Source organism: Hypomesus transpacificus, chromosome 2 (genome assembly GCF_021917145.1).
Source record: "Hypomesus transpacificus isolate Combined female chromosome 2, fHypTra1, whole genome shotgun sequence".
NCBI lineage: Eukaryota > Metazoa > Chordata > Actinopteri > Osmeriformes > Osmeridae > Hypomesus > Hypomesus transpacificus.
Genome location: NC_061061.1, coordinates 5,086,768 through 5,221,735, shown reverse-complemented (window position 1 = coordinate 5,221,735; position 134,968 = coordinate 5,086,768). Strand labels below are relative to the sequence as shown.

Below are 134,968 nucleotides of genomic sequence, written 5' to 3'. Positions count from 1 at the left end.
CCCGGTTTTCTGCAACCAAATTGCGCGCGCATCCCGAATGTTTACAAACAAATAATTGGTCTATACAGTCATGTATAAAAACCAATTTCTGTCACCGTAAGCGACACACATGGTTCATAAAATTGGACTCTGTTTGAACCACTACACACTGTAGTGCAAAATTTTAGTGCAAAACACTTTTACACTAACTATTTTTCTAATTATATAACCTGCTTGATTTCGTCAGAGATATTGTTCCAGTATAGTACGTACAAGTAAATGAATATGTTGACCAAAGACAACACACAAGACTAGTACTGCACACTGCTGAAAATATTTACTGTATTTTTACCACATTGTCTACGTAAAGGTTGCATTTTGTGCAGAAAATCAGAACGTATTTCAAACACTGTAGTAGGCTACATAGTACATTACATTTACATTTATGCATTTAGCAGACATTTTTATCCAAAGCGACTTCCAAGAGAGAGCTTTACAAAAGTGAATAGGTCACTGATCATAATAATGAGATAACATTGCGAGCAGCCAAAACATGAAGCATTCATTGTGAAAACCAAATAAGTTCCAAAGGGAAGAACCATAAGAGCATGCAGTTAAACAAGTTAAAATTAAACAACATGAAACTCAGAAAGTGCAAGTGTACCTGTAGAAAAACAATCAACAGTAAAATAGTAGTCTGTAGGCATAGTCATAGTAGTCTGTAAACACACCAAATACATTTGTGGAGACAAAAGAAAGAATACAGAATCCGGGGATCTCAGCTAGGATTGAGGCCTGCCTCGCAGACATCTCCGCCTGGATGACCGAGCACCACCTCCAGCTGAACCTTGCCAAAACGGAACTTCTCATTATCCCGGCCAAACCCTCCATCTCCCACGACCTCTCAATCACCCTGGGATCTGTGATGGTGACCCCCTCATCCTCTGCCAGGAGCCTTGGGGTTACCATGGATGACGAGCTCTCCCTCACGGCCCACATTGCTGCGGTCTCCCGGTCGTGTAGATTCACCCTCTACAACATCCGGAAGATCAGGAGATACCTGTCTGAGCACTCCACCCAGCTGCTTGTCCAAGCAATGGTCCTCTCCAAGTTGGACTCCAGCAACTCGCTGCTCGCCGGTCTCCCAGCATGCGCAACCTGCCCTCTTCAGAGGATTCAGAACGCAGCGGCCCGCCTGGTCTACAATCTACCCAGACGCTCCCACGTTACCCCGCTCCTCATCTCCCTCCACTGGCTACCCATAACGGCCCGCATCAGATTCAAGACCCTGGTACTGACCTTCCGAGCAGTGAACGGGACTGCACCCGACTACATCAAGTCTCTCCTGCAGCCTTACACCCCCACCCGCCACCTACGGTCCTCTTCAGACAACCGCCTGTTGGTCCCACCGCTCAAGACCGCCCGGTCCCAACACAAGCTCTTCTCCTGCCTGGCCCCCCAGTGGTGGAATCACCTCCCCACCTCCATCAGAGACACAGACTGTCTCTCCACCTTTCCTCAAGGATCACAGTGACTCTTGCTTAGACTGTTGCTCTTGTTGGTTAGTGGTAGCTGATTTAAACTGTTGTATTATATTTAATCCTATTTTTATTGCTTTCCTACAGGTACACTTGCACTTAGAGATTCATGTTGTGTATTGTAATTTGCTTAACTACATGCTCTTATGGTTTCTTCCCTTTAGCATTTATTTTTGGTTGTTCACAATGTGTACTTCTGTTTTTGGCTACCTGCAATGCTTTGGGGCTATCTTGTTGTTATTATCAGTGACCTATGCACTTTGTAAAGCTCTCTCTTGGAAGTCGCTTTGGATAAAAGCGTCTGCTAAATGAATAAATGTAAATGTAAACCCACCTTTCCTACCCCCTCACCCTCCACGACTGACCCAACTAAATGTCTAAACTCTTTCTCTCCCCTGTCCGAGGCAGAGATCTCTGACCTCATTCTCTCTCATCGCCCCACCTCCTGTCCCCTTGATCCTATCCCCTCCATCATAACTTTTCTTCTCCATGTCCTAAACTCAGGGTCGGACTGGGACTGAAAAACAGCTTGGGACTTTGAAACACAGACCGGCCCGCCTTGTCTCTGTTTCTGCATCTACTATTTGATGTAGCAAAAGAACAATAATCAGTTAACTATATTCAATAATGACAATAAATTCAACTAAGAAATCTAATTTCCATATAATAACCCTGTTACAGTTGTTTACAATCGCTATGACACTTTTTTCAATACCTTTAACAAGTTTCCTAAACTCTTGACACAGTTAGCACAACATCCACCTGTGTTGGCTATACAATTAACACATTTATTGTTGCCTTGACACAAAATGCATAGAGTAAACACACATTTTAAATGCTTGAACTTCTTTTACACTCAAGCTAAACCAAGACCAAAACAATCGATTTTTATGGACCAATTTACCAATGCTTTAACACTGTATGTCAGAACAGATGACACTATGTTCAAAACCAAATTTATTGGCTAAAGTCAAAGTGAACAGCTGTTCATATTGTGAATTGAAACACAAATAAATCCCCTGTATTTTATTCCATTGCTACTGAGAAAAAGCTGGTTGAAGTTATGCAAATACTATAAATTACAGTTGATTCCCATCTAGGAAACACTATGGTGTTGAGGTTCTTTCAATCGCATGACTATATGGTATATAAACTGCAAAGTGGAGCTCTTTGTGCAGATCTTGTGTGGAAAAAAAACAATACAGAGCAACACGAAGAAAGTAAGAATACAGTAATACCTGCACGAAGGAGAGGAAGACAAGTACCAGGACAAGGGAGAGGGGTGGGACAAGGGAGAGGGAGAGGAGTTAGAATGTGTGGTGGTTTACTAAACCCAACAAAACAAAAATTTTGAGGCTTCAAAACAAACTGCATTGCAAACACAATCTATTGTCTACATAATGTGAGACCTGACACATTTACGTAAAAGAATGCAGTTTCTGTAATTCCATCTGATGTTAGTGTTTTTTATGACATTGTGCTATGATTGACTAAATGTTCCTGTGAAAAGAGAACATGTGTTAGTGTTTGGTAGACATGGTGTCATGTTTAGTGTATTTTTGTGTTATGACAATTAATGTTTGAGTTTAGTTTACAATGTGTGATTTTGAGCATGAAATTAACTGTTTTGCCAATTGTGTGTGGTGGGTGTGTTGGTGCGTTAAGGGTTTAGAAAACGTGTTTTTAGGTATTGAAAAAAACTGTCATAGCGATTGTAAAAAACTGTAACAGACTGACTCTTGTGTACAGTTTTAGTGCTGCACCTGTCATAATCTTTCCACTGGACCCTGTCAGCACAGCAGCCTCCATCTCTTTCCCTGTGTCACCTGTGCCTGCTTTAATAAACAGAACAAAAAATCAAGACAATTGTATTTGAGCCACATAGCACATTTATTATTTGAAGCCAAAAAACATGTTGTGCATATTAAGATGAGTGCCTATTTCTCTTGGCCATTTCTATTACTTCTTTTAAAATGTATAGCCTATATATTGGCTAACAGCAATTTCAAATGTATAATGTTTTAAGAAAAATTAAAACAATATGGTTTGGAATGATATTTGAATTTTCTAAATGTCGAAATGACAGCAGCTTACAGCTACTTGCACCTGGTGCCTCTGGTACAGCCGCATCTTCGGGCTGCAAACTCTCTCCGTCTTTTGACGGCGTAAACATGTATTCTATACTTCTACATTGTGCAGCATATGCTTGCTGTACCCGGAAAACGATTGATTTTTGACCAATCTGTTAAAATGGACAGACAAGTGCACCGCTCAAGTTTACACGGGGGAAATGCCCACCCCCACCCTTTGGATTTTGGATCGCTCCAGTTAAACAGTTGAATAGTATTAAGGTCGTCCCTAAAAGTGAGCGTAAACTATTTAGATTTTTTTTCTTGAATAGTGCCGTGGCCGTAGCTGCCGTTTGTTTGACCGGCCGTTCGGGAAATCTCCCGAGACTCCCGATGGCCAGTCCGAACCTGCCTTAACTCCTCTCTTACCTCCGGCACCTTTCCCTCTGCCTTCAAACAGGCCAAAGTTACTCCTCTACTCAACAAACCCTCCCTTAACCCTGCCGTCCTCCAGAACTACAGACCGGTATCACTGCTACCCTTTTTTTCAAAAACAATTGAACGTGCTGTATCTAACCAACTGTCAAACTTTCTCTCTCAGAACAACCTGCTTGACCCTAACCAATCGGGCTTCAGGACTGGCCACTCCACAGAGACTGCCCTTCTTTCAGTCACCACTGCCCTCCAGTCTGCCAGAGTGGCTTCCAGGTCATCCGTCATCATTCTGCTGGACCTTTCTGCAGCGTTTGATACGGTTAACCACCAGATCCTGCTCTCCAGACTTTCTGAGATGGGCATCACTGGCACTGCACTCCAGTGGATCTCATCCTACCTGTCGGGAAGATCCTACCAGGTGTCCTGGGGAGGCAAACTGTCAGGCCCTCTCCAGCTCTCCACTGGTGTCCCACAAGGCTCTGTCCTTGGACCCCTCCTCTTCTCTCTGTACACCACCTCACTTGGACCAATCATCACCTCCCACGGCTTCTCCTACCACTGCTACGCTGACGACACGCAGCTGTACCTGTCGTTCCCCCCGACTGATCCGGGGATCTCAGCTAGGATTGAGGCCTGCCTCGCAGACATCTCCACCTGGATGACCGAGCACCACCTCCAGCTGAACCTCGCCAAAACAGAACTTCTCATCATCCCGGCTAAACCCTCCATCTCCCACAATCTGTCAATCACCCTGGGATCTGCGACGGTGACCCCTTCATCCTATGCCAGGAACCTTGGGGTTATCATGGATGACGAGCTCTCCCTCACGGCCCACATTGCTGCAGTCTCCCGGTCTTGTAGATTCACCCTCTACAACATCCGAAAGATCAGGAGATACCTGTCTGAGCACTCCACCCAGCTGCTAGTCCAAGCACTGGTCCTCTCCAAGTTGGACTACTGCAACTTGCTGCTCACTGGTCTCCCAGCATGTGCAACCCGCCCTCTTCAGAGGATTCAAAATGCAGCGGCCCGCCTGGTCTACAATCTACCCAGACGCTCCCAATGTTACCCCGCTCCTCATCTCTCTCCACTGGCTACCCATCAACGCCCATATCAGATTCAAGACCCTGGTACTGACCTTCCGAGCAGTGAATGGGACTGCACCCGACTACATCAAGTCTCTCCTGCAACCTTACACCCCCACCCGTCACCTACGGTCTTCTTCAGACAACCGCCTGGTGGTCCCACTGCTCAAGACCGCCCGGTCCCAACACAAGCTCTTCTCTTGCCTGGCCCCCCAATGGTGGAATCCGCTCCCCACCTCCATCAGGGACACTGACTGTCTCCCCACCACAAACTAGGAATGATACTTGCGTTGCTGACAAAGTCAATTGCGCTGGGTGCAAGATAGGGCCCTTTGAGTAATATAATAAAACGTTTTTACACATGTCAACGTGTATGTCTATTAAACAGTTTTGTATTTTGTATCCAAGTTGTATTTTGATCGATATTGCGAGTACGTAAACCCAAGTCTGCACACTTGACCATGACAACTACAACAGTGACTTTAGAGAACTACAATTCTACATTAATCTGTCTGATACGTACGGTGGCCAACGGGTGCACACCACAGCAACATTAGCGAAAACAAACAAAAGTTGAAAACACAACATTAACACACAACACAACGACATTAACAAAAACGAAACATTTATAAAAACGCTACATTTCAAAAAACAATCTACTACTTACAACTAGAGCTGTCAAACGATAAAAATATTTAATCGCAATTAATCGCATTAATGTCATAGTTAACTCGCGATTAATCGCATTTAATCGCACATTTTTATAAATTCTAACTGTCCCTTGATTTCTTTTTCATCAATTTTTTTTTCAAATTTTAATGCTCTTATCAACATGGAAAAGTGGTTTGGATTGCTTCGTGCAAATGTTTTTTTTTTATTGAAAACAACATTGCAATCGCCTTGCTTTGACGAGCGGGCGGAGAATTCGCATCAGCTGTGTGCTTGGCCATCAACATGGTATTTTAGACTCCACGACGTGCTGCGATGATAGCTCAGTTCACAACGACAGAACACACTGATCACTTTGGTCTTGTCGATGGAACCATTTGGCAACCTTTTAAAAGTAAACTTTCCATTCAGAATCTTATTGGCATCCATTCGGCGTCTTGCGCTGGCAATCAACTCAAAACGTAACGTTAGCCTACTACCAGAGAATGTCTAATATCCGTAAACGGGCTCTGCTACTACTCTTCAGCCGGCTCGCAAGCCCAAACAAGTGTGTCTGGCGTGCCTATTGTTTTGTTTCCGGTCCAGCTAGATCCAGTGTGTTATTGTAGTTTTTCTTACGTCAGTGGTTGTTGCAACAGAATGTGAAAAAAACTACAAAGTTTGCTAGGTCAAAAAGAGTGTTAATCGCGCGATAAAAAAATTGACGCCATTAATTTGGGTTTGCGTTAACGCCGTTAATAACGCGTTTAACTGACAGCACTACTTACAACACAACAGCATTGGTTCAAACCACCAACATCAGCCGAGAACACACCAGCATTAGCCGAGAACACCGCAGCATTAGCCGAGAACACCGCAGCATCAGCACACTTGTGCTAATACAAATGTATTATTTGTATTGCTGCTCGTTCAATCAGAAAATGTCTTTTTTGAAAACCAACTTATCTCTTATCTCGTTTGCAAAGGACAGAGAACACAGTTTACTTTCCTACAAGAAACTCACTCAGGCGCCTCTGACACCATATTCTGGTCAAATCAGTGGGGAGACAAGATTTTGTTCAGCCATGGTACAAATAAATCTGAAGGAGTTGCGATTTGTTTTAATAGGAACCCTGGAACAGTGGTTTCTCATAAAGCTGATAAAGACGGTCATTGGTTGGTAGTTATCATCAGTATAGAAGGCTCTTTCCTTATTTTGTTAAACATTAATGGTTATAACAATAATACAGAAAATATAATATTATTGACAGGGATTACTGATGTTGTTACTCTCTATAAGGATCTGTATCACACAGATTTGGTTTTGATGGGTGGAGATTTTAATATGGAGCCAGATGACTGTCTTGACAGATGGCCATGTAAACTTACCAATAATCATTATAATCTAACATTTCAAAGGTTTGTTAATACCCATTCACTTATTAATATTTGGATAAGAAAAAACCAGGGTCAGACAGTTCTCATGGATAAAACCTAATGAGAGTTAAAGTCTAGAATTGATTTATGGTTATCGACACCTGAAATTGTACAATATGTATCACAGGTGTCAATATCAAGTACACCTTAAACGGATCACTGTTTAGTTCGACTTGATCTGGAACCACAAACTGGTTTTGATAAGCGGAATGTCTATTGGAAGTTTAATGCAGACCTTTTAAAAAGTATAGAATATTGTGACACAATCAAGAATTTGATATTAGATTTGATTCATCAATTGGAAGCTATAGCAATAGATGGGAATTCTTTAAGTATAGGGTGAGACAATTTTCAATCCAATTTGGGAAAAAGAGAAATAAAGAAAGGAAGGCGTGTGAACTCAAACTGATCTAAGACATTGATGAATGCTGTAAGGAGATGTCAATGTCGGAAGTAAAGGGAAATAAATGTATAAATCTGCGATCTAAATTGGATGAGCTATATCTGAATAGAGCACATGGAGCTTTTGTAAGGTCAAGAGCAAGATGGTTAGAAGAAGGGGAAAAAAACACTTCATATTTCTGTAGATTAGAAAAAAGAAGACAAGAAAGGAATGCTGTAAATGTACTCATGATAAATGACAGATCTTAAATTAACATCTGAGGAGATGTTTAGATTTTATGCAGACTTATGCTCTTCCTCTTATTCCAGGGTGGATTCAAAGACTTTCTTTGAGAAAATAAAAACGTACAGTATATTCCTAAAATTAATACTGAGTTTAAGGCACTATGTGACTCTGAGATTCACCTGTAGGAACTAAGTAATGCAGTTACAAGTATTTCATTTGGAAAATATCCAGGTCAAGATGGGTTAACCTACATTTTTTATAAATTATTTTGGGAGGATATAAAGGATTTATTGTTTTATGCTGTGAAGGAATGTATTGAATATAAGACACTGATGCCTACAATGAGACAAGGATTAATAACATTATACTTCCTAAACCTGGTTAGAATAAAAGATGCATAGATAACCTTAGACCTATAACCTTACTTAATGTTGATTATAAGATATGTACCCGTGTCATTGCCAATAGGTTGAAAGAGGGTATGTCACAAATTATTTGTAAATCGCAATCGGGCTTCCTTCAAGGGTGATCTATCCAAAACAACATAAGATTAGTTTTAGATTTGTTAGGCTATAGGGACAAAATTGAAGATGAGGGTTTAATTCTGTTTTTAGACTTTTGCAAAGCATTTGACAGGGTGGAACAACCCTTTATTTTGAAAGCATTGGAACATTTTGGTTTTGGTGAAAATGTTCAGAAGGTGATAGGAATGTTGTATGATGATATAAATAGTTCAGTACTATTAACACTGGGTGCATGCAAAAGATTTGAGGCGAGGAGGGGATTTGAGGCAGGGGTGCCCAGCTTCACCTCTTCTCTTCATTATGGCTACAGAACTATTGGCAATTTGGATAAAGCAAAATGACAAAATTCAACAATTGAATGTACTGGGAAGTTAATTGGTTATAAGTCAGCTGACACAACCCTTTTCATTAAGAATGCTGCACAGATACCAACATCTTTGGAAGCCATTTCGGTCTTCTCAAAGCCTTCAGGGCTATGCCTAAATTTGAAGAAATGCAAATGAATGGCAATACATGATACACCATTTATCGCTATACATAACATACCTATTAAGAATGAAGTAAAATATTTGGGAATTAATATTTCTAAGGATTTAGATCATAGGACAACATCCAATATTGAAAGTATTTTGAAGAAGAATAGGACAATTCTGAATACATGGTTTCAAAGGGATTTATCTATATTCGGTGGGATATTATTATCTAAGATGGAAGGCCAATGAACCAAATTATTTTTGATTTTATTTGGAAGAATAAACATCATTACATTAGAAAGAATTATATTATTAAATCGGTGGAAGAGGGGGGACTGAATGTCATTGACTTTGACCCAATGAATGGCACATTGAAATTTAAATGTTTACAGAGCGAGAATATATGAGAGTGTCTGGTTCAACCTACCTTCAAAAATCTTTATGGATTTCAGATGTATAGAATTTTTGCTCAAATGTGACTTTGATATCCTTAAACTGCCAGTCAAGTTGTCAGATTTTCACCAACAAGTCCTCTGTTATTGGAAACTACAGAGGACTTGTAATCTGTTTCCCACAGATTAGAAATCTAATTGTGGCGGGGAGGGGTGGGGGTTGTCAGACCGGGTGGGGGGGGGGGGGGTCGTAATAATTCCTTCGTTAATAATTCGTTACACAGTTAATTTGGTACATTAAATATTAATCCAAAATGATTCACATCTTCACAAATTAACAACAACTAACATCATTTCTGCATTATGCATGTAGCAACGCTAGTGCTAAACAACTATTTAACTGGTCGGCTCCATGACGCCGAGTAAGTAGCTAGCTCTTGAGACTTCTCACCAAAAGAACGAAGGGGAAACTTCGAGTACTGTAAGTCGCTCTGGATAAGAGCGTCTGCTAAATGACTAAATGTAAATGTGAGTAAGGTACCTAGCAAAAAGTAGCCTCAACTTTCCTCGACTGTTAGCTACGGCACTAATGCTGAAGGCTCGCTGATATAGCTGTCGGTCTTACTAGAACGGCATATGTATGCATTGTTGCCAACGTGTGCTGACGTTGTGACTGTGTGCATATGTGGGAAAGACGCATGAGTGACAGAGAGACGGAGGGAGAGCAGGGGAAAGGAAATGCAGCTGAACGAATACGCTGCGTGTTTTAACCTAAATAGCGATAAAGAAAAATGTTTTATGAAACGCAATGTGTGGCGGCCGGTGTTGATTCTGTGGCGCACCGCCACAAATTAGTCTTTGTGCGGGAAACACTGGTAACAGGTGTGTACTAAATAAAAATAAATCATTTTATTTCAAAGAATGGAAGGAACAAGGGATATGGTCTGTTCAACATCTTATGGATGCTTGTGGAAACATGTTAGATGAGTTTAAACTTAAATATAATGTACTGTGTACTGATAGAGAATATTATACAGTGATTAAGGCAATTCCACCAGCTCTTATTTTTATTATCAGGGGGTCCTTAACATATTCAGAGCTAGTACCTAGATTAAACTCACTGAGAATTAGGGGTTGTTCTTTTTTGGACAGGAAATGAGACAACCAATTCATAAGATCCTGTCTTACTGTAGAATGTTTTCCCTCATCTTTAAAAAGAAGATATATGTTGAAAAATTACACTAGCAGTGAGAAGAAAAGAATCAGGAGTAAATATCTACTTTTCACTATATCCCCTAAGACAAATGAAGTACACTTTAAGATAATCATTGACATTTATCCCTCTAATGAATTTCTACGCCTCAGATTTAAGGTAGGCTCAAATGAATGTAATTTCTGCAAGATAGAGATAGAAACTACTGAACATTTGTTCTTTTCCTGTAATAGATCTGCCTTATTCTGGAAGGATTTTCAAAATTGGATATTAGATAATAATTTAATTATGCCACCACTAAATTACAGTTATGTCAGATTCGGGTTTATAATGGAGGACAAAAATTGTGAATTTCTTTTAATAATAATAATAATTTAATAATTCTGGCCAAATATTTCATGTACAAATGGTTGAAAGCCCCTCCCATGTTTAGAAGATTCTTAAATGAGGTGTCACTTTATTTAGATTCGCTTACGTTTCTTAAATCTTCAAATGCCCTACATCTACACAAACACATGTCAGATTTGAAACTTGACTGGACCCCTGAGAGAAGTTAGCATTGGTGAAATGTTTTATTTTTTGTATATTATGTTTTTTTGGGTTTGTTAATGCATTTATGTTTACTCATGTACTGTATCTGTACCTTGTGTAATGATTTATGTTTGCAAAAAAAAACATGGAAGCTTCCGGGGGTTAGCAGCTGGACAGACTTAAGTTTGAAGGAAGTATGGGGAGAACTTGGGTCTCAGGGAAAATGGGAACATAGGAGAGGAGGTTATAAGGGAACATTAGAGATAGTGAGTTATTCACAGGCATGTTAGGGTTATCTATGACAGGATGGTTGTAACCAAAACATGGGAAGAAACCTTCTAGAACCTTCTAAATTAGAAGATTGTGAAAACACAGCATGCAGGGCAGGGGATTTTCCTCAAATTAGACTATAAATGAGGATGTCCAAGATATGTGAAATGCTTTTTTGTCTTATGTGTACTGCTGCCGCATTACTGAATAAACACATCAAGCTTCCTTGATTTTGAAAGATATTCTGTCTTCGACTACTTTTTGAGAAATCCTTTTGAAACAAGTATTCTTCTTCAGTTGGTGACCCGCGACGAGATTGTCTTTATTTCTGCACAAAGTAAAGCTGGTAAGTTTTATTTATGCATTTAGAAATAAGGCTAACATGATTTGACAAATATTCTTCTAAATGAATGTGGCGTGAGTGTGATTTCAGCATGCACATTGTATGTTTCATATATGTATTGTTTGTCTGCAATAAAGTTCTTTAAATGGACCCCTGTGCTATTACAGTACATAGAAAGGCCAGCACAGGGAGGCTTGAGGACTCAGATATGGCTTTGGCTAAACCTGAAGTATAGGGGACACATCCAGTTTTGGCAAAACGTGTCAAAAAACTGGGATGTCAACCAGAGATTGAGAAATCAAAATCTGGATTGGGGCTACACCCACGGTCGGCAGAACGTGTCAAACCTGGGATGTGGGATAAGATAACTCAGACTGGGGGCATCAGACCAATGTGAAGGTACCAAACAAGGTCTGAGGGCTGAAGCGGAGCTGACGCGCTGAAATTATTATCTTTGTAGTCAGGCGTCAGAGAGGCAAGGATCAAGTATGTGCAGTAGGATCTTTGGCCTCAATTTTGATCTGTCTGGTTTAGGAAATAAAGGTTGAATGACCACGGGAAGGAGGAACTCGAGTACAATTCGTTGGTAGAACGTTTGAGATAAGCTACAATTATGGTTATTAATGGTATTAAAACAATGTTGTAGACAGATTACGTGACAGACGATCTTTCACAGACGGCCGTCAAAGGTTTTTCGATGCAAAAACCTAGCTTTAAATGTTTGTAAATATGCTTGTTGGAAATGTGTTATATGTTTAGTTACAATAGTTGTCTGAAAGAAATGCTTCTCCGTAGAAAAAGCATTGCCTGGTTTTGAAGTTCTCCGTGCACAAAAAGTCACCTTCTCTCAGCCCCTTTACGGAGCTGAGGAGTGTGCGAGTCTCAGAGTGGTAAAGAACAGACAGGAAGCCGTGAAATGCCTCCCGTCTTATACCAGCCCCCACCTTTGTGTTTCCTCTTTCTACCCCGCCCCTATCCTAGTCTAGACATACACACCCCTACCAGAGCCTGTTTAAGGACATTAGACATTCTCTGCCCCCACCCCTCGCCCCTCGGCTTGGAGCAACGTAGGTGGATGTAGGTGGTATTGCATTTACGGTTGGGTTCCCAACTCTTCCGGTCGTATTCTATTAACTCCAGTCAACATTTACAAAACTATCTCCTCCAAAAAAATGTGTTCGATTCTCGAACCTGGCTCACACTACTAGCTTTTTCATAGAATAATTTTTCCTGATTTTTGCTTAAGTTTGAAACCAATCCGAAATGGGTAAACTAGCACCCCATTTATTTGCCTACATCAATAAAAGTTGCCTGCAAATGTGTTCGCGGATACTAGGCGCGAGCACAAAAGTTCACATTGGCCGATAGCCGGTTTACATTGAGCTGAATGAGCCATAGACTTAGGCTGAATCCCAATACTCCCCCTTACCCCTTCCCCTTAATTTACCCCTAGCCCTTGGCCCTCGAAAGTAAGGGGTAAGGGCTACATATCCCTAGGAAATGGGACGCCACTTGGTTACAGGTACGTCATCTAGCACGTATCGATATCTCCAAAGCAAGTAGCGTTATGCACTGATGTTAAATTAAATTCGCTGCTAATGGAGTTTACTTAGAACTGTAGACATGCTAGTCAAAGAAATGCGGGACTGTTGTGCAATCCAGAACTGTAACATTAGCGTACCAAACTAGCGATTTTTAGAAACGTTTCAATTAGGAAAATGGTTGCAAATATATATGTTCATGACTGTATATAACACAAAACAAGACTGTCATAATTTTTTTATCAATTAATTAAGCCGATAATATAACATTTTTCGGACTCCCTGGATGATTTGGTCGCCATTGTTGCCGGTCGCGCAGTTTTCACATAGCCCTAGGTTTTAAGTAAGCTCCCGATCTTACTTAGTTTTAAGGGGTGTATACCCCTTAGTCTTAGCCCTTCCCCTAGCTCCAAAAGAGTATTGGGACACCACCAGCTCTCACGGGAACGCGCAAAACTAAGGGGAAGGGGTAAGGGGAAGGGGTAAGGGGGAGTATTGGGATTCGGCCTTATATTGAATGAGCACAGGGAGAAATGGCTTGAGTTGCCTGCCCTGTTGTAGCAAGTTCAGCAAATGGTTGTTACACATACATGAAATGTTGTTAATATAGTTTATTCCCGTTATTTTAAAACAGATTTGATTTTTCGTAAAAACTGACATGACATGATGGCAAATATATTATGTTAAGCGCGACGATAGATTGTTGACATGTCTATCTGGAGCAAAGACAAAGATTAATACTTTAACTGTTAACCACAATAGTAAATGATATATATTTAAATAATATTAGTCTGGAAGTTCGGTTCATTTTACTGATTCGGTTCTTTGAATCTCGTTCAGTAAAATGAACTAATCTTTTTTCGAGACATTCGTTCATTTCAACGGGGGGAGGGGGGCTATACGTTCACTGCAAACACATATTTTATTCTCATGTAGGTTAGTGCACCAGCAGATACTATTAAAAGAAATTCCTGCATTAAAATAATGTATCATGAGTTTGTATGATTTGGTCATGTATTATCACACTAACATTTAATTATCACGTCAAACAATTACACTGCACTAAACTGTAAGTGTAAAGTGAAAATAACGAAACCAGTCAGTATGATGACTTGAGCGAATGTCATTCATTCACGTCTTACTAAAACAGCGGCCACGCGAAAGGGAATAAGGAAACTAAAAAATCCTCTACTAAAAAATACAATGCGGGTCACGTGAAAAAAGGATCCAAAGACTCGTAGAAAGACCGAGTCGGTAAATGAAGGAATCGTTCGTTTCTTCGAGCTACAGAGCCTATGCAGGTTACGTGAAAAATGATCCAAAGACTCGTAGAAAGACAGAGTCGGGAAATGAACGAATCTGGCTCAACCAGGATGCCTAGATGAGTATGTGAACAACTTCTTCTTCTAAAAGATCTGTCTCTCTCTTCACACACACTCTCTCACACTGAAGTGGAATAACATCACACTGTTGTCATTATGAAGATGGAGAATGATTATATGATTGAAAATGAACCTCTTAATCACCTTTTATACTTTTATATGTTCTACTACTGAAAACCAGATGCAAAGTTGTTGACTGATTAGTATTGCCACTAATATGTAGAAGATATCAAGCCCAAAGTGCAAATCTGGATAATTAGGTGCGAGAGAAGGCTGTGTATATATAGCCTGGCTTCCAGCCCAATTTAGCCCCGCCCACAATAAATGTGGTCGGGAAGTTGGGTCTGGAGGGGCTTGTATTGGGGGCAAACTATAAAAAACCAGGAGCTGGGCGGACCAATGAATTTGCCAGGGCGGGCTTTATACGATGATGGACAGATGATCAACAGTAACATAATCAACCACGTCACCAAAGAGTGCTTGGGTTGAATTTGTTTTCAACAAACAACATATTACTTTGCTCTGATTGGTTGTAGGTCTATCCAATTGAGCGAAGGGGGATTTGGTTTTACGAGTTCGGTTGAAACACGCCCCTTACTCACAGTCCAACGGAGAGTTATCAGACTCATATTCTGACTAGAATTATGAGTATGACAACGTCAGGCTACACCTGACGGATAAATGTCCTGAACTAATGTGCCTAGATGAGTATGTGAACAACTTTCATTCTTCTAAAACATCTGTCTCTCTCTTCACACACACTCTCTCACACTGAAGTGGAATAACATGACACTGTTGTCATTATGAAGATGGAGAAGGATTCTGGATTATATGATTGAAAATGAACCTCTTAATCACCTTTTATACTTTTATATGTTCTACTACTGAAAACCAGATGCAACGTTGTTGACTGATTAGTATTGCCACTAATATGTAGAAGATATCAAGCCCAAAGTGCAAATCTGGATAATTAGCCGCGAGAGAAGGCTGTGTGTATATAGCCTGGCTTCCAGCCCAATTTAGCCCCGCCCACAAAAACATTTGGTCGGGAAATTGGGTCTGGAGGGGCTCGTATTGGGGACAAACTATATAAAACCAGGAGCTGGGCGGACCAATGAAATTGCCAGGGCGGGCTTTATACGATGATGGACAGATGATCAACAGTAACGTAATAAACAACGTCACGAAAGAGCGCTTGGGTTGAATTCGTTTTCAACAAACAACATATTACGTTGCTCTGATTGGTTGTAGGTCTATCCAACGGAGAGTTACCAGACTCATATTCTGACTAGAATTATGAGTATGACAACGTCAGGCTAGTGTGTATAGGCTTCTTCCATAAGAAAACTACAAGACCCAGCTATCATGAGGCAAATTTACGGCCTATTCCAAGGACCCTAGTGTAGCTGGCCTTCAAGGTCGGAGCAAGCCTAAAAAATAGAAGGGTTTTTATGCAACTGTAACCTGAAGCCCCTAGGGTGAGAGACCAATAGTGGGGGAAATGCATAATGCATCTGTGACAAACAAAATCGAACCCGATAGCAAAATTACAGACATTATAAGGTTTTGATATATAAAAGGATTTAAATATTTTAGTCTGATCCCGGGATCTGCTCAAGTTTGTTCGAATCATTCTGTTGTCTTGGATTCTAATAAACACTTTGCATCAAACTCTGCTGAAGTTCCAGGGCTGTCTTTTTGATATCGGTTGTAAACTTATAATATTATTCTTTGACAACACACACTCTCTCTTCACACACACTCTGTCTCACACACACTCTCTTTACACACATCTTCTCTCACCTTGTTTCTCTCTCACTGGAACTGAGCCCGATCTGAAAGGGCTGGCGACACCCCACTCCGGGTTGAACGGGTGTGCAAACCATCAGCAGCTAGGTTAGCCGTTTGTATGACTCGTTGTGGGGTGGACTGGTTTGGGAAGGCTGTGACTGGCCCTTCTCGCTGGATGGCTAACCTTAAACCTTTTAGAGAGTTGTACGGGAGGACCGGCCACTCTACTTGGGCTGGAGGTGCGACCCAGTCATGGGATGGTCTGCATTTAATGCAGGTCGTCAGCGGCTGGGTCAACCGTCTGCAGTGGTTGTGTGGCCGGTGGGGAAGGCTTTTACTGGCGCTCCTTGCTGGATGGCTAACCCTGAAAAATCTTCCTGGAGGGTTGAGTCGACTATAGTCCAGGCTCCGCTCAGATAGGGGCATCTGATGGGCCTGGAGGGCAGTAGCTCAACCAGGATGTGCTGTTTGGGAGACCTTCAGCGCGTCCGCTCCATGTGCAAACTCCCAGAAGGCCCATGGTGCCGGAGTCCTTCTGCTGAAGCAGAACGTCTCCTCCTCCCTATCTCTCTTGTTCAAGTCTTGTCAGAGGGACAGAACGACACAGGGTCAGACTGGGCACTGAAATTCTTAGGACAAGACAACGCAAAGCAACCTGGCATAACATAACATATAAATACACAGAACATAGATTACATCTATGATAAGCTCAAATATAGTAAACCTCCCAATATACAAATAATATACAATATTCAATACAGTATACTAAACCTCTAATACGTACACATAATAACATATACTAACCGTTTAAACCTATACTAACCTAAGACAAGTTAAGTGCAATAATGCAATATTGCTGATTTGGCAACCCGCAATGTTTTTGGGGAAATCTCGTTGTTTATGATCATTGACCTATGCACTTTTTGTAAAGCTTTCTCTGTAAATCGCTGTGGATAAAAGCGTCTGCTAAATGACTAAATGTAGGGCTTATGTAAATGTGTTGTTTGGCGACGACGTACTAGTAGTATGGTTTTAAAATATTTTTTAACATATGTCGCTGCGACGTCCCCGCCTGTAGACATTATTTAAATGAATCAGTGTCGAATCAATAAACTGTTGTAAATGGCACACCTCAGTGTGATAATGCCACTATTCTTGAACGTTATTATCAATAATTTATCTCAGGGCAAGAACGATTAGCCTGGCTCTGCCCTCCTACGTACTTTCGCTCAATTTGGATTTTGCTTCTGTACTAGGTCTGGGAGCTTGGCTCTGAAGTCGGTTTCCAGAAACACATTTTTTGTAGGTCCAATCAGCGAACAGAGGGAGTGGCTGAGAACGATGAAGTTAATGTCGTGCATTTGTTTGAGTAGTTCAGTAATGGCTGCGGAGAAAGATGCGAGCGAAACTATTCTGCGGTTGTGACAACGCTGCCAAATATAGGTTAAAGCCGGAACAAGAACATTCCTTGCTGAGTTTTGTTGGTGGCCATGATGTTGTGGCCCTCCTCCCCACGGGGTTCGGGAAAAGTTTGATTTTCCAGCTACGGCAGTTAGCTCCGTTACAGTAGTGGTGAAGGAGTTGGCTAAGGCGAACGCTTGTCATTGGTTATGGCAAATCAGAGTGGCTCTGGGCGGATCCAATAGTTTTAAACTTCAACAGAGAACCCGCCTTCAAGGAAGTTAACGTTTGTCAATCGAGAGATCCCAGACCCAGGCTGTGTCTACTACCGCGCACTTGTGCACTTCGAGCACTGACTTTCAGTGCTTAGGGCGCTTCACTCACAAAACCAGAATAATTCAGTGCACTGAAAGTACCAGGATGGCGCACTGCAAACGGTCCAAAAAAACAGTGTACAACGATGGACACTACTCGCCCTAGACGGGCGCCATCTTGGCTACGTAGCAGAAAAGGAGGAGCCCTTTCGGCAGCTTTTTCCACGTTAGTGGAGAAGCGCGTTCAGTTTGGCAGGTTTTGCGGGTGTGGCGAGCAGAGCACTTCCACCAAGTGTTTAATGTAGCAGTCTTCCATTTGAGACAGCACTTATCAGCGACAGAGTGCACTGAATATGTAAGTGCACTGTTTTGCAGGGCACTGTATCGCAGTGTACTTCATAAAGTGCGCGGTAGTAGACACAGCCCCTCTGTACAAATTAAATGTACGAGGGTCTGGTTAGGACCAGGCTAACGGACGATGGCAGAAGTAGGCAAAAGAAAGTAGCCAATCAACAAGTCGCCCGATGATCATGTGACATACCATGCTTACTACGTTGTTTTTCTGCGACTGCGGTAACAACTGAAGTCCATGTGAATGTCGCCGGTTACATCCCACAATCTCATTTGAAAGGTAAAATCAAAAACAATTTGAGATTATTTGTGGTAGGCATTGTTCACAGGAGTCGAGGCGTTTATAGTTAGTTTTAAGATGAAGCATAGCTGTCTAGTGCATCCCGTAAGTGCAGAGCCTGTCTTTCTTGACAAGGTCAGAGTTGCTTCACGAAAGTAGTCAGAGGCGTCGTTTATCACATTAATTAAACATTTGAGTTTGACGAGGCATCGTATGAACATTATAGCTAGTTGTGGAAAAAGGCCTACTGTGTTGCTAACGATTTACCGTACGCGAATGTGGGTTTATGTAAGGTTTCCAGTGTAGATGTTACACAACTAGGGTTGCCAACTTTGTCACTATTAAATAACCTACGCCGAGACAAAAGGTGGCCTGCCGCAGCAGTGCGGGTATGTGTGAATATACAGTGTATTGTTTGAAGCCATTTGTCATAATGATAGCTAGATTAATTGTCGCATTTTCTTAACGTATACAATGCGCTTGAGGGGATGGGACTGATGACAAGTGTCGGTGATCATTCTCATGTGTCGTGACCAGCACTGATGATGTATATACGGGACAAGGGAGGTCACGTTTGGGACAAATCAATTAGGCCTAATATAAGGGACCTCCCGGCTAATATGGGACATTCGGCCACCCTTTACACAATCCTATTTTGCAGGTTTTTAGTTACCTAACTAGTTTTACTATCATAGTCAATGTTGAATGACCCGAGGATCGATCTACAATTTGCCCACCTGTTAGATCACTTCTTTAGTGTTAATTGTTTGACATATTGCTACTACTGTATTTTACATATTTGTCCCACAGAATTCATTTGATAAATGAGTGGTAAATGCAGTGTAAAGAAAGATACATTTTTTCTTTCTGTCTTTCCAGACCAGGGGCCTTATTTATCAAGCGTGCGTAGAAATTGTTCTTACGTGGAGGTTTGAAATATTCCCATGAACAGTTCAAGGTGCGATTTATCAAACATTAGTACGAGCGGCGTATGCACACTTCTAGTAAATTTTCCTTGATAAATCTCACCTGTTCTTAGTCTATAAGCATAAGTATTTGCATACGAAACGCCCCATATTATCTAAATTAGTTGAATCACCACCAATAAAAAAGGAGCTAATAAGTTAAACAAAAAATCATATTAGTGCGGATGAACGGTTGATAAATGATGGTTCTCCTGGTTCCTGGTTCTCATGTCTGATTCTCCGTTGAACTCTGCGTCTCTCCCTCAGCTGAAGGTGATTCTGGCTGCCATATTGTGAACAAGTTTCTCCGGTCTGGGTGCTTCAACTGTGCTCCTCCATGACCAGCCGTCTACTTGGCCGATGTGCCCGTCTTCTATCCAGGGCTTCACCTAATGCTCAGGCCACAACTGCCCGCTTATCTGCCCCTCCAGCTGGGCCTACAGAGCCACTATGGGCCTTTGCCTGGATGGGGCCTTTGGGGAGGCCACTCTGTGAAGGCAGGAGTGTGGCCAAGGATGAGGACTTTCCCACTGTGCCCAAACGCACACACCTGGATGAGCTTCTAGAGATGGCGGAGTCTCAGCAGGATATCCTGTTAGCTTGGGCTGAGCGAGGAGGAAATGGCAACCAAGCTGCAGTGGCCATGGTCAGATTATCTCAGTGCCAGAAAGGGGGCTCTGAATTAAACCAATCAGAGTTGTTGAAGGATCCCAGGCTGCAGGATATGATGGATACGGTTGCTGCACAGGTAGGCGGAGCTGTGTTGGTGGTGTGTAACCACTGTCAACTTGGACTCAAGGAGACAAAGACACTTTCAAGTAAATTTATGTAGTTCAAGGTATCTGTAGTAAAAAGATTAAGTACAGCATCAATTAGCCTGCACTGTTGAACGGACATGCTGGCAACCAACACTGGTGGGCACAGAGTTGCAGAAATGTCTCTCAACTACAGTAGCTACAACTGGCAAGACGATAACAGAGCCTGACTAAGGAAAGCCTGTCCACTATCTATTAAAGGGGTGATTGACTGGGTTTTTGGGGTATTTCACACTGTTACTAAAGGTCTCCGAATAGGGTATGTAACATTGGTTGGGCTGAAAATGGCCCGGTGCTGTTCTATGCCCCCTGATGCTTCCTGTGAATTTGTCCTGGGAAAAAAACACTAGGTTTTCTCCTTTTATGGTCCATCCATCATCTGCCGCTTCTCCGGGGGTCGGGTTTCGGGGGCAGCAACATAAGCTGGGAGGCCCAGACTTCCCTCTCTCCGGCCACTTCCACCAGCTCTTCCTGGGGCACCCCGAGGCGTTCCCAGGCCAGCCGAGAGACATAGTCCCTCCTGGGTCTTCCCCGGGGCCTCTTCCCATTCCACGAATTCACAATCCTTACAAGTTGTACCTCGTCGTAATCACGCTTTCTAGCAATATAAAATACAATACCAATTGGTATTATTGAAGGGGGGGAATAATCGACTGAAATAACGTTTCCAAACTTTTTTTGAGGAGATTACATATAACATGCTAACACATATAACGCATCTGGATAAGAGCGTGTGCTAAAAGACTAAACATATCCGATGTCATCACTCAGGTGCACCAATCACTGGAACGAGACAAAAAAAACTGTCCAACTTCCCCCTACAGTGCTTAACTATGGAGCTAGAAAGCTGACAAGAGTATCTGAATTTGAATATGAAAAATCTGAAATATTTGTGTGTCGAATTTCATAAAACTGAAATATTTTGCTGTTGAATATATAATATCTGAATTATTTGTATGCCGAATATAATAAAACTGAATTATTTTGATCCAAAAATACAAATTTCTAAAATTCAGATTGCAGGAATTCAGATTCTTGAAATTCAGATTGCTGAAATTCAGATTCTTGAAATTCAGATTGCTGAAATTCAGATTGCGGAAATTCAGATTCAGATTTTGTCTGAACTAGGCCAGAGGTGAAACAGCTTGCTTTCACAGGAAAAAGTAGACGATTTCAGAACGACCGAACTTTAAATCAGAACAAACTGAGTTGCTAGTTGGAGGGATACCCAGATCACACATACGTATCTGGGATAGCAAGCACACATACGTCCCGATGTGTAGAAGATACGTCGGCAAGATCTAGTATGGAGATCGTTGGCATTTGATCGAAACTGACTTCCAGACAACGAGTGGACGATGAATCCAATCACACCCGGCCGCACTACAGATATATCCTGTTTACCATAGATAACTCCTTTTATCTATGCTGTTAAATACTATGTCCGATCTCTCAGACAGCAAATATTTCACTATCCATAACCGATCTGAAATGTGACTTAGGAAATGAACATAGTCTATAGGCTGAACATTGACTTTGATAGGAATAAGGAGACAATTAAAAATATGCTTGACCATCCAAAATTGGCTATTAGTAATACAGTAGCTAGTTAGCGTGACTTGATTCAAACTGGATTTTCTGTGTGGGTATTATAATTAAGAGACACAATTGAAGTTCATGATTTTATATCAGGCTGGATGTTGATGCCATCAAGCTCTTAAAAGAACTCCAACACAGAAAAGAGAACAACGGAACATAAATATATAGGCTATGGCTTTGCCAGTTGTTCCGCGTCTTCCATCGGTCTCCGCCGCCCTCCGACTCTGTCTCGACTCACTTGGTAACAGTAACTGACGATTTTGGCAGAGGAGAAGACACAAGTCTTTACAAGTTTCATAAGCACTTGCTCCATACTCATACTCTTCCTCCAACAAGCAACTCTTAGCTTTTGTTCTGAGGTAAAATTCCGTCAGAGAATGTCTAGATTCGGTTGTTCTGAAATCGTCTACTCCGTCTCGACTCAATTGGTAACAGTAACTGACGATTTTGGCAGAGGAGAAGACACAAGTCTTTACAAGTTTCATAAGCACTTGCTCCATACTCGTACTCTTCCTCCAACGAGCAACTCTTAGCTTTTGTTCTGAGGTAAAATTTGGTCAGAGAATGTCTAGATTCGGTTGTTCTGAAATCGTCTACTTTTCCCTGTGAAGGCAAACTGTTTCACCTTTGGCCTAGTTCAGACAAAATCTGAATCTGAATTTCCGCAATCTGAATTTCCGCAGTCTGAATTTCAGCAATCTGAATTTCAAGAATCTGAATTCCTGCAATATGAATTTTAGAAATTTGTATTTTTGGATCAAAATAATTAAGTTTTATTAAATTTGGCATACAAATAATTCAGATATTGTATATTCAACAGCAAAATATTTCAGTTTTATGAAATTCGACACACAAATATTTCAGATTTTTCATATTCAAATTCAGACACTTTTGTCAGCTTTCTAGCTCCATACTTAACCAGCTCCATACACATACAAATAGGGCCATCTTCATCTTCAATGTGCCCATATTCACTCGTAAATATTTTAAATGTTGGTGTACGTCAAATAGGAAAAGACGATAGAAGTAATAAACAGTAAAAGTAAAAACAAAAACAATCATTACATCAGTGTTTCATTTCATGTGTAACTAGTTAGGCCCCGTTTACACGGAAGAAAAACGCATATATTTTCATGCGGTTTGGCCTTTCATTTACACGAAAACTGAGGTTTTATCACGGAAAACGATCATTTCTAAAAACTCAGGCCAAAGTGGAGATTTCTGAAAACTCTGTTTTTGTGTTTGCGTGTGCACTAGCTTAAACAGAGTTTTAGGTTCTCAAAGCTCACATTATGGGACTAAAAAGCATCACGTCATGAGAGCGTCCTGTTTATAGTAACACGTGCGTTCGACTTCATGCAGCGCCGGCGTCGCCTGCAGCCCGGCTGACTTGAAGCAGCCAATGGCTTTCTCAGCTTCAACGCAGCCGGCACCGCCGGTGGTGCATGAAGTCGAACACAACTAGCATAATGGGGTCATTTATTTGTGAATTGCGTTACATTTCTGAATCACGAAATACATTTGTGCATCGCATTTGTGAATCATTCAAACAAATGAACCTCGCGCCTGAAAGGTAAAGGAAGTTGGTCGTGTTATTCGTAGTTGTTGATTTTGAAAATTGTGATTGGTTTGCATGGCTTTATCCTTCACATTACACTGCCGCCTACAGGTTTGGCATAGTTATGATGGCGCTCGGGGGCATATATGCGGGTTCATGTAAACAGAAACATTTTTGAAAACGTACTTGTGTGTACGACGTTATTTTTGAAAACGGAGGGGCAGAAATATTTGTTCCTGTAAATACCTGGCTATGTGTAAACGTGGCCTTAATCTTCACAAACACTGAAAAGTTGTTTTGCAGTATGTTAAAGATATGCAATTTATCAACTTTATACAAAAAGCAATACTTTTTTTAAAGTTCATTTTCTTCTGTGAGAGTAATCCAGTGGGCTTGAACAAGTGGATAGAAATCTGGCTGAATGTCTGAGGTGGATATGCGAAGGACAGCTGACGGGTGATGATCAGGGTCTGCAGCTCAACTAGCAAACCATCAGCGGCCCACGCCCACTGAATCAGTCAAGTTCTTATTATGTCCGCGATAGTTTTTTTCTTTAGTCTCTTAGTGCCGATTCAAATTATAATCCTTCAACACAGCGACCTGTTCCCCACAAACTAAGAACACAGCTTTGACTTTGACTGCATAACTGTCTGCCATAACCAGTGTTGGGGATAACGCGTACTTACACAAAGTACTTTGTAATCTTTTAAATCTTTTAAAACATCTTCAACGGCAACATGCCAACTCCAGATTTGTAGCTAAAGATCAATGGAGTGACACTGATGCCGATAAAAGTTTGCTGTTGCCAACACCAGCCAAGCAGCCACGACTGGACTTCCAACAGCAGGTTACCAAATCAGAGTTAAGGAAATGTTGTCTGTTTCGACAGTGGAATTGCCGTCCTTCCGTAACATCTTGTGTATGTCCTCATTATAATAAGAATTTGAGTTGATTTGGGAATATATATATGGTACATATATTGGTATTCGGTAAGTACGTTATAGTGCATCTCAAGTCATGTTACCGAGTAATCCAAAAGTAATGTAACTAGTAGTGTAAGTAGTTACTTTCAGCAGTGAGTAATCTAGTAAAGAAAAGCATTTACTTTAAAAGTAACTAGAAATGTGTAATACATTACTGCTCAAGTCGTTACTGCATTACTGCTCAGGTCGTAATTTCAATCACACGGCACAGAGCAGGGTAGGCCTACAGGAATATCTGGACCACAGCCAATCAGAGGCAAAGACCCGCTCCATCTCTGTCTCTGATTGGTTTAGACCACGATATGATCCAACCATGAGTGTGAGTTCCGTCAAAGGAGACCAAACGCTTAGTTCAGAAGAGGCAGCAGATGCGAGGAGGTTAGGTGCACCGGTGCGACCTAGGAAACATTTTTGTCGCACCCGTACACATTCTGGTCGCATAGTAGAGCCATGAACATGATGGCTGACTTGCGACAAATCCTGGTTGAGGAATGGGATGCCATCCCGCAGCAGTGTGTGACCAGGCTGGTGACCAGCATGAGGAGGACCTGCCATACTGTTGTGGCTGCGTATGGATCTTCCACACGCTGAGGTCCCTGACAGTGTAAAATGAATCAAGTGTAAAAATGGCCAATATGTGTTGTTTTTGCCTTATTACTGTGGGAGAGTGCAATCATCCAATCCACCAAGCAACTCAAAACGAGAGTGAATACCAACAGAAGAATATTGCAGGGGATTTTGGCAAAATAAATTGGGCCGCTACCCACATGGTTAGCTGTGTTTCTCATTTCACGAATGCACGATCCTTATAAGTTGTACCTCGTTGTAAAGGTGACTTATCAGGCTGACGTTATGTAGTGCAAATATTCAAAAAAAATTAGGGGTGGGAAAATAATAAATAAAAATACAGGTAAATCTCAGTAAATTACAATATTGTGGAAAAGTTTATTTTGATAAGTAAATTCAAAAAGTGAAGCTCATATATTATACAGAGGCATTACACACAGAGTGAAACATTTAAAGGGTTTATTTCTTTTAATTTTGATGATTAACCTTTAGATGCCTGATACTTCCGACGCTCCCACCAGTGTTATTTTTCCGAAACGGAAGCTAGCTAGCTTTAGTTAGTTTCTGTTACCTAGCAACCTAGCATAATACTCGTAGCAATGCACTACCTGCTAGTGTTGCTTGAAGCCATACTATAGCGTTTGTCATATAGTGTTTGTCTATCAGAAAATAGTCAGTTGGAATGTTCAAAATCGCACATGTGTGACGCAATCCGGACGCATGAAGTACCCCTTCAACCAGCATGTACACCCCCCCCCCCCCCCCCCCCCAAAATGCTGTCATGTGCGATATGCACCTATCTCTAACAGAAATGACAATTTCACAGTTTCTCACTCGCTCGAAATACAAAATTCCCGATTTCCGGGACATTGTATAGCGTTTGGGGCGTCAGGGAGCCGCTATTGAAATGCGGGAGTCTCCAGGAAAGTTGTCTGCGAGGTGAGACCCGCATTCGAACGATCACATATGTGAGATGCTACTCCTTAACGGGTTTCATCTAATGAAAACCCAAAATTCAGTATCTCAGAAAATTGGAATATTACATAAGACCAATAAAACAAAGGATATTCAATACAGAAATGTCAGGCTACTGAAAAGTATGTTCATATACATATGCACTCAATACTTAGTTGGGCTCCTTTTGCGTGAATTACTGCATCAATGCGGCGTGGCATGGAGGCGACCAGCCTGTGGCACTGCTGAGGTGTTATGGAAGCCCAGGTTGCTTTATTAGGCGCCTTCAGCTTGTCTGCATTGTTGGGTCTGGTGTCTCATCTTCTTCTTGACAATACCCATAGATTCTCTATGGGGTTCAGGTCAGGCGAGTTTGATTGGCCAATCAAGCACAGTGGTACCATGGTCATTAAACCAGGTACTGGTACTTCTGGCAGTGTGTCCTGCTGGAAAATGAAATCAGAATCTCTGCATCTCATCAGAATCAGAAATAAAACCTTTTCTGATTCTGACATAGCTTGTGTCAGTGGAAGGAAGCATGAAGTGCTATAAAAAATTTCCTGGTAGATGGCTGCATTGACTTTGAACTTGATAAAACAGTGGACCTACACCAGCAGATGACATGGCTCCTGTGCATCTCCACTTTTCCTCCAGACTCTGGGGCCTTGATTTCCACAGTCCAGTTCTTTTTCTCCCCCACCCAGGTAAGATGCTTCTGACGTTGTCTCTGGTTCAGGAGTGGACACGAGGAATGCGACAGTCCACTCCTTGTGAATCTCCCCCAAATTCTTGAATTGCCGTTGTTTCACAATCCTCTCAAGGCTACGGTTATCCCTGTTGCTTGTGCACCGTTTATACCACACTTTTTCCTTCCATGCAACTTTCTCTTTTCACTCTATCAATCAATCAACCTTTATTTATAAAGCACATTTAACACAATACAAATTGATCCAAAGTGCAAAGTGGCTTACCCTCTTTTTGGAGGGTGTCAATGACTGTCTTCTGGACACCTGTCAGGTCAGCCGTCTTCCCCATGATGAACCAGCCTTACGGTGCGTTTACACTGCAGCGAGGCGGGCAGAGCGGGGCGTCGGCTTCCAATTCATTTTCAATGAAACCAGGCGTCGACGCCCGCATAGGGCATTGTGGGAAGGCGAGCGGGGCGTCGACGCTCACCTAGGGCATTGTGGGAAGGCGAGCGGGTCGTCGAAAGTTGGATTTTCTCAACTTTGTAAATGAGGAGCGTGAAAACGCCAGCGTTGGCCAATCGGGTTGGTTTCTTGTTTCTTGTAACGTAGCAACTGTTGGTCATGGTAAACATTTCTAGGTTTGACAATTTCAAGATGGAAGAGCAACTCATCGTATGTGTCTTCATACCCTGTCAGTGTTTCCCCTATGTTGATTTTACCGTGGCGGCCCGCCACGGTTAAATTTCTACCGCCACGGTATCAGAATTAGAGCTGTACAAAATTTTAGGCCGTCTATCAGCCGTGATTGTTAGAGCGCATGTCGGAGAACAGCACAGACGCGCTTCACAGCGCAGTTGAGATTGCGCGTGTGCCTTGAGAACTGAAAGTTGTATAACTTATGTTGTCAGTTCATTTAAGCCTGTTATTGTATTAGTCTATAGTTCTTGCAAATTTAAATTAAGTTAACTGGTGATTTTCGCTGTTTGTATTCTTCCCCTGCTAGCGAAATTGCACGTCTGTTGATTCGATAGCGATTGCTGCCCTTGCTCACGTTTGTATTTTAGGTGCATTATTATGCTTAAGTAGCCTAGTCTTAATGAATAAACAGTGGGTATATTGTTATTATTTGCTACAGAATGCTTAGCCAATCAAGATCAAATGAAGCAGACAGTATACATGCTTCCAGTGTTTCCCACAGATTAGAAATCTAGTTGTGGCGGGGAGGGGGGTGGGGGTTAGTCGTAATAATTCCTTCGCTAATAATTCATTACACAGTTAATTTATTAATAATTTGTTACATTAAATATTAATCCTAAATGATTCACACCTTCACAAAATTAACAACAACTAATATATCATTTCTGCATTATGTATGTAGCCACACTAGTGCTAAACAACTATCTAACTGGTTGGCTCCAGGACGCTGGGTAAGTAGCTAGCTCTTGAGACTTCTCACCAATAAAACGAAGGGGAATCTTCGAGTAAGGTACCTAGCGAAAAGTAGCCTCAACTTTCCTCGACTTTTAGCTACGGCACTAATGCTGAAAGCTCGCTGATATAGCTGTCAGTCTTACTAGAACGGCGTATGTATGCATTGTTGCTAACGTGTGCTGACGTTGTGACTGTGTGCATATGTGAGAAAGACGCATGAGTGACAGAGAGACGGAGGCAGGGGAAAGGAAATGCAGCTGAACGAATACGCTGCGTGTTTTAACCTAAATCGCGATAAAAAAAATGTTTCACAAAACACAATGTGTGGCGGGCGGTGTTGATTCTGTGGCGCACCGCCACAAATTAGTCTATGTGTGGGAAACACTGGCTTCCGAATGGCCTACCTTAATCTGTAGGCTAGGCCACCGCATTTACAATAAATTGTTACGTCAATTATTAATTGGCAGCATTTATGCCATTTAGAACATACTGTAAGGCAGGGGTGTCGAACTCCGGTCCTCGAGGGCCGCTGTCCTGCATGTTTTAGATTTTTCCCTGCTCCAACACACCTGATTCAATTAAATGGTTTGTTATAACGACCCTTCATTCAAATCAGGTGAGCTGGATCAGGGAAACATCTAAAACATGCAGGACAGCGGCCCTCGAGGACCGGAGTTCGACACCCCTGCTGTAAGGTGTCTTTAAGTATGCTAATTGTATTTCTTTAGGGGAAATAGGACGAAAATATGTGCAATATTCAATATTACATTAGCTTTTAGACTATTACATTAACCTGCTCCGAAATATAGGGTTAGCACTTTGTTTTGGCCGGGGGAGGAGGGGGGGGGTAGACCTGACCTGCCCCCACTGCAAAAAAAAATCCTAGGGGAAACACTGCCTGTATTGTATGATACTTCTATGTTCGATTACAGAGACGTAAACAAAAATAAATGATGCCTGGCGCAGGGTTGCTGAGGTTGTCGGCCTCCCTGGTGTGTATTTTGTACTTTAATTCAGTTTTGTCACATTACGTAACTTTCTTCTGTGCTAATTGCATAGTCTAGCTAGCTCACCCGGCACACGATTGACATTCAACTTTGAAATGCTGGCTGGCAGCCACTCAATCCATACAGTGAATGTGTAGTGGCAAGTCATAATCTAGCGATTGATTTGCATAGATTTCGAGTAATATAATGTCAACGTTTATGTCTGATGCATCTTTTTTTCGAGTCGATGTATGCAAAAAAAATATTGAAAAAGAAAACCTATTGTGTGCTGTAGATAAGATCAAGTCAGATCTAGAAAGCGTATCGTATTTTTGCTTTATGTGTGTAAAAGTTGTATTTTGTCTGCACATTTGCCATAACATTATACGAACTACAACAGTGATTTAAGAGAACTACAGCTCTGAATTAATCTGTCTGACACCCCCCCGAGCGTGGTGCACTGTGGGAAGGCCAGCGGTGCAGAGCGGTAAAAAACGCTGCAGTGTGAACGCACCGTTAGAGATCATTTAAAGGCTCAGGAAACCTTTGCAGGGGTTTGAGTTAATTAGCTTATAAGAATTGCTCATCATGACTACAATATTGAACTTTTTCACAATAATCGAATTTTCTGAGCTACAGAAATTGTTTTTTTTATTAGCTGTAGGCCATAATCATCAAAATTAAAATACAGACCTGCAAACTTGTCGCTTTACGGCGACAATCGCCGTTTGCTTGGTCAATTGGATCATTTACGTGAATCGTGTAGAACCGGAGAGTTTGGGAGGGGGGGGGGGGGGGGTGTAGGCTGCCCCCATGCGGGCTTAGAATTGCTAAACATTATTGGATAATTCTTATAATTGACATTTCTCTGGGCCAATCGGAATCTTAGCACTTTTTCTCTTGGCCTATCGGAATCTTAGCACTTGCGTCAAAATCTTTAAGCACACAGCGTCAACTGTTACTTGCACTGGCCAGCTTGACTACCGAAGTTGAGTTAGCCAATGTCGTTAGTGATGCTAGCTAACGTTAGTTTGCTACGTCAATTGTAATTGACGTGAATGTGCGCCATTTCGCGCTGTCACGTTTATATTTGCAATGTTGGGAAAAGGCATCTGTAACAGAACTATGGAAGACCCCTTTCCAGCTCCAGCTGCAGTTGTTGTTCACAGGTTGAAAAACTGGGTGGGATAGTTATGTATTGCTAGGTGAGATGGAAGGTTAGTTGCCTCTTTTTGTTTACACAGTTTTTAAACAAAGTCGACATACCGGCTCGTTCACATTAATTGGCTCTCATCTCATTCGGCTTAAAGACTAAATGTTCCCACACAGGAGCTGAAGATTGCGGCTTTGAAACCAAGTCAATATTACTTGTTCTTCCTAACTAGCTGTAGGTGTCACGAAACAGAACACTTTACAACACAGTGAGTTCACGCCTTCTCTTCACCTGTTGGTGTCCACTCTGTGTGTGTGGAGACGCTAGTCCCGCCTACGCTTTCGACACAGAAAGCAGACAAGATGACTGAGGCAGCGGGATCGACTAAAATTTGTTCTTATGTAAAATTTAATATAATCATAGTTTTTTATTATAAAAAAGATCAGTTGCAATATATCGCGGCACCAAAAATTATTGCACTCATTTCCATATACCGTGCGATAAGTCAATATATTGACTATCGCGACAGGCCTAACTGAGATGACGCAGTAGATACAACGTGCATATATGTGCTAGGCTGGATAGAACTAGCACTATATGGGATAGACTGTTGCACAGTACTAGCAGAGAATGTCTAATAAAGCGAGAACTCCCACTCTCGGGAAACTTCCAGGTTCTGAACTGGTTGCAGTTCCAAATGAGGGCTGTCTTCAATGCCACTGGCTAAACTACGTTAAGTCAAAACAAATGTTTTTCATTTCCGGCACATTCAGTGAATTTTGGCTAGCAGCATCAGCTAGGCTAGCTGGCTCGTAGCTTCTTCATGCTGTTTCTCCATGCAGGGCTCTAGACTGAGACCAAATGGTTGGCTTTTTTTTCCTGACAATGATCGCTTCCAGCAAACTTCTTTTGAATTAGCCATTTCCCCCTAGATAAATATCAAGCTTATTTACGTGTTTGGGGGCATATTTTCAGTTAGCAGATGGTACTGTTTGAATCGAGATTCCATCTGTAAAATACTGCTGGTGACAACGTTGTTAGAATAGCTAGTTTCAAAGGGACGCAACCAACGCACGCCCTACAATTTCCCCCAGAAATGGTACCATCTCTAGTTCCTCTTTCAAGTAGAGAGTCAGATGGCTGAGCGGTGAGGGAGTCGGGCTAGTAATCAGAAGGTTGCCGGATCGATTCCCCGCCACGCCACATGATGTTGTGTCCTTGGGCAAGGCACTTCACCCTAATTGCCTTGGGAATGTCCCTTTACTTACTGTAAGTCGCTCTGGATAAGAGCGTCTGCCAAATAACTAAATGTAAATGTAAGTAATAAGCCCCTGTGTTCAAGTGTTGAGCATTAAATTAGCTGCATGGTCTTCAGAGATCTTGAACAAAGCTGCAATAGCGTACATAACAGAAAGTGTTTCATTCTGGAGAAATTGTGTAAATGTTTTATGTAGTTAGATGGTCTGAGGAGAATGAGTGGAGTTGGTGAAGCGCCAGTGGCGGATCTAAGGGGTGGCAATGGGTGGCAGATGCCACCCCAATCAAAAATACTGCCACCCCAATTTCTTTAAATGCATTTACAGACACTTTTATCCAAAGTGACTTCCAAGAGAGAGCTTTACAAAAGTGCATAGGTCTCTGATCATAACAACAAGATAGCCCCAAACATTGCGGGTAACCAAAACATGAAGCATACATTGTGAAAAACAGTGCCAAAGGGAAGAACCATAAGAGTATGTAGTGAAACAAGTTACAATTAAACAACATGAACCTCAATCTTCCCATGGAAAAATATTATTTGTACATTATAGAACATTTCAATAAATAATATTAATGTTAGTGTTTAATTTAAACTACAATGTTCTAGCCTAATCATTTACCATAGGGAGTACTGTACCCCCCTACTTTGGGTTTGATTCGCCTCCAGGAGGACACCCAACAACTTCCTTCTGCCACCCCATTGCCACCCCTAATGAAAATCTCTAGATCCGCCCCTGTGAAGCGCCCTGGTGAATTGCAGTCATTCGCCATAGTTCTAGTACTAATCTAATACTAATTATGTCTATGGATATCTATGCCTAGTCTCCTCCACGTCTCCTCAACGTGACGTCATCACCAAATTGCGCTATTATGCTAATGCTAACACCAAAAACGCCCAAAACAGGTTTTTAACACTATTTAGAGACACCATTTGGAGATTTCTTTAATTATATACATATTTTGAGTGCTTCATGTACCCATTTATCAACAGTGATGTTTAACCTGCAATATGGCCTTTAAGTCACGCCCAGAAATGTGTCATTTGCATATTAAAATCACAAACAAATCAAGCCGGGGGCATGCCCACCCCCCGCGACACTGTCACCTTTTTTACTCTGAGGAGTTTGCAGGTCTGAAAATAAATAAACACTTTTACTGGATGTAATGCCTCTCAGGGTTCAACATTAAAAAAAATTGCGACTGGCCCCACGGGCCAGTGGGTTCGAAACTTACTGGCCCCAAGGCCATTTATACTGGCCCCCCCTCCAAAAGTTGTAATTTATCATTGTTACAACAAAACCAAAGACTTATAAGTTATGTTATTCTGTTAACATGTTTAACCATTTATTAACACATCCTGGATATAAAAAGAACAAAAATGAAATCACATTTCTAGTGATAAAAAATAATAAGGTAATAGTCAGCAAAACAATTGACTTTTAACCTAAAAAATTACGTGCTCTCTTCCCTGCTGACAGCCATCTCTGCACGACTGTCTGGCTGAAACTGAAACCTCTGGTCCCTCAATGCTGATTTATAAAAGCTTCCATTGCATTTCATCAGTATGATACTAAGTACCCAAGTCGACACCATTCTTCTGCTGCGGTTCAATAGCCCGGGGGAACAAGGCGAACGTCTGTCCGTCTTAATTACGTGATATGCCGTTGTTGTAAGTCGTGCGAAAACATGATGGGCATTTGCATTTAAATTCCTAACCAGCATGGTCAACGGCCTGGAAGACGGATTGTCAACCATCCGCTTAACTGTCAAGCAAACCAGGTGCTGTCTGCTAGCATGGCTGGTCAGGGATTGTCTTCGAAAATGGTCGGCACATGTGTAAAAAAGACCCACTTTTGTCTGCTGTAAACGGGAACATACGACAGACGACACAGTGCATCTTAGCTCCATAAGAAAAGTTGCTTCCGTTTGAACTCATAGCTCTACTTTGCTTTCACTTTTGTCTCGCGCCAGTTGTTAAAAAATGTATCGAGATTAGAGAATTACAATTTGACAACCACTCGTCACTCACTCAACTCTTGATATGCCAAATGTGCGCCCCACGAGCTGCAAAGTTATTTATGCATTTAGCAGATAGCAAAACATGAAGGATGTTAACTTTTACGATGCGATTTTCTTTTTTCAATCAATAATTTGCTGTGGCCCGATCGGGCCAGTGAGTTGCTATATAACTGTCCCAACTTTACTTTTTACTGGCCCCGGGCCATCAGGCCATCGCTTATGTCGAACCCTGCGCTCTGTATAATATGAGTTTCACCTTTTGAATTTACTTACAGAATAACTTTTCCATGATACCCTAATTTACTGAGATGCACCTGTATATGTGAGATAACATGGGTTAACACATGACGCAAACACACCAAGATATATGAGAGAGAATATAGGTTGTACAATATCTGGGGAAATTGTGAGGTGTACTTCCGTCTGTTGTAGATGGGTCCTTTATTACTTAAATTTTACAACTAATTATGTATATTTAAACAATTGTGCATAGGCTTACTTATTAGCCTGTTTATGAAGATTGCATAGATTAAAAAGCATATATTTGTTGCTGCTCATTTACACTTGAAAGTACTATGAATTAAGTGTAGAATGAAATAGGGTTCTCCTCTATTTTCCCTTAAAGTGCGTGTCCACTGCAGCGACGCGAATCACTTGCCATCGCTTGCCTTCCCACAGTTCACCACGCTCGGGGGCGTATCAAACAGATTCATGTAGAATGTAGTTCTCTAAAGTCACTGTTGTAGTTGTCATGGCCAAGTGTGCAGACTTGGGTTTACGTAGTTGCAACATCGATCAAAATACAACTTGTATACAAAATACAAAACAGTTTGACATGTGTAAAAAACGCTTTACTATATTCCTTAGTCTCTGCTAATCTGTCGATACGATAAGGAGTTTCAGCCGGGCTAGCTAGCTAGTTACCACAGAACGAAGTTACGTAATGTGACTAAACTGAATTTGAAAGTACAAGCACCCACAACTTCGGCAAACCTTGCGCCATGCATCGTTTTTTTGTATTAACATCTCTGTACGAATACAGCTATGTATCGTACAGGACTGGGTAAGCAGCCACACAAACGATAAGTTTGTCCTCCACCTTAAAACCTAGAAAACTAGAAATGTTTACCATGGTTGCTACGTTACGAGAAACAAGAAAACACTCCGATTGGCCATCGCTAGAGAAAACCGCTCCTCATTTGCATAAAGTTGAGAAAATGTCAACTCTGTCGCGTCGCTACCCACAATGCACCACGCAAGCGATTCGCCTGGCCCCATAGAAAATGACTGGAAAACATGTTGTCGCTCGCATCGCGTCGCTGCAGTGGACACGCACTGTAAGTGCAAAAGGTAATGTGATAGTCTTTCTGGCAGCCTCACATAGTTGAAACAGTTGCATTAAAAAGAAGAAATTGGGCAATCCTGTGTACAAATTGTCCCAACCTATTTCATGATTTAAACGTCCCCTCAAGTTTTTTCTTTGCATTGATATTTCTTAATATAAACTACTTACTAACCGAGAGTGAAGTAATGTAGGGAAATATCAAACTGAGGCTTGAACTTATCTATCGACCGAGCGATAGCGAGGTTGATACGGCAAAGCCGAGGTTTGATTTTTCCAGGCATGACCGAACGGTCGAAGTTAGTTAGTTGTTATATGGCATTTTTAGCTCTTTTCATTTTGTAAATGAAAGTAAATGGTAGGCTAATTGTAGCTAGCTCTGAAGTCTTCTCACGGTGTGTTTCGGGGGATGCCTAGCAACCAATTACTTTTTATAGAAAGCGGACAACACGGTTCTGCTAAAATGGCTTTAATTCCAACACAAATAACGACTCTTTTATAAAGTTAACAATTTCTTCGTCGCTGTTGATGTCTTCAGTATCGTCTGGATAGTAAATATTACAGTACTAGTCTAGTGTTTGTGTTGTATCCGTATCAGACCGCAGATGACGTCAGAGCAGGGCAATAATAATCCGTATCAGACCGCGGACCGGCGATGAGGTCAATACGCGGCTGGCATGACTACCCATTAGCCAATCAGAACGCTCGTACTGTCGTTGCCATATAATAATAATTTGTATCAGACCGGCGATGAGGTCAATACGTGGCTGGCATGACTACCCATTAGCCAATCAGAACGCTCGTACTGTCGTTGCCATATAATAATAATCCGTATCAGACCGCAGACCGGCGATGAGGTTAATACGCGGTTTATCAACGTATTATCCTCGCTATCGCTCGGTCGATACGTTCAAGCCTCAGTTTGATATTTCCCGGCATGACCTCACTCTCGGTTAGAAAGTAGTTAATATTCCATTTCATTAATAAAGAACCCCCTTTGAAACAAGCTGATTCTAACAACGTTGTCACTGGCAGAGTCCTTGCTGGAATCGCGATTCTGGTACGACCTACACACTGAAAATATGCCCCCAAAAACGTATATAGCCTAAGCTTGAAATGCATTTCTGGAAAACTGGCTACTATACACACAAGTTTACTGGAAGCGATCATTGTCAATAACATCAACAGTAAAATGCGACCGTTTGGTCACAGTCTACAGCCCTGCCTGGAGAAGCCAGCTGTGCTCCATTTTGCTCCGGGTTTCAGACTTCACCCTGGGCAAGTTGTACAGCTAAGTTAGCTAACTACTAGACTACCGCTGTGTGCGACTCGCTGGATCCAGTCAAAGGGCGTACAAAATACAGGGTGTTGCTATCCTAGCCTGGAAACATGGCGAGCTACATGTTATCACCCTGGCCTTTCAGAATCCAATTTTTTTTATTGCCATGTAAGTTAACACAAACAGAGAATTTACTGTGGCAGGAAGGTGCATACAATAAACATATACGGATCTTAATAAAAAAAAATGGTAAAAGACGCAGTCTTTTAAAAGACGAGCTAAAGAGCTAAACAATGTAGATATAAAAAAGATAAAATATGAAATGTTACAAAGTTACAAGATATGAAATTGGGCAGCATAGTGCCATAATAATTGTGCAAATACGTGGGGAATTATAAATATAGATAAAGTGTTATATCAGTGTGAGTCCTTGGCCTTGTTGAAGCGGCCTGCAGCAATGGGAAGAAACTGTTCTTATGGCATGAAGTTTTGGTCCTGATGGACCGCAGCCTTCTGCCAGAGGGGAGTAGCTGGAACAGAGTGTCCAGGGTGGGAGGAGTCGGCCAGAATTGTCCTCACTCGCTTCAGGGTCCTAGAAGTGTGCAGGTCCTCGAGGATAGGCAGATTGCAGCCAATCACCTTCTCAGCAGAGCGGATGATACGCTGCAGCCTGCTCTTGTCCTTGGCAGTGGCGAATGAGGAGGTGAGGTATTTAAAAAAAATACTTAAACATCTCTGCGACATATTTAGTGGCGTAATAATCGCGAGACACAACAAATCGATAATGACATTCGTTGCCAACGCTTTTAATCGTCGATTTTAATCCATTCGTTGTTGCAGCCCTAGACTCATCCCTACCAGAGACAAGCCCAGCGCCCATGACGGTGGTGTCAGACAGGGTGTGTGGTGGTGCAGCTGTTGGTGTACAGTGAGAAGGGCAGAGGGGAAAGGACGCAGACCTGAGGGGATCTGGTGCTGATGGACCGGGAATCAGAGACGTGTGTTTCGAGCTTAGCGCACTGCTTCCTGTCAGACAGGAAGTCTGTGATCCACCTGCACGTGGAGTCGGGCACGTTCAGCTGGAAGAGCTTGTCCTGAAGCAGAGCGGGGATACTATTGTTGAAGGCAGAGCTGAAATCCACAAACAGGATCCTGGCATAGGATGCTGGTGTGTCCAGGTGCTGGAGGGTGAAGTGGAGGACCATGTTAACTGCGTTGTCTACAGACCTGTTGGCTCTTTAGGCAAACTGCAGGGGGTCCAGGAGAGGGTCCTTGCACCAGGCGCTCAAAATACTTCAATACCACAGAGGTCAGGGCTGTAGTCATTAAGTCATTAAGGGGTCTGTTATCATTATGTCCTGTTGGCCATGTCTTTTTGGGCACAGGGATGATGATGGAGGACTTGAAACAGGCTGGCACATGGTATGTCTCCAGGGAGGTGTTAAAGATGTTGGTGAACACCTGAGACGGCTGGTCAGCACAGTGCTTGAGGGTGGCAGGAGAGACGGTGTCTGGCCCAGCTGCTTTGTGTGGGTTCTGCCTCTTGTTAACTTCTCTTTCCTGAATGGAGAGAGTCGTCTGTGGAGATAGGGGGGTTCAGCACAGTCTTTCAAATCTACAGTAGAACTCGTTCAAGTTGTTGGCCAGGCGAGAGTCGTTAATGGTGTGGGGGGCTCTGGGTTTGTAGTTGGTGATCTGCCTGAGCCCTCTCCAGACAGAAGTAGAGTCGTTAGCAGAGAACTGTTTTTTTAGTCTCTCTAAGTACAGTTGTTTGGCCTCTCTCACCGCCTTGCTAAACCTGTTCTTTGACTCCTTGAATCTGTCTCTATCCCTACTCCTAAACGCTTCCTCCTTCTCCAACCTCAACCTTCTGAGTTTCGCTGTAACCAGGGTTTGTTGTTGTTTGGTTGAAGCTCACCCTGGTGCGTGTTGGTATACAGCAGTCCTCACAGAATCTGATGTACAACATCACAGCCTCTGTGAGCTCATCCAAACTATTGGTAGACTTTGCCTGTGGCGTTTCCGCATCTGTCTTGCCATTAGCTAGCCTAGCTATCTCCCAGAAGTTAACAAGCTGCTAAACGAATGTTCTACTAACTAAACGCTCGTGTCAAATTCCAACGGGACATCAGAAACTGCTGTGTGCTGGCGTTCGTCGAGACCTGGCTGTCTCCGGAGATCTCCGACGTAGCGGTTACACCGTTGGGATTCACCATATATCGCCAGGACAGAACAGCTGACTCAGGGAAGTGCAGGGGCGGAGGGGTCTGTGTTATGGTTAACTCTCTCTGGGCTACGGATGTAGCGGTATTAGCATCTCACTGCTCTCCGGTCCTTGAGCTGCTAACTGTAAAAATCAGACCCTTCTATCTACCTCGGGAATTCACTGTGGTCGTCATGAGTGCAGTCTACATCCCCCCCCAGGTAGACAAGGCCGCTGCTCTGGATGAACTGTATAGGATTATCAATGGTCTGGAAAATGTGCACCCAGAGGCAGCCTTCATTGTTGTTGGTGATTTCAACAGAGCTAACATGAAGAAAGTCCTACCCAAGTACTATCAGCACATTGACTTCTTCACACGTGGAGACCAGATCCTTGACCATTGTTACACAACATTCAAGGGCAGTTACAAACCCCTCCCCCACCCTGCCTTTGGGAAGGCTGATCACACCTCCATTCTTCTCCTCCCCGCATATGAACAGAAGCTTAAACAGGTCAGACCGGTTGAGAGGTCAGTTCACCTATGGAGTGACGACACCACTGACTGGCTAATGTTCAGGGAGGCAGCTGATGGGGACATTAACGAATACTCAGACACTGTCTCCAGCTACATCCAGCACTGCATTGACGACGTTGTCCCCAAGAAGGTAGTCCGGTCTTTCCCAAATCAGAAGCCCTGGGTTGATGCCGCGGTCCGGGCCAAGCTGAGAGCCCGCACTGTCGCCTTTAACTCTGGGGACCCTGATGAGTACAGGAAGGCCAGATACGACCTTCTGAAAGCCATCAAAGCAGCGAGAAGGGCTTACAGGACCAAGGTGGAGTCCAGCTACCATGGCTCTGACCCCAGGCGCATGTGGAGTGGACTTAAAGCCATTACAGACTACAAAGGGAGAGGCTACAATGAGACCCAGTCCTCTGTCCTACTGCCAGACGAGCTGAACTCCTTCTACGCTCGCTTTGAGAGAGACAGTGACCCCCCTGCAGTGGAGCTACCTGAAGGCCAAGCCAGTGGTGTGCCTACACTAACTGTAGCTGAGTTGAGGCTGTGCTTTAACTCTATGGAGTCTGGAGTTATTTTGTCCGTTTTTGAGTACCTTTGATTTGGCCTTGATACACTACATAAAGAAATGTTTATCATACCAATGTTTGGTATCTTTTTTTTCAGCACAATCTCACCTACATGACCAGTTAAATTAAGATTTTCACTTTGGCATACTTTTCAACATACTGGACCCAAACAGACACAAAAACACAAGCTCCGTGTGGAAAAATTATGGTTTTTTGACTATAATACACACACATATGCTCAATCAAGCATTTCAAAAGTTTGAAATTGAAGCACAAGTTGTATATGTGAACATAAAAAGGTAAAGTTGATTTATAATTAAGCTATTTACAAAGAGAGCAGGTCTATCCATATGCACTGTTATTCATCCATATTTGTCCCATAATAAAAAATTATTCACAATATTCAAAAAAATAAAAAAAATATATATTTTTTTTTTCTCCACTAGATGTCACCCTTGGCTCATTTATAACCTTCTCTTTGACCACCGCAGAACCTCCGTCTATGCCACAATGGCTCTTTTTTCTCTTTATGTCAATAAAACGTAAAAAAAAAAAAAGATGTATAAGAATCAAAAATCAATATGTTCTGAGGTATTTGTATTACAGTGAAGTAGAATAGAATAATATAATAAGATAAACGAAAGCAATGAATGTTTTTCTTACCTCTCGTTGTAAACAAAAAATCTTGGTCGTCCATCTTTTTTTTTTTTTTTTACTCTGAGGTAGAAATAACAAGTCGCCGGCATGTTGGACAGCGTGTCCGACTCATTTCCCCCCAAATAAGTCCAAATGTTTAGCTAAACTACTCAAAATACTTCGAAAACTAGTCATAATAAACCAAATTAGTTTTTTCTTAGACGTCTCTTTGTCCTCTCGTTTTCTCGTGCATCCTATAGCTATGAGTCAGTAGAATCACCCGTTTTTCTCCGTTTCATTTTTGGACAAAAAACTAGAAAAATATTACAATAAATGCAACGCGCGCATAAAAGAGCGCATTTTTTGGACGCACTTTTTTCATGGAATTGAAATGATCGTATCTTAAGTTTTACTTGGTGTATTTACACAAACCAAGCACTCAAATGTAGCTTCAGGTCTGCACTTCCGCATGAAATCGACGGCTGCCCTCTGAGTGTCTTTGTTTATATGCTGCGTAGTCCGAAAGCTGACCTGCGCTCTGATCGCGCCGGCGCGATCACCGACCCGACGGAGTTAAGAAGATCAACCCTCACAAGGCACCTGGCCCAGACGGCATATCAGGTAGGGCCCTCAGGGGCTGCGCTGACCAGCTGGCAGGGGTCTTCAGTGACATTTTCAACCTCTCCCTTAACCTGTCTGTACTCCCCACCTGCTTCAAGAGGACCACCATTATCCCTGTGCCCAAGAACACCAAGGTCACATGTCTGAACGACTATCGCCCAATAGCACTGACCTCTGTCATCATGAAGTGCTTTAAGCGGCTAGTCAAATCATTCATCTGCTCCTCGCTGCCCCCCACACTGGACCCTATGCAGTTTGCATACCGGTACAACAGGTCTACAGACGATGCCATCGCTCTAACTATGCACACCGCTCTCTCCCACCTGGACAAGGGGAATACATATGTGAGGATGCTGTTCATTGACTACAGCTCTGCATTCAACACCATCATCCCCTCCAGACTGGTCTCCAAGCTTGTGGACCTGGGACTGAGCACCTCCCTCTGCAAGTGGATTTTCCACTTCCTGACGGGGAGGCCACAGGTGGTGAGAATCGGTGACCACACCTCATCCGTTCTGATCACCAACACAGGCACCCCCCAGGGCTGTGTTCTCAGCCCTCTCCTGTTCTCCTTGTTCACCCACAACTGTGCGGCAACGCGCAGCTCCAACCTCCTTGTCAAGTTTGCTGACGACACAACCATCGTGGGCCTCATCTCTGACAGTGACGAGTCAGCCTACAGAGAGGAGGTTGACACCCTGACATCATGGTGTCAGGACAACAACCTCTCTCTTAACATCAGCAAGACCAAGGAGATGATTGTGGACTATAGGAGACGGCAGGAGGAGGAGCATGCACCCCTACTCATCAATGGATTGGAAGTGGAGAAGGTCAGCTGCTTCAAGTTCCTCGGGGTGAACATCAGCAATGACCTCACCTGGTCTGTTCACACGGACAAGGTGGTCAAAGCGGCCCGTAAGCGCCTCTTCTTCCTGAGGAGACTGAAGAAGTTTGGTATAGACTCAGTCATCCTCACTAACTTTTACAGATGCACTATAGAGAGCATTCTGACTGGTTGTATTACAGTGTGGTATGGGAGCTTCACAGACCGGGACCGCAAGGCCCTACGAAGTGTGGTCCGTTCTGCTGAGTTCATCATTGGCAGGAAGCTCCCAGCCCTACAGGACACCTACCACACACGTTGCCTAAGGAAAGCCGGCAGGATTCTAAGAGACTGTTCCCACCCATCCTTCAGTCTCTTTACCCCGTTGCCTTCTGGCAGGCGTTACCGCAGCATCCGGTCGCGCACACGCAGACTGGACAACAGTTTCTACCCAAGGGCCATCAGGCTTCTGAATGGACATTGATATGGACATTGATTCACTTCATACTAGTCACTTATACACTGTCACTTTCAGCTACTGGTTGCTCTATCAGTAACTTGCACTACTGTACCTCACTGTACCTCGCCAACAGGCTCCTGTATGGTCATTGACATTGCACTATTATACTGTACTCCACTTTGGTTAGAATAGGTTATAGGGTTGGAACAGGTTTCTTGTGCATTTAGGGTTAGTATAGTGTACTATCTATTGTTATCTGTAATTTAGGAAGTTTTAGTATTAGGGTTAGTATAGTCGATATTTATAGCTATCTGTATATATAGGAAGTTTCACTTATTTAAGCTCAGCATTGATGTAAATTATGATCTGTGTACTTATATATTATGTTATGCCAGGTGCTTGCGTTGTCTTGTCTTAAGAATTTCAGTGCCCTGTCTAACCTTGTGTTGTTCTGTGTACCTGACAATAAAAGACTTGAATTTGAACTAGAGGTAATCGCGCATGGGTTAGTGACTGTAGTGACTGTGACTATGAATAGCTAGTTAGTCATCGTTAGCTTCACTTTTATCCACAAAAACCTCAATTAAACCTAAACCATGCCATGGAATGTAAAATCCAAAGCTTTCGGGACCAAAACACATTTTGAAGCCAACATTCTGTATGTAGTAGGGCTGCAACATTGAATCGATTAAATCGATTAAAATTGACTATTAAAAGCGTTGGCATCGAATTTCATTATTGATTCGTTGTGTCGCGCGACTATTACGCCACTCAATATGTCGTGGAGATGTTTTGAGTATTAAAAAAAGAGTTTACTTGAGCGCGGAGCGAATGTAGAGGAAAGGCCATCGAAGAGATGTTGTTCTGGAACACATGGCGGAGGCAGAGAAATCAGTACGACCCAAGTCATCCAAGGCATGGGAGCATTTCACACTAAATACATCGAAACAGTGTGTTAATTGAACGAGGTGAAGTTAGTTTCATATTTGACATCCGTCTCACATTTGGAAGACGCTACTAATTATTCAAGCATTATTTGTTGTCATCCCACAGTACCTGTGATCTGGACCATTATTTCAAGTAAACATTGGCCACTACTGCGAAATACAACTGCAACGCAATTCCAAAGGGATGAAAATGATGAAGGAAGAAAGAACAAATGGCAGGACTCTAAAATAACTTGCTAGATAACCCAATTCAGAGAACAGGAACGTGGCCCAAAACGCTAGCTACAGTTGTTGCTGTCGGCTAGCTTGTAAAAAGTCCCATTCATACAAGCTGTATAGTTTTGCAATCGAAATGAGCACTTATTCTACAATTCAAAATTGTAGTGAAATTCACCTAGTCATTATCTAAGGGATTATGTTAGCCACATACTGGATATTTACCTTCCATAAAAATGATGATTTCGCATTCCAAACTCACTCATTGACGGTGCAGCAGAGCACAAAGGTATAGGGAAAACATGACGTGTATTTCAGGACAAACAGGTTTCTTTAATGTATAGTGTAAGGCAGGGGTGTCCAATCCTGGTCCTCGAGGGCCACTGTCCTGCATGTTTTAGATGTTTCCCTGCTTCAGCACACCTGATTCAAATGAATGGTCATTACCTGGCTTCCACAGAGCTTGATAACGACCCATTCATTTGAAACAGGTGTGCTGGAGCAGGGAAACATCTAAAATATGCAGGACAGTGGCCCTCGAGGACCAGGATTGGACACCCCTGGTGTAAGGCAAGTCAACTGGATTTGGAAAATGGACCGGCCGGGATTTGATTTTTTCGGAGCTGCAGAAAGACGTAGCCTACTAGCAGTCACATCAAAATTTTCCCCATAATCATACAGTATGATCAAATATTGGGGGGGGGGGGGGGGGGGGGGGGACGTGTCCCATAATCATACAGTATGATCAAATATTGGGGGGGACGTGTTATAACGTTAATATTCATAAACTGGTTTCCTCAAAGAACTCATTTGAGGCACAAGATTCTGAAATGTTATGACCATGTTAAGAGTAAAAAAAAATCCACAATTGTTCACTTTTTAGAAACGTTACTTTTGTGATTAGTACAGGGTATCCGCGGGGTCTTAAAAAGTATTAAAAGTTGAAAAATCCATTTAGGGAAAATTAAGGCCCTTAAAAGGTATTTAAAAAGTCTTAATCCCGATTTTATGAGGTATTAAATTTGAGTTTGACTTCAAAAAGTATGCATGAATATATTTATTTTCCTCCCCAAGACTATTATAAATGATGAAGTGCTCGGTCAGCGAGTCACATATTTTGTGCACGGTTAGGTGATGTGTCGCCCTCGACGTGTCGCGAAACAGACTCCGAAATGGGGAAATGTAAATTTACGGACTCCTGGTTGGAGAAGGATGAATTTATACAATGGCTGAAGCCTGTCCCTGACAACAGGCTTACTATACATATTGTAAAAAGAAGATTAGCGTAGCTTCAATGGGCATCAACGCCATTGGCCGCAGAGAGCAGCAGTCCATAGCCAGTTTCTGTGCTCCACCAGCGACACCACTACCCAACACGACAGCTGAACTTGTCAAAACGGCTACGACAGCGACTTCTGTCCCATCGTCTGCCGGCATCAGGGTGGCTATGGGTGGCACAACAACGATGCGCGCGGAGGTTATCTGGTGTCTCAATACAGCGGTAAATCACCACTCAAACATTCAAATATTTCTATAAATGTTACCTCCTATAAACCTTGCCCGAGCTTATCTTAGTTCTGTTGTATGGTTGTGCTTTATAGATTTATTTGCAAACTACAACTGTTTATTAAGTTTAACGTTTTTTGCAGATTAGAACTTGAAGTGTCGATGAGGTCTTAAAATATTTTTTGAAGGTCTAAAAAGTCTTAAAAAGGTATTGAAATTAACTTGAGGATTCCTGCATATACCCTGTAGTAATTAATTGGTTATTATTTCTTAATTGGTCATAGTTCACAAGTAGTTCTCACTGAGGATATACATCTCTTCTTTGACTTTCGACGAAGGCGGTCGCATTTTTCTCTCCTCCCCTCCCTAACCTTCCCTGCTTGGCTCTGTCTTGTCTTGTCTGTGTAGGGGGTTAAATATTGGCCAAGCAACCAAAACTAATTCCCCTATGGTTTAAAGGAAGATGGGAAACTGAACAGTGTATTAGCATGAACCAATAATGCCAATACCAATAGAATTCCAGGTATTTGACAATATGGGTTAAAGCAGAGCAAGAATGGTCAAAGTACGGTTAAATGAAATACGCATTTAATAACATTGCAAATGAATGAAATCAATTACAAGGCAAACATGTTACAACATGAAGGCTTTAACTCTTACCCACTCTACCATGATCATTGTAAATCAGAGAGAAAGCAAGAGGTGAGCAAGGAGTAGGACAGTAGGACAAGGGAGAACTGAGGAGAAGGTCTCAGGAGATGAAGAATCCAAAGAACAATGCATTACAATTCCCTTTATACACAAGAACAACCAATCAGACCACATCTTGAATGGGGTGTGAGAGCCATCAAGTTGAGACCGTCCAGAAACTCCAGACTTTAGCATATGAGAGGTGGGGGGGGGTTGACACCCAGCCTTACATCTGTCTCAAGATACTCTCTCACCATCACTCTCCGAAACTAGAAGCATGGAATTAATTAGCTTGTCTATCAATGCAATTGACACCATCTTCTCGAAGAGAAGCTCGGGTTCGGGGGAACCCAACTGTCCTGACGGGACGTTCGCAGCTGGCTACACGATGGACGCGTGGGGGAATTGGCGGGTCGTGTGTCTAGCGGTGCTCTCCGTGGAGGATGTTGAAGACATCTTTATATTCGGAACCGTGATTGCAGGCTTTCTGCTGTTTGGAGTAGGCGGTTGGCTTGTATATCGGAAAATCAAGGAAACGTCTGTGGCCATCAAAAGCCCCGTTAGGCTGCCCGACCTGGTTGATTCGGTGGGCATAGCTGTTGGAGCTCAGACTGTGAACTTACATCGCAGTATGGATTACAAAAGGGATAAGTTTGCGGCTCTGCAAAGGAAGATGGAGGAGTTGGAGACCTTCCTGAAGGGTGGACGTGAAAATTGAGTCGCGGCTACTCGTCTAAACAACGACACCAATCTTATCTACTTTCGGCCCCGTACCCAGCACAAGCCTTGGCCAAGGCCGTTGCTGGAAAACAACTCCCCCGGAGAGCGCTGAAGCGAGACTATCTTGCTCTCTCCCCCCCCCCCCCCCCCCCCCCCCCCCCCCCCCAACGACATCTGTGGTTTGGTCTCTGCCCGGGTCATGACCAAGGATGTCTCCTTGCCAACACAATCTGCATAGGGAGAATCGGACTGATTGTGGCCTAGGTTGAGGGCGCCAACCCAGACCTACTCACACATTAACTTTCACCTACTACAGATACCACCACCCCCCCCACCCCCATCCAACGCTTTCGACTGCTTGTTTCCCCAGGGTGGCTGGCGGGTCTGTGTCCAGCGCCTACCATGGCTGCAGGTCCAGATGCTGCTTGTCTACCCCCCCCCCCCCCCACTCCCCATTGCAAGTCATGTTTGTAAATGTTGTTGGGCTTATGTGCTGAGGTTTTTGCCTGTTCCCACACTGTACTCCTATAGGAGCATTGTATTGGGGTTGCCTTTTTCTCTCCTACTCTCTCATGTTATGCTGTAACTTTTCTAGTTGGCGCCAAAAAGGGCTGCCTAGGTAGGCTCTCCTGCCAATGTAAATTCCTTGTCTGTGCAAACTTTCTTGGCGAGTAAACACCAATTCTGATTCTGATATATTTATTAAGTAATAATCAAATACCTACCAAGGAACTACCTTTGTACTAAATTTGCTATTTCTTACTGCTTAGTTAATCTTGGTTCCACATTAGTTAATAGTATTAAGATTGGTGTTATTGTAGTACTACATATTACTTCCTGTATAGCTACTCGTTAACAACAGACCATTATTCAAAATTTTTACCGTACTTTGTTTTGAACCTTGGATCCACAAGTATGCCATGTCCAATAGGTCACTAGTGGCTGGGTCAGCATACTTTGTGTTGAGATAATCCACAACCGTAGTCTTGATGGATTCAATAAGATCAGTATCTTCCTCATCATGTGCCAGGAGACTTGTATTGAAAAGATGAAGCACAGGTCTGACATATGAGAGAGTAACATAGTCCTCACCAGACAGAGCAGCTGTGAAGTCCTGAAGGGGTTTGAAAGCCTTCTCAACTGCCTCTAGGACCTCCATATCCTGCCAGGTAGGGACTATATGCCTGGATTTCTTGTCAGTGGCCAAAACATTGGTAAGGGCACCCTGCTGCTCCAGTACCCTCTCAATCATTTTCTGCCTTGTTCCCCATCTTGTAGCAGACCAACTCTCTACGGACACAATTAAGTTTGAGTCGCCATTGGCTAGTAATTTTTTTTATTTTACTCTCCAGACTTTTTAGATGAAATGCATGAACAATGCAACTGAAAGTACATTCTGTCTGAATTATTCTTTATGTTGCATATGGATTTAAGCTAACATTTTTTAGCAAAAGGCTTTCTCTTGCCACTTGACTTCAGCCACCTCTCCGTGGCTGATGACAGATCATACTGCTGAAACTCTGGGCCTTCTGATGAAATAAAGATAATTTACATTTAGTCATTCAGCAGACATTCTTATCCAGAGCGACTTACAGTAAGCACAGGGACATTGCCCCAAGGCAAGTTGGGTGAAGTGCCTTGCCCAAGGACACAACGTCATTTTGCACGGCCGGGAATGGAACTGGCAAGCTTCAGATTACCAGCCCGATTCCCTAACCGCTCAGCCACCTGATCAGGTCTGAAAGGCGTGAGGATGTGAGACTGCTATCTGATTTTCTTTTCTTTTGGGCACTGATGGCTTTCGCAGTTGGCAGAGCTGATTATCAGCGAAAGACTCATCTGAACAAGGAACAGTAATCTTTTAAGATCCTGTGAAGTGGAATTAAATCAAGTTTCAAGTTCACCACACCACAGAATAATGTGTTATTAACTACCCATCTAAATTCAAATGAAAAAAAAACACTGACAAGTATGTTAAATTAGGCTTTGAAATCGTAAGAAAATCAGCAGTCTTCTCTGTTCGAGACTGGGGGGGTGTGTACCCTAAAAGAGCTGAAGCTCGGCCCCCTCGCTGGAAGGTGCCGCCTCTCTCAAGTAAGCTACCTACGACCCAGATAATGGACGGTACGTCAAGCCGAACAAAACAGTATAGAATTAGAATGTATTTGTTCAATGAGTGGAACATACAGATGCATATAAATGAAATGGTCCCTTGAGTTGTAACACAGGAGTAAACATTTACACCAGAGACAGCACAGACAGTGAGCTCTCCAACTAGGTACTTCTAGCACATTAGCTACCATTTCACCAAAATACCATCATTCTACACCGATTAGCTTAATATCAATTTAGCGGTTTGCATTAACTCATAGCAGAGATACCTCAGGAAAAGTTATCTAGTATAATTATAACAAGCACACAGAACTGAGTGATGAACTGCTGGCGGAGGTGGATGTTCCAGGTGTGACCGGAGGATGAACGGCTGGGGGGGCGATGCTCAGTACGGCTCCGCGCCAGGAAAAGCCGTGTTGGTGAACCCCGTCTGTCTCTGGTCCATGTTAAAACTGTCCGCCGTGAAATGGTCAGTGCAGAGGCGGCTGTTGGAGTTTATCCAAAGCTTTCCATGAGCGTGGCTCTTCACAAATTCCACCTATTTTTCCTTTCATTATCAATAGGGAACTTCAATGGTGTTGCAGCGCAGCTGGAGTTCTTGCCTCCAGGGAAGATGCAGTTGCGGGTGGTGGGAGACATCCTGAAGCTAGCTAGCTAGCTGATGTAAGCTACAATAACTGTACAGCAGGAGGAGCAATTCAGTGATCTGACGTAGATGGGGAGGAATGACGTAGATGGGGAATTTTTTGGCTCTGCCCATTAAAACCTGATCTGAAAATGAAAGAGAAACTGTTCTTTGGTCTAACTCCACATTTCAGTGCGAAAAAGTTTTAGCGCTTTGCACATGCTTTCAGGAACTAATTTCACACGTATATAATGTACTTAGAAGCAAAACATGGAATTTACTTTACAGGATCTTTAAATTGTCTTGATAATAAAAACAAATATTAAAGGAATCATTAATTGCAAAAACGATTTTACCCTGTCATAGTTGAATAACGACAGTTAGTTCAAGTCTTTTATTTGTCAGGTACACAGAACAACACAAGGTTAGACTGGGCACTGAAATTCTTAAGACAAGACAACGCAAGCACCTGGCATAACATAACATATAAGTACACGGAACATAATTGATATCTATGCTGAGCTTAAATAAGTGAAACTTCCTAAATATACAGATAGCAATAAATAATCAACTATACTAACCCTAATACTAAAACTTCCTAAGTTACAGATATCAATAAATAGTACACTATACTAACCCTAAATGCACATAAAACCTATTTCAACCCTATAACCTATTCTAACCTAAGTGTAGTACAGTACAATAGTGCAAATTTGCAGATCTGTGACTGTCAATATTCATCTATATTCATGAGCATACCATAAAAGGAGAAAACCTAGAGTTTTTTCCCAGGACAATTTCCCAGGAAGTACCGGGGGGCATAGAACAGCACCTGGGCCATTTTCAGCCCAACCAATGTCTCATACCCTATTCGGAGACCTTAAGGAACGTGTGAAAATATCCAAAAAACCCAGTCAATAACCCCTTTAAGCATTTTTTGCTCAGAATTGTAGCTTTTTTGCAAAGAAAGTGACAGAGGCAGTGTAGCGTTTTACCTTTTCTAGCAACAAAATATCTTATCTAGCGATGAGCGACAAATCTAGTGACTTTCCGTTACTTTGGCAAACTCCATTTTTGTTGATGAGCAGCAGCAAAATAACTAATTGTAGGCTACGTGTCTTGTCAAAGCAGCCATTCACGTTAGCTCACAGTCAAGTCATTGAACTCTGCGCTAAACTCAGTCTTAAACTCTCTACCTCAGTCACAGGCAAGTGAAATTGAACAATTTACTATTCATTGGCTAATTAAAGATCATTTTTTGTCGCCTAGCGTTAAATTTGGTCGCATATACAAGTGATTTACTCGCATTGTAGAGGGTTGCAGACTCAGTGATGAGCTGATGAGTGGGCAGACCCAGCTGAATCTGAGCTTCAGCCAATTCTCTCCTTTTCTTCCAGCTATAGGAAAAGCTGCTCACTATTGTCTTGCACAGGGAAATTGCCAGAGAGATGCGGTCATCATCAATGCCGTGTCCTGTAATAGAAAATGTAGAAATAAAAAATATTTAGTATGGTTTAACATGTAAAAATTAGGCTAACTACTTAAAAAAAAGTGTTTAATAGAATTTTTGGATGAATGTGTTTTAAATGTGCTTCATTGATAATAAACATGCTGGGACAACAACTTATGTTGTCTGCAGGAAGGGGAGATAATTGAAAGCTGAGTTTGTACTAAGTTGGGAGGTTGAGGAGTTGAGAGGTTGTAAAGCTTAGGAACCATTGGGGGATATTTATGATAGGACAGATGGCTAGAAGGCTATCTGTATTAGCTATTTCTGAGAGTGATTGCCCCACAAAGGTCAGTTGACCATTTTGGATGGTCAACTTCTAGAGTTTTATCAAATCAAATCAAAATCAAATCAAATTTATTTGTATAGCCCTTTTTACACGCAAGCATGTCACAGAGGGCTTCACATGCGCCCATAGAACTGCCCCTCAACCAACCTAAACCCTCAAGGAAGACAAGGAAAAACTCCCAGAAAAACTCCCACCGGGAGAAAAAATGGAAGAAACCTTGGGAGGAGCAATTCAGAGAGGGATCCCCTCCTCCAGAGACGGTTGGTAAGAGAGAGGAGCAGAACACAAGCTAAACATAGTCATACAGTGTCAATGGGTTATGAAACACCAAAATCCATTGTTCGGCTTTATAGACGTTGGATGGGACCGGGAAACTCGCTGTTGGCCGTCATGGAGACTGGATTCCGGGTGACGACCTGGTTCAGCGTTGGCAGACCGACGACCAAGCAGGTCCTGACAGCTCAAACCCCCCACACCACAGGGAATGTGTGGGGGGGGGACAGAGAGGAGAGCAGGGATTAGAGAATGCCAGGAGCAGCTAACAGTTACAGTCAAAATAGAATGAGATCCCCACCGGTCAAGTGTGGACTAGTGCAGCAATTTAACAGAGCAAAAAGGGTATTTGATGCAGCCCCACACACCAAAACAACGACAGCCCCCCTCAGTTGGAACATGAAATCTGTTCCAGGGGAAAGAACTCTAAAGTAGGTTATACTTATACGAATAAGGATGAAAACAGCCAGTCCCCCGTTGTCTCCAACTAGTAATAAAAACTATAACAGTAACAATATACAGCAACGGAACTATAATAATAATAATACTAACAATATACAGTAACAGGTTTACTTTATTTGTAACATCTAGCTGGGCAATGTGAACATAAGCTATAATTAAAATTTAAAAGTTACATGTGATACACACATAGGCAAGCACACATCCCAGGTTTACATAGAAAGTACACACATACTTCCCTTTAACAATCATAGAATTGACTAAACAAGAACGTTTTTAATCTAGTTTTAAATGTCGAGACAGTATCAGCTTCCTTAATTGAGATGGGTAATTTGTTCCAAAGAAGAGGTGCTCTATATGAGAACGCCCTACCTCCAGCAGTTTTTTTCTTAACTTTGGGTATTACCAGATAGCCGGCATTTTGAGATCTTAGAGACCTTGCGGGGCAATAGGGTGCAAGGAGACCGGAGAGGTACAGTGGTGCCAATCCATGCAGAGATTTGTAAGTTAGTAGTAGAACTTTGAAATCAGCTCTGGCTTGGATAGGGAGCCAGTGTAAAGAGATAAGAGTCGATGTTATATGATCAAACTTTCTAGTTTTAGTCAATAGTCTAGCAGCAGCATTTTGCACCCGCTGTAAGTTTTTTAGGTAGGTAATTGGGAGGCCAGAGAACAACACATTGCAGTAGTCCAATCGGGACGTAACAAAAGCATGTATTAGTTTTTCAGCATCATCCTTTGAGAGGAATTTTCGTATTTTGGCAATATTACGTAGATGGAAAAATGCTGTTCTGGTGATTTGCTTAATATGGTACTCAAATGAAAGGTCTGGGTCCATTGTGACTCCCAGATTTTTTACCAGCTGGCTTTGAGATACTTTGACGCCGTCTAAGTCTAAGGTTAGATGGGATAAATTATTTCGGTGTTTTTTCGGACCAAAAATTTGAACCTCGGTTTTATCCGAATTAAGAAGAAGGAAATTTGCAGTCATCCAAGTTTTCAACCCGGAAACACAGGTTTCCATAGCATGTGGAAATTCTCCCGGCTTTATAGACATGTATAGCTGAGTATCATCTGCATAGCAGTGAAAATCTACCCCAAAACTTCTAATTATGTTTCCTAAAGGCAACATATAGAGTGAAAATAACAGAGGGCCTAAAACTGAACCCTGTGGTACTCCGTATTTTACAATGGAGCTCCTGGATGAGCAACCATCATAGTGGACATATTGTGATCTATCAGATAGATACGATCTGAACCACTGAAGTGAAGTACCAGAAATCCCAACATAGTTCTCCATACGTTCCAGGAGAATCTCATGATCTACAGTGTCAAAAGCTGCACTTAGGTCTAGAAGAACAAGGACAGAGCTAAAGCCCGCGTCAGAGGCTAATAATAGATCATTGACTACCTTGGCTAATGCAGTTTCAGTGCTGTGGTGAAGACGAAATCCAGACTGGAGAGGTTCATAGAGCTGATTTGAGGAGAGGTGCTCAGTGAGCTGTTTTGCCACAGCTTTTTCCAAAATGTTGGAGAGAGATGGCAAATTTGAAATGGGCCTGTAATTGCTAAGACAACCTGGATCCAGGTTTGGTTTTTTAAGAAGGGGCTTGATAATAGCTTGTTTGAAATCGTCAGGGACTTGTCCAGTTACAAGAGATTCATTAATAATACTAAGCATGGGCGGTCCAATAATATGGAGAAGTTCCCTACAAAGTTTGGCAGGGAGGGGACATTTTATGACATTTTACTTTAGGTTTTAATATTAAGAAGGAAGTTTTTGGGAGGATTATTTCTGTAAAATGTAGAGCACTAGCCAAGTCACTGAAGTTTAAAGCTCCAAGGCTTGCAAGGCCTTATGATTTATTATGATTTGACGATTGCTGCTGCCCTGTGCTTATCCTCTATTACCTGACCTGTGGTTTAATTGCTTGCAGTAGATAGACCTGTATATAAAAATTGAGACATTAAGTTATTAAATAATTATAATATATACATTGTTATAATAATAATAATAATAAATATAGCTGCAAGCAGCAATGGCGGATTCCTCCTTCAAAATGTTGTAAAATTGACATAAAAAATAGGGTTAGAGTTACACTGGGATTAACCAGAATACTTGAAACTGTAATTACTGTCAGAATAAAAAATAAACCTTTGTACATCCAACTGGATTCGAACCCACCACCCTTCACACATCAGTACTGCCTCTCATATTACTAAGCCATTTACAGACTTAGACATCCGAATATTCCGTTTTGAATCAGAAAATAAGACATTTCTCCAATGGCACCCATTGTCAGATTTGGTTAAAGTTCAAACAGCTGTAATTTAGTCCTATTTATATATGGGACATAAAAACGGGACAATGGGATGACTGGGTTGCTGCTGTAAAGAATAGCTTACTGGTAGTGCTTTAAAAAGGTTGCTTGGGGTGCCATAACTTTTCATGTAAGGGAATTTCAAATCATGCCTAGAATCAGTGGCGATTTGTCCTGTCTTAGGTTCCTGAAATGAATTTGCGCAAAATGGCAACATGTTGTAAAATTAACGAATAGATAGTTACGAATAGATTAACCAGAAGACTTGAAACTGTAATTTATGTCAGAATTTAAAAAAAGTGTTTGTACCTCTGACTGGATTCGAACCCACCACCCATCACACATCAGCACTGCATCTCATCCTACTAAGCCATTTACAGACTTAGACATTAGATCATTCAGCTTTTCATCAGAAAATAAGATATTTCTCCGATGGCACCCATTGTCAGATTTGGTTAAAGTTCAAACAGCTGTAATTTAGTCCTATTTATATATGGGACATAAAAACGGGATGACTGGGTTGCTGCTGTAAAGAATAGCTTACTCATAGTGCTTTAAAAAGGTTGCTTGGGGTGCCATAATTTGTCATGTAAGGGAATTTCAAATCATGCCTAGAATCAGTGGCGATTTGTCCAGGCTTACGTTCCTGTAATGAATTTGCGCAACAGGCTGAACAATCAATATACTTCATTCGAGGTAATTCGGTTGTAAATCTGACACTACCATGCGTATATTCCAAGTAGCTAGCTACCGTTGTAAACCTGGCTTGTTTTGCAGTGGTTTACACAGTCTCGCTAAACAGATGATTGGAGTGTTGTTATAGGCTCAAATAAAAACTAATCGCTATGCTTTTCAACCAAAGGATTGACCGGAAGATTAGAAACCATTCTATAAAAAAAAAGATGTTTGCCTTTGACTGGTTTTGAACCTACAACCCTTCATTTACCAGCACAACATCTCATCCAATTGGGCTATTGCTAGATCTGTACTCTGCCACGTTCAGTCATCAACTGGATAATAAAATAAGATGTTTCTCCAATGGCAAGCATTGTCAGATTTGGTCCAAGCTCAAACAGCTGTAATTCAGTCAGATTTTCACATATCAAGGTGAAACTTTGCAGGGTACTTCAGGGTAGGGCTGGGCGATATGGGTAAAAAAATATCGATATAAATATTTATATTTACATTCGATAACGACAATTAAACGATAGACCACAGATCTGTAGTAGTAGCTAAATAAGTCTCCTCCTCAACTTTTTCCCTACACTCAGCATAAAGTTTAGGATATCTCCAGAGGTCCGCAAACGATTTACGGACCTAGCAAGCAGTTGCCTTGGAGATGTTGGCGTCTGCTCCAGATTTGTCGTGTTTGATTTGGTATTTTCCTACGTGTTGTTATATTATATAAAAAACTAATATGGACATTTCGACAGATCTAGCAACACCTTTGTAAGCAGAGATTTGTCAAAACGTTTGTTAACCGAGACTGTAGGTCGAGGTCAACAAGAAGTCCACATTTGCAGTTTGTCGTATTACCAGACTTGGTAGCCACCTGTTTGTTTACTACACCAATTATCACCGAACATTGCTCTGCTCTTTGTCGGATTTCAAAAAGCCAAACAACTTACAAATAACTGAAGAAGACGAACCCTTTTTATCAATAATTTCTTCATTGGAAGTTGCTCCCTCGCCATGGCTATCGCTGCCACTGTTTTCGGCAATAAGACTAATTTTCCGCGGTTAACATTAGCTACTCCACTCGAGGTGCTCAGTATATTTTAGTGAGCGTAGGCTAACATTTCTCCGCCACTTCCTGCTGCATCACAGAAATTAAATGGACTGCTGTTCCTAATTATTCTCTATCAACATTATCGATATTATTGAAAATGAAGTAATGTTACGATATCTTTATCGAGGGAAGTCTTTACTTCGATAGTTATTTTTTTCGATTTATCGCCCAGCCCTACTTCAGGGTGGTGTCATCTTAAAGCCTATTAGGTTTGAAAATCCATCATTCAAAATGACATTTGATTTAGTGACACAAGCTTATTGAGGCAATGTGGACATTTACATAAATACACCTCTTTCAGCCATTATGTATTTTATTCAACTGTCTTAAGTAACATTTTCAAATATGTCAATGATACATATCTGTACAACATTTCAAGTTAATTTGACCTTTTTTGTAGGAGGAGATCTATTTTGAAGGTTTTCCCAAATGATCACTGTACAGGAAAATCCATCATGGTGGACTTTATGGGTCCTTGAGGCTTTTTTGTTCCCCAGTTGCTCTTGGTCGACTAAGATTTTTTTAGTCGAGCTGCGGCATGGCAGTTTGAGATCTGATTCCCGCTTGTGTCATCATTGGTGAATTAACGAAATGTTCTACAGAAATTGTAGTTTATATTATTTAAGACAAGGAAAAGCAACTTGAATAATATATAATTTAAAAGAAAAGGTGTTACTATTTTCCCTTTCGTTAATCTGCGCTTAGTTTTGGTTTGGTATTTTGCATACGGCACGAGCACAATTGGCTGCAGAACTACAAACTCTGCCACAGCCTACTTTGTCGGTGTTATTAGTCAAAATGGCAAAGAAATCTGTGGTATGGCAGCATTTCATTAGAGTACATTTACAAAGTACCGGGTGACTCGAAAAACTTTGAATGCAAACAGCCAACAACGGTTTATTTTTCATAGTTCGACGTCGAATATGATGTAACCTACCACCTGAAAAACTTAAGTTGGCCTAGCCCTACTTCGCTCATGCTAATGGCTGGGTTGAAAAATGAATATGCCTATGAATCACATCCAAATTGAATGACATTATCTTCTCCGGCCAAGATAACAAAATCTTTCTCTGTTTCACCGTTCCCCACTCAGCTTCTACGTAAGTTCGCATGCTGCAAGTTCAGGCAGTGATAAGCGCGCTCTGATGATTTGCATGTTAAACAAACAATATTTTTAATTTGTAGTACATTGTAAGAGATACTAAATACCATCGGCATTCGGTTACAACAGGACTGGTGATACGAGTCTTATTATTAGTAGGCTATTAGCGGCTGAATCTGCAATGTCCAGCAGCCATTGAGTCAGATTTCGAAAATGTTGGTATGTTTTTTTGGGGGAAAAAAAAGGGTTTCAAATTTCGATTAGTCGATTTTCAGACGTTTTAGTCGAGTCTTGGTCGACCAAAGAAAATCTTAGTCGGGGACAGCCCAATAATTAGTTTTTTGAGTCAACAAGACAAACATTTAATGGCAAACAATTCAGTGTCATTCATTTTACAAAAATTATGCACCTCAACTGGGGAACGGGGATGAATGTAACCATAGCCTATAATGACTCCAAGCACAGAGCATGCAAGGAGATTGTAAATAATTGATGAAAGGTCATATACACATTTATTAAAGATTAGTTTTGACATAAACAATTATTTTGCTGAAACTTTACAACACCAAAGTAAGTGTAAAAAAAACTGTGTGAATGCTTTGCCCCATGTATGGTCAGTGTATATTTTTCTCTTACTTTTGGACTACAGGTTCAATCATTGTCTTGGAATCTGGGCCATTAATAAAGTGTCCTCCTTGCTCAGGTTTAATTAATGGCACTCTGTTACTTGCACTTGTACCACATTAACTCCACTGCAATACCTTAGCTCACACGCTTGCGACTCGTCGCCAAATATGACCTGTACAGCTAGTTGCAAGCGTGCCCGAGTCTCGGAGCTAGGAAAAAGGCGATCCACTGTTCTCTGCAAGACTGGACGAGCCGGAACTGGAAAGATGGCGCGGCCCATTTCGCACTCTCGCTTGCCTCACTACGCCTTTGAGCACTTTTCATAGAAATGAATGGGGACGCCATCTTGAAAGAGAAGCCTTCACGGCAATGAAATATGACTTAAAATAAGTTCGCAAGAAGACAAGAACGGAGAAAAACGTGGATTGATAAACAGCCATTATTTTTTGAACAGAAAACCTAGCTAGCTACCCATAACATAGTCCAGAGCTCACTGCACCCTTAAAGGTGCAATGTCCACTTGAACTTGTCCAGTGAATTATGTACGAGTAGTCCGCTGCACTCCCAAATATTTGAGGTCATACAGATACAATTTCGGGATCATATAACATTAATAACTACTTTTTATTTGTTAAATATATAATAAATAAGAGAAAATATGAAATTGGCCCCTCTGTGTGGTTATTTTGTATAAACTATTTATTCATTGAATTTACAGGAAATGTTCCATATCGTGATATGTATTGTTATAAATCTATATCAGGATATGAGATTTTGGTAATATTTCACAGCCTTAGCTGGGTTTATTCATCTCTTTTTATCCCCTGTGTTTTTCCACCTAGATTGGTACGGTGTGGAACGGCACCCTTGTTTCAGTCCTGCGTTCTCTGACCGCCCTGAACGTCCCTCTCGGGGCTGCAGTGGTTCGCTCTGTCCAGACAGAGGTGCTGTGGCGGATACGCAGACTGGCCTACAAGCAGTTGGCTTACTTGGTGGACTGGGGCACGGGGCGGAAAGGCCAGCCAGAAAAGATAGTTAACGCAGCGCTGAAACACCTGGAGCTGCGCTGGGCTGAGATCTCCGACCCGAGAACAGTCAGCACTCTGATGGCCAGAGCAGGACATCTGTCCCCTGCTCTTATGGACAGACTGGAAGACAAGGTAACACATGTAAAAAAATAAATAAATAAAAAACATGCCTTACCTCACTTGTTAACTCGTGTCAATTATCATGGCCAAAGCAGGATCACCATTGCTATGCCATGCTGTGGGAGAGAATAGACGATCTACCCAAGAAATATTTGGAACTACGATGGCAAAAAAGTGCTAGTGTACGTGTGTTGAGGTCTCTTGTTTTACTCTATTGCTGTGAAAGTACCAAGTCAATGAAGTAAATTCCCAAGTAAAAGTTTAAGACAAAATCTTAAGCATTTATTACAGATCTATAAGGTGCAGTTGTCTGATATTCTCAACTCTCATCTCAGAAGACTGGACCATGAATACAGGAATGAAGGGCAGTTAAATAGTATCACAATATGGGAGGTTTTACTCTCACAAGAAATGTCAGGTGGTGACAGTCAACATAGCCATTGTAAGCACAGATGGAAGACACCGCATTCATGGTACTTGATAGACTAGACTTTAGATAGTTCATAGAAATGGCCTTGATGTTCCTTCTATTTTCCTCATTAAGTATACACTTTGGTAACATTGTGACCTCGGACTCACACTAGTGTCCCAGACATTTTCAAGTTCAAGTTCAAGTCTTTTATTTGTCAGATGCACAGAACAACACAAGGTTAGACTGGGCACTGACATTTTTAAGACAAGACAACGCAAGCACCTGACATAACATGACATATAAGTACACAGAACAAATTTACATCTATGCTGAGCTTAGATAACTGAATTTCCTAAATATACAGATAGCAATAAATAAACGACTATACTAACCCTAACATTAAAACTTCCTAAATTACAGATAACAATAAATAGTACGCTATACTAACCCTAATGCACAAAAAACCTGTTTCAACCCTATAACCTATCTAATCCATCTAAGTGGAGTACAGTGCAATAGTGCAAATTTGCAGATCAGTGACTATGTCAATGACCAAACAGGAGCCTGGTGGCGAGGTACAGTAGTGCAATGTTACTGAAGAGCAACCAGTAGCTGAAAGTGACAGTGTACAAGTGACTAGTGTGCAGTAAAAATGTCCATATCAGTGTCCATTGAGAAGCCTGATGACCCTTGGGTAGAAACTGTTGTCCAGTCTGCGTGTGCGTGACCGGATGCTGCGGTAACGCCTGCCAGAAGGCAACGGGGTAAAGAGACTGAAGGATGGGTGGGAACAGTCTCTTAGAATCCTGCTGGCTTTCCTTAGGCAACGTGTGTGGTAGGTGTCCTGTAGGGCTGGGAGCTTCCTGCCGATGATGAACTCAGCAGAACGGACCACACTTTGTAGGGCCTTGCGGTCCCGGTCTGTGCAGCTCCCATACCACACTGTGATATAACCAGTCAGAATGCTCTCTATAGTGCATCTGTAAAAGTTAGTGAGGATGACTGAGTCCATACCAAACTTCTTCAGTCTCCTCAGGAAGAAAAGGCGCTTACGGGCCGCTTTGACCACCTTGTCTGTGTGAACAGACCAGGTGAGGTCATTGCTGATGTTCACCCCGAGGAACTTGAAGCAGCTGACCTTCTCCACTTCCGATCCATTGATGAATAGGGGTGCATGCTCCTCCTCCTGCCGCCTCCTATAGTCCACAATCATCTCCTTGGTCTTGCTGATGTTAAGAGGAAGGTTGTTGTCCTGACACCATGATGTCAGGGTGTCAACCTCCTCTCTGTAGGCTGACTCGTCACTGTCAGAGATGAGGCCCACGATTGTTGTGTCGTCAGCAAACTTAACGAGGAGGTTGGAGCTGTGCGTTGCCGCACAGTCGTGGGTGAACAAGGAGAACAGGAGAGGGCTGAGCACACAGCCCTGGGGGGTGCCTGTGTTGGTGATCAGTACAGATGAGGTGCGGTCACCGATTCTCACCACCTGTGGCCTTCCCGTCAGGAAGTGGAAGATCCACTTGCAGAGGGAGGTGCTTAGTCCCAGGTCCACAAGCTTGGAGACCAGTCTGGAGGGGATGATGGTGTTGAATGCAGAGCTGTAGTCAATGAACAGCATCCTCACATATGTATTTTCTAGTTGCATCTTACAAAGAACTAACTTATGGTTATGCAGGCATAAGCAAGCTTTAACAAACAGCATAAATACAGTTTATCAATGCTATAAGCAACATAATTCATAGACGGGTATAATTTCCCTCTTGGAATGACCAAGGGTCATGTTCTCATGAGCTAATATAGCATTGTATAGATCAAACATTGTTGTTATATTCAGAACATTATAAAAGTAATGTAGAAATCATTATTTGTGACCTCCACGTGTCAAGTCAATATCTAATCACTTGACCTCTCTCTTAAGTCCCTCACCTAGTTACCCCACCATAGAACCATTGTGCCCCTGTACCAAAGGTGTGTTTTTGCCTTTCACCTTTCCTCCTCTTGCTCCCCTCATCTCTCCATCCTCTCCTTCCCATTCAGGCACTGGAGCTGATGGAGGGGTTCAGTGCTGAGGACATCCGCAGGATGTGTTTGGCAATGGCCTCTCAGAGTCGAAGGTCTGTCCCCCTGCTCCGAGCCCTATCTTATCACCTCCTACAGAAACCCTCCCCCGACCTCAACACACCCCTACTGCTGGACATAGCTTTTGCTTATGGTACACACACACACAAACACACCTGGACACTCACAATCTGAGTATATCCCTCCTGTCTCTGAAGTCAAAATACATAATACTATATATAGTTTCTCTCTTGGTCCATCAGGGAAGCTTAACTTCAACCACACCCAGGTGTTCCAGCGGATGGCGTCGGAACTGTTACCCAGGGTGCCTGAGCTCAGCTCTGTCGATGTCACCCGCTGTGCCAAGTCTCTGGCCTTCCTCAAGTGGCTTCATCTGCCTCTGTTTGAGGCCTTCACAGAGGTGAGTCCCAGAGACAAAAGAGTTACAGCTATCCACCTGTGTCCACTAGTTCTGGCTAGTTTGACTTTGGCTTTAGGTCAGTGAGCTAATGCATATCAATAAGGGGTTCAGACCCAGATTACATGTAGCATTAATCTTTTTTTCTCTTGCTCCTTTCCCAGCACTACATTGTGAACAATCAGACCTATAACACTTTACAGCTTTGTAATCTAATAATGTCATTGGCCAAGCTTGGCTTCCAGCCAAGCAAAGGGGAGTTCTACGACAAGGTAACCATTTTGAGAAGGTGATAATGTTGAACAGTTAACAGTAGCTAGGCCTTTATGTCAACTCTCAATATCAGTGCACATATTGTGGCCTCTAGACAGCCTTAATTTTCCTCATTTGCATCCCTGTATGTGTGTAGGTCCACTCTGCCCTGGACAGTAGCTTCTCAGGCCTGGAACCCCACCTCCACACAGATGTGCTGTGGTCTCTGTGTGTTCTGCAGCAGTCCCGACCACAGTACTTCACCAGCTTCACACAGCACCCACACCTGACCAAACTCTCAGGTACACACACACACACACTACCCCCCTCAGCCCTCTCCCATACAGCCAGCACATGAATAGATCACTCTTAGATCACTCATACATACCATGCCACAGTGTTTCCCACATAATTAGATTATTTTTGTGGTGGTAGGCAGGGGGGGAGCAAGACATTGTAAACATTAGGGGCTTAGCCCAAAGGAAGGTCCTGGTAACGGCCTGATGTGAGTGTATACACAGACTTACATAGAAATGCACCCCCTACTAACTCTGACAAGGAAAGTGCCACATTACATGCAGGGTGCATTGCGTGGCAAGACAATACAGCCCTGCCATGCAATGCCCCCCCCTGCAATTTTTTGTTCTGTATATCCCAGCATCAAATGATTGTTGCTGTATATTAGGGGTGGAACGGTACACTGAAGTTACGGTTCGGTTCATACTGCGGTTCAGACATCACGGTTCGGTACGAGTTCGGTACAACGGAGGGAAAAGCTAAACAAACCAGGTTCCTCTACGAGTGAATATGGGCGCATTGAAGATGACATGTAAATTCCGATTGCGTCAGTGATTTTTATGGCCCTATTAGTATGTGTATCTAAAGGCTGGTTAAGCACTGTAGGGAGGAGAAGTTGGACAGGTTTTTTTGTCTCGTTCCACTGATTGGCACAACTGGGTGATTGCGTCTGATATTTTTAGTCATTTAGCATACACTCTTATCCAGATGCATTATATGCGTTAGCATGTTAGATGTAAACTCCTCAAAAAAAGTTAGGAAACGTTAGTTCGGTTGATTATTCCCCCCTTTCAATAATACCAATTGGTATTGTATTTTATATCGTTGGAAAGCCTGATTAGCCACCTTTACAACGTACAACCTTATATGCATTAGCATGTTAGATGTATTTCCACTCACATTCCCCACAACACCGACACACAGTGCTTGTCTTATCCACCACTCTCTCGCCTGTACTACTGTAACTGAATGGGAAACCAAAGTTTTCCCAAACTTGCGATCTTAGTGGGTCTGCTATCTCTCGTGGGTCGCCACCACTCATACTCGTCCTTAGTGCTGCTAGCTATCTCTGACTCACGGCACTGGCGCCATAGACTTATATATTAATAGACAAAGCTAGATTTGTCTTCCAAGATGGCATCCCCATTCATTTCTATGAAAAGTGCTCAGTGGCGCAGTGAGGCAAGCGAGAGCGCGAAATGGCCCGCGCCATCTTTCCAGACCGACTCGTCCAGTCTTGCGCAGAAGGTTGTTCCTGGCTTCGAAATTCGTGCATGCTTGCAATTAGCTGTACACGTCATACTTTCGTGAGCTGGAGATAAGGCATTGCAGAAAACTGTCAGAATGTGGTACAAGTCCGATCAAGAAGCAGATACATGTGAAAATCAATACTATTAGTAGTGATGGGAAGTTCGGATAATTTTACTGATTCGGTTCTTTGAATCTCGTTCAGTAAAATGAACGATAATTTTTTCGAGTCATTCGTTCATTTCAACGGGGGGGCGGCATTAAAATAATGTATCATGACAGTTTGTATGATTTGGTCATTTACTATCACACTAGCATTTAATTATCACGGCAAACAATTACAATGCACTAAACTGTAAGTGTAAATGTAAAGTGAAAATAACAAAACCAGTCAGTATGATGAATGGAGCGAATATCATTTTTATCACTCTTACTAAAACAGCGGCCACGCTAAAGAGAATGAGGAAACTGCTTCCTCTACTAAAAAATACAATGCAGGTCACGTGAAAAATGATCCAAAGACTCGTAGTAAGACCGAGTCGGGAAATGAACGAATCGTTTGTTCCTCCAGCTACCAGTACAGAGCCTATGCAGGTCACGTGAAAAATTATCCAAACACTCGTAGAAAGACCGAGTCGGGAAATAAACGAATCGTTCGTTTCCTGTAGCTACCTGTGCAGAGCCTATGCAGGTCACGTGAAAAATTATCCAAAGACTCGTAGAAAGACCGAGTCGGGAAATGAACGAATCGTTCGTTTCCTCTAGCTACCAGTACAGAGCCTATGCAGGTCACGTGAAAAATTATCCAAAGACTCGTACCCGAAGACTGAGTCGGGAAATGAACGAATCATTTCTGTTTACTTGGACGAGCTTATGCAACAGTCCCGATGCGCGGCCACGAGAAAATGAACGAATCACTCTTTGAGAGGACTCGTTACTCCCGAGTCCTTGTAAGGATTCGTTCAAAATGAACGAATCGTTCACGAACGACACATCACTAACTATAAGTACTGTAGTATTATACGTGCAGGGCCTATACGTTGTTCTTTTTGCTTTGTGTTTTTAGTTTGACTGCTTAAGTATCGTGTCGGATTAAAGAAACTTCAAATGTATATATGGCTCTTTTGTGCTCGTCCCCTGTTCGTATTGGCGAGCACGTGTCCAGACAACATTTCTTGACCTAAGCAAATAAATGGGGTGCTGGTTTACCCATTTCGGATTGGTTTCAAACATAGCAAAAATCAGGAAAATAAATTATATGAAAAAGCTAGTAATATGAGCCAGGTTCGAGAATCGAACAAAATTATTGGGGGAGATAGTTTTAGATATGTTGACTGGAGTTAACAGAATGAAAACGACCGTTTTCATTCAAATGCAATACCACCTACATCCACCTGGGCCGTTGCCTCAAGCTGAGGGTTTGGGGTCTGGGCGGCGCCAATCAGAGCTTCAGAGCTAAAGTGGGGCAACAGATTAGGTGTCCTTAAAGAACACGAGTATCTAACAGTAGTTCCGCATTACATTAATTAATTTGCAGACAAGTTTTTTATTTTTTATGTTTATTTTTATACCGTGTATCCTCTGAATTCACCGAATCGTGGCGCCCGCACTGTTTCGGTTCAATACGAATACATGTACCGTTCCACCCCCACTGTATATTGAGGAAACTAGTATGAGTAACCAGAGTAAGTTTCATGCATGTGGCACTTTCGTAGTCAAAGTTAGCAGGGGGTGCGTTGCATGTGGCCTGCCATGAAATGCTATCTACCCGCATATGTTTCTTCCCTTTTACCCCAGTATTAGGTACATTTAATATGTGTATAGGTTTGGCAGGTCTGAAAACGGAATAGTCCATGGTAGGAAGGGGATTATAATTCTTTCATTGATTTCATTGACAGTAAGAGTAATATTTCATATCTTAAAAAGGATTTGATGGTGAGAACATTTACTTTGATGTTGGTACATATAGATGTTTGAAGTATGGTACATTTGAAGTACTTGTCTTTTGTAGGCTATAGGCATGTGAACCTTTGGTCAGTTTTCAGGACAGCTGATAGTTTGGATGAGAAGGCTGTTGTTTTCGTAGCCTAGACCTATGCGCAGGCTAACTGCATTAAAAGCACATGCTTTTGAACCTATAAATTGGTAAAAAGAGCCATGTGAAATACTCTAAACCTGCTAAACAGAATACATTTCCTTCCGTAATCATAGCTGGACCATGTTGTGGGGCAAGACTTTTAAGGATTTTGTGTTGAGAAGAACATACTCAAACAATACTCTAAAAGTACCTAAGCACAGAAATATTCACATGCATAAAACCGATCGTACGCCAGGTCCTGCGCACCTTTCCTTTATAAATCACAATCAACGTGACACAGACCCCGCCTTGCCTCCTCCCATAAATGAATAAGCAGATGGACTTTGAATGCGCTCCTGAGGTCATTTCTTTGTCTAAATTACCGTATTTCTTTGAATAAACGGCGCCCTCGAATAAACGCCTCACCAAAAATGAACGTTATTTAATAAATGCCGCCGTGTTTATTCGTCAAGTGAATTTTTATACATCACACCGTGTGCGTGAAAACCAGCGTACACAAGCTTTTCGTGAATAAGCAATGTTTATACATGAGGCCCCTGGACTTTTCTCTCGCCACCGGGCTTCCTTTGGTATGGTAACTGTCGTCGAAATAATAGTCTAAGTTTTTAACCAATATAAAAATGTAAAACAGCACGGAAAAGGCAGCAAAATAGGATGCAAAGTGTTTATTCGAATCCAACACAAAGGATTGATTCCAACAAACGAGTGGACCCCGGAGTCCGACTGAAACTTTTCTCCGGACATTTGCTTATATATTTTTACTCCATTATTTTATGCTATTTTATCATTGGTACATTGCATGTAGTCACAGATTCATGTATGCATTTCACACTTGGTTGGTCCATTGTCACAGACTTTGCATAGCCTGGACATTCCCTAACTCTCCCCCATCCAGTGCCCACGTTGGGCCTTGCAGCCCAGCTGCACAGGTTATACAGAGTTTAAGGACATAAATCTGTCCCCTGATATCTGGCGCTTGTAGTTCTCAATATCTGGGCCTTGTAGTCTTTCATGGGAGAGGCCTACACACACACTTCTCTCTGTTGCTCTCAAACTTTATCTATCTGGACTTCCACATTTTGGCCTGTATATCTTCTACGTTTTAGTGGTAATACTAATCAGTCAACAGCTTTGCATCTGGTTTTCAGTAATATAGCATATAACAGTAATAAAGGTGATTAAGAGGTTCATTCTCAATCATATAATCCATAATCATTTCAACTATATAATTACAGCAGTATGATGCTTTTTTCCACTACATAACCCTCATGTTTCACGCAAGCGGCAATCTCCGGGGCTGAAAAATGCGTAATGTGCAATACCGCCAATGGTTGCCTCCCCCCCAAAAAATCCACAATTTGTTATATTGTAATTAGCTAGATTCACTTCTTCTTAGCAGTGTCTTGGTGGTCCATCTCAAAATAATTCGATAATTAAGTAGATATTAGGCCTCAGAGATCAGTATATTTGGGGGTGTGGCTAGCTTAATTGACAGGTCCAGTCTGGAGTGATTGACAGCCCGTTTGGACAAGGGGGGTCTTCTCGACGGAAGCTGACGATGTTTGCAGTGACTTCGCACAGTTTACTAGCCAGGTGCATGGAGGCAAGTAGAGGAGAAAGGCCATTAACGAGGTGGCTTCTCAGTCAGACCTGCCCATGGACCCGCCCTTCGCCCCTTCACAACTTCGCCCTCTCATCCAAATATGGTCACTTCTGGTTCCAAAATCCAAGATGGCGACCAGGAAGTGCGTTTTATTTTTTAAGTGCAAAAATCGAGGCTTTCACAAACCAATGGGTGATGTCACTATGACTATGTCCATCTTTAATAAACAGTCTATGGTTTCACGTCACAACACTGAATTGTAGGCAATTACCTTAAGTCTGCAAAAATGCAGACTTACGAAAAGGGTACATAAAGGTCTCAAAATGTCTGCAATAGAGCCCTCACGCACTTGACGATTTGACAGTGGGACAGTCCTAAGCCCTTACAGACTTGGCGAGAACGCACCTCAAAGTCCATGAGTCTGTTAGGGTCGAAATTGGGAACGGGCCTAACCGTAAACTCCGTAAACTCCGGATTGATTCTCCTGCCGTCTTCTCTGAGGGAAAAAGCAGTTCCTCATGCTCTGAATCAATAGCATATGGGGAGAGAGGGGGCTATTCACAGGCTGGTCCGTTGTAGAGAGAGATTGGAGCGCGGCCAGAAGGAGCTGTGTGTATAAATGCGCTATGCCCAGCTCTCCAATTATTATTTTTTTGCCATGTTAAACAGTAAAAAAAAAATTTGAATGAAATATCAACTTTTTTATTGTAGCGGGCCGCCACAAATAAATCAATCAAAGGGAATAACTGAATGCCATAACAAATTGGCCAATAAACACAAGTCAAACAACAAATGGATGTCCCAGGTAAGCAACACACCTACCCAGACTTCAGTCTGATTTTAAGTCAATTTTCAGGTTGTGGACATAGAGGATCCTACATACTGATCAGTAGAGGGCAACCTGCCTGAGTTCTTCAGTTTCACTATGACTTTGGTGTACTTGGGATTCTTACAGAAATGTGGTGGCCTATGCCACTGTACTTTCTGTTTTTCTTACATGGTCTCTACATGCCTCTTCTCTCAGTTGTCATTTTCTTCATCTTTTATTTTCTTTCACTTTTTCTCTCACACTGAAACACGTCTGCAGAGGGAAGTCATACCAGGGTTGTGAACTATCGTCTGAAGCTCCTTCACATCGCTGCAACACTTCAGTTGGAGCATCCAGACTCGGCAAAGACTGTTTCCTTACAACCCCCCGGGCCACCCCCCACCCCAGCGGCCCGCCGCCTCTCCCCTCTGCAGAGTGGGCTGAAGGGGGCACTAGAGGCTCTGGTGGGGGAGAGGCCAGAGGCTTTGCGTACTGGGGTCAGCACTGTGCACGGCTGGACCATAGGTGAGGAGGTCAGGGAGAATATGTTGTCTCACACACCCCGATTAGTTCCAGGCTACGCAATAACAAAAATGTCAGACAGAATCTGTCACTCCAATACTTAAATATTTTTTGCAATTGAGTTAATGTCCTTTTATTTGTATTGAAATATTATGTTATTTTAATGGCTGTATTTGTCATGTATCATTCTTCCAAGATGGTGAGATGGTTGTTGACAGTGAGAACAAGCCAGTGGACCTTGTGGGGTTGATTGCTCCTCACCTGCCTGCTGGAGGAGGGAACAAACTGCTACCTGTTGGGGCACGAAGGTGAGTGTGGCTGGGGAGATATCCCTCTTCCGTGTCAGACTTGCTGTTTTTTCTCCTTTGTCTCTCTCTGCTTCTCTCTTGAAATATCTATTTATTTCAACTTTTCTTTCTTTGTATTTCTCTATCAGATTGGCGTTCCTGGCCTGGGAGTTCCCTCATTTTGGATCCAGAAGTAAAGACCTGCTGGGGCGCTTCACCATGATGAAACGGCATTTGCAGCTGGATGGCTTCATCACTGTGCAGGTGTGGCAGGGAGGGTGTTATATTAGTTATATTAGTTAGCCTCAAGGCTAATGCTGCCCTATGCAGGCTTGTTAGACTCAATGCTAATGCTGTCCTATGCTGACTAATTAGCCCCAATGCTAATACTGCCCTATGCAAAACACAAAGCCTCAATGCGTATGCTGCCCTATGCAGACTAGTTAGCCTCAATGCTAATGCTGCCCTATGCAAACTACGTTGCCTCAATGCCAATGCTGATCTGTTCAGGGTTGCCATGTTGGCTCATATAGTGTGACACTGTGTACCAGACAAAGCTGGTGCCCCTGGTTATTAATAGGCTTGCCATTCAGACCGAAGCAGGGGGGAAAACAGCAGCATCTCCAACTCATCTAGGCCAATCCTAGCTCTCTGTCTCATCTCGGCCAATCTCCTTAGCCAATGATGTTACTCCAAGGCCCTGAGTTTGAAGGTGTACAGTGATGCACGCTGGGTAAACTAGGCCATTGAATCTACCTGGGACAAATCTCTTCTGGATTTTGTATAGCTGGAGGGGCTGAAGGTATTGATGGACGTCGGACAGTCACACCTAGGAATAGAGATGCATGGTGATGATGCTTGTGTACTTTTGTTCTTGATCTTAAACCAGTCCCTTTTGTCCCTCCCCAGGTGCCGTACTATGAGTGGGTGGAGCTAAAGTCTGATAGACAGAAAGTCGCGTACTTGAAAGATAAAATAGGGAAGGCTGTGGCAGAGGACATGGCCAAATGACCTGACCTGACCAATGAACTGCACGATGGACTTAGCTGGAGCCACACCCAACACTGAACATACACATATGTTGTACACGCACACACACACAAAATTAAACACTTAAGTGCTAATAAGTCTGGTCTTGCATCCAAGACTGCATCCAAAGCACTTGTTCTACCTCTGTTCCCTTGGTGAGGCATGGGGCTTTCTCTGTTGCTATGGAGATGCCACATGAGAGTTCTGAGAAAAAGAGTGAATGTGTGTGTGTGTGAGAGAGAGAGAGAGAGAGAGAGAGAGAGAGAGAGAGAGAGAGAGAGAGAGAGAGACACACAGACACACAGACAAAGGAAGAATACAAGAGTAGTCTTTTGTTACTAAAGAGATGTGTCCCCAAGTGACATTCTGGCCTTGGAGCAAAGCGCATGGTGGGTATCATAGAATCAACGCCATGAATGAGCTTTATATGACTTGTGAATTGATTAACTAAATATCATTGATACTTGTGATGTGCGTGTGCGCCTATTAATGCTCTTAGTGTGTGTGTGTGTCTGTCTGATGGTGTGTCTTGCCAGTTTGGGGTGTGTATGTAAGAATGTGCAGTGTGAGTGAGGTAGCATGAGGTGTGTCATCTAGACAGAAGTGTGATATTCAGGCAGAGCACGTTATTGCATGGCACACCACATGCAAACAACCGCAAATGAATAACTAAGGTGGTAGAAGAGGGTGGACTCGCAACCATATATCCGTATTCCATTATGTGGTTGTCCACACACACACATACAGGAAAAGCTTTAAATCTGCCTGTGCAGTCTGTGGTCAGTCTTGCCAAGTGCTGTTGCTCACGCCCATGCTAATAAAGATGACAAATTTTGTGACATCCTGTCTCTATCTGAAAATGATTTGTTTGTGCTGCGAGTGGGACTTCTGACTCATTTGCTTCCATAACAGAACAACATCCTTCTCCCCTGGTTCACCCGTGTGTTAAAGGAGGTACGACATGCAGTGTGTCCACCTGGTCATTACCAAGTACTAAGGCGACGGAGGTCACATACACAAACACACACAACCACACACACCACTTTCCATATCCCAGACCAATACATCTTTTTACCTGCAGGGACATTAGGATGGCTGATGTAAGAAAAATGGGTGGCTGAGGTGTGTGTGTGTGTGTGTGTGGACGAAGAGGGTGGGTGGCTGTGGTGGAGTAGGAGTGGACAGTTGGAGAGTGGCGGAGAACAGATGTTGGAGGGAAGACATTGGGGTAGGATCTTTTGAGAAAGCAGAATCACACTGAACACATTCAAGCTGTGGGTGAGAGTATGAGAGGGAGAAACAGATGGCATCAAAACATTCACAAACACAAATAGAATCCATGTTTCTGTGAGGTCACAAAATGGTTAGTAACAGTAAATCGGCTGTACAAGTCAGCCTACCACAGAACAATTCCGCTGCCGAACGATTCCCGCAAATGCTCTGCTAATGGACTGATTGACTGATATGAGTCTCAGTAGCAGATCCCCCCCAAGCCTAGCCAGCTCCCCCCACCAGCCATGGCCTTAGCCTAATATCTGGTGGAATAATTATTTTCCATCAGTAAAAAAAAGGGAAGGAGAGAAAAGAAGGCAAGGGGAGACCATTACTCTTGTGTGATGACGATTGGCCGCCATGTCGTTTGTCATTTGGGGAGTAGTGGGCTGTCAGCATCTTCAGTGCTAGAGGGAGGTACATTTTCTTTCTGCCGCGATGGCTCAGGACAGCCTTAATACCCCCGACGCCCCGACCGTGGGAAGCTTGGCATTGCCATGGAAACTATCGGGGATGATCGCATCCCTCGCCCCTTCTCATCTTCTCTCCCCGCCTCCTCGTGACTAAGGCTGAGAGAGAACTGAAATAGCAGTCTAGGAACGAGGGATGAGACAGAAGAGGAGGTGGAGAGAAGAGGCAGATGCTCTGGGCTGGGGGAGGGGGTCTGGCTAAGTACCTTCTAACCCCCTGTAGGGCAAAGTGGAAAAGGATGTAATGTAGACGGTTTCATCCTCGTCTTCTTTTTGTCTCTTTTCTTTTCTATTCCACCCTTCCCTTGTTTTCTCCATTTTCTACAGTGCCGTCTCCTGTAGAATCGGGGGCATCACTGAGACAGCAGCAGAAATCTGCTGACATCATTTCTGAGGATAGAGCCAACGTCTGGGAGAAAAGGAGGGAGGGGGGTGGCAAGAAAGAGGGGACAGGAGCACAGTAATGAGAGTGAATACTGCAGCCCTTTTCACAGATTCTACACACACAAACGCACACACTCATACATTGCATCGTTAGGCACACACACCCGCAAAAGCAACAACAGCATCATCACAGCTTTGCTTTACTGCACCACACAGAGACTGTCTCTCTCTCTTTCTCTCTCTCACTGTCCCTCCTTCCCTCTTTCTCACACACACACACATTGACACGTGCTGCAGGGGAAGATCTGAGTGCTGGGTCGCTATGCATTTAGCCCCCTCCTTCTTTCTCTCTCCCCTCTCTCTTTCTCTCTCCCTCATTCCCTCTCTCCCTCTCCATGTTCACCTTGGCTGTTCCGGCTGCGTGGTTTATTGTTGCGTCAGAGCCAGAGAGAGCCAGAGAGAAGCATGCCAGGGGAGAGTACGTACAGATCTGTCCCCACAGCGAGAGACCCAGAGCGGGGAGCCGAGGAGACAGGGATTCCTGGACCAGGTAGGACCACAGGGAGAGGACAGGAGATGGGGTAAGACAGGGTCAGGAAAACGGGAGGAGAGAAAGACAGAGAGGAAGACAGGATGAGCACGATAGAGCTGTTTGTGACGGAAATAGATCCTTGCTTGAATACCATGTGCGGAGTAGATAAGGAGGAGAGATTAGATTAAGTACATAATGTCTGAATGTCTCTCCTATCTGCATCTCTGTCTCCCTGTCTATCTGCCTGTCTGCCTATCTGCTTTTGTTCCTGTGTACCATGTTTTTTAACTGCACGCTTTTCTCAACATGGTCTCAACCCGTCATTTTATATACAAACCACACCCCATCCCTAAATCCCACACCAGCCATGACGCCATCTAACCTATTACATGTCCCCCTCCGCCAAAACACACGCACTTTACCCGCTTGTGCCTTAGTCCCAGTTCCATCCTATCCAACCCCCTCCTCTTTTCTCTGTCTGCCCAGCGGCCGTACATGCTCCTGAGGCAGGGGGGGCGACTCCTCCCTTCCCTTCTTTTCCCTTCCCCAGTCTCATCTGGGCCATGACACAGCAACCATGCCACACTACAATGCAGGAGCCAGGAGCAGAATGTCTCCCTGCTGGAGAGCAGCATCAGCAGCACTGTACAGAATGCAGGGCTACATCCAGCCAGCTAGCTACAGACCGTTAAATGTTGTCAGGAGCTGTCAGAACAAATCTGAATGTTTGCATTTTAGAATGAGACTATGGTTTCATCTAATGGTTTCACTGTTATGGACTGCTGTTCAGCCTTGGTTGTGTATGAAACTGATACTTACAACGATAGGGATAGTGGGTGAAAGTAAAGAGAGGGGTAAGGAAAAAGGGATGAAAGTATATGTCTTACAGTAAAAATATTGAGGGACAGAGGGCTGAAAGGAGGATGATGGATGTTTTTATGCCCTGTTGAAGGAGAAAGTAACAGACAGAGGGCCAGAGGAAAGAGGGAGAGGTAGAAGGAGAAGACAGGATGTGAGAAAGGATGAGGGGAGATGGGTGTTTTTCTGTTTAGAACAAGGAATTTGGTGTGTTTCACAGACTGCAGTTTTATATTCAGTCGTTGTGACTCACACACAGTGGGAACTGGAAAGCTACTGTCCAAATTATGTTTATGTATTATGGAAACCAAGACTGTTACTGTTAAGGTACAATCAAACATAACTTAATAATATATATTTGCACCTGTATCAGTTAACTAAGTTGCACTTGTATCAATTATCAAACAGTTTTATTTGTTTAATCCTGACCACCAGTTAGAGTGTCGTATTACCCCACTTCTCCAAGAGCAACTATTTTTCATTTCATCCACAGAACACAATTCTCCCAATGCACAATATTCTAAACAAAGGTTTGATGAAAGAGAGAGAGAAAGGATTTGACAATTTTAATAGACAGACACAAATAAGGCTTACAATATGAGGCCATTGGTCCCTGGAGCTCCACTCTGGGCCTGGGACTCTTGTGGAGTGGAGGCTGAAATAGAGGCTCCCTGTGGGGCATGCATGTGTGACACAGCTCCAGTCTTCCGCAGCCTGCTCTTCTATATGCAATTGGCAGGGGGTTCAATGGCCCAGCCATTGAGATCCCTTCGCAAGGCCAGAGGCCCAAAGGGGTGTTTGGTTGGTGCTGCTGCTGCTGTTGTTGATGGGATGAACCAGACTTGCTAGTGGATACAGAGGCAGAGAGACGTGAGCAGTGGGTTTATGATGCCCCAGAAGGGTTGCTTCTGTGTTTACCATACATGCTTGGGGGGGGTTTGGATATTTAGAAAAAGATGCAGGGATACATTTAACTTAAAATGTTAAATGAGAGTGCTGGATTTTGTGCTGTGACTTTTGGGGTCAGACTGTAGATTAGTTGGTTGCAAAACAAGTATTTTTTTATCTCAGTAGGGAGACTTGCAATTTCACTTGACCTCCCCTAGTGTTAGTGATAAACAAATGTGTGTGTGAATATTTGTGTGCACCTACAGAGGGCTTAGCCTCTTAACATGAGTCAGAAATGGCACTACCATGAACAACCCCCAAGCGAGACCGAACACACACACACACATATACACACTTTAAGGGTTGTTATTGGGGCCATGATGGAGATAGTGTGGTGGCTACAACTGCATAGACGTTAGCTACAGAGATAGAGGAAGGAAACAGGGAGATAAAGAAAGACAAACGGATTGATGGAATTAGAGGACAGAGAGGGTTAAATGGAGGATGATAAAGATCCAGAAAGAGCAAAAGAAGCGGGGAGACAGAAAGAAAAGGATGGATGGGCAAAGAAAGGGAAAGAGTGAGAGAAGAGGTGGGGGTTATGGAACACAGGGTCCATTAGTAAGTGATATCTGGATTACTGGCAGTCTGTGTGTGTGTATGTCTCAGAATACAATAATGGACAATCAGCTGGACTGAAGTCAGTGTGGAATGGTTATGTTCAGTAGAAGAATTGAGGTCTGTTCTCAGTGTGTGTCTTCCTGTATACCAGGGTGTCTGTACAGGCCACTGTACAATCACTGTAGGTGTCACATACCCCCTTTCCACCAAAGTGAACCGGGAGCTAGTTTGGAGCTGGTGCTAGAGCCAGTTTGGAGCTGGTACAAGAACGGAGCTTACTAAGAACCAGTTTGCTTTTCCACGGGCGAGAGCCACCACAGAGCCACGTCATTATGTCACTCTATACATCTCATATTTCCCAGCAACGCTAGTACGGTAGCGCCAAACACAAACACAACATCAACAATGGCGGACGTTTCGTTGCTGTTGTTGCTCATGGTTTTGCGAACCTACATCGGTATGCAAACACGGCGCATCCGACGTGTTTGTTCAACTCGCCATTTGTATGGAAAGAGTCGGAGCAAATTTACGAATTAGCAGTTTCATTAATAAAATAAGCACATTTTCAGCAACTACACTGCCCACTTCTCGATACATTTTCATTCATATTCTGATTTACAAGTACCGTTTAGCTGAAATATGAATTGTAAAAACTTAGAGCAATGTCGGCCAAAGTGTTTTGTTGGTCACGGTAATCCCGCCCCAAGCGGTTCTTTATTGATTCGTAAACTAGACCAGCTCCGAAGTGGTGCTCGTTGCGAGCCACGTACGAACCACGTACGAACCACTTTTCCGGTTCCCAGTCTGTCGAAAGAGAAAGAACTGGTTCGCGATTAGGCAACGGCTCCGAACCGGCACCCAAAATGCGTTGGTGGAAAAGGGGTAACAGAGCTTCACGTCTTTCTGGGTCACTTTTGAGTGAAATGCTGTGAGGATGTTTTATGAAGTGAAACTGAAGCGTTGGAGCTTATTCTGATGATGGAAAATCTCCTTGTCGACTCACTCTCCCAACTGATCTGGCCTCTCCTCTCGCTCCTCCCCTTTGCTTCCATTTCAGTCCTCTTTCCTTTCATTTGCTCCCTGTGATCGCTCATTCAGGTTGACATGTGGAGTGGATGGTGTGGTAGAGAGAAAGAAAGAGAGAAGTTGGGAGACAGAGTGGCAGAGATGTGTGTGTACGTGTGTCTGTGTGTGTTTTTGCTAGACTCAGACACAGTAATTTAATAAAAGCATCTGGCTAATCTGACAGTCTAATCATTATGTAGACAGACGGACAGATCAGACAGACAAACAGAGAGTGAGGATAGCCAACAAGGGTCCTCTAGATGTATGCTAGGTTCTGGTAGGGAACTGTTTGATGCTGTGTGACATTTCAATGGCATTAGAGTGTCAGTGTGTGGGAGGTAGAGGGAGGTTCAAGGAGAGGCATGAAAGGACTGAAGTGAGCCAAAGGACACCTATTCTTTTGCAATGGGTTTTCATCTCTGATACACTCATTACGTTTTTGCGTTTTATTTATTCAGAAGAAGCTTTTATCCAAAGGGATATACAAATAGTGTGTGTAGAAACTACAGATAATCAAGGATCAGAAGTGTTTATACAGACTTCCTTTAGATCTTTCTCTGCTCTTTGTGAATCATCTCTGTCTCTCCCTCTCTCTCTCTTTGTTTTGAACCATCTCTTCTTTTTTTTGTACTTTCTTTCAGACATGACCAGGCATCCCTCCACAGACTCCACCCCAAGTGAAAGTGGCTCCACCCCTAGCGACAGTGGTTCTAGCCCCTCCCCTAGCACACCTCAAAAACTGCTCCCAACATGCACCTCTGCGTTTGGGCCGCGGCTGGTCCGAGCCATGCCTAGTTCCTCTGCGACCTCACGACCCCAGCCCGAGGGCTCTGACCATCGCCATGGCAACATTCCCAGGCTCTCTGGGAAGTTTGGGGGTCATGGACCCTGCGGGCACCGTGTACCAGTAAAAATGGAAAGAATCAAGGTGTGTGTTTACGTGTATTTAGGTGTTTATGTGTATTCCAATACATACAGTAACCTTCTATAAGAAAGAACATCACATTTTTCAACTACACAATCACAACTAAACTGGTTTTATATTCCATAGAGGATGGTAGTACCTCATCAAAACTGTTGATTTTTGTGTGACAACAACTAGCCTTTAAAAGTGATATTTAACCTGGCTCCCACAGCCCACTGTCATTAAACCTCAAAAACTGCCAATGAGCTAGTCACTGCTCCCCTGATGTGTTCTCTTCTTCAGGTTCTTACAGGCTCAGAGGTGGAAAGCGACTATAAGGAGCCAGAAACTATGGACACAAGGGTGGTGATGGGCCAGGAGGCACTACTCAAAACCATGGAAAGCCAGAAAAAGAAGCATGTGGCTGGAAGGAGTAGCCAGGCGAACTCCATGCTTGGAGGCCTGGCTCTCGAGGTCCCCAAGACCTCCTCAGAGTCCCAGCCCAGAGTTACAGGCCCAGAGCAGACTAAACTGGACACTGGGCAGGGTGTCCAGGACCTCACCCCACAGATAGAACAGGAGAAGGAGGAAGACAGAGGGTCTGTACTGCCGTTGGCCCCTCTCTTGTCCCCTCTCCTCACCGCTCTCATCCCTGCACCCCCTCCATCCCCAGAGCCAACCACAGCAGACTTGATAGACAGCCAGGGGGCGGGTTTGTCTCCCTCCCAGGGTGAAGTGCCTTCCCTTTCCCTTTCTGAGCTGGCCTATCCTGTCGCTCTGTCCTTCTCCGAACCAGACTATCCTGTAGATCCACTAAGAGTGGGCATGCCATCGTCGCTGGACCCTGACCTGTACTACACCGCCCCCTCCACACCCATCAAGATGGCTTCTCGCTCCTCACACCTCAAACACCGCTCCTATCCCGGCTCCCCTGCCTCCCCCCTCTCCCCCACCTCCCCCCTCTCCCCCACCTCCCCCTCAGACAGTGAGGACCTATGCTCCCCCCTCACCTCTCCCTCCGGGTCCTACATCACAGCGGAAGGAGGCAGCTGGACCTCATCCTACACCTCCTCCACCTCTCCCTCCACCTCCCCCAACCTGCTCCTCACTGAAGAGGGGCAGGATGCCCAAGAAGTGCCTGCATGCTTTGTGGGCTCCCTGTCTGAGATAGGAGACGAGGTGGCAGAGGAGAGGGGACGAGGAAGCGTGGGAAAGGAGGAAGAGAGGGGAGGAGATTTCCATCCATTTCAGTTAGAAAGCTTTGGAATACGATCGCACCTGGGGGCGACAGAGAACGTGATCCTGGAGGAGGAGGAGGTGCTGAGAGGGGAGGTGATCATGGTGTCTCAAGGCAGCTGCCGACCCCGCTGGGTTACTGAGAACTCCTCTCCACTGAGGAGTAGCAGTGGCCGGAGCAGCGACTCCCAGGAGGAAGGAGAGGAGTCTGAGGAATCTCTCAGCCCAAGGGAAGAGGCTGGAGCTGGGGGGGTAGAGTATCACAAGCCCATCCTGCCAAGAGGCCTACAGCTGGAGCTAGATGCCTGTTTTTCCCAGGATCTCAACCCACAGATGATGCAGTCAGCGGGGAAGGATGGAGGGGACCTCCCAGAGCTGAGCTCCAGCCCTGTTACTCCACACATGGCTTCTAGTAGTCTCAGTTCAGACTTCCCTGGCCTTCCCCTGGAAGCCTACACCCCAGAGGGTATAGATGGAGAGAGCCCTGGGCCCTTCCTTCTCTTCCCAAGGGCCTACAGCCACGATGGACCAGAGGAAGAGAGGATGATTCCGGCCTCCCTGCTTTCCTTCCCTCTACACACCAGCCTCATCTTCCAGGCAGACTCCATGGAGATCACCCTCTTCCCAACAGAGGACGAGAACGAGGGAGGAGAGGGGAACGGCAGGAACGAGGGGAACGACGTTGACGCCTACGCAGCTGGAGAGGAGGAAGGAGATGTGGAAGATGACGAAGATGATGAGGATGACAAAAATTATGATGGTGATAAAGGGGGGGCAAAGATAGAAGAGGGGAAGGAAGCCAAAGTCGAGGTAGCAGTAAAGGAAGAAGAGGAGGAGGAAGATGAGGAAGAGTGTGAGGGCAAAGTGGTGGATGACCCCACAGAAGAAGACACCTCTGCCTCCTTCCTTCATTCGCTGTCAGAGACGTCCATCAATGAGGGTCTGGACGAGTCCTTCTGTTTCCATGACGAAACGGACGACTCCCTGGATTCTGCTTCCTACAATGGTGAGGAAGACGAGCGTCTGTACAGCACAGAGAGGCATGCAGAATCCCTGGAGCCACAAGGCCCAGATCTGCTGGACCCCACAGAACCACAACCCCAACTGCGGCCTCCCAGCTCCGCAAGAGAAGCAGAAGTTCAGTGGAGCCAACCTAAAGGTAATGGTCCTCCTAGCCCAGTGGAACCTCCTCCGGCCTGTGCAGAGTCATCCAACAGTTCCAGCAGCAGTGAAAGTGAAATGGAGATCTCGTCTAGCTCCTCAAACCCTCCTGTTCCTTCTGTCCTCTTCAAATCTGCTGTCACCCCCACCTTTACCCCTGGCCCTGTTGGTCCTGTTACTGACATGTTAATCTGTCCTATTGCTGCTGCGCCAGTTCCCACCCCTGTTCCTGACACCACGCCTTCTACTGATACCACCCCGGCCCCTGCTACTTACACTACCCCGGCCCCTGCTACGGACAACACACTTGCCCCTGCTACTGATACCACCCATGCCCCTGCCACTGATACCACTCCTGCCCCTGCTACTGACACCACCCCTGTTCCTGCTACTAAGCCCAAGCTAGCTACAACAGAGTTAGAGGAGGAAAAGCTCCATGAAAGTTCCATGAAGTCACAAAGGGACAAACAGAGCACTGACATCCAAGAGGAGGAACTCACAAACTGGACTGAAGGAGATTCTTTCACTTTGCTCATAAAGCCACGGCCATCTCAATCGCACACACCCAGACATGATGGGGGCAAGAATAGGTTCAAGGTGACACCCGGGCTCCAGAAGATAGCTGTGCGTGGTTTTGCAGTGGCCATGGGGGTGTCTGGGAGGAAGGAGGACACAGAGAAGGATCTGGACCAGAAGAATGGCAACACTCCAACAGAAAGTCAGAACCCTGAGGGTACCTTTGCCTCTGTGACCCAGGAGGAGACCACTGCCACCAATGACCTAAACAAGGGGGTCCCTCTCCTTTCCTACCCCAAAGACCCCACCTCTAACCCCAGCAACATCCCAGTGTCCACCTACCCGGAGGGCCTCACTGATTTGCCTGACAACCTGGGCCTGATACCTGACCTCTGCCCTTGCGACCCGGCCCAGGAGAACTTGCGAGAGAACACTCTGAGCGCTGAGGAGGGGGGCCCCGGGGCCCTCGGCTACCCTCATTCTCCCATGGCCATCTCCCCCAAGAGGGAGAACTCGGAAACAGATGCAGGGGGCAAGATTGGTCTTGGGGCTGGGGCCTGGGGGTCTGATGGGATGGGGCTGGGGCTGGGGCTAAACCTGGAGTTAGGCAGGGGGCTGAGGTCTGGGGCTAGTGTTGGGGCCTGGGGAGCTGGGGAGTCCCTCTCCCTCTCTCTGGGGGAGAGATATGAGTTGGATGCAGAGAGCGTGCTTCTGTGTGAGATGGATGGACAAAGTGGACACACACCGGTGGTTCCCAATATCAGCACTCAAGGGAACGATGAGGACGATGTGTTGGGGGACGAAGAAGACAACAACAGTCTCTGTGGTCGTCCAGACAAGATGGCAGATGTAGAGCTGGCTGGAGAAGGGCTGGAGTCCAACCTGTCGCTCTGGAGGTCCATCGAAGAGATCTCGGAGGCAGGCGGAGGAGAGGATGGAAGTTCCCGGTTTCCTGAGGATGATGTCAGCAACCTACAGACTCTGGACCATGAAGGTGATAACACTGAAACACAGCCCTTGTGGAAAAAGTCTGACAACCATGATTCTTCCTTCTACTCCCCGGCAATGCCCCCCAGTGTGACTCTGAATGCCCTCTCAGAGAAGGTAAGGCCTCAGAGTGCAACTGTGAGTGTGAGGGAGTCCATCTCTAACATACCACTCACCGAGGAGCAATCCCCACTCCCTGATCAGCCGAGGACAACCACAAAAAGCTCAACGCTCCAATCAGAAACAACACAGGTGTCCCCGTCCGCGGAGAGTTCCAGTAGTATCTCACTGCCAGAGGTTGAAACCCAGGAAGACACAAGCATGTCCAGACTGATAGGGAGTGACATAACCTTGTCTCTAATGGGAGGGTATTTTGGTTCCTTCAACCCCAGAACCAGACACTCAGACTCCAGGCCAAGTAAAGGTGCTCTCCCCACAGTCAAGGACAAAGAAGAGAATGCAAAGATTCAGCAGCAACAGGAGGAGGAAGGACTTCAGACTGAGGGTCTCATAGAGGGCAGAATCAGAGGTGTGACTGACAGGGGCATGGATGAAACAAAGACCAGCAAAGGTGCCTTTCAAGGACAGGACAGTGGTGTTAGTACCTCAGGAGCAAAAGAGGAGGAGGAGAGAGGAACAGAGACAAGGATGGAAGGAGGAGAGGAGAGAGGGCTCGAAGGAGGAGAGATGACAGTAAAGAGGAATGTCTCTCCAGCTGAGAGAGAAGTGGAGCAGTCAGAACGTCGCACCCCAGAGGGTGAGCTTAGCACAGACAAACCTGTCTCGGCACAGAAGGGGCGGAGAGGGAAGGACGGCAGAGGCCGAGGCAGGGGAAGGGGAGCTCAGCCGGACTGGCCAGCACAGACAAGCCCTGGGTCTGCTGATGAACTAAAGGAATTGTCTGTCCCAAATAAGGCCGAAGCAGATGGCACGCTGGCGGGGGGCAAAGGCTTCTATAAAGCCACAGCCAAGAGGGGTAGGAAGGCCCTCCGTGAACCTGGCCCCTCACAATTACAACAGAGGGCATCTGTGGACTGCCCCGAGGCTAAGTCAGAGATAACAGAGGACAGCCAGCCTGATTCTGGTGGACACTCTGCCGGTGCTGATGACTGCTTTCCAGAACCCTACCCCAGCCCCAACTCCAATCCTAATCTGAAACTTGCCAATCCTGCCCCTGTCAAATGCAATGCTGCTGTTTTCCTCAAACAGGAAGTACTGGATAACAGGGCCATATCAGACAGCAAGACAGGAAGCAAAGACATAAATGACAACAACGTTGGCAGTGGCCACATCTCTTTTCCACAGCTGAGCACAGCTTTCTTTCCACCCTCACACTCTCCTCCTCCCTTTCTCCCTGTCTGTCCTCCCCCTACCTCCTCTCTCGTCTCCTCCTCTTCTCCTTCTTGCTCCTCCTCCCCTCCCCCACTCTCTTCCTCCCCTCCCCCACTCTCCTCCTCTCCCATCTCCACCTCCACACACTCTCCATCCTCCTCCCCGCCCCCTCTACCGTCCTCCCCTCCCCCTGTCTCCTCCTCACCACTCTCTTCCTCTCCTCCCCCTAACCCTCAGAAGGGGACAGAGGTGACCCTTCCCTCTCTGGTACAGGAGTCCCAGCCTCTCCACCCCTCCTCCCCTCCACCAGCCCCTCCCTTCACTGATGCCATCCATCTCTGTGCTCCTCCTACTTCTCAATCAGAATCCTCCCTACCAGCCCCAAACTTATGCACCAAGATACAGGGACAACAGGGCATCACCGATCTTTCTACTCCCTCTAGTGCTTCCCCTATACCTACCACACCCACCAGAAGTGTCTCTTTGCCTCTAGCTCCAACTTTAGCCCCCTCCAGCCTGACCCAGCCCACTCAGGAGCACAGGGTCCCAGACACAGTGCCTGACCTGGACCCCCTACCCCACACCCTCCTCCAGCCCCTGCCCATGCCCCAGCTCGAGTCCCACAGGCAAACTAAACCAGGCCAGTCATGGAGTCTGGAGGAGAGGCCCAGAGGTGAGTTACATTTTTTCTTAAGGTGTATGGGCAAAATCCCAACACTCTAACATTCATCTTCTTATGAAATGTATGTGTATAATGTATGTGTGTAATATATGTGTGTTGTGTGTATTATGCGTATGTGTTTTTGCAGTTGAGGAGGACACAGACAGTGAGGATGACAGTGCTGCTCAACAACAAGGTCACAGGACTCAACCCAGAGCAAGTTTGGGAAACAGAGGCCGTTCTTATTTAAATAAGGAGTCTGACTCACCCAATGAGAGAGAGAGCCAGCCTTCCATCTCCCACCCACTTGCTGACAGACAGGCAGGCTGTTCAATCAGCCACAGCTACAAGATTTCAGAGGAGATCGACTTGTCCTTCCAGAACAACTGTATGTAAATAGTAACCTCTTTTTCATTTCTTATGCATCAGTATATGTCTCAAGCTATATTTCCCTATATCACTATGACACAGTACTGTTTCTTAAGGTGGCCCTGAAGTGCAAAACACACCCACTAATACGAGTACATCCCCAAATTAAAACACTCTCCCCAAATACGAGGCAGTGGCGGATTTTGTGATTTGGGGGCCCCAGGCAAAGACAGGCATGGCTGGTAGGGAGGATTCTGATTGAGAAGTAGGAGGAGCACAGAGATGTATGGCATCAGTGAAGGGAGGGGCTGGTGGAGGGGAGGAGGGGTGGAGAGGCTGGGACTCCTGTACCAGAGAGGGAAGGGTCACCTCTGTCCCCTTCTGAGGGTTAGGGGGAGGAGAGGAAGAGAGTGGTGAGGAGGAGAGAGGGGGAGGGGAGGACGGTAGAGGGGGCGGGGAGGAGGATGGAGAGTGTGTGGAGGTGGAGATGGGAGAGGAGGAGAGTGGGGGAGGGGAGGAGGAGAGAGGAGGAGGAGCAAGAAGGAGAAGAGGAGGACACGAGAGAGGAGGTAGGGGGAGGACAGACAGGGAGAAAGGGAGGAGGAGAGTGTGAGGGTGGAAAGAAAGCTGTGCTTAGCTGTGGAAAAGAGATGTGGCCACTGCCAACGTTGTTGTCATTTTTGTCTTTGCTTCCTGTCTTGCTGTCTGATATGGCCCTGTTATCCAGTACTTCCTGTTTGAGGAAAACAGCAGCATTGCATTTGACAGGGGCAGGATTGGCAAGTTTCAGATTAGGATTGGAGTTGGGGCTGGGGTAGGGTTCTGGAAAGCAGTCATCAGCACCGGCAGAGTGTCCACCAGAATCAGGCTGGCTATCCTCTGTTATCTCTGACTCAGCCTCGGGGCAGTCCACAGATGCCCTCTGTTGTAATTGTGAGGCCCCCTTAACTCTTATTCTCACTATTTTCAATCCAAATAATAATTATTAATACAATAATAATAACTACAGACGGTACCATTTCTGGGGGTGTGCTTGCTAGCGTCGGTTGCCGATGAGTCTGTTTATTAACTGTAATTTGTACAACTGATATTTCTGTATATTTTATATAAAAATGTGTATTTACTACTTATGAATATTGCATAGATTTGTTGGTGCTCATTTACAATTCAAAATACAAATAGCGAAGTGTAGAATGAAACGGTTGTCTTTTCATTTCCCCTGTAGGAGGGAATATTGATACGCTATAGCAGCCTCAGTTGAAAAGTTGGATCAAACGAAGATATTGGCAATCTGGTGTAAAACGGCCCTAACCTCTATGATTATGTCACCTTAAATTTTTCCCTTCTAGTGATATTTTCAAGCATTTAGCCTACTCATATTGCAATAATTCATTAGAACCCCCTTTGAAACAACGATCATGAACAATTTTGGTCTCAGTCTAAAGCGCTGCGTGGAGAAGCTGACCCCTGTAAATTGTGCTACGAGCAAACTAGCCTAGCTGCTGTTGCTAGCCAAACTTCACCAAGCAGCACTTGTGCTAGCTGCCGCATCATACCAGTGGAGAGAAAATGACGTTTCGTTTTGTAGTTTCAGTTTTGCAACTACTTGTTTACCCTCCTCTTTTGTCTTTATCCTTGGTGCTCCGTTCGAGAAGTTGCGTTTCATTTAGCAAATAGTTTTTTTGATTCATTTCACTCTTCTACTGTCTCATTTTAAACCAACTGATATGACGTGCTTTGCTGCACAGTAGCTGCAATCAATGGAATAGTCCACAGTAGTATCGGGTGAGAGGGGAAGCCTGCGTTGACACAAATAGAATAAACGCTATGTTCCTTTGTTGATTCTTTTGGGTAAAGTTATGACTTTTAATCGATTTGTATTATTATTGGGGTGTGCTTGCCCTCGGCGAGCACAAACCATTGTTATCTCACATATATATTATTATTATTGTTTATTTTCGCGCCCCTTAGGCTCAGTCAATATTTGGACTACATAGACAACGTTGATGTCAAAAGGTTCGTCTTGGTCGCGATTGCGTTGGTTCTATTGGGATTTATGTTCCGTTGCACGGTTGAGGTTTTAATTAGGTTTTTGTGGCAAAAGTAAAGCTAACGGTGGCTAACTTGCTAGCCACAGTCACTGACGCTACTGACGTCACTAATGTCACGAAATATCGCGTGACTACCTCTAGCAGAACATTAGTTTAACAGCTTGTTAACTTCTGGGAGATAGCTAGGCTAACTGCTTTACTGCAAGGGAGGAGCAGAAACGCCACAAGCAAATAGGCCAGGGTGATAACTATTTACTCATTTTACTTTGAGATACTTTTACTTTGTGATATGAAACACAATTGTGAAGTGTAATGTACAATATAAGCTGATATAAGGAAGTAGTTACGTCTACTTTCGGAAACAGTAGTCTACTATTTCACTGAAGCATTAGCATCATGACATTAGCCTCTTGCCCGGGCAACACATACTACAGCGGTCCGTGATGCATCTGTTTTCAATCGTTAAAATAAACATTCTTCTCCAATACATTTTCGTTGTAGGATTTATTATGACATTATATTACAAGTAAACGATTTGGGTGAAATTATCATTACCTGTGGTTTCAAACTAATGCAGCTTACTGCAACACTGTACAGTAGCCTAGTAGGGTACTTACAAAACAGCGTTAGCGGCTAGATAAAGACTACTAACAGAACAGCGCTAGCGGCTAGGTAAAGACTACTAACAGAACAGTGCTAGCGGCTAGGTAGCCTAGTAGGCTACTGTAGCTAACAAAAACATCTCCACAGCTGTTTACAGTACTGTAGGAAGTCAAACGGCGGTACATGTTTTTGGTGAAACTATCTAACTAGTGACTACTAACCTGAACTCCATTGCCACAGCCTAAACTTTGTCAATCTGTTCATGAAAATAATTCATTCCAGCCTAGACCGTACAATGGAAGTAACGTTAAATCGAATTCAACCAACGCAATCGCGACCAAGACAGTCTAGTAGTAGTTGTAGCCTACAATCTACCGGGGCAGTTTCTCCACACAGCAGGGCTATATCGCATTTTGCCTTGTTACTGACAATGATCGCTACCACTGACATTCTTATGAATGAGTGATTTTCCCCTAAATAAATGTCAAGCTTATTTACGATTTTTGGGGCATATTTTCAGTTAGCAGATGATACTATTTGAATCGCGATTCCATTTGAGATTGCTAGCTACTGCTTGTAACGTTGTTGTTAAACTACATTTCAAAGGGGGTTCTTTATTAATGAATTAATGCAATATGAGTAGGCTAAATGCCTGAAAATATCACGAGAATGGAAAAACTTACAATGACGTTTAAGTCATAGAGATTAGGTCAATTTTTACACCGGTCTGCCAAATGTATTAGTTTTGATTCAACTATGAGGTTGCTGTTCACCATTCCCTCTTGCAGGGGAAATGAGAAGACAACTATTTCATTCTACTCTTCACTCTTAGTATTTTGAGTTGTAAATGAGCAGGAAAAAAAATGCTTTTAAATCTATGTAATCTTTAGCATATAAATAATATAAATAATAAGTAGGCTATGCATTTTAATATAAAATATACAGAAATGTAATTTAAATACGGACCCCTGCAATCAACACAAGTAAGCAAGCACACCCTACAATTTCCCCAGAAATTGTACCATCTCTAGTTATAGTTATTATTGATCATACAGTATTTTTATGGAGTCCGTGTTTGACAACGGCTGAGGCTGCATAAAACGACCGGCAAGAGTTGCCGCTTGCAGTCGGGGAGGAGTTAAAACGGCTTCGTTAAGGAAATTCCTGCTTCTAGTGGTTTGCTGCGTGGACGTCAGTCATGGCCGATCAAGCGCTGTTTGCTTACTTTATCGTTGACAAACTGCATGGTCACAAATGTAATTGTTTTCGCACCAGGGGCCTCATGTATAAACGTTGCGTACGCACAAAAAGCTTGCGTACGCTGGTTTTCACGCATACTTTGTGATGTATAAAGATGTACTTGACATGAGAATGTGCGGGCCGTCACGGAAACTTTTGAGCAGACGTGAGAATGTGCCGACCGTCCGTAAATTCTTGTCTGGCTCTGTAACGTGGCAAATTCGAACTGAAAAGTGCCGAAACTCACCAGATATTACAGAATAAAGTTCCCACTACTATGTTTATGACGTTGACTATTAAAAAAACATAAAAATAAAAGTTTGATCATTAATGTGGATGATCACATTAAAATGCCAAAACCCAAAACGGGAAATGCTATATAGCCTTCTGTTTAATCCGCCACCACTTAATAACTTCTGTTAAACTTGAGGGTGTCAAACAAACGACAAAATCACTTAGGAAATGCATGTCACGCTAACCCTATAGCTGCCATGCTGTTAGTATGGGCCACCACTGGTTTCTTCATTTAAAGTTTTACATCGGACCATTTCTTCTTGATTTCTGCCTTGGTCCGGTTCACTGAACCCACAGCATTTATGGTCTTATAAAATAATAATAATTTCATTTGTAATGCACTTTACATTTAGCTAAATTTCAAGGTGATACAGTTTAAAAACAAGAAAGGGCGCAAATAGTGAGAGTTTTCCACTCCCCCGACTTTCTTTTATCGCTAATACAGGCCGCCAAACAGCACACATTTTCTCGCCTCCACACTCGGTTGTCAGAACCTCGTTGTCACAGTCACCGTATTTCTTCGAATAAACGCAACAGAGTTGAATGTTAATTTTTGATGCGGCGTTTATTCGAGGGCGGCGTTTATTCGAAGAAATACGGTAATTCCGACAAAGAAATGACCTCAGGAGCACATTTACAGTCCATCTGCATATTCATTTATGGGAGGAGGCAAGGCGGGGTCAGTGGCTTGTGCACGTGCGGTCAATCTCACGTTGATTGTGATTTATAAAGGAAAGGTGCGCAGGACCTGGCGTACGACCGGTTTTATACATGTGAATATTTCTGTGCATAGGTACTTTTCGAGTTTTGGCCGTACGCCATCTTCTGGTATGAAAGCTGCGCAATCCTTTATACATGAGGCCCCAGAACTTGCACGAACCAGTGCACTGAAATTGGTCATTTTATGAATTGGGCTGTTAAACTCTCTCTCTCCAATCTGCAGATTGATAATACAACCAGAACTCAACTAAACTTAGTCTGTCCGTTAGTGAAGAGGCGGACTAAAACACTTTCTTCAACAATAGTAAGCTATTGCCGTCTGTCAATAAAGGCAAATATTTAATTACATTGTACTGTTTGGTCCGGATTTGAGCTTTGGCGAAACTGGTGTCAGAATACAAAACACACGTCAAAGTTGTTGTGTGTGAGTCTGGCCAATCATGAAATAGCAGTTGCATTTGCTCTCAAGAAAATGCGCTCGGCCACACAGCCGGCAGTTCTCTTATCATTCTCACGGTACTTTGATGGCATACGTCACAGTGACCTAACCTTGGCGCCAGGGCCGTACGCAGGGCCCAAAAAATACTGAGGTCATGAGTCAGAACTTCTAGGCGGGTTCGGGGGCATGCTCCCCCGGAATTTTTTTAAATTACATTATTTAAATATGGCCATTTTCTCTTATTGAGTCTTAAGGAGCAAAAACATCATCATTATGACATTTGAATATGGGGCGGTGTGGAGCTTTTGAAATTTTGAGGTAAACATGGGGCATTCTGAGGCTTTTTGAAGGACCTTTATGGGACTCATGAAGTAAGGGCAAGTTACCACAATTTTTTTAAAATTATTATTATATGGCAACGACAGTACGAGCGTTTTGATTGGATAACGGGTAGTCACCCCAGCGTGTTGCCCTCCTCGCCGTTCAATACGGATCCGTATTGCCCTCTGACGTCAGCTTCAAAATGAGCGATATCGACGAGTCAGCTGCTGAGTTTTACTATCCAGATGATGCTGAAAAGCTTTGTCATCGAAAGTGAGGATGAAGACCAGACTCTTTGAATCACTTGTGTCGTTATTTTGTGATGAAATTAAAGCCATTTTAGCAGAACCATGTTGTCCGCTTTCTATCAAAAGTAATGAGTTGCTTGGCAACACATGAAACACACCGTGAGAAGACTTAAGAGCTAGCTACAATTAGCCTAAAGGTACCATTTATTTTCGTTTACAAAATGAAAAGAATCTAAAATTGCCATATAATAAACTACTTACTAACCTCGACCGTTCGGTCATGCCGGGAAATATCAAACTGAGGCTGGAACGTATCGACCGAGCGATAGCGAGTCAGTTTGATATTTCCCAATTGCCACTGAATTTCATTTTCAATCAATCACATCAATGACATATCATATCAATCGCAAAATGAATGTTGATTCAACCGGTGGAAATTGATTGACAACCGGTACTGACGGAGTTAACCAAACTTTGATTTGATGTTTCCTTATCTGAGTAGTACGCTGCTGCAATACAAATATTTCCACATGAAAATGAATCTTTCTTCTCACAGTCATCTGCCACTTAAACTTCTCTTAACCTACATGTTTAGTTTGCTGCGCTCCTCTTCCAGTGACTGTAACTAACATAGGCTATTCACTAACAGTAGCGGTATGTCTATGGCGGTAACATCAGCGTCCGACTTGTGTTTGGTGGTTACCATAACGACAGTACGTTTTGTTGATGACGCGCAGCACATATGTCCAAACTCTTGAGCTACCCGGCTCTTCAAGTATAAAATCACGTTACGGTTTGTGGGAGACCAAGATCATCGTCCTGCAGTCAGTTTCACGTGTACTTTATTTTGAGTTTATATACCACGATTTAAGCAAAAAAAAAACAGAAATACGAAAAAAAATACAGAGGACACGACCTCGGTGTCCTCAATGGTAGTTACGGCCCTGCTTGGCGCCGTCTCAAGTCGGACAAAAAGTCTAACAGTGCGTGTCCACTGCAGCGACGCGAATCGCTTGCCATCGCTCGACTTCCCACACTTCACCACGCTCGGGGGCGTTTCAAACAGGTTAATGTAGAATGTTCTTTAGTCACTGTTGTAGTTGTCATGGCCAAGTGTGCAGACTTGGGTTTAAGTAGTCGCAACATCGATCAAAATACAACTTGTATACAAAATACAAAACTGTTTAATAGACATACACGTTGACATGTGTAAAAAACGTTTTATTATATTACTCAGTCTCTGCTAATCTGTCAATACGATAGGGAGTTCCAGGCGGGCTAGCTAGCTAGTTACAACAGAACAAAGTTACGTAAGGTGACTAAACTGAATTTGAAAGTACAAGCACCAATAACTTCGGCAACCTTGCGCCATGCATATATATATATTTTTTTTAACATCTCTGTACGAATACAGCTATGTATCGTACAGGACTGGGTAAGCAGCCACACAAACGATTAGTTTCTCCTCAACCTTGAAACCTAGAAATGTCGCTCCTCATTTGCATAAATCTGAGAAAATCTCAACTCGGTCGCATCGCGTCGCTACCCACAATGCACCACGAAAGCGATTCGCATGGCTCCATAGAAAATGAATTGAAAACATGATGTCGCTCGCATCGCGTTGCTGCAGTGGACACGCACTGTAACGGTGGTCATGGTAAACATTTCTAGGTTATACAATTTCAAAATGGAGGAGAAACTTATCTTGTGTGTCTGCACAACCAGTTCTGTTCAGAACACTGTTACGTAATGTGTTTCGTTATGTGACGAGCCTGAATTTAAAGATTACATAAAAATAATAATGCATGGTGCAGTGTTGCCGATGTTGTCAGTGACCCTTGTGTGTTTTTATAGCTTGGCTCTGACCTCCTACGTACTTCCGCTAAACTTTCCTTCTGTACTAGGTCTGAGCTTTGAGTTGTAGTTCAGTAATGGCGGCGGAAGAAGATGCGAGCGAAGCCATTCGCTTCGTTGTGACAACTGCCAAATGTCCAAAAGTTAAAGCCGGAGCAAGAACAATCTGTGCTGAGCTTTCTTGGTGGCCATGATGTTCTGGCCCTATTCGGGAAAAGTGAGATTTTCCAGCTAGCTCCGTTAGTGGTGAAGGAGTTGGCGAAGGCGAACGCTAGCGATTTGTTAAGGCAGATCCAGAGTGGCTCTGGGCAGATCCAATAGTTTTAAACTTCAACAGAGTACCCGTCTTCAAAGAAGTTAACGATTGTCAATGGAGCGATCCCAGACTCTTTGTACAAATGAAATGAACAAGAGTCTCGTAGGACCAGGCTAGTGTTTTTATACTTTTAAATTCAGTCTCGTCACATTACATGACTGTTCTGTGCCACTGCTAGCTCGCTAGCTGTAAGGCAGATTTTTTGTGTACATGTACAGCTTAAGTATCTGTAAGGTCAAGAGGTCCTGTAGCAAGGCCTCTCTGAGCAGAATATAGCACACAGCCCAGACAGTTAGGAGACTGTGAGGCAAATCATGTACGAACTGGGACTTGAACGTAATTAACGACCTCTTCAGCTGCTGAATGCTCTAGTGCAGGGGTTCCCAATCCTGGTCCTCGGGCCTCCCTGCCCTGCATGTTTTAGATGTTTCCTTGTTCCAACACACCTGATTCAAATGAATGGTCGTTAGCAGGTTTCTGCATAACTAGATAACGACCCATTCATTGGAATCAGGTGTGTTGGAGCAGGGAAACATCTAAAACATGCAGGGCAGGGAGGCCCGAGGACCAGGATTGGGAACCCCTGCTCTAGTGTATCAGTGTACTGACCACTGAAGACCCGTTAAGGAAGTTATTCTGTGCATTCTATATCTGTACTGTCCAACTCATGTATTTAAGCATGGCTGAGTTTTTCACTCATGCCATCAGTTTGTCTTGAACTGATTGTTTGATCCGGGTACGTGACTAATAAACCAAAGTCAAACTCCTTTCCGTTGTCGTGACTCCTTTCGGCCTGCATTCTTCAGGACAACCTCCCTGTCACTAACCCAGCCGACAAACGACTGGTTGAGTGACCGATTGCGTAACATGTATTCTACTGTAATCTTGCAATAGTCAAATATTGTGTATTTTTACACAAATGTTGTGTAAAAGTGGTATTTTGATCGATATTGTGAGTACATGAACCCAAGTCTGCACGCTTGGCCATGACTACAACAGTGACCTTAGAGAACTACAACTTTGTATTAACCTGTCGGACACGCCCCTGAGCGTGGTGTACTGTGGGAAGGCAGGTGGGAAGACTGGGTGTCCAGCCTCACACGATAAGTTTCTCCTCCATCTTGAAACTGTGAAACCTACAAATGTTTACCCTAACCAATGGTTGCTACGTTACAAGAAACAGATTGGCCAACGATAGCGTTTAACGCTCCTCATTTACATAAAGTTGAGAAAAACCAACTTGTGACGCTCCACTCGCCTTCCCACAATGCCCTACGCGAGCATCAAATCCCGGTTTAATTGAAAATGTATTGGAAACCAAATTTGGCGCTGCATGAAGTCGAACACACCTGATGTATTCAGGGAGAGGTAAGCAAGTCATCCTATTTGGGTGGAGTTTACTTGTATTTGGGGGGAGTATATGGAAGCAAATAAGTGAAATAATGTTTTGAATTTTAAAAGGAATTGAATACCTAAAATTGAAATTTAAACAAACATTAAATTCTCATATGAATATATTTCAATGTAAAATAAAATTCAGGTTGCTCAAATTCGAGCTGAACATTTTTTAGCTTAAAAAATTTGAGCCCAAAAATGTTAAGCCTATTTAATTTAGAGCCGAAATATTTTTAGCTTAAAAATTCTGATTGCCACATCAGGGATATCAAGGATAGGTAGAGAAATCGAGCCTCAATGCAAGATTTGATCACATCGGACTCACCAAAGCATGGTTGTTTTCCCTGGTAGTCATCATGCGTTTTCTCTCTTCTCTATTGCTCGATTGCTCTACCTATCCTTGGTATCCCGGATGTTGCAATCAGATTTTTTTAAGCTTGAATTTTTTTGGCTCGAATTTGATAGGCTCGAATTTGAATTTTGGGGTTCGAATTTGAGCAACCTGAATTTCCGAGCCTTGAATTTTTGGATCTGAATTTTTTTAACATTGAAATATATATTCATATGAATATATATGAATGAATATATATGAATATGAATTTGGTGTTGTTTAAATTTCAATATTAAGTATTCAATGCCTTTTTAAAATTCAAAACATTATGTCACTGACTTGCTTCCATAGGAGTGCTTTGTATTTGGGGGGGGATGTCTCTAATTAGTGGGTGTGTTTTGCACTTCAGGGCCACCGTAGTTTCTATTGTCTTCTATTATTTCCACTTTAATATTTATAGTTTTTCATATATAATCATTAACTATTGTTTTGCCATCACATTCTGAATATGACAGCAGTGTTCCTCCTTCCACAGCATGGAACACATTGAATTATAATATATTATCTCAAAAGAATCATATATTGTAAGTCAGCTGTTCAGCTCAAACCAGAAAGGACAATTTTCAGTAAATCAACACTGTTGGACTATTTAATGATTGACTTCAGTTGAATGTCTATTTCTGTATGACGTTGTCTTTGAGGCGACATTCACCCTGTAGTGGTCAGGTGTAGATTAAATAGCTCTCTGATCAACAGCTCTTCAAGTAACGAGCTGCAGAGTCGCTCCGTACCCCATCTGACTCATAGTAATTAGTTACCATGGTAAGGAAAATGTGACGCAGATCTTTGTTGGCGTGCGTTTGTGTCCTCACAGTGGGCTCCTGTAACGAGTCGGAGAGTGAAGGGTCAGTACCAGAGCGGGAGGAACCAGGGTGGGCGCCAGTGAGACCCTCTGAGCCCCAGGTGAGTGCATGTTCTGTGGGGAAGGACAAGTCTCTCTCAGCCCTCATCACAAAACACAGTTACAAAAGGGTCAACCCATTTCTATGATACTTGAAATTCCTGTTTTGTGTGCTTTTTTCTCCTGATAATAAACTCTGATACTGTCTTTTAGTCAGTCTCTCTCTCTCTCTTTCAGTCCATGTCTGTTGCTGAGGAGGCAATGTACAGACCCAAACAGAGCCGCAGCGAAAAGAAAGCCCGCAAGGTCAAACCTTAACAGCCAAGCACAGTGCTAATCAAACACACAGCTAACACAATTATGTACATATACTGTGTGTGTTTTTGTGTGTAGGCCATGTCTAAGCTTGGTCTGAAGCCAGTTCACGGTATAACCAGGATCACCATAAGGAAGTCTAAGAGCATCCTGTTCGTCATCAGTAGACCAGACGTGTTCAAAAGCCCAGCATCTGACATCTACATTGTGTTTGGAGAGGCCAAGGTGACCTCTACCATTCTCTCTCTCTCTCTCTCTCTCTCTCTCTCTCTCTCTCTCTCTCTCAATCCATCTGTCTGTTTCTATTTCTTCTCTGTTGCTGTCTCTGTCTTTATTTTCCTATCTGTTGCTGAACACATTGTGTTAACAGCCCAAAGTGACTTCTCACTCTCCCCCTTCCTCTCTTTACTATACTACACGTGCCACTTTCTCTCTGTCATCCATCTCTCTCCTCTCTTAGATAGAGGACCTGTCTCAGCAGGTTCACAAGGCCGCAGCAGAGAAGTTCAAGGTGCCCGTGGCCCCTTCCCCCCTGGCTCCCCCTGCCCCCCCCAGCCTCACCATCAAAGAGGAGAGCGAGGAGGAAGAGGTATATCAAAACGTCAACACTGACTAGATATGCTAAAAGTATATGCTAGTCTGCAGTCTTACCCGTCTCTCTCTCTTTCAGTTCAGTTCAGAAAAAAGCATTCTTGGCATGAAACACATTTGTAAATATCGCCAAAGCAACAATGAAATTGTAATGATAACAATTGTAGTAAATATAGCTGCAAGCAGCGATGCGGGTTCCTCCGCAAAATGGCAAAATATTATAAACATGTACACAGTAGAAGATCGAGACTTGGACAAGAGAGCAAAACGACTTCATGTTTGGCCAATAACAATTCCAGACTCTCAGTCAATGCACAACTAACTAAAGCAATGTGGGCAACTGGACTAGGGCGGCGTTCATATTCAGCTCCTTGCAAGAATAGCCTGTGACAGTTTAGCAGCCGACTCTCTGGTCCGATTAAACAAAACAACATACACAATCAGGGTGACCAACAAGATTATATTAACTAACCAACAATAACATTACAAACATCTAACTGAACGAACACAACAACTGAAATCCCTCCCAAGGCTGTTGTAACCAAACTATTTTCCACAAGTCTTTGCGATTTTGGACATGCCGCACTGCATGCTGGGTACCCAAGGGTGCTGACGCTGATTATCTAGCTGTGCTCCGACTGCGTGATATGAGTATTAGTTTATTGTCAGCTTTGGGACAACGGTTAAGATACGGTTGACATTTCAAAGTGAAATTGCATGAAATTGCGCATGGTATTTCAGAATGATGTCTAGCTGTTTAACTAAACGAGAAATCAAAATTATGACAGGCCAAAAGACTGTGCATGGATTCGAACCTGTGACTTTGCGCTTTGCAGGTCAATGATTCAACCCATTGAGCTACCCGCAAAGCTGAGAAATTGTGGTCAGTTTCTGTATAAAAAAAGAAAGCCGTTTCTCCTGTAGCGTGGATTGGTTGATTTGGCCAAAGTTTAAACAGCTGTAATTCAATGATCTTTTGACATATCAAGGTGAAATTGCGCATGGTACTTCAGAACGATGTCATCCCGTTTAACTAAACATATATTCAAATTTAAGACAGACTCAGTGTGGCTGGATTCGAACCTACGACTTTATACTTTGCAGGTCACCGTTCCAGCTCGTTGAGCTATTCTCAGTGTTGAGTATTAGCGTGTTCAGTTACTGTACAAAAAAGTAAGCTGTTTCTCCTGTGGTAAGCGAAAGTTGAAACAGCTCTAATTCAATCATATTTTGACATACCAAGGTGAAATTTTGTACGGTTCGTCAGAGTGATGTCACCTTAAAGCCTATTAGGTTTGAAAAACCATCATTCAAAAATGACATTTGATTTACTGACACAAACACATTGAGTAAATGTGGACATTTACGTAAATACACCCCTTTCAGCCATTTTGTACTTGATTCAATTGCCTTAAGAAACATTTTTAAATACGTCAATGAGACATATATGTACCAAATTTCAAGTCAATTAGAACTTTGGTTCAAAAGAAGAGGAATTTTGAATGTTTTCCCAAATTATCACTGTACAGGAAAATCCATCATGGCAAACCTTATGGGTCCTTGAGGCTTTTTTGTTCCTTATGGAAAATGAGGCATGCACACCAAGTTTCAGAAGAATTGGAGCAATGGGGTGGAAATGCAATCACTCTGAAAAGTGGACATTTGGGCGTGGCCTGTGGCGCCCCCTATGGTCTGATGTGGGCCAGTCTGTGTTTGGGCCGTAGTTGTGGCATGTTGTATCAATATGCCAAATTTCAAAACTTTTTACCAATGTGTTCATGAGATAAATTACAAGAATAATAATAAATATAGCTGCAAGCAGCGATGCAGGTTCCTCCGCAAAATATTATAAACATGTACACTTTAGAAGATCGAGAGTTGGACAACAAAAGAGCAAAACTACTTCATGTTTGGCCAACAACAGGCTGAATGGGGATTTGAACTCATGAGCATAAGGTTACAAGTCAGTCTCTCTATCCTCTCTGCTACACACCAACTGTTGAGATTGTATGAATAGAAAGGGCAGAGTATTAGCTTTGGTCAGCTTTGGGACAAAGGTTAAGAAACGGTTGACATTTCAAGGTGAAATTGCATGAAATTGTGCATGGTATTTCAGAATGATGTCATCCTATTGAACTAAACAGATAATCAAAATGATGACAGGCCAAAAGATAATTGCTGGATTCCAACCTACTACCTTATACTTTACAGGTCACCATCCCAGCCCAATGAGCTATTCTCAGTGTTGAATAGTGTCATGTTCAGTAACTGTATTAAAAAGTAAGCTGTTTCTCCTGTGGTAAGCGTTGTTAGATTCAGCCAAAGTTGAAACTGCTTGTACATTTCCTATGAAAATGGGACAACGGGATGACTGGGTTGCTGCTGTAAAGAATAACTTACTTATAGTTTTTTAAAAAGGTTGTTTGGAGTGCCATAACTTGTCATGGAAGGGAATTTCAAACCATGCCTAGCATCAGTGGGGATGTGTCCTGGCTTAGGTTACTGAAATGAATTTGTGCAACAGACAAGGAATCCACCTGAACAATCAATTTACTTCATTAGAGATAACCATTAGCGTTATCTCTACCATGCGTAGACTACAAGTAGCTAGCTACTGTGGTGAACCTGACTTGTTTTGCAGTGGTTTACACAGTCTCGCTAAACAGATGATTGGAGTGTTGTGATGGGCTCAAATAAACATGCATTGCTATGTTTTACCACCGGAGGAATTATCGGAAGACTAGAAACCGTTTTGTCAGAATTAAAAATTAAAAACCATGGAATACAAAGTTCAATAAAGATAATCAAAAAAGCAGTTTCTCCACTGGCGAGCATTGTCAGATTTGGTCCAATTTCAAACAGCTGTAATTCAGTCATATTTTGACATATCAAGGTGAAACTTTGCATGGTACTTCAAAGGCATGTCACCTTAAAGTCTATTAGGTTTGAACCATCCTTCAAAAATTAATTTGATTTAGTGACACAAACATATTGAGGCAATGTGGACATGTACATAAATACACCCATTTCAGCCATTTTGTACTTAATTCAATTACCTTAAGTAACATTTTTAAACACGTCAATGATACATATATGTACCAAATATCAAGTCAATTAAACCTTTGGTTCAAGAGAAGAGGAATTTTGAAGGTTTTCCCAAATTATCACTGTACAGGAAAATCCATCATGGCGGACCTTATGGGTCCTTGAGGCTTTTTTGTTCCTCATGAAAAATGAGGCATGCACACCAAGTTTCAGAAGAATTGGAGCGATAAGGTGGAAATGCCATCACTTTGATAATCGGACTTTTGGGCGTGGCCTGTGGCGCCCCCTATGGTCCGATGTGGCCCATATTTGGTGTGGGGGTACCCACTTGGATGTAGTATCAATGTGCCAAATTAGAAAATTTATGACAAGGGACTTTTTGAGATATTGGGGCGCAAGGAGAAGAAAAATAATAATAAATATAGCTGCAAGCAGCAATCAAAGGGGCCAAGCATCATTCGATATGGAAATTCAGTAGCTAAAAAGCAACATTTTTATAAAAAACATTCATGTCATTTTGAGACAGAATGCGCTGGCTACATGTAGCAGCGTTATATCTACAAAGCACAATAAATCCGCTTCTTCTTGACTATAAATCCCCTGACAATGAAACGTTATCGTTACCATGATGATTATACTGCTAGACAGCTACTGTGGCATACCTGGCTTCGCTAAACAGATAATCCAATGTCACTACATGCTTGACGACGGTGGCTGGATTCAAACCTACGACCTTGCGTTTCAAAGCAGCCCGTCTTATCCCAGTGAGCTATTCTCGCTGCTGGAAATTGCTGTGTTCGGTTACTTTATAAAAAAAAGGAAGCCGTTTCTCCCGTGGCGCGCTTTGTCAGATTGGACCCAAGTATAAACAGCTGTAATTCAGTCATATTTTGACATATCAAGGTTATTGTGGTAAGAAGATGATTAGATGACATGCTCGTGATGACATTCTCAAAGTTTCGTCTCCATACGGTAAACCGTCGCAGAGTCAAGGCCTCACGTCCGCTTTGGCGTCCTCTTTGTCAAAATCGTTTGCGCGTTACTCGTGAACGATTTGGCTCATCGATAAACTTTTGATAACTTTTTGTCGGCATGGTCTGAAGATGATCTGTTACAATTTTCATGAAAATCGGAGCAAGGCCTAGGACTAGTTCGAAAAAGTTGGCATTTCTTCAAATACAAATTACGTAAAAACTTTCATGACAACAATGACGTCAAAGGGTTCAATCGAATCGTCTGCATCCAAGGAATCCAATGATACCTCAATTAAGAAAAACGGGCTCACGGTTCAAAAGTTGTGGGCGTAAACGCACCTCCAACTTTGACGCCTTGGTGGCGCTATAGAGCTTCACGGATCGACCTGAAACTTTGCTGATGATAATCAAGAGACCGTTCCAAATCAGTGTGCCAAATTTCAAAACTTCGCACCAATCGCTATGCATAATAATAATAATAATAATAAAACTAACAAAAACAATAGGTGCCCCTAATAATAATAATACCAACAATTACTATAGGGTCCTCCTGACGGAGGAACCCTAAATATAGCTGCAAGCAGCGATGCAGGTTCCTCCGCAAAATATTATAAACATGTACACTGTAGAAGATCGAGAGTTGGACAACAAGAGAGCAAAACTACTTCATGTTTGGCCAACAAAAATAGGCTGAATGGGGATTTGAACTCATGAGCATAAGGTTACAAGTCAGTCTCTATCCTCTCTGCTACACACCAACTGTTGAGATTGTATGAATAGAAAGGGCAGAGTATTAGCTTTGGTCAGCTTTGCGACAAAGGTTAGGAATTTCAAGGTGAAATTGCATGAATTTGTGCAGGGTATTTCAGAATGATGTCGTCCCATTGAACTAAACAGATAATCAAAATTATGAAAGGACATAAGATTATGGCTGGATTCCAACCTAGGACCTTATACTTTACAGGTCACCATCCAAGCCCATTAAGCTATTCTCAGTGTTGAATATTGTCATGTTCAGTTACTGTATTAAAAAGTAAGTTGTTTCTCCTGTGGTGAGCGTTGTTAGATTCAGCCAACGTTGAAACTGATCCAATTCAATCATATTTTGACATACCAAGGTGAAATTGTTTGTGGGACTTCAGAATGATGTCATCCTATTGAACTAAACAGATAATCAAAATGATGACAGGCCAAAAGATAATGGCTGGATTCGAACCTATGACCTTATACTTTACAGGTCACCATCACAGCCCATTGAGCTATTCTCAGTGTTGAATATTGTCATGTTCAGTTACTGTATTAAAAAGTAAGCTGTTTCTCCTGTGGTAAGCGTTGTTAGATTCAGCCAAAGTTGAAACTGCTTATACATTTCCTATAAAATGGGACAACAGGATGACTGGGTTGCTGCTGTAAAGAATAACTTACTTATTTACATTTACATTTAGTCATTTAGCAGACGCTCTTATCCAGAGCGACTTACAGTAAGTACAGGGACATTCCCCCCGAGGGAAGTAGGGTAAAGTGCCTTGCCCAAGGACACAACGTCATTTGGTTTGGCCGGGAATCGAACTAGCGACCTTTAGATTACTAGCCCAACTCCCTCACCGCTCAGCCACCTGACTCCCTGACTCCTGACTTATAGTTTTTATAAAAGGTTGTTTGAAGTGCCATAACTTGTCATTGAAGGGAATTTCAAATCATGCCAAGCATCAGTGGGGATGTGTCCTGGCTTAGGTTACTGAAATGAATTTGTGCAACAGACAAGGGATCCACCTGAACAATCAATTTACTTCATTAGAGATAACCATTAGCGTTCTCTCTACCATGCGTAGACTACAAGTACATTTTGTCATTTTAGCAGACGCTCTTATCCAGAGCGACTTACAGTAAGTACAGGGATATTCTCCCCGAGGCAAGTAGGATGAAGTGCCTTGCCCAAGGACACAACGTCATTTTGCACGGGCGGGAATCGAACCAACAACCTTCTGATTAATAGCCCGACTCCCTAACGGCTCAGCCATCTGACCTCCAGTAGCTAGCTACTGTGGTGAACCTGGCTTGTTTTGCAGTGGTTTGCAGTTGTTTTGCACAGTCTCGCTAAACAGACGATTGGAGTGTTGTGATGGGCTCAAATAAACACACATTGCTATGTTTTACAACCGGAGGATTTATCGGAAGACTAGACACCGTTTTGTCAGAATAAAAAAAAAAAACTATGCCTCTGACTGGTTTTGAACCTCCAACCCTTTGCTTACCAGCACAACATCTCAGCCAATTGAGCAATTCCCAGGCATGGAATACACAAAGTTCAATAACTGGATAATCAAAAAAGCTGTTTCTCCAATGGCGAGCATTGTTAGATTTGGTCCAAGTTCGAACAGCTGTAATTCAGTCATATTTTGACATTTTTGACAAAACTTTGCATGGTACTTCAGAGGCATGTCACCTGAAAGCCTATTAGGTTTGAACCATCCTTCAAAAATATATGTGATTTATTGACACAAACATATTGAGGCAATGTGGACATTTACATAAATACACCCCTTTCAGCCATTTTGAACTTGACTCAATTGCCTTAAGTAACATTTCTCAATACGTCAATGATACATATCTGTACCAAATCTCAAGTCAATTAGACCTTTGGAAGGTCTAATTGAAAAAAAAAAGAAAAAAAAGATTCCTTTTCAAGAGAAGAGGAATTTTGAAGGTTTTCCAAAATTATCACTGTACAGGAAAATCCATCATGGGAGACCTTATGGGTCTTTGAGGCTTTTTTGTTCCTCATGAAAAATGAGGCATGCACACCAAGTTTCAGAAGAATTGGAGCAATGGGGTGGAAAGGCAATCACTTAGAAAATTTGACTTTTGGGCGTGGCCTGTGGCGCCCCCTATGGTCTGATGTGGCCCATATTTGGTGTGGGGGTACCCACTTGGATGTAGTATCAATGTGCCAAATTTAAAAATTTATCACAAGGGACTTTTTGAGATATTGGGGCGCAAGGAGAAGAAAAATAAGAATAAGAATACCAACAATAACAATAGGTTCATCTTTACCGGAGGAACCTTATAATAAAACTAACAAAAACAATAGGTTTCCTCCTACCAGAGGAACCCTAATAATGAGAAGCGGAAGAATGTTGAGCAAAGTTGAAAATTTAAAAATTAAGAAAAAGTAGCTACTACTACTTTTAATAATAACAAATTTAATAATACAAATAAAAAAAAAATATATATATTCCCTCCCCCTTTTTTATGTCCTCTCTCCCCCTTCTCTGTCTGTTTCTCAGCAGGATGAGGGAGGTCTGGAACAGAGGGATATTGAGCTGGTGATGGCTCAGGCCAATGTGTCGCGGGCCAAAGCCATCAAAGCTCTGAAACACAACAAAAACGACATTGTCAATGCTATCATGGTAAGGAGAGGGAGTGGAGAGAGGGAGCGTATGTATAAAGAAAGTGGAATTGAGTTCACGTCCTTCATCAGTACCCACTCTGTCCACTAGGGAGCAGTGAAGACTTCACACAAACCAAAAAACACTCCAATACCAAGTCAATGTTATGTTTCACTAAGCCCGTCTCATTCCACCCCCCTTCAAATAGTACTAACACGTCAATCTCTCTCTGTCCACCTCCCCCTTGTCTCTTCCCTCCCTCTCTCTAGGAACTGACCATGTGAGAGGAGAGGATAACCTCCCAGCCCCACCCCTACCCACATCCAAGACTCTCAAGCCTACTCTTCTCTATCGCTACTATGTTGCATCCACAGTACCTACTCAATAAAATCTGTTATAACCACCCCCGAGTGAGCTGTAACCGACCTGCATGTCATGTACTGGGTCTCTCTCTGTCTCCGCATTTATACTCCGAAATAATCTAGTTTTGTACTGGTACAGTCATACAGAACACTGCAGAAAGACACTTTTATTTCATAAAATCTAGTTAGAATGTACTAAAACACACACGTGTCCATTTTGATAGGTTTAGGTTAGGTTGTTTCATCTGGTGTTTCACATGGTTTTCATCTGACATTCCCATGGGGTTCACACAGATACAACTGAATGAGGATAATGTATTAAACCAATGTTTTTGAAGCAGGTATAAATTGCGATGATGAGGCTGTGATGAAGAATGGCTGAGGGGAGGTGGAAAGGAGTGGGAGGAGATGATCTGGAGTCTGGGATGGCTTTGGACAGAGGCATTCTGAGATAGATGTTCTGAGGAGAATGTCTTCTGTTAGGGCAGTCACATAGGTTGATCAGATCCTCAAACGAGACGGGGGGTCTTGTGTCAGTGGTGGATAACAGTCCTTTCAAACAGTGGATTGAGTGGGAGGACGATGCTGATGGAAGGAGTCCATATCTGCCACAGAACCAGTCTCCGGGTCAACAACTACTGTCAGTTCAGGGGGAGGGGTGGGGCAGAAGACGAGGGATGAAGGGAGGGGCTGATCAAGTCTTGGCAGGAAGTACATTACTCTCAAAGTGTCCCTGGTTGGTGATGTTACCAGCTGGGAAGTACCTGGCCACCACAAAGGAAGAGCCGTCAGATGCTATGGCCTTTCCCACACCCAGCTTCTTGGTGGCCTTCCAGACCATGGCTGTGAAATGACCTGGGAGACGAGACAGAGAGTGAGAGATGGAGAATGAGAGTGAAAGACAGAGAGAGAAATGGGGAGAGAGAGAAAGAGAGTGAGGGACAGAGAGAGAAATAAAGAATAGAACGAGGAACAAGGGGATAATTAGAGGTAAAGAAAGACATTGGGGGACTAAGAGACAGAGGAAAGCAAACTCACGATTAGTGGACGATATGTAGTTTCTGTAGCAACAGTTTGAACTCACCCCTCTAAATATTTACTCTCACAGAAGCCTGCATTCCTTTCCTCCGCTCTTATACTCTTTAACAGGAAGGCTCTCTACACTCTTTCACTAACCCCTTTTCCCTAGGGTACAATCTTTCCTTTTCTTCACTGCACACTTCTTTCCTCTTCCACTTTCTAAATAATTTCCAAATGAGTCATGTGAGTTTGCATGCAGTATCTTGGTGATGTCTTGCTGAGCGTGCGGGGTCCATCACATTGAACATGGAAAACTAGAACCTGGAACAATGGCTGAGACACCCCGTCCTCCCTCCCCCTCCCTTTTACCGTTCCCGATTGCTGAGTCCGAGATACACTCACACAACTCATGGAACCGTGACCTCACAGTGAAAGACAAGCAAGACAGAGATACAGAGAAACAAAGAGAGGGAGAAACAAAGAGACAGAGAGAGACAGTGGGGAGAGGGAGAGAAAAAAAGAGACAGATACACAGAGAGAGAGAGTAAACTGAGAGAGAAAAAAGATTGAGAGAATAGAGTACTAATCAGAGAAAGTTCAGACAGAGAGACCGAAGCAGAAAGTGACACAGAAAGACAGATAGTATAGCAGGTAGTCCCTGCCCTATGATTGCCATCAATCATAGGTAGAGGCTGAACTCACCAGTACCAGAAGAAAATCCAGGCCTGTTGAAACTGTACTGTTTCACCTCATCATACCAACGATCCGCCACGTCCTTCCCTAAACACACACACACACTCGTTTGTCCCTATGAGCGCTGGGAATGGGAGACACCGTGTTCTCATCCTTTCATCCCCGAGGTATACCCCGAGTCCTCTGTAGAGGACTATATAAATCACACTATAACACTTAAACATACATATTTCTGCTTTGAGTTATGGTTTCTGACTCTGAGACACACATACATACACTGTGAAAATGGGACCCAGCTGTTCTCTGACTGGATACAGCAACAAGCACTGTTCTTTAGAGTACAGTACAACCATAATGTAGTAGTCTGCTGGTATTGTGCTGCTTTCAGAGCAATAAGACCCCCTGTCTGAGAACCTCTGTACCTGGCTGGTCGTAGGAGGCCCAGGCCAGGTTCTCTCCACAGCTCCCTCTGCTGGACTCCACGCTGTGCTTCAGGATCCGTGTGCTGGCCAGACTCTCTGCATAGCTGCACACACACAAACACACACCACACATTATACACACATAAAAATACAGACATGCAAAGTAAACACACATGCACACGCACACACAAATAGTCAGAGAAATGATGGACGAGGGGTAGATGTGACAGTGGGAAGAACCAGCGCCATGTGACCCACCGAGAGGCCTCTCTGCTCAGCTTCCTGCTAAGCTTCAGAGGGAGTGCCTGGTGCTTCCTCCGGTAATCATTATGGGTCGTCAACACCTCCTCAGAAAACTGCTTGGAGGCTTAGAGTGGACAGATATATAAATTAGATCAACAGATTGAGAGATAAAGAGAGAGATAGAAAAAGAGACAGAAGGACATATAACTAACTCTGACTTCACTCTAGGCAATCCCACGGGATCCTCTACAGCTGTACAGGCTTTTAGAAAGTGATGGTGACATTGAACATCTGTACGTTCGTGTATCAGGGTAATAGGGGGGGGGGGGGATTCATGCCTTGCCTTACTTCTCTTGCTGGTGCCTATCACTGGCCTACTCACACATCCCCATTCTGTAGAGCAGTCACACAATGGAGTGATTCAAGTACGCACACATGCACACACACAAACAAACGCAGTGCCTTGACCAAACACACACACACAATGCCTTGAGCAAGCACACACACGCATACATACACACCCACACCACCATGAGCAAGCAACTACACACACACACCAGCATTGCTCAACAGCCCGCAGATACATGAAGGCTGTTACAGACTGACTATGAATAAACAGAGACTGCATGTTCTGCATCTAAACAACAAAACCCCTCTTCTAAAACTGGTTGTTCCCATCCTTGATTGTGATTGGCTATTTTGCGTTCCATGCCGTTGTAAAATCCAGCATAACCTTACAGGTTGTCCTCATAAAATTCTTTAACATTCCATATTACTGCGCATCGAATATTTCAAATAAAAAAAGACGGCAAAGGTGTCCATCTGGCTGTTGCGTGGCAACAATTTATGTAGGAACTATACTTTGTAGTGGCGGAAGAATGACCGTTTAGTATTATACTATTTTGTTTTCTGTTTCGCAAAACACGGCCTCTTGGGGCTTATTGCTTAATTTGATATATTTGTGACACAAAGATATGACCTCTGTAAATTAACACCCCTACAAAGACCAACGGTATATCCATTAGGGCTGTCCCCACTTGGTCGACTAGTCGATTTTCTGGTCGATATGCTCTTGGTCGACTAAGATTGTTTTAGTCGAGCTGCCATATGGCAGTGTGAGATCTGATTCCCGCTGGTGTCATCATTGCTGAATTAACGAAATGTTCAACAGAATTTGTAGATTATATTATTTAAGACAAATAAACCAACTCTAAAAATATATTATTTAAAATAAAAGGTGTTACTGTTTTCCCTTTCGTTAATCTGCGCTTTGTTTTGGTTTGGTATTTTGCACACGGCACGAGAACAATTGGCTGCAGAACTACAAACTCTGCCATAGCCTACTTTGTGCCATAGCCCAGTGTTTCCCACAGATTAGAAATCTAATTGTGGCGGGGGGGGGGGGGGGGGGGGGGGGCGAATTATTAACGAATAATTGCTTCGTTAATAATTCGTTACACAGTTAATTTGTTAATAATTTGTTACATTAAATATTAATCCAAAATGATTCACACCTTCACAAATTAACAACAACTAACATATCATTTCTGCATTATGCATGTAGCAACGCTAGTGCTAAACAACTATTTAACTGGTCGGCTCCATGACGCCGAGTAAGTAGCTAGCTCCTGAGACTTCTCACCAAAAGAACGAAGGGGAAACTTCGAGTACTGTAACTCGCTCTGGATAAGAGCGTCTGCTAAATGACTAAATGTAAATGTGAGTAAGGTACCTAGCGAAAAGTAGCCTCAACTTTCCTCGACTTTTAGCTACGGCACTAATGCTGAAGGCTCGCTGATATGGCTGTCGGTCTTACTAGAACGGCATATGTATGCATTGTTGCTAACGTGTGCTGACGTTGTGACTGTGTGCATATGTGGGAAAGATGCATGAGTGACAGAGAGACGGAGGGAGAGCAGGGGAAAGGAAATGCAACTGAACGAATACGCTGCGTGTTTTAACCTAAATAGCGATAATAAAAAAATGTTTTACGAAACGCAATGTGTGGCGGCCGGTGTTGATTCTGTGGCGCACCGCCACAAATTAGTCTATGTGTGGGAAACACTGCATAGCCTATTTTGTTGGTGTTATTAGTCAAAATGGCAAAGACATCCGTGGTATGGCGACATTTCACTAAAGTACATTTACAAAGTACCGGGTGACTCGAAAAACGTTGAATGCAAACTCTGCCAACAACGCTATATTTTTCACAGTTCGACGTCGAAAATGATGTAGCCTACCACCTGAAAAACGTAAGTTGTTCTAGCCCTATTTCACTCATGCTAACGCGCTGGGTTGAAAAAGGAAAATGCCTAATATGAGAATCACATCCAAATCGAATGACATTATCTTCTCCGGCCAAGACAAAATCTTTCTCTGTTGCAACGTTCCCCACTCAGCTTCTACGTAAGTTCGCATGCTGCAAGTTTCCAGGCAGTGATAAGCGCGCTCTGATGATTTGCATGTTAAACAAACAATATTTTTTATTTGTAGTACATTGTAAAACATACTAAATACCATCGGCATTCGGTTACGACTGGTGATACTAATCTTATTAGTAGGCGAATGTCCAGCAGCCATTGAGTCAGATCGCGAAAATTAATGTACGTTTTTTTGTTTTGTTTTTTAAGCGTTTCAAAGTTCGATTAGTCGATTTTCAGACGTTTTAGTCGAGTTTTGGTCGACCAAAGAAAATCTTAGTCGGGGACAGCCCTAATATCCATACACATTCATAGCAACAAACACTATGATCAGGACAAAAGTGACTGTAATGCTATGGTTTCACTTACCTGATTTGCCCATGGTGCCGACAGACAGTTCTCTATCCGCTGTATGATCTCTCTCTTCTTTTACTGTTCTTTACCCTGTCCTACCTCTATCCTGTCCTTCCTTACAACTTTGACAGCTGGTAATGTTAACTAACTCCCTCTCCCTTACTTTTTCTTTTCTGACTTCCCAGCTGTTTCCTTTTCTTCAAATTGAGTTTCCTCCTGTCACATGTTTACAGACATGACCTGTCGCTCATTTGCAAACACGACTCTTGAACACTCTTCTTTCCCACGTTCCTCTATTCTTTTCTCATCTAACTTCTGCTGGCCTGCCTTGCAACACTTCTCTTCCTTTGCCTCTTTGTGTGTCTCCCACCCTGACCCCCCCCCCCTTCTCTCTCTCTCCTTTTCTGCTACTAAAGAGCCCCATCACACTACAGTCTGGTGATGACATCATATTTACGAGACACATGCCCTTATATGGGCCTGAGAATGACTGCGTTAAGATGGTACTTGGTAGCCATGGTGCAATCCTCTGTAACCAGCCCCATAATTTTGTAATGTCTAATCAGCAAGATACAATCTATGATACTGATTTGACAACACCTGTAAGAGACAGTAGACTTATGTGTGCAGTGTAGAGAAAATGTAGAGACACTGTATGTGTAAATAGGCCAGGGTCATAGTAATCATTGGGAAATTATGTCTTTCTATAAGGTAAAGGTCAAACAATTCTGTTATTTTCCATCAATGTAGATTAGAAAAAAGACAGGCGTATTTAAAAAAGTCTCACTTATTTCAGCTAGAGTTCCTTTTTTAAGGTGGCTTATTGTAGTCTTAGCTAAGTAACCAAGGTAATTAGGTATAAGTTAACTTATACCTCTGGGACCAGGGGCCAGTTGCATAAACTTAGTTAAAGAATAGTCTTAGCCATAGATGGTCTTATATTGTCAAGCTAGACTAGTCTAACTAAGCCTGTTTGTTGCATAAATAGTAAGACTGACTTAATTTGAGGTAGAAAAGCTAGCCACCTCTCCCCCTGGCTAAACCTTGTGGTAATGGCTCAGTTGCTATGCCAACGATTTGTTAGTAGGCTACATCATTATCTTATTAATAATTTATTAAGAAAATTATTAAGTTTGTTAGCTCTAATTGTAACTGCAGAAAATATTGATTGGGTTCTACTTTTCTGCTAAAATGTAATTTTAGTAAACGAGTGAGTAGATGACAACAACAACTCACTTTATTGACGCTAGCGCCAACCATCTGTGTTGGAGTTGTTGATGAATGGAAAGCGTTGGGGTTAAATGAAGAAGCTTAAAAACGCATACACTATATTGCTAATAAGACAACGTTTTCAATATTGTATTCCTCCAACAGATATAGGTTTTCATCAGGTTATCTATGTATGTATAGATCCTTCGCCGTTAAGTGTCGCTGTTTCCGACATCTTTTCTTTTGCTCAGTGCTCAGTGGCGCAGTGAGGCCAACCCCTTGCCCCTAGGCTTGAGGCAACGGCCTCGGTGGATGTAGGTGGTATTGCATTTCCGATTTGCTACCCGACTCATCCGGTCGTTTTTATTCTATTAACTCCAGTCAACATATCTAAAACTATCTCCCCCAATATTTTTTGTTTGATTCTCGAACCTGGCTCATACTAGGCTACTAGCTTTTTCATAGAATAATTTTTCCAGTTTGAAACCAATCCGAAATGGGTAAACTAGCACGCCATTTATTTGCTTACGTCAAGAAAAGTTGCCTGGAAACGTGCTCGAAGATCCGAACAAGGGACGAGCACAAAAGGGAGCATCAGCAAATCGCTGATTTACCTGAGCTGAATGAGAACAAGGAGAAAGGACTTGATAATCTACAGCTGCCTGCCTTTATTGTAGCACGTTTTACAAATGGTGGCACATTCATGACGGTTGTTTGTAGAGTTAATTTCAGTTATTTTAAAGCAGATGTACCCATTTTGTAATAAACGCTATTATGCTCATGGCATGACAAACGTAATTATAGCCTAATATAATTAGTTATAATATCGTGGAATGTTATGGCGTTATTATATATTGTTGATATGTTGTTCTAGAGCAGGCCTGGCCAACCCGCGGCTTCCGAGCCGCATGCGGTTCTTTGCGTGGTCTCATGTGGCTCTTACATTCACATCGCATTTTGGTTTGTGTTTTTTTTTATGCACGTGTGTTGAATGTTCATGTTGAGTTCAATATTTTCATCCCAAGCAAATGCACGTCTGACGTAAATTTTCGCATTATCGCGTCTGCATACATTCACTTTGTATCTAAAATAGACACGCGAAACGTGTTTGGTGTGGACCAACATAAAACTCCACGCTGAGCTTGGAGGGAGGGAAAACCTTGTTGTTGAGTAAACAATTGGTGTCAAGTTCGCTCTGAAAATGGCAGGGAAAAAATGCTCAGCAAAACGCAAATATGAAGATGAACACAGGACGTTTTTAACAGATTGTGAGAGTTTGTATTTTATGTTGAACGTAATGGCCATTCTGCCTTATGCCAGGCGTCGTATCTTCAGCGCCACTTCAGCTCACTCCATGCTAACATTGACCAGGAATTTCCAAAAGGGACTTAATTTCACAAGAACAAGGTCATCACTTTGAAAAGTCAGGCAGAAAAGCAGATACAGTTGCACAGTTGTTTGTTGTCACGTTAGTCTTATCTTCTCTTAAAGTAGAGACACGTTCCGCATTCTGACACCTCAGCCTCTGCATGGGTTGTACCATGTGAGGGAGTTCTCCCCTCCCAAATAGAGTTGGTTGGGTCCATAGCCGTCTTTTCCCAAAAGTTTTCTCAGATAGGCTACCGATAGCGGGGCCGGGGGGCCCCTACTGTAACGATATGCGTCAGCGAGGATGGATGGGAGCAGGGCCGGAGTGATGGCATCACCATACAAGGTTTTACCAATTAAAAATCGTCTGTGTTTAAACGGTTTTGCGCTCAAATAATGGCCCAAAATGTTCGCTTGCGTGCTGTGCATGCTCGCATTAAGTGTGGAACTCTCTATCTTGCATCACATCAAACCCATACGTCCTATGGGGCTAAGCCCAGAATTTTTACGTCTGACTCCGCCTGATTAACACTGATCGTTGGGCAGTCTAAGAAATTGTATCAATATAAAAAATAATACGATCCCTTTCTGTAATCATGATACCCCCCAGAAAAGTTCACTGCACCCCCAGTCAAAGCAGACTGCATCTGGCTCTGTTTGGTATACAAAAAAAGTGGGGCGGTCTTGGGCCTGAATCTCCTGGGCTGAAAAGTGGCCCCACTCCGGCCCTGGTGACATGTACAGTAAATCTGTTTGAGCAGAGGTCTGTGTCTCTCTGTCTGTCTGTCTCTTTGTGGTATGTATGTGTGTGAATGTGTGTGTGTGAGAGATAGAGAGAGTGAGGAAGGGATGGGGCGATGTTCACGTGTGCCCGTGTGTAGGATGTGTCTCTTTGCAGTAACAAGGTAAAAGAAAATGTCGCTGTCTCTGACTGGTTGGCCACCCCTGTTCTAGAGCAAAGACAAAGATTAAATATAGCTGCAAGCAGTGATGCGGGTTCCTCCGCAAAATGGCAAAATATTATAAAAATGTACATTGTAGAAGGTCAAGAGTTGGACAACAAGAGAGCAAAACTACTTCATGTTGGGCCAACTACATTAGGCTGAATGGGGATTTGAACTCATGAGCATAAGATTACAAGGCAGCCTCTCTATCCTCTCTGCTACACACCAACTGTTGAGAACTTTTGAGTAAAAAAATCAAAGTATTAGCTTTGGTCAGCTTTAGGACAAAGGTTAAGAAGCGGTTGACATTTCAAAGTGGAATTGCATGATATTACGCATGGCATTTCATAATGATGTCATCCTGTTTAACTAAACAGATATTCAAATTCAAGACAGGCTAAAAGACTGAGGCTGGATTCAAACCTGCAACCTTATACTTTGCAGGTCACTGTCCCAGTCCATTGAGCTATTCTCAGTGTTGAATAACGTTAAGTTCAGTTACTCTATAAAAAAGTAAGCTGTTTCTTCTGTGGTAAGTTGTTAGATTCAGGCAAAGTTTAAACTGCTCCAATTCAATCATATTTTGACATACCAAGGTGAAATTGTTTGTGGGACTTTAGATTGATGTCATCCTATTGAACTAAACAGATAATCAAAATGATGACAGGCCAAAAGATAATGGCTGGATTCCAATCTACGACCTTATACTTTACAGGTCACCATCCCAGCCCATTGAGCTATTCTCAGTGTTGAATATTGTCATGTTCAGTTACTGTATTAAAAAGTAAGCTGTTTCTCCTGTGGTGAGCGTTGTTAGATTCAGCCAAAGTTGAAACTGCTTATACATTTCCTATCAAAATGGGACAACGGGATGACTGGGTGGCTGCTGTAAAGAATAACTTACTTATAGTTTTTATAAAAGGTTGTTTGGAGTGCCATAACTTGTCATTGTAGAGAATTTCAAATCATGCCTAGCATCAGTGGGGATGTGTCCTGGCTTAGGTTACTGAAATGAATTTGTGCAACAGACAAGGGATCCACCTGAACAATCAATTTACTTCATTAGAGATAACCATTAGCGTTATCTCTACCATGCGTAGACTACCTAATAATAAGATAATTATATCTTAATAAGATAATAATAATAAGAATACCAACAATAACAATAGGTTCCCTCCTACTGGAGGAACCTAATAATAAGAATACCAACAATAACAATAGGTTTCCTCCTACCGGAGGAACCTAATAATAAGAATACCAACCATAACAATAGGCTCCCTCCTACCGGAGGAACCTAATAATAAGAATACCAACAATAACAATAGGTTCCCTCCTACCGGAGGAACCTAATAAATATAGCTGCAAGCAGCGATGCAGGTTTCTCCGCAAAATATAATAAACATGTACACTGTAGAAGATCGAGACTTGGACAACAAGAGAGCAAAACTACTTCATGTTTGGCCAACAACAATAGGCTGAATGGGGATTTGAACTCATGAGCATAAGGTTACAAGTCAGTCTCTATCCTCTCTGCTACACACCAACTGTTGAGACTTTGCAGGACAGCGTTTCAACCCATTAAGCTACCTGCAAGGCTGAGAAATTCTGGTCAGTTTCTGTGTAAAAAAAGAAAGCCGTTTCTCCTGCAGCATGGATTGCTCAATTCGGCCAAAGTTTAAACAGCTGTAATTCAATCATATTTTGACATACCAAGGTGAAATTGTGTACTGTACGTCAGAGTGATGTCAACTTAAAGCCTATTAGGTTTGAAAAACCATCATTCAAAAATGACATTTGATTTAGTGACACAAACTAGTGCTGTCAAACGATTAAAATATTTAATCGTGATTAATCGCATTAATGTCATAGTTAACTCGCGATTAATCAATTAATCGCACATTTTTTTCTATTCTAAATGTCCCTTGATTTCTTTTTGTCCCATTCTTTTTTCAATTTTAAAGCTCTTATCAACATGGAAAAGGGATTCGGATTGCTTCATGCAAATATTTTTTTATTGAAAACAACATTGCAATCGCCTGGCTTTGACGAGGGGGCGGAGAATTCGCATGAATCGCATCAGCTGTGTCCTTGGCCATCAAGTGGTATTTCAGACTGGACGTGCTGCGATGATAACTCAGTTTACAACGACAAAACACACAGATCACTTTGGTCTTGTCAATGGAACCATTTGGCAACTTTTTAAAAGTAAACTTTCCATTCAGAATCTTATTGGCATCCGTTTCGGCGTCTCGCGCTCGCCATCCACTTAAAACGTAACGTTAGCCTACTACCAGAGAATGTCTATTATCCGTAAATGGGCTCTGCTACTACTCTTTAGCCGGCTCGCAAGCCAAACAAGTGTGTGTGTGGCGTGCCTGTTGTTTTATTTCCGGTCTAGCTAGATCCGGTGTGGTGTTGTAGTCTTTCTAACGTCGGTAATTGTTGCCACAGCATGTGAAAAAAACTACAAAGTTTGCTAAGCCAAAAAGATCGTTAATCGCGCGATAAAAAAATTGACGCCGTTAATTTGGATTTGCGTTAACGCCGTTAATAACGCGTTAAACTGACAGCACTAACACAAACATATTGAGTAAATGTGGACATTTACATAAATACAACCCTTTCAGCCATTTTGTTCTTGACTCAATTGCCTTAAGTTAAAAAAAAAATACGTCAATGATACATATATGTACCAAATTTCAAGTAAACTTTGGTTCAAGAGAAGAGGAATATTGAATGTTTTCCCAAATTATCACTGTACAGGAAAAGCCTTCATGGCAGACCTTATGGGTCCTTGAGGCTTTTTTGTTCCTCATGAAAAATGAGGCATGCACACCAAGTTTCAGAAGAATTGGAGCAATGGGGTGGAAATGCAATCACTCTGAAAAGTGGACATTTGGGCGTGGCCTGTAGCGCCCCCTATGGTCTGATGTGGGCCAGTCTGTGTTTGGGCCGTAGTTGTGGCACGTTGTATCAATATGCCAAATTTCTAAACTTTTTACCAATGTGTTCATGAGATAAATTACAATAATAATAATAATAATCCCAACAATTACAATAGGGTCATCCTGATGGAGGAACCCTAATAATAAAATATAACTGCAAGCTGTAATGGCGGATTCCTCCAAACATTGAGAACCATTGAACATTTTTTATTCTTGACAAATTGTAACTGTATAGAAAAATCAATGCTGCAGAATTACCAATGGGATACCAAATCTAAAATGCTATACCATCAAGATCCACAAGGGCCTTTATTTCAAGCCAAGAAGTGAAGGGAGGGGGCTTGGTGAGCCTATCCATTCCAGAAAGCCTTGTATCTTTGTGCTTTAAGACGTGTCCTGTAGCGCCACCTATGGGTAAGGGTGGGCCATTTGTGGTGTGGTAGTTACTCTTGGCCTATATTATCAATGTTTCAGGATTTTTAGAACTTTTTACCATTGCATTCAAAATCGGAAATGCAATACCAACAAGATCCATATGGGCTTTTGTTAAAGTGTGGTTGTTGCTCTTGGCCTTTACAATGTTTCAGGATTTGGAGGACTTTTTACCATTGCATACAAAATTGGAAATGCAATGACACCAAGGTCCTCAAGGGCCTATGCTGACATTCAACGAATAAGTGGGGGCTTGGTCAGCCCACTCTCCTGAAATGTTGCGTGTGCGTCTTGCCAAGCCCGCGCGTGTGTCAAGGGAAGGCGGAGTGTGTGAGAATTTGGAGCACGCGTGGGGAGGAGCAGGGGAGACAATCATTGGAAATTTCCCTTGAAATTAGCCAAGCATGCAAGTTTCAAATATTCACCAAAAATCAACCTTTCATCTTACAGTCAACTTTTTCACAGTTTTGTGTACTAAACAGTCTCAAGAGTCTTCATATGAACTTGTGATTTAATCTGAGTATCATTTTTTGACTGGCTGATGTGTAAAGCATTATTTTAGCGTTAGCAATACATTTGATTTAAGGTATATCAATCATTTTTGGAGATATGAAGTTGCCTTTGCACATGGTGACATGTTGTAGTGTCTTCCACCGATATACCAAGTTTAGTGTTGATATCTCAAAGATTTGCTGAGATTTGATCCAATTTCCTGTTTGTTTGCTTTGTGGCAGAATTTGTCTGTACCGGACAAACAGTTTTAACATTCAAAGAGAAAAGTAATGCCTGAATGAGGGTTGCTCTGAAGATGATGTTTGCAATTTTTGGGGAAGATTGGAAAAGAATTGTAGGAGGAGTAGGCTTTCAAAGGTTTTTGATAAAACCGGAAATTGCGGGAAATCTATATAACTGGCTATTGATGCGATAGGGTGTGCTGAAGTCCTCTTGATCTTGATTGGACAACATGTGTAGGAGGAGTAGAGAATGTTTTTTTTTCAATGAATTCAAAATGGCGGCCGCAACAATTCGGCTATTATCACAAATTATGAGTCACACACGGGATGTCCCAAGATATCATGAGACAAAAGAATCACTTCATAAAAGCAAACAAATCAACAGTCATTGGCCAAAACACATTTTTGCTTCCTGCGGCCACGCCCAGTGATCACATGACACCAAATTGTGTGGACATCCTCAGAAGAGGGTTCCGAGTCATCATACCAAGTTTGGTGTTGACATCTCAGAGATTTGCTGAGATTTGATCCAATTTCCTGTTTGGTTGCTTTGTTGCCGATTTTGATTGGCTGTACTGGACAAACTGTTGTGAAAATCAAATATAAAAGTAATGCCTGAGTGACGGTTGCTCTGATGATGATGTGTGCAAATTCTGGGGAAGATTGGAAAAAGACTGTAGGAGGAGTATGCTTTCAAAGGCTTTTGATAAAACCGGAAATAGCGGAAAATCTATATAACCGGAAATTGACGCCATGGGGTGCATTGAACTCGGCTTGTTCCAGGGAATCCAATGGTATCTCTTCTCAAACCTGTTAAATGTGCCTAAAAACGCCTAAACAGTATACCAAAAGTAAATTGACTGCTGTTCCTACATTTCTTCAATGATTATAAAAAGATTTTCATAAGAAATTTCTATGTATGTGAACTTGATTTGTAACAACTGTGGTAATTTCCTCCCATCAATGTTTAACCGAAGCTAATTTGGTTAGGTTTCTTCTCCCATGCCCATCAGAATCTGAATTTGGTTTATTCGCCATGTAACCTATGTTACAAAAATACGCAATTTACTGCGGCAGGAAGGTGCAAACAATAAACATAAACAGGTATAAATTGAGTACAAAAGTACATTAGTTAAACTAATTCAAAGAACTAAACAATAAAAAAATATAACAATTACAAAAAATTAGTGCTGTCAGTTTAACGCGTTATTAACGGCGTTAACGCAAACCCAAATTAACGGCGTCAATTTTTTTATCGCGCGATTAACGCTCTTTTTGGCCTAGCAAACTTTGTAGTTTTTCTCACATGCTGTTGCAACAATTACCGACGTTAGAAAGACGCCACACAGACTTGTTTGGCTTGAGAGCCGGCTAAAGAGTAGTAGCAGAGCCTGTTTACGGATATTAGACATTCTCTGGTAGTAGGCTAACGTTACGTTTTGAGTGGATGGCGAGCGCGAGACGCCGAAATGGACGCCAATAAGATTCTGAATTGAAAGTTTACTTTTAAAAAGTTGCCAAATGGTTCCATTGACAAGACCAAAGTAATCTTTGTGTTTTGTCGTTGTTAACTGAGCTATCATCGCAGCACGTCCAGTCTGAAATACCACTTGATGGCCAAGCACACAGCTGATGCGATTCATGCGAATTCTCCGCCCCCTCGTCAAAGCCAGGCGATTGCAATGTTGTTTTCAATAAAAAAATATATTTGCAAGAAGCAATCCGAACCACTTTTCCATGTTGATAAGAGCTTTAAAATTTGAAAAAAGAATGGGACAAAAAGAAATCAAGGGACATTTAGAATAGATAAAAATGTGCGATTAATTGATTAATCGCGAGTTAACTATGACATTAATGCGATTAATCGCGATTAAATATTTTAATCGTTTGACAGCACTACAAAAAATATATATATGTATAAATAATAATAATAATTTGAATGAGCAGCATGAGTGGGCAACTTAGTGTAATGAGAAAACTGCTCTGCCTTTCCCATACAATGCCAGTTCTCTATCTTTTACGGCCCTGACGAGAATGTCGGTCTCCTCGGCTGTGAACCGCTGGCATGCGCCTGGCAAATCCGCCGTTATAATAGCAATTTGCCATGGAACAAGCGCTGCTCTTAAAGGGCATGTGACATGATGCTCTGATTGGTTTATTGCACGTTACGCCCAAACCAGAGCCATAGAAAAAGAGATTTGCGACACGCTTTGATCTCGCCGACACGTGATCACGTGGTTCATGTAGCTCGCTGTAGTTCCAAAAAGCCCCACTGCTGTCAACTTTTTTGAATGGTTTTCAATGGAGCTGGCCAACGGAAGTCGCTTTTTTAGGCAAATGACAAATGAAACAGGCTCGGTTGAAGAAATCTGATATTCTGGCTATCTTCAGCTGACTCGTATCTACATAAGGCAGTCCTCCCTGACGTTTTTGGTGTAAAATAGAGTGAACTACAACATTGTGAACACTCACTGCCAGTGAAACGCAGGAAAAAAGCTACAGCTTTTTTGTCACGTGGTTCCGGTAGCTTGCTGTGGTAAAAAAACAACAACACTGCTGTCAACGTGTGTGAATGGTTTTCGGCGGGACAGACAGCAGCACCATCTCGATTCACGGATATTTTCGGTATATTAACACAATGTCAATTGGTTACTGGTATGTTGTATCATGTATGTATGCTACTTTATTAACATGTATGTATAACATTAACTTAAAATACATAACGCAATATTGTGAAGCAGAGCTAGAAATGGCTATGCTAGCAGTAGCCTATATTGTTCCACTTAACGTTTAACCTTCGACTGTTTTTTCTTCTTCATCAGCCCACTTACAATTTACCACATTAACAACACTTATGTTTGTAGTACTTGATGCAAGTTGAATCTAACCATGATCACCAGCAACTGTTCAATAGAAAAAAATAGAACAGAATTTACAAGGCAACCAACTGCAATTCAATAAAACATTTTATTGTACAACATGTCCAGTGTTCTTCCACTCCTTTTGTTTGTAGTGAGCAGGTGATCTAAATGTCTGCTTTTCACAAACCCTAGACCGCAGTAGTGGATGCATCTAGTTGAGCTAACTAGCTAGCTATTGAGTGGACCTGAAATTCCTGCCGAGCGTTGCTAGACAATATGGGACCCAAGGCTTTAATCTGCAATTCATTGTTGCTAGCTTAATCAGATGTACTATAGGCTAATAAGAGCAGATTCTGTAAACTCTGTATGCCAAAGAACACCAATAACTAGAACTAATTTGACAGACTATAAACCAACGATCTTCTGGTTATGATACACGTGCTCTCTAGCTAGCTACAGTTAGGGAGGACAGACCAAAAATTTCCTATCAGTTTTGCTCCGTTTTTCTTTCAATTCCGTATGTAACCTAACGTAACTTAAACTTATCCGAAGTCAGATTTCAGTTACCTCTATTAGTTTTCTCACAAATCCAGTTTTTAGTCGTGATTTTAGGTAATTTTTTGAAACGTTCCACCGCTTTAAGCCTTGAGTTTTGTGGCACCGAGAAGCTGTAAGCTTCCCTTTAAGAACGCCATTGTTCTACGTCACAGAGCTCTGCTTCTAGCCAGCGCGGGAAATATGACTTGCATTTGTCATTTAGCAGATACTATTATCAGATTCTCTGCTCTTATCCAGACTTACATTCTTTGTACATTGCGAGCTAATGGGGTGTCCAGTACTTCGCTATAAATAATTATGTTAAATCGAGACCACGAATATGCAAATGTTTGTCACGTTTAGCATTACTGCTGTAATGTAAATTGGGCCACTTGGGGGTGTATTTAACATTGAACAGGGTTTTTGTGTGTGCTTGTTGTGACATTGCCCATTATTTTCAAATACCTTGATTTGAACACGTCTGTTTGTTTATGATGGAAAAAAGTATACACTAATTGTATTATGAATAATATACTTTATTTATAGGGATATGAAACTTATGGTCCAAAATGTAGTCATTGCCTGTGAAAAAAACCTACAGGTTGATAGCTCTCAGAGGACAATTGGGCACCTCTGCATCCATGGTGAAGGTTCAGGGGAGCAACTTGTATCTATTACTTCTATACTAGCTAGACAGTTTGGCTTAACAGGGAGTCACCCCATTACAGGGCCCCCTGTCTCATATCACCAAACTGTTTTACTTTTAATCCTACCTGTATCTACTTTTATAGACATACTCCGTTTTAATATTGCAAAGCTAAGTCTGTCCGTGCCGCACAGGCCCACTTGATCAGACAACCAAATGCTAAAACCAAACAAATACTACTAGTACTTACCCAATGCAGCTATCAGATATTATGGCAGACCATTTGGCTTAACAGGGAGTCACCCCCTACTGGGGCCCCCTGTCTCATATCACAAAATGGTCCATCATGAATATCCTCAAGCTACCACAAAGCCTGAATATTACATACCAATAGCTAAATGACACACTGCAAAGCTAAGTCTGTCAGTGCCGCACAGGCCCACTTGATCAGACAACACAATGCTAAAACCAAACAAATGACTTCTTACCCAATACAGTCTGAATATTACATACCCATTGCAAGACTACAAACCTATTTATAAATCCTTTCACAGATGTCTGAGCTGAGGCGAGAACTTTAGCTTTTCTATCTGGATCTAACCCTGACAACCATTCCCAGGACCTATTCTTCTTAAACATGACCATACCCTCTAATGCTATTTTACTTGCCCTGAACTTTGATCTAATCAAATAATCAAATATCACAAAATCCCTCTCGCATGAAACATTTGTTTTGGGCACTGATCTGAGGACATGATACTGATCTTCAGACACATCATCATACCGTCCTTGTTCCAAGTGGTCCGCTACCAACCTACAGCAAACTTTCACTAAACTAGCAAATACAAGTTCTAGAACTTGTTGAGTCATAGCATCAAACTCTTCTGACGTTGACTCCAACAACTTATCTAAGATGGGTCCTCTGTGGATGTCTACATCCTCAAACAGTGACCCTTCATAAACTGCCTGCTGTCTGCCTGCCACTCGCTAAGCTTATAACAAGCGTTCTACACCTATCATTCATTGCTAATACATGTTCAGTAGGCAGGGCTGCCCATATATGGGAAAACTTTCTGGGGCCCTGCCGTGGTAGGGCCCAGCCGCGATGCCAGCAATAATCATGTTCGTCCCTAAATATTTTAAGAAATTAAAACCAATTTTATTTTGAACTGAAATACTCACGATTAGGGCCTACTTAAAAAAGCAAACATAAACATTGTATTGTTGACTTAACCGGTGAAGTCAACGAGTGGTGCAAACGCAGGGTTGGACCAAGTGTTGATTATTAAACAGTCAGGGTACAGGACAGACTACACAACATAACGCTAGACCAAGTTAGCCGCTAGATAATGGTTGTTGTTGCTTGCTCTCCAGTCAACTTCGAAAGATGCTCCCAGCCATGCTGCAGAAACCATCGATATATCTATGGCAGAGACGAGCAGCAGTAGCCACGATGCTAACCAAGAGGAAGCTAGTTTGAGCAAAGCTGACACTGAGAAAGCGCATGTTTTGCATTGCTCATTGCTCTGAGGATATTCTGCACTTTACCTTAACCAATTAACTGTGGCAGGAGGAGAAAGGTCCTTAAGTAAACTCAAAGTCTTGCGCTCCACAATGAGCCAGGAGAGGCTCAATCACAATACTTGCCATTGAGTGTGAAATGGCTAAACAAATTGACTTTAAATACATTATAAAAGACTTTGCATCCAGAAAGAAAAGGAAGATAGCTGTATAATAGGCAAAGATGAAGGCAGGTAAATTGCATTTTATACTAGAAAATGTGGTGTGAGTGTAGCAGATCTCAGTATGTCAAATTCTTATTTTTATGTGTGTGTGTCTGGCCCGGCACCACACAAGTTGTTAAGGCCTCTCAGTTATATTTATTAAACTTTATGTTTAAGTTTTATGTATAAAGATGTATTTGTTTTTCTATAATGTAGCACCCATCGCTGAGTAAGTATCTCTCTGTTTACATATGTTTAATGTAGAGAGAGAGAGCACACACGTACATGCGTTAATATAAGTAGCCTAAAGACCTATTAGGGGGGGCTCATTCACTGGACCTTTTCAGGGGTCCAGCCATTTCTATGGGCGGCCCTGCCAGTAGGCCTACAGTATTTGGTCATTTAAATTGGTCATTTTGTCCGGTAAAGTTACATCTTTTCAATGTTTGTGGAGTTTAAAGTCATTTTTAATTATATTATACGTTACAAGGTGCGCTGGCATTTGAAATACTAATGTGTGACAAAGCGTGATAATGTCGATCATGATCCCATTTGTTAATGTTTCTAATGGTAATTTACCACAAACCCTAAGACTATTTGGATCTAAAATCATACCAAAACTTTTGCAAGTGGCCATGTGTTGCTCCCCCTCACCTGTGAATGCAATTTCAGTAGTTCTTGTCTTTTTATCTGCCATAGAATTTCCTGTCTTGCAAAATTGATTGCTGGAAAAAAAGAATATTCACGCTTTTTAAAAAAATAGATTTGCATTTCCTGACAGACAAAAAGGTAATGATTGGTTCCGATTGGTGCTACGTGACAACAACATTTGCATATCACGACCATGAATCATTTCGATAGAAACTTCTTTTTTTTTAAGTCACCAAGAGAGTGGTTTTTATATCATCAATGTTTGTTTTTTGTTCTGCACACTGAAAAGATGCATGTAAAGTGTCAAAAATATTTATCTTTCAAACCAGTAACCATGACCGATACTTGCTTCCACATACGGGTATATATAATAAGGCTAGTAGGACACAAACGATGTCAATCAATTGATGTGAGCATTGGAAGCGGCCTAGCATGAGTCAAGCGCGGGAGTTACAGAGGCTCAAAACGTCTGACGTCACAGGTTTCTGAAAGACTCATTCAGGGAGCCAAAACACAAAATGTATGTCTTTCGATTTTCTTTAAAATTTGACTGATGACGTCTTTTTACGTAACCTTGCTTTCCAGGAAGTATCAGGGTGGTGCCGACATGTGGGAAAAAGTTACAAGGGAAAAAACAACCTTTTTCTCAATAGAACGTTCAGATTTTAATGCATTCCTATGGGATTTTCAGCAACATGTCTTCAACTTGATTTTTCTCAAAATGTATATGTTTTAAAATTGACTAAATATACCTTATTTTGAAGAAAACAACCTACTCTTTCATTTAAGATATGTCTCCCGGTGGTGCCGACCTTCTATGAAAGGTAGCCAAAGCAGCAAAAACTATAAACATTATTTTCACACACTTCCTCAATATGTATTGCAACCAACATTTGATAGGGGTTAGTGTCTACATTTTAACTGGCATGTTTGTTTTTAATATCTCGATAGTAGTCGCTAGTTATAGAGCTAAGAAAAGGACGTGGACCTTAAAATTCCGGTGCCAGAATTCTCAGTGGCGTTCTTAGCTACATTCAGGCTAACTTAGCATTCGATTTAATGCGTTTGCTACCGGCGTTCCACAGTATTTGACAGTTGGTTAGCCTAGGCCAAAAATGACGCGTTCTATTGTCCTCCCTACTACAGTAAGTGTTGCTTAGCTCTAGATACTAGACCCATAGTCTAGCGCAAACTGCATTTAGAATCTAACAAGCTATAATCTTACGATACATTTTCTCTACAGCTGGCTATATGAAATACTACTAATAACAATTGATATGTGGTGGTGGAAATATGAAAAAATGCAGGATTTTCATCAATTTACCAGCTCACTTGCTTCGGACCCCATAATCTGCCATTCATTGTTGCTAGCTCTATAGGCAAGTAAGAGAAGACAAACTTTGTACGCCAACGAACACCAATAACTAGAACTAATTTGACAGACTATAAACCAACGGACTTCTGGTTCTGATACAAATGCTCTTTAGTTAACTACAGTAAAAGTGTTGCTTAGTTGTACGTAAGATACTAGACTTACAGTCTAACTCTAACTGCATTTAGAATCTAACAAGCTATTATCTTACGAAAATGTTTATCTTAAGTTGGCCATATGAAATACTACTCATAACAAATGATATGTGGTGGTTGAAATATGAAAAAATTCATGATTTTCATCAATTTACCAGCTAACTTACTTCGGAGACACTGAAAATGAATGGGGTTCAACGGTGGAAAATACAATGTTTGGAACTTTAGGTCGCGTGGGACACGCTTTACTTCCGCATTCCTCGATAACAATGGGAGTCTATGGAAGTGTCGCAACTCTCTTTTTCTATGGCTCTGGCCCAAACCACACCCATTAGAAATGTAGCTACTTCAGACCAACCCTTTTTAGATTTGCGCCAGGCGCAAAGTCATTTATCCCGCAGGCAAAATAACAACCAAGCTGAAGTCACGCCCACACAGTTACTTGCGTTTTGATACTTGCGTTTCAGATCGTCAAAATAGGGGGGTATGTGTGGAATGGTAAACGACCACAGTTAAAATGGTCAGCTCTTCAGGTTGATAAAATGAATGGGGGACTGGCGTGTCCTAATTTCAAGTTCTACCACTGGGCGTTTGTAGTCTCAGGTACTGGATAGATGACTATAATTCCGCATGGAAAAATATAGAAAAAGAATTAATAGCACCTGTTAGATTAAAAGACTTCCTTCTCACAGGCGTGCATATCAAAAGATGTACTTTACATTATGGTCCAATTTTTACATATATGATTCAAGTGTTCAGGGCAGCAGAAAAAGTTATAAACTTCAAAACCATATGGTGTAAATCATCCCCATTATGGAATAATATTCACCTTTTGTCTGGGGGAAAACCTTTCATTAACTAACACTGGGAGGCTAAGGGCATCAACACACAGCAGGACATTAATGTCATTAATCATCCCCGTCCCTAAGAAATCAGCCATCAACAGCTTGAATGACTATAGACCGATTGCAATTACACCTGTAATCATGAAGTGCTTTGAAAAACTGGTTTTACGGCATATCAAATCAACCCTTCCCCCCACATTTAACTCGCATCAGTTTGCTTACAGAGCAAACAGGTCCACGGAAGATGCCATCGACGTAGCCCTCTACACCGCACTGAGCCAGCTGGAACTCCGTGGAACCTACATAAGAATGCTCTTCGTTGACTACAGCTCAGCTTTTAACACTGTCATCCCTGACATACTTGTCAGCAAACTAACTGCACTAGGCCTCTCCCCCTCCATCTGCACCTGGATAAAGGACTTCCTCTCAAACCGCCCACAAACTGTAAAACTCGGCCGGCCCCCACCTTTCCTCCACCATCACTCTAAGCACTGGCTCTCCACAAGGCTGTGTGCTGAGCCCACTACTGTACTCCTTGTACACCCATGACTGTACTCCAACCCATCCCACCAACACCATCATTAAATTTGCTGACGACACCACCGTGATCGGGCTCATATCAGAAGCTGACGAATCAGCGTACAGGGATGAAGTACAGAAACTGACAGCGTGGTGCTCAGACAACAATCTTTCACTGAACACAACAAAAACGAAATAATTAATTCTGGACTACAGAAGGCAAAGTGCAGTTCCGGCCCCACTCTACATCAACGGGGACTGTGTGGAGAAGGTCCACACCTTCAAATTCCTCAGAGCCAATATATCAGATGACCTCTCATGGTCTGTCAACACCTCAGAGACAGTAAAAAAGGCACAGCAGCGACTACACTTCCTGAGAGTACTCAGGAAAGACAACCTGGAGTGTAAACTGATAGTGGCCTTCTACCGCACCACTATCGAAAGTGTACTAACCTACTGCATCTCAACGTGGTATTCCGGTTGCACTGCAGCAGACAAGAGAGCCCTCCAAAAGGTCATCAACACAGCACAAAAAATCACTGGCTGCTCACTGCCCTCCCTGGAATCCATTGCCCGCTCCCGCTACCTTAGCAGGGCCAATAACATCATAAAAGACTCCTCTCACCCAGGCCACCACCTGTTTACTCTCCTGCCCTCAGGCAGACGGTACAGATCCTTTAGAGCAAGGACCACTCGTCTTAAGAACAGTTTTTTCCCGACAGCCATCAGAACTCTAAATATTGACATGCACTAAACACCAAGCACTTTATTGACTACAAGTCACATACCATCTCAGTCACCTTACACATGTGCATTAACAAAGCTGTATTACAGTTTTTGTCCATTGCTTGAACACTATAGACACATGCTTAAACCAAAGCAACATAACTTGAAGTTGTTGTGACTATACCTTAAACAAAGTGTAACCATACCTTAAACAAAAGCGCTGCTTTGCATTTTAGTTGCAATTCTGTAACACACTTGCTCCTTTCTGCAATACACTTGCTCCTAGACACTACACACTAATTCATACATAAGACACTTAGTTCAAAAATGAAATCTCAGGGTACCATTGGGAAAACACATCTATTCAAAATACAACACACATTGGTTAATTGAAAAAACATAGACACACACCTGAAAACACTTACTTACAAAACTGAACACCAACTTTGGTGGACCATGTCATTAAACCATGGCCTGACTATGAGGGAAGCTGGGCAGAGAGTCCATCCTAATCTAAGCCGCTTCACAGTTTCATCCATAATAAGGACATTCTGACTGGAAAACAGGTTTGTCTTCAACTCTCTACTCTACTCAGACTGTATCTAGAGTATTTACAGTACTGTACCATATCACGTTTCTGTATCACATGTATTGTATTCCAGGGTGGCTAATGCTCCTTTTTCAACAAAAGTGGTAGTTTTGTGAAACATACCTTGATAACGTGTTGAGATGTTTCAGTACTGTGTATGGTAAATACAGTAAAGTTCAGTATACACAGTACTGTAAAAAAGGAAGGAAACAAGAACAATTTGTGGTTGCATTTTTCTACAGAATGGCTAGAAGACCTACTGGGGGTGGACGCCAACGCCTGTTTACCCAACAGCAGGAACTTGCCATAGTGAACCTAGTCAGAGCAAACAATGCAATCCGTCTCCACCAGCTACAGCAACAAATACTTGCAGATGGGCAAGTATTCAACAACATAAATCGAATAAGCATTACAACTATCAGACGGATCTTGATAAAGCACAACATGACCATGAAGCAACTGTACAGGGTCCCATTTGAGAGGAACGGTGTCAGGGTCAAAGAACGTCGACATGAATATGTACAGGTAAGTGTTTCAGTCCTTTACATATACAATAAAAAATGGGTGCAGTCCAGTAACAGATGAATATGTACCACTGGATTAGTACCACATGGATACATTCAGGTACCTGTGTGGTGGGGGGGGGGGGTCGGTTCTGTATATGTAGTCAATGTAGTAAGTGTGTGCTTTGAGTAAAGCCATCCACAATATGTATTTTTTGTTACAGAGAATCTTGGACATGGATGGAGCTGCCCAGTCGCATGAATGTATTTACATTTACGAGGCTGGATTCAACCTTAGCAAAAACAGCCGACGGGGACGAAATATAATTGGCCAAAGGGCAATTTTGCACGTCCCGGGGCAGCGCGGGGGAAACATCACATTGTGTGCTGCCATAAGTCTTTGAGGGCTACTGCACCATCATGCCAAACTGGGTCCCTATAATGCGCAACACATGATCACATTTCTACATGCACTTCATGATGCAGTTGTACAGGATGGACCAGAGCAGCCCAGGTTTGTTGTTGTCTGGGATAATGTTAGTTTCCATCGGGCTGCTCTGGTCCAGAACTGGTTCACCAACCATGATCAATTTGAAGTTCTGTACTTGCCCCCTTACTCGCCATTTCTAAATCCTATAGAGGAATTATTTTCCGCTTGGAGATGGCGCCTATATGACCGCCAACCACATGCCCGTATGCCTCTTCTGCAGACAATGGAACAGGCCTGCGGAGACATTGAGGTGAGGTCAATCCAGGGATGGATTCGCCACACAAGGGGATATTTTCCCCGATGCTTAGCGAGAGAAGACATTGCTTGTGATGTTGATGAGATCCTGTGGCCAGACCCCAACAGACGGCAGGATCCATAAGCCCACTTGCGCACAATTGTGTTTACAGTAGTGTATTGTTTGTTTTATTTTTGATTTAACTGAATTTACTGTAAAAAATACTAATGTAATGATTTTGAATTCAGTATATCATACAAGTGGGTATCATTTTGTCATCAGAGTGACATTTTGACAAAGGATTGTTAGGTTTTGATAGCAGAGTTTCAATTTGACATACATGCGAATAGTTTATTTCCCAGTGTTGTGTCTTATTTGCTTGTGTGTAGAGTTTTGACACAATGAGCCAAATTTTGCGAAACGTGTGTAAGCAATAGGCAAAAACTGTAATTGATGTATTTATTAAAGTACTTAAGTCTATGCCACCGCACTTTGTTCTACTCTTAATGTATATATATATATTTCTGGGGGCTGTTCCTACTGTTTTTGGATAGTTGTAGTATTGTTATGTTATATGTTGTTGTGTTATATGTTGTCCCTCGTCACACCAACAGGAGAAGCACTCAAAATTTCGTTGTATAAATACAATGACAATAAAGGCTTTTCTATTCTAATGGGGCTGATACAATACTTACATTTCAAGAGTTGATGAGTTAAAGGAGCATCCCATTCTAAGCTGGCAACAACAGTCCCCAAAGCAAATAGTGTCATACCTCTATGATAGATTCAACTCCCAAAAATATACACCCACACCAGGAATGAGAGCCTGGGATAGAGACATAACGGATTTGGGACAAGAATTAGACTGGGAAACCATTTGGGACAACGTCTCTGGTGCCTCAAAAAATCCAAATCATAGATATATACATTTGAAATTCTGCCATAGGGCATATGTAATGCCAAGAATAAGACATCTGATGGGATTTGCCCCTGACCCATAATGCTCTTTTTGCCCTCATGGAACCCTGGGCTCCTTTTTACATGTAATGTCGGTCCAGAGGTGTCCAGAGGTATCTAGATTGTGGAGAAAGATGATTGAAATTGTTATGGACGTAACAGGAGTTCAGTTTCCTATGGACCCTGCTGTGCACCTATTAAATCATGACTCGCATCTTTCCCTTGCGGAAAAAAATCGTAAAGTTTGGCTTGCAGGCCTCACTGCGACCAAAAAGATTGTGGTCCAGCGCTGGAAATCCCCCCATGACATTTCAACTGTCCACTGGCTGAGGTCATTTTTGGACATATCTTACATGGAACTGTCATCTGCAAGAGTTAATAATGCTCAGCCACATACACTAGCAATATGGGAGAATTTGATATCCAAGCTGAAGGATCTACTGTTGATGTAGACATGATTTGTCTGTGACTGATTCAATGCTCTGTTTGGTGGTGTGTGTGTGGGGGGGGGCTGTGTATATCTATATCTATATGACATGTTTCCTGATATGTTTGGTTGTATGTCTGTGATATGGAGAGAAAAAAAGGAATGAGAAAAGAAAAAAAAGGAAATCAAGATGCTTCCTGTTAGAATTTTGTGTGTTGGGGACACACCACAGGATAATCGGACCGATTTCGGCCCTTCCGACAATCCTAGGTAACATATGTCCCGATTATCTTGATGGTTCCGCAGATTTTATCCGATGTTCCCTTGGTGTGAGGTGTGTTAAGAGTGACCACACACTGTAGGAGCAAAACGGCTAAATCTAGGATTTTTTTTCCTCATGTTTGTGGTCTCTCACAGTTTGAAAATCTTATAAGATTAAAAAAATCGTATAGTGTATCCCCAGCATTAGGTGGAGAATTGTGTGTTGTGTTTTGCAAAAAGTGTCTTATTAAATTGAAAACTGAGTCGAAGGCCCAAAATGTGTGTATGGTTTTGCAGATCTGAGGTGTGGTTCTGGTGTTTGAGTGTCAGGTTTCAGAAATTGTGTGAAAAGTAAGGAATTGAGTGTGAGCATTTGAAAAAAACTGTGGTACATGAGGCCCGGTGTGTAGTATTTTGCAAATAGTGTGAGGATGAGAATGTGCTTGTAGTTATGTAGGTCTGGGCTGCTGTTTTTCTCCTTGAGTGTCGGATTTCACTAACTGTGTGTTATTTGACATTTTTATGTCTAAGCAATTGGAAAAAACTGTAAAATGGCTTACCCGAGGCCTATTTGTAGTGCTAAGGCTCAGACCGATTGGTGTTCTGTTTTCAGTGCAAGTGTTTTCAGGTGTGTATGTAAGTGCCTACAATTGCCAGATGAGTTTTGCATTTTGAACAGAGTGTTTTCACAATGATTAAAAGAAGATTTCCTTTTTGAACAAGTGTCTAATGTAAGAAAATGTGTGTAGTGTTTTGCAATAAGTGTGTAACAGAATTGCAAACAAACTGCAAAGTTGACAATGTGTTTAAGCTATGGTTACACTAAGTGTAAAAGGAAACTTTTGCCTCAAAACAGATTTACCTGTGCTCAAAATCAAACACTGCTCTCAAATCATAAACAAAGTGATTACATTTACATTTATTCATTTAGCAGACGCTTTTATCCAAAGCGACTTCCAAGAGAGAGCTTACAAAAGAGCATAGGTCACTGATCATAACAACGTGATAGTCCCAAACATTGCAAGTAGCCAAAACATGAAGCATACATTGTGAAAAGCTAAACAAGTGCCAAAGGGAAGACCCATAAGAGCATGCAGTTATACAAGTTACAAACTAAACAACATGAACCACAAAAGTGCAGGACTGTACCTGTAGAAGAACAATCAACAGTAAAATATTTCGTTATATCTAACCTAAAAGAGCAACAAGTCACTCAATAAGAGTCATTGTGATCCTGGAGGAAACTAACTAACAAGTCCAGCCAAGCATTCTTAAGTGCCGTTGTACTCCCGGAACAAGTGCGTCTTGAGCCTTTTCTTGAAGGTGGGGAGACAGTCAGTGTCCCTGATGGAGGTGGGGAGCTGGTTCCACCATTGGGGGGCCAGGCAGGAGAAGAGCTTGTGTTGGGACTGGGCAGTCTTGAGCGGTGGGACCACCAGGCGGTTGTCTGAAGAAGACCGTAGGTGACGGGTGGGGGTGCAAGGCTGCAGGAGAGACTTGATGTAGACGGGTGCAGTCCCGTTCACTGCTCGGAAGGTCAGTACCAGGGTCTTGAATCTGATACGGGCGTTGATGGGTAGCCAGTGGAGAGAGATGAGGAGCAGGGTAACATGGGAGCGTCTGGGTAGATCCAGGCGGGCCGCTGCGTTCTGAATCCTCTGAAGAGGGCGGGTTGCACATGCTGGGAGACCAGCGAGCAGCGAGTTGCAGTAGTCCAACTTGGAGAGGACCAGTGCTTGGACTAGCTGCTGGGTGGAGTGCTCAGACAGGTATCTCCTGATCTTCCGGATGTTGTAGAGCAGAGGTCGCCAACCTGTCGATCGCGATCGACGTGTCGATCTCGGAGACTTTCCCTGTCGATCTCCAAAATAATTTCAGAAATACTGATCTCCGACTAATTCATGAACGCGGAGGATTCTTAAACTGAACGCGCGTTCTCTTGTACCTGGATTTGCATATTGGCCTGTGCGTGTTGCAAAGCAATTCACCGACAGAATAAATGGGCGTTTTTTCCCGAAGACGACCTTTGAGAGACCTGCTATCCCAGGATACCTGTGGGCGTGGTTGCCGTTGGTTTGTTTATTTACCCGGCCGTGTTGTCCACATAGTGTTAGCAAGCATGGCAGAGGCACCACGAAAGATGGCGAAAAACTACAGTTTCCATCATGAATGGGAGGAGGAATTCATCTTTACCTTGGTAAAAGACAAGAGTGTGTGTATGTTGTGCCACCAGCCACAGGCACTGTCTAAGCGAGGGAATTTGGAGCGGCACCACAACACTAACCATCCGAAATTCAAAGACTGCTATCCACCAAAGAGCGCAATCAGCGCCAAAAAAGTTCAGGAGCTGAAAGTGGAGTTGAAGGCTCAACAGTCGCTTTTCTCACAACCTACGTCTCAAAGTAAGGCTGCAACTGAGGCGTCATTTCGTATTAGCCACATTTTGGCTAAACACAAGAGACCTTTTACAGATGGGGATTTGTTTAAGGAACTATTGACCGTCACCGCAGAGACTGTTTGCAGCACCTTCAAAACCAAAGAGGACATAAAAGCTGCATTCCGTGCTGTGCCTCTTGGTCCTACAACAGTGACACGAAGGATCGAGTTACTGTCGGATAACGTTGGTCAACAGGTGTTGGAGGACTTGTCACTCTGTGAATATTTTTCACTGCAGTTTGATGAATCGCTGGATGTAATGGACACGGCTCAGCTTGTTGTATTTGTCAGAATGGCTTTCCAGGACTTTACAACAAAGAAGGACTTCCTCACTCTTCTCCAATTAAAAGAGAGAACGAGACTTGAGGATATTTACAACGTTTTTAAAAGCTATGTCCGTGAAAAGAACATCCCCATTCAGAAACTGGTGGCAATCACTACCGATGGGGCACCGGCAATGTGCGGTGTGCACGCTGGTTTTATAGCACTGTGCCGTAATGATCCGGATTTCCCCGACTTCATGAAGTATCACTGTGTGATTCATCAGCAAGCCTTGGCTGGGAAAGTTGTGGACTTTTCTCATGTCATGTCACTGGTGGTCAAAGTGGTAAACTCGATTCGAGCAAAAGCGCTTCAGCATCGCTTATTCAAGGCGTTATTGGATGAGCTCGATTCGGCGTATGGAGACCTGCTTCTGCATGCTGATGTCAGGTGGTTGAGTCGCGGAAAAGTGCTGCAGCGATTTGTTGACTTGCTGCCTGAGATTAAGACGTTTCTGTCGAAAAGGAACGAGGAGCACGAGGAACTTTCAACGGATGCGTGGCTACTGGACCTGGGGTTTCTGACGGACCTAACCGGAAAACTGAACTCGCTCAACCAGGAACTCCAGGGAAAAGACCGGCACCTCCTCCACATGATCAGCGCAGTGAATGCGTTCAAGGCCAAACTCTGTGTCTGGACCACGAATCTGAGGAAAGGGACGCTGACACACTTTACAAACCTGGAAAAAATTTCACAGTCCATCAAAGACTCTTCTGACTTTCACCCTGAGCAGTACTGTGTGCACCTGGACAAACTGGCAGCGGAGTTCAGTCAACGTTTTGGTGAGTTAGAAATCATGAAGGATATTGCTGCATTTCTTTCAAACCCATTCCTGCCTATTAATACAGAGGAGGTTGCAGACCAATTCGAGAAAGCATTTGCTTTGCCAAGTGGAGTGGACATGGAGATGCTTGATTTGCAAAATGACATTGAGCTGAAAGCCAGGTCAAGGGACAGTGACTTTTGGGGACTTGTCAGCCGAGAGAAGTTTCCTCTCCTCAGTGCATGTGCACTAAAAGTGAGTGCCTACTTTGGATCGACCTACCTCTGTGAAATGGCATTTTCACAGATGAAAATCACCAAATCCAAGTACAGGAGCCGGCTTACTGACAGACACCTCACAGACTGCCTCAGACTGGCTGTCTCTGCTTATGAGCCAAACTACAAGGCACTCACAGACAGTGTTCAGTCACAGCCATCACACTGACTTGTCACATGAGAAATTTGTCAGTGTTGTATTGTAACTTCAGTTTATAAATAAAACCGTTCATATCCAGCCTGCTCATTGCAAAAGTGTTTTTTCTTGTTCATATTGTTCACAAAGTGTTTGATTTCATTCAATTACAATAAGGCCAAATATAAAGTTAAGTTGTAAGTTCAGTCTGGAGTCTGTTCTGTCTCTCAACGCCTCAATAGGTAGATCTTCGGGTCACCAAGGCAAAGGTCGGTGATCTTTGGCCTAAAAAGGTTGGTGACCACTGTTGTAGAGGGTGAATCTACAAGACCGGGAGACTGCGGCGAAGTGGGCCGTGAGGGAGAGCTCGTCATCCATGGTAACCCCAAGGTTCCTGGCAGAGGATAAGGGGGTCACCGTCGCAGATCCCAGGGTGATTGACAGATCGTGGGAGATGGAGGGTTTAGCCGGGATGATGAGAAGTTCTGTTTTGGCGAGGTTCAGCTGGAGGTGGTGCTCGGTCATCCAGGCGGAGATGTCTGCGAGGCAGGCCTCAATCCTAGCTGAGATCCCCGGATCGGTCGGGGGGAACGACAGGTACAGCTGGGTGTCGTCGGCGTAGCAGTGGTAGGAGAAGCCATGGGAGGTGATGATTGGTCCAAGTAAGGTGGTGTACAGAGAGAAGAGGAGGGGTCCAAGGACGGAGCCCTGTGGGACACCGGTGGAGAGCTGGTGGGGGTCTGACAGTTTGCCTCCCCAGGAGACCTGGTAGGATCTTCCCGAGAGGTATGATGAGATCCACTGGAGTGCAGTGCCAGTGATGCCCGTCTCAGAAAGTCTGGAGAGCAGGATCTGGTGGTTAACCGTGTCAAACGCTGCAGAAAGGTCCAGCAGAATGATGACGGATGACCTCAAAGCCGCTCTGGCAGACTGGAGGGCAGTGGTGACTGAAAGGAGGGCAGTCTCTGTGGAGTGGCCGGTCTTGAAGCCCGATTGGTTGGGGTCAAGCAGGTTGTTCTGAGAGAGAAAGTTAGACAGTTGGTTAGATACAGCACGTTCAATTGTTTTAGAAAAGAAGGGTAGCAGTGATACCGGTCTGTAGTTCTGGAGGACAGCAGGGTTAAGGGAGGGTTTTTTGAGTAGAGGGGTAACTCTGGCCTGTTTGAAGGCAGAGGGGAAGGTGCCAGAGGTAAGAGAGGAGTTTAGGACATGGAGCAGAAAAGTTATGACAGAGGGGGAGATGGTTTGAAAGAGAGGGGAGGGGACAGGATCAAGGGGGCAGGAGGTGGGGCGATGAGAGAGAATGAGGTCAGAGAGCTCTGACTCGGACAGGGGAGAGAAAGAGTTTAGACATTTAGTTGGGTCAGTCATGAAAGGTGAGGGGGTAGGAAAGGTGGGTTTAGGGAACCGACTGCTAATGTCGGAGACTTTTTCCTCAAAGAAGGAGGAGAAGTCGTCTGCTGTCAGGGTGGAGGGCGGGGGTGGGGGAGGTGGGTTAAGAAGGGTGGAGAAGGTAGAGAAAAGTTTGTGGGGGTTTGAAGCAGAGTTAATTTTGTTAAGAAAGTAGAGGGTTTTAGCACCAGTTATGTGAGAAGAGAAGGATTTAAGGAGGGAGTGATACTTATCAGGGTCCAGACCGTCTTTGGACTTGCGCCATCTCCTCTCCGCTGCTCGAAGGGTGGACCGCTCTTCACGAATAACATCCGTAAGCCACAGGCAGGAGGGAGAAGATCGTGCAGGCCTGGTTGACAGGGGACAGAGAGAGTCAAGTGATGCAGTTAACGTGGTTAACAGGGTGTCGGTGGCAGTGTTAGTGGGGTGGGACGATTGGGGCTTGGATGAATGACCTTATGCTATTTCTACAGTTAGAAAAGATTAAATATTCCAGTAGGGGGTCAATCCATAAATTCCATGAGAGATGGGATTCTTTGGTGTCTCATTTTGAAAAGCTCAAGACTCTTCCCGAAAATTGAGTAGGGACTGCATCCTCCATTGCTAACTCTGCTCCATTGTTTGAGCTCTCAGCATACCGGAGTATAATTATAAGAGCTGATGGCATTTAGCCTATATACTTGTGCATCCACGAACATCCTCTATTCGTACCTTTAAATATTTCTTTTTATTTGTTCATAAGTATATGTATATATTTTTTTACATTATATTTGTTACTTTTTTTAAATTTATTTATTTAGTGTATAATAATTATTTTCTGTATAATTGTTATTTGCATAGGCAGTGGGGGAGGGGGGGAAATTATAAAGTAAAAAAAATAAAATAATGTTTGTTGCCAAATATCTGTAAGCAATTGCTGTTCTTTTTTTTGCTAATAAAAAGATGTTAAAAAAAAAGAAAAAAGAAATAACTACTCTGTTTTGCAAAATTTATTTTGCTCTTTCTTCACCTTGTACCCCTATACAGTACTGTACCCTGCATCTCACTACTCACAACTCACTCTTGTTCTTTGTTGATATGAACCTGCAACCGGTCGAAATCTATTGAGCAGTCAGTACTGTAACAAATGGAAAGCACAATGTTCAGGGCCATACAATTTGTTCATTGTACAGTATACAGCCTACAATGCACTTTACTACAGTATACAATACTACAGTAAAAGGGACGAAAATCTAAGGAGTAAACATGTGATCAATGTGCTTCTTCTTGTCTTTGGGCTGGGTTAGACCAGAGCACTTTGTC

At 42.9% G+C, this 134,968-nt stretch overlaps 3 protein-coding genes across 3 annotated transcripts; 2 read left to right on the top strand and 1 right to left on the bottom strand.

The window, feature by feature from the left end:
* The first annotated feature begins 18,292 nt into the window (after positions 1-18,292).
* On the top strand, positions 18,293-70,251 carry tbrg4 (transforming growth factor beta regulator 4). The gene is made up of 11 exons (XM_047035494.1): positions 18,293-18,625; positions 19,858-20,338; positions 58,080-58,397; positions 60,835-61,009; positions 61,119-61,276; positions 61,438-61,545; positions 61,683-61,827; positions 67,859-68,104; positions 68,298-68,409; positions 68,538-68,652; positions 69,298-70,251. The coding sequence occupies exons 2-11, from the start codon at positions 19,928-19,930 to the stop codon at positions 69,397-69,399; spliced, it is 1,890 nt and encodes a 629-aa protein (XP_046891450.1). The 5' UTR covers positions 18,293-18,625; positions 19,858-19,927; the 3' UTR covers positions 69,400-70,251.
* Positions 70,252-81,833: 11,582 nt separating this feature from the next.
* nacad (NAC alpha domain containing) lies at positions 81,834-94,316 on the top strand. Its single transcript, XM_047032663.1, has 6 exons — positions 81,834-82,316; positions 82,453-82,692; positions 93,359-93,447; positions 93,623-93,691; positions 93,779-93,925; positions 94,161-94,316. The coding sequence occupies exons 1-6, from the start codon at positions 82,247-82,249 to the stop codon at positions 94,314-94,316; spliced, it is 771 nt and encodes a 256-aa protein (XP_046888619.1). The 5' UTR covers positions 81,834-82,246.
* A 7,709-nt stretch (positions 94,317-102,025) lies between these two features.
* Positions 102,026-107,598, bottom strand: glipr2l (GLI pathogenesis-related 2, like). Its single transcript, XM_047037588.1, has 5 exons — positions 107,229-107,598; positions 104,455-104,563; positions 104,197-104,300; positions 103,784-103,861; positions 102,026-102,916 (listed from the first exon to the last, which is right to left on the bottom strand). The coding sequence occupies exons 1-5, from the start codon at positions 107,239-107,241 to the stop codon at positions 102,756-102,758; spliced, it is 465 nt and encodes a 154-aa protein (XP_046893544.1). The 5' UTR covers positions 107,242-107,598; the 3' UTR covers positions 102,026-102,755.
* Between the last annotated feature and the right edge of the window lie 27,370 nt (positions 107,599-134,968).

Coding starts and splice junctions, on each gene's coding strand:
- tbrg4 (XM_047035494.1), top strand. CDS start 19,928: ATGACCAGCCGTCTACTTGGCCGATGTGCCCGTCTTCTATCCAGGGCT. Junction 61,546..61,682: donor AAGGGGAGTTCTACGACAAG/GTAACCATTTTG, acceptor GTATGTGTGTAG/GTCCACTCTGCCCTGGACAG. Junction 68,653..69,297: donor ATGGCTTCATCACTGTGCAG/GTGTGGCAGGGA, acceptor GTCCCTCCCCAG/GTGCCGTACTATGAGTGGGT.
- nacad (XM_047032663.1), top strand. CDS start 82,247: ATGCCCCAGCTCGAGTCCCACAGGCAAACTAAACCAGGCCAGTCATGG. Junction 82,693..93,358: donor CTTGTCCTTCCAGAACAACT/GTATGTAAATAG, acceptor GTGTCCTCACAG/TGGGCTCCTGTAACGAGTCG. Junction 93,926..94,160: donor TTGTGTTTGGAGAGGCCAAG/GTGACCTCTACC, acceptor CTCCTCTCTTAG/ATAGAGGACCTGTCTCAGCA.
- glipr2l (XM_047037588.1), bottom strand. Junction 104,301..104,454: donor CTGAGCAGAGAGGCCTCTCG/GTGGGTCACATG, acceptor GTGTGTGTGCAG/CTATGCAGAGAGTCTGGCCA. Junction 102,917..103,783: donor TGGATTTTCTTCTGGTACTG/GTGAGTTCAGCC, acceptor CTCGTCTCCCAG/GTCATTTCACAGCCATGGTC.